At 41.5% G+C, this 132,495-nt stretch overlaps 1 protein-coding gene across 1 annotated transcript; it reads right to left on the bottom strand.

The window, feature by feature from the left end:
• Positions 1-61,012: 61,012 nt before the first annotated feature.
• On the bottom strand, positions 61,013-129,534 carry LOC138434521 (serine/threonine-protein kinase MRCK alpha-like). The gene is made up of 11 exons (XM_069579353.1): positions 129,464-129,534; positions 123,164-123,257; positions 122,658-122,788; positions 120,985-121,049; positions 116,248-116,324; positions 105,427-105,537; positions 89,320-89,403; positions 87,886-87,991; positions 85,571-85,707; positions 84,776-84,912; positions 61,013-61,070 (listed from the first exon to the last, which is right to left on the bottom strand). Exons 1-11 carry the CDS (start codon positions 129,532-129,534, stop codon positions 61,013-61,015), a joined length of 1,071 nt encoding a protein of 356 aa, XP_069435454.1.
• Positions 129,535-132,495: the final 2,961 nt, after the last annotated feature.

Below are 132,495 nucleotides of genomic sequence, written 5' to 3'. Positions count from 1 at the left end.
CAGGTCTTCCCAGACCCACAGTTCTGTCTCCATCCTTATTGGGGATTTGATCAATCTTGAGGTTTGGGAGAAACTAGCACACTACCATTCCAAAAGGTTCACGCAGCAACAGAGTGGTGTGCCCTGCAGAATCCAAGCATTGGATTGGATACAGCCTCAGGATCAATTCTCAAGACCTTGTCAGGTACAGGGCAAGAAGTGGCCCTCAAGGACCTCTCCAGGTCCAGGCAAAAGCAGCCAGGATGCATAGTCCAAGTGCCCAGCAAAGATCCCACCAGGGAAGGGCCTTCACCAGGATATACATCAGAATTTGGGGAGGATCCTAGAAAGATCTGTTCATGACCTCAGCCAGCACCACAGCGACGGTTCCAAGAGTGAGGCTCGAGTCAAAAAGAGAGTTGGGCTCAGGCAGGAAGCATCCAGAATAAGATTTGGGAGTCCTTATGGAAAGGAAGGCAGAGCAGATCCCTGAGTGTCCAAACCCTGTGGATGTACATTGTTCGAGACTAGATGACAACCTTGTCTCAGACTTTCCTGGACAGTCAAATGCTCCTCAGTGAACAGAAAATCCAGATTCCTCTCAGGATAGTGAGGCCTCCATGAATACCTCCCATGGGTCTCTTGTCCTCAGTCCTTATATTCAGCAGGATCTGAAGGCACATGTAATAATGTTTTGGGTGAGGCACAGGTATGGGGCCTATGCCTCGATGTCCTCAAGTCCATACTTAGCTTGAAGTTGACAAAAGTTCACTGCATACCCCTTCCAGGATCCAACTTGAAAGCAACCTGTGAATCTGGGGACTGCTCAAAAGCCTAGTTAACCAAGGTCTTGGTTAACCTAGTTAACTCACCCAGGATAGAAAGTGGTAACAACAGAGGCAGTTTCCCCCATGGAAAGTCCCCTCCCTGCCCGCTGTGGGCTGTGGGAGGGCCCCTACCTGGCGAGGTCTACAAGCCTTCAGAGATCCCTCTGACTGGTCAAGAAGAAAGCCACCTCAGGCCCACAAACATAACTTTGTGGGCAGAATCTGGCACAATGAGTCTGTCATGGGAGCTAACAGAGGCAGCCAGTCCAAGGCCATCGATGAGCCACAGGGGGAAGCCGGGGTGGGCCTCCCCAGGCTCCTGCTCAAGCGTGACAGTAGTTGACTTTGACACATGGTCCCAATCTTCCAGGGAACAAGAGGCCATGGAGGAGGACCCTGGTTGGAAAGGTGCTTTTGAACCTAGTGTGCTAATAAAATCCTAAAGTATTACTATGGATTTGAGGAGATGACAGTCTGTAAGTTGCAATAAAAGCCTCTCCTCGAAGATAAAGTCTGTTCCTCAGAACTGAAAGAGACAGGTGTACCCCAATGTTCATCACAACACTGTTTACAATAGCCAGGACACAGAAGCAACCTAGATGTCCATCAGCAGATGAATGGATAAGAAAACTGTGGTACATATACACAATGGAATATTACTCAGCCATTAAAAAGAATACATTTGAATCAGTTCTAATGAGGTGGATGAAACTGGAGCCTAATGTACAGAGTGATGTATGTCAGAAAGGAAAACACCAATACAGTATACTAATGCATATATACGGAATTTAGAAAGATGGTAATGATGACCCTACATGCAAGACAGCAAAAGAGACACAGCTATATTTTATTTTTTATTTTTTAAATTTTTACTTTTACTTTATTTTACTTTACAATACTGTATTGGTTTTGCCATACATTGACATGAATCCACCACAGGTGTACATGAGTTCCCAATCCTGAACCCCCCTCCCACCTCCTACCCCATATCATCTCTCTGGATCATCCCTGTGCACCAGCCCCAAGCATCCTGTATCCTGTATCGAACATAGACTGGCAATTTGTTTCTTACATGATGGTATACATGTTTCAGTGCCATTCTCCCAAATCATCCCACCCTCTCCCTCTCCCTCAGAGTCCAAAAGTCTGTTCTATACATCTGTGAAGAGACACAGATATAAAGAACAGTCTTTTGGACTCTGTGGGAGAAGGTGAGGGTGGGATGATTTGAAAGGGTAGCATTGAAATGGGTGTATTATCATATGTGAAGCGGATCACCTGGTCCAGGTTCGATGCATGAGACAGGGTGCTCAGGGCTGGTGCACTGGGATGACCCTGGGGGATGGGATGGGGAGGGAGGTGGGAAGGGGGTTCTGGATGGGGAACACATGTGCGCCCATGGCTGATTCATGTCGATGTTTGGCAAAACGCACTACAATATTGTAAAGTAATTAGCCTCCAATTAAAATAAATGAATTAATTTAAAAAAAAGTCTGTTTCCTCAAACACAGACAATTTACCTGCTGATGCACAGTGTTATAAGCTTGAGTTTCAAGGGTTCACAGACCAGAAGAAAAGGCTGTCCCAGGGGAGTGCTCCTTCAAGACTGGGCCACTAACATACTCCTCAAAGACTATCTCTCAGATATGTTAACTGCTACAAACACTTGGGATTTGCAGGAATCTCTGTCCTGTCCAGGGGAGACACATCCAATTCACAGATGACCTACGATCATTTGTTCCAGTGGAGGGAAAAAGCAGGAGCAGCTGGAGGCCCTGAAGCAGCAGCCTCAACATCAGAGCCAGAGCAAGAAGTTGTCCCCACTGGTCAGAGAGAATTACAGGAGTTTCAAACTAGGACAGCATGAAAAATGTTTGGCAGAGTGGAGAGTCTACCGGGGCATTGGATGAAAAAAAAGATTAAGCAACATCTCCAGTAGATTTTCCTCCGTAAAGGCAAAGGATTGGAAGAGACACTGCAAAAACGCAAGCCTGTAGCAGCCACTGCCCAGAGCCAGGGACAAGTCAAAAGCAGATTGCTTATGACACCAGAACTTCTGAGGCTCAGGCTCTCATGATAGCTGTTGGAAAGATCCTAGAGGAGAAGGCGGTGCTTCACTGTGGACCTCATGCCTCAGAGTTAAACTGGTGCAAAGGAGAACTCTGGGACCCACTAGGTCCACATTACTGCTCCCATAGGTTTCTCTCCAACTGAGAGCAAAGGAGAGTGATGGTAGATACAGCCCTCCATCACCCAGTTACCCCCATGGGCCACAGCTGTCCCACAAGGAGTCAATGGACCAGTTCCAGGGAGCCAGGTGCCCCCCTAGGCAGAGGCTAGCAGCATGGATCAAGAGTGACAGGTGTTCCAGGCTATTCCCTCCACTGTCCAGGGCATTGTCTTTTTCAGAAATAAACCTCTTCTCGTTAATCAAAACACGATTGTCACAGCATTCCTGGTGGGGAAACTTAAATGCATGCCTGTCAGAGAAAAAAATTTTTTCTCTCTCAAGTTTAGCACATTCTCTCTGTGGTAATGATTTCTTCGTACCCCAGATTTTATTGTTTCCCAAAGTGAAACCTTTTTCTCATGAAAGGTGATGGCCTCTCTGTGCCCTGCTAGGGGGAAGGGAAAGAGTCAGGGCCCACTTTTCCCAGGTGCTTGCTCTGACTTTCAGATGGGACAGAGACATGGAGGGGTGCCGGGGTCCAGCCCCGGTGGATCCAGGGAATTCGAAATGTGGACGGAGTCGGCGAGGAAAACTTATTTATTTATTAATATAAGATTAGATTAGGAAGAAATAGTGTAGTAGGAAGATTAAGTGAAGAGAAGAGGCTGATTAACTTGGGTTATGTGGAAAACCAATAAGTTCCAGACAAGGAGCTTGCACCATCTACGTTAGGCCGCCGGCGCCCGTTTGAATATCGGAGAGTGCCCCACCTTGGGCTCTCTCTCTTATGGATCTTAAAAGCCGGGACAAGTAAGTAGCCATAGTGAGCCTCCACCTTCCAAGGGATCAGCTTGAAATTAAAGAGGAGACACGGGGGAAACCAGTCCAGCGACTGGCTCTCCTTCTATTGTCCTTCAAGGCCTTTTATACTTTTGATTATACATAGAGATCAATGGGTAATACAAAATAATGTAGCATTCGCAGCCCAGACTCTTTCTGGGCTCTTTCTGTATACAAAAGGTCTCAGGTGATTTACATTATCTTCTGGCCAAGAGGCTTGTTAATACTTTTTGGCTCTCTTCCTTAATGAATGTTAATTTCGTTTCCCCTGAAGTGTTTTTCTTTAATCTGCATCTCCTTAAAACACTAAAGTTACATCTCTATAGAACAAAGGCGCAGTGGGTTATAACAAAGAAGGTACTTAACTCAAAGATCTAATGTTGCTAATACCAGGTCTACTACTTGTTTTTCTATATACCAACTATATCTAAAAATAAAGGATATGAAAATTTGGCAGCAAGTACTGGCTCAACAAATGAAACCTTTAATCAGTCCTATTCTAATGATTTTGACTCTTCGGAAGTCCCTACATTCCTAGGATGTTTTAAGCTTCCTGTGCCTCCTGTGGTCAGGAGGCCTCAAACAATCACATGCACAGCTGTACGCAGGCAGGCTAGAAAGCCATCAGAGGGGTTTTTGGATTGAAACACTCTTTCAAATGCAGAAGACTAAAGCCCCGAATTGACTTTTTCCAGAGAATGTCAGAAGAGTGGAAAAGCAGGCAGATTCTTATTTTTGGGGGGTGGATGCTCAGGAAATTCCAGGGGGAAAACCTGAGGTCTGATTAGCCTTGTCATCAGAGCTCTTGCGGCATGACCTTGTCACGGGTGGAATTCCTCACGCTGGCTCCCGGCAGAGGGGGGTGGACCCCAGTAGGATGCTCACCCTCACTGCACCTTCAGTTTCCATGAAACCAGCGTTACAGAAACAAGCGACAGCATTCAGGACATGCCAAGGTGAACTGAGCCTAAAGACCTCCTCCTTCTCAGGATCCAGCTCAGTCTTCTCTCCATCTCTCTCTCTCTGTACCTGGAACTTGGGTAGCTGTGGGGGAGGGCTTTGCAGAGGCTGAAATTCCCCACAGTCTCAGAAAGTATCAGAGACAAGTTCACATGTCGGAATAAAGAGAGTTTGGGGACAGTGCTGGCCCGAGACTAGAGGAGGGAGAAACCTCTTTCCCGTGTCAAGGTGGGATTACATGACACTGCCCTAGAAGCCCCTTCTTTCCTAGAAGGAGCTGGGATTGAGATAGGCCAGGAGCGTCACCCTCCTCTGCCTTTCTCACGCTCTGGAGCAGAGGCAAGGATGAGGACCACATTCCCGGCTCTGAGGGTGTGCAGTGTGGAGCATGGAGGCCCCCGAGGGCCAGTCCACCTCTGCCCTGGAGGAGAGAACAGCCCTGCTCACAGCGCCCACCTCCCCTGGGGTAAGAGCAGGGGCATGGCTGTGCGCAGTCCCCTCACTGTCTGAGGGTGGGACGCTGTGCCCCGAGGGTGGGATGCAGGGGGAGGCAGGTGGCAGAGATTGTGCAGTGACCAAGGAGCCCCTGGCAACCACCAACTACAGGCCCAGAGGAAGGAAATTAGGGGCCTGGTGGCTCCTAGTGGCCCCACCCCAGGGTCCCCCCCTACTCTAGCTCTCAGAGCCCAGATTGTGTGAAGCCACCTGGAGCTCCTCCACAGAGGGCCAGGCTTCCAGGGGCAGTGGAGCCTCTGAGCAGGCAAGCTTCACTTCTCCACAATGCAAATAACCAGCTTTCACAGGACCGGGAGCTAGGGCCAGACTCGCGGTCCCTGACCTCTGCCTTACACATGTAGCCCAAGGAGGCTCCCAGGGGACTCAACAGGTGGGACTCTACAGGCCCAGAGCCTGTGCCAGAGTTGTGGCAAGTCTTGCCTGCCCTCGGCCTTGCTCACTCACTGCAGAGCCAGATGCAGAAGAGACTACAGATTGGATATGTCACCCAGCGGGCAGGACATGACCTGTGGGAACAAGGGTGCCGTCGGCTTCCCTCCCCAGGCCTTTTCACATGAGAAAGCAGGGAGACAGGAGCAATTCCCTAGAGCAAGTCAGGGCTCTGTGTCAGTCACTCCTGCTCCAGGGGGTGCCCCTGACCCAGGAGGCAGCAGGAATGGTTCTGCCCCCATGCCTGTCAGGACCCCACAGGTGGAACCAGGACCTGGTGGGGTGTGGCAGCAGTGGGTGCTCCTCTGGGGCCAGAGGGGAGGGCTGGGACCAGGTTACAGAGTGACCGCGAGAGCTCAGAAGAGGGGGCGCAGAGCAGGAACCTCGAGCCTGGATGCTGCCCGGGCCTCTGAGAGGCATCGAGAGGGGAGTGCTGTGGCGGGGGGGGGGGGGGCGGTGGTTCTGGCCCCCTAAGCACCTGCCCAGAGAAGTGACACAGAAGGACACTGTACCACTGATCCTGTTTGTGACGCCAATTGTCTTGTTCACACTGTCCCTGCTGTCTGTTGAACCCAGGATAGACAAGGCGTGAGCTGCGATGCTGGAAGAAGACTCAAGGAGCTATAGGAACTGCAGACACGTTTATTCTCTCCTGGCTGATGCAGCAGCTATAGCATAACCTAACACAGCATAACCGCACACAACCACCCTTCCAGGCTTTTCCAGGTGAAGCTTATACAGCTGAACTGCCTAAAGTAGTCCATCACCAAGCGAGTGTCTCGTGATGGGCATGCGCGGTGCTACAATGATCTCAGCTGTTATATAGTCATTATTTACAAAACGTGGGGCGAGCGAGCCTGAACACACAGTCTTGGCCAATTTCCTCGCTCCCCACAAACACTGACAGGACAACAAGACACAAGGAGGAGCAAGTCCCTGAGCTCTTCGCCTGCCTTCATGGGCAGAGGGGTCAGCAATAGGGTGTCCCCCACTGGGACCCCACGCAGAGACCCACACTGACCCACATGGGGACCTCCCACACCCCCACTCTGAGAAATTCCACCCAGAGACCTCTCAGGGCATCCCACAGAAACCTCTCTCTGAGCCCTCCCACACACACCTCACAAGTGTTCTTCAGGATCTGAATAACCCCCCACTGACAGGTCTTTCAAGGTGGGTCTGATGTCATTTTACAAACCAGCAGCACAGGGGAAGGACCAATGATGGTGCCTGACCCACCCCCAGAACTCTAAGACATCCAGACATTTTCAGCATTGCCCCAGGTGGGGATCTCTGCTTGGAGAAAGGATCATGCTCTTGTCTCTTTGTAACCATTGTACCTAAACAGAAGAATCACAACGTTCAGCACCTGCAGGCCTGCAAAATTCTTTCCTCCACAGATCTTCAGTAGCTTGAGCTCTGCCCCAGGGATTAGAGAATCACACATTTTAAACACGAGTAAAATGCTGCCATTTTTTGGGTGTCAGTTCTAAAAGGTCTTGTAGGTCTTCATAAAACCGTTCAACTTCAGCTTCTTCAGCATTACTGGTTGGGGCATAGACTTGGATAACTGTGATATTGAATGGTTTGCAAAAGAATGCTCAAACTACCGCACAATTGCACTCATCTCACATGCTAGTAAAGTAATGCTCAAAATTCTCCAAGCCAGGCTTCAGCAATACGTGAACTGTGAACTCCCTGATGTTCAAGCTGGTTTTAGAAAAGGCAGAGGAACCAGAGATCAAATTACCAACATCCGCTGGATCATGGACAAAGCAAGAGAGTTCCAGAAAAACATCTATTTCTGCTCTATTGACTATGCCAAAGCCTTTGACTGTGTGGATCACAATAAACTGTGGAAAATTCTGAAAGAGATGGGAATACCAGACCACCTAACCTGCCTCTTGAGAAATGTGTATGCAGGTCAGGAAGCAACAGTTAGAACTGGACATGGAACAACAGACTGGTTCCAAATAGGAAAAGGAATATGTCAAGGCTGTATATTGTCACCCTGCTTGCTTAACTTATATGCAGAGTACATCCTGAGAAACGTTGGACTGGAAGAAACACAAGCTGGAATCAAGATTGCCAGGAGAAATATCAATCACCTCAGATATGCAGATGACACCACCCTTATGGCAGAAAGTGAAGAGGAGCTAAAAAGCCTCTTGATAAAAGTGAAAGAGGAGAGCGAAAAAGTTGGCTTAAAGCTCAACATTCAGAAAACGAATATCATGGCATCCGGTCCTATCATGTCATGGGAAATAGATGGGGAAACAGTGGAAACAGTGTCAGACTTTATTTTTTTGGGCTCCAAAATCACTGCAGATGGTGACTGCAGCCATGAAATTAAAAGATGCTTACTCCTTGGAAGAAAAGTTATGACCAACCTAGACAGTATATTCAAAAGCAGAGACATTACTTTGTCGATTAAGGTCCGTCTAGTCAAGGCTATGGTTTTTCCCGTGGTCATGTATGGATGTGAGAGTTGGACTGTGAAGAAGGCTGAGCGCCAAAGAATTGATGCTTTTGAACTGTGGTGTTGGAGAAGACTCTTGAGAGTCCCTTGAACGGCAAGGAGATCCAACCAGTCCATTCTGAAGGAGATCAGCCCTGGGATTTCTTTGGAAGGAATGATGCTAAAGCTGAAGCTCCAGTACTTTGGTCACCTCCTGCAAAGAGTTGGCTCATTGGAAAAGACTCTGATGTTTGGAGGGATTCGGGGCAGGAGGAGAAGGGGGACGGCCAAGGATGAGATGGCTGGATGGCATCATGGACTCGATGGACGTGAGTCTGAGTGAACTCCGGGAGATGGTAATGAACAGGGAGGCCTGGTGTGCTGCGATTCATGGGGTCGCAAAAAGTCGGACACGACTGAGCGACTGAACTGAACTGAACTGAAAATGCTGCCAACCTGCAATGAAAGTCAAATATTTTATTGTCTTATTTTATTCATATTCCAGTCAGATGGTGCCATATCATATTTTTAAAAATTTCTTTGGAGATAAGATCTGATTTCAAGATGCAGATTACTTTACTTTGGAAACAAAGTAAAAAACTGCAGTAAATGGGGTTTGGAAAGAAATAAAGCAGCAATAATAAGGTGTGTGGTGTCTCACTCACTTGCCAGAGGACTGTGCAACTATCACATTATTTTGAACATACAGTTTGTGTCAGCTTTGTGGGTGGTGTTTTATTTTTAAGTGAAACAGGCTAAAAATATCATGAAGATTTTTCAAATGAATCAGATATCTAGCAATACTCCTTTTTTGTCCTCTGGCAAAAATATACTTTTTGTCTTAAAATGTAGTAATGCCTTCAACTAGTATTATGCATATTTCCAAGGGAAATAAATGGGGAAACAGTGGGAACAGTGTTGGACTTTATTTTTTTGGGCTCCAAAATCACTGCAGATGGTGATTGCAGCCATGAAATTAAAAGACGCTTACTCCTTGGAAGAAAAGTTATGACCAACCTAGATAGCATATTCAAAAGCAGAGACATTACTTTGCCAACAAAGGTCTGTCTAGTCAAGGCTATGGTTTTTCCAGTGCTCATGTGTGGATGTGAGAGTTGACTGTGAAGAAGGCTGAGCGCCGAAGAATTGATGCTTTTGAACTGAGGTGTTGGAGAAGACTCTTGAGAGTCCCTTGGACTGCGAGGAGATCCAACCAGTCCATTCTGAAGGAGATCAGCCCTGGGATTTCTTTGGAAGGAATGATGCTAAAGCTGAAACTCCAGTACTTTGGCCACCTCATGTGAAGAGTTGACTCACTGGAAAAGACTCTGATGCTGGGAGGGATTGGGGGCAGGAGGAAAAGGGGACGACCGAGGATGAGATGTCTGGATGGCATCACCCACTCGATGGACATGAGTTTGAGTGAACTCTGGGAGATGGTGATGGACAGGGAGGCCTGGCATGCTGCGATTCATGGGGTTGCGAACAGTTGGACACGACTTAGTGACTGAACTGAACTGAACTGAACTGGGCCTAAATATTTCAACAACAAAATTTATAATTAGTTTTCAACCTTACTTCCTTGTAACTTCATTGAATCACAGCATGATGAAATGTGGTCGTGGATGTCCTGTAGTTCTACAGGGTGGTTTTTTTTTTGCAGTGCAAGTTATGCAGGTGAGTTTCATGATAGTAACAAAATGGGACAAATTAGGAAAAATTCCATACAGGAAATGGCTTGCAAAGTGTGCTATTTCCTTTTCAATTTGATTATTATTCAGTTCTTTGAATTTAAGTTGAACAAACTGAAAACAGAGAACATAAACAAACATCCATAATAAATAGTTTATTGCTTTGGCGTATGAATGCATTGTCCCTCGCTAGCAATGCATAGTTCAATAAACTGCACAATTGTAATGAACAGTGTGCAGTAAAGCAGCATTCTCATCAGTCATTGCATCTGTATCTGTCATATGTTCCTTCAAGTGACTTGAGGATTCAGTTTCCACAGCATAGACTTGCCCTTTATCCTAGATGAAGCAATTAAGAGGATTCTATTTTAAAAACATTGTCACTATTGCTAGACTTTATGGTCACCTGTATTTTTTTTTCTTAAAATATTCACTTACAGAATGGGTGGCCTTTCCCTGCTCCAGAGGATATTCCTAACCCAAGGATCGAACCCAGGTCTCCCACATGGCAGGCAGACTCTTTACCAGCTGAGCCACCTTTAATTATCTTATGACTTTTTGGCAAATCCTTTCTAAATACTTGATAGTCAGATTTTTCAGCCCTCTTAACTTTTCACTCAGGCTCCTCTATCTTGCAAAATTATGTTGACTTATTTGTGCACTGTTTTTCTCTCTGTAGTTGGTTTAATGAATTTCATTAGAAATAAAAAAATATGCATTTTTGAATCTGCTATCTTTAGCCAGAAGTCTCTAGCAGAAAATGAAAGAAAGAAGGAGGGATGGAAAAGAGGGAGGGGAGGAGGGAGAGACAGAAGTGGGGCTGGAAGGAAAGCAGGAGTGAGGCAAGGAGGGAAGGAAGGGAAGAAGGAAAGAATGGAGGGAGGGAGGAAGGAAGGGGTGAATAGAGACCCAAACCAACTTGCTGTAATTTTTCAAGGACCTGATAAATTTGTACCATATCAAGTATCTTAGTTTGGAAAGAGGATTCTACTATGATATTCCTTTCTCCTTATTGTTGGTGTGTGAACCTGAAGGTAAACAGAATCTGGGATCTGAATCAAAGAGATGAAAATATATGGGTAAGTTACTCATATCACTAAAATTATAAGAATTATATAATTATTACTCAAGAAATAATTTAATTCTTATAATTTTATAATTATAATTATAGTGATATGATTCTTATAATTTTAGTGAAAATTACACTAAAGAAATTAATAGTAAATGCAGGAGTTTCAGGAAATTTGCCAAAATTTCTAAGATATTAAGAAAAAAATATTTTTAACTATACATACATACAAGTATCACATGGATCACAGCCTTGTATAATTCAATGAAATGTTGAGCCATGCCCCGTAGGGCCACCCACAGACAAGTCATGGTGGAGAGTTCTGACAAAATGTGGTCCATTGGAGGAGGGAATAGCAAACGACTTCAGCATCCTTGCCCTGAGAATCCCATGAACAGTATGAAAAGGCAAAATATATTACACTGAAAGATGAACCCTCTAGGTCAGTAGGTGTTCAATATGCTACTGGAGAAAAGCAGAAAAATAGCTCCAGGAGGAATGAAGAGCCTGAGCCAAAGTGGAAACGACACCCAGTTGTGGATGTGTCTGGTGGTGAGAGTCAAGTCCGATGCTGTAAAGAACAGTACTGCATCAGAATCTGGAATGTTAGGTCCTTGAGTCAAGGTAAATTGGAAGTGGTCAAACAGGAGATGGCAAGAGTGAACATTGATATCTTAGGGATCAGTGAATGAAAATGGATGAGAATAGGTGAGTTTAATTCAGATGACCATTATATCTGCTACCATGGGCAAGAATCCCTTAGAAGAAATGAAGTAGGCCTCATAGTGTCCAGAATGCAGTACTTGGGTACAATCTCAAAAACGGCAGAATGATCTTTGTTCCTTTCCAGAACAAACCATTCACCATCACAGTAATCCGAGTCTATGCCCCAAACACTGATGCTGAAGAAGCTAAAGTTGAACCAATCTATGAAGACCTACGAGACCTTCTAGAACTAATACCAAAGAAAGAGTTTCTTTTCATCATAGGGGACTGGAATGCAAAAGTAGGAAGTCAAGAGACACCTGGAGTAACAAGCAAGTTTGGGCTTGGAGTACAAAATGAAGCAGGGCAAAAGCTAATAGTTTTGCCAAGAGAATGCACTGGTTCTTGCCAAGAGAACCCTCTTGCAACAGCTCTACACATGGACATCACCAGATGGTCAATACCAAAATCAGACTGATGATATTATTTGCAGTGAAAGATGAAGAAGCTCATACAGTCAGCAAAAACAAGACCAGGAGCTGACTGTGGCTCCAATCATGAGCTCCTTATTGCAAAATTTAAACTTAAATTGAAGAAAACAGAGAAAAGCACTAGGCCATTCAGACATGACCTCAATCGAATCCCTCATGATTATACAGAGGAAGTGAGAAGTAGATTCAAGGGATTCGATCTAATAGACAGAATGCCTGGAGAACTATGGATGAAGGACTCTTTGAAATTAGAACAATTTCTAGCACATGTCACCCTGCTTATTTAACTTATATGCAGAGTACATCATGAGAAATGCTGGACTGGAAGAAACACAAGCTGGAATCAAGATTGCTGGGAGAAATATCAATCACCTCAGATATGCAGATGACACCACCCTTATGGCAGAAAGTGAAGAGGAGCTAAAAAGCCTCTTGGTGAAAGTGAAAGTGGAGAGCGAAAAAGTTGGCTTAAAGCTCAACATTCAGAAAACGAAGATCATGGCATCTGGTCCCATCACTTCATGGGAAATAGAAGGGGAAACAGTAGAAACAGTGTCAGACTTTATTTTTTTGAGCTCCAAAATCACTGCAGATGGTGATTGGAGCCATGAAATTAAAAGATGCTTACTCCTTGGAAGAAAAGTTATGACCAACCTAGATAGCATATTCAAAAGCAGAGACATTACTTTGCTGACTAAGGTCCATCTAGTTAAGGCTATGGTTTTTCCTGTGGTCATGTATGGATGTGAGAGTTGACTGTGAAGAAGGCTGAGCACTGAAGAGTTGATGCTTTTGAACTGTGGTGTTGGAGGAGACTCTTGAGAGTCCCTTGGACTGCAAGGAGATCCAACCAGTCCATTCTGAAGGAGATCAGCCCTGGGATTTCTTTGGAAGGAATGATGCTAAAGCTGAAGCTCCAGTACTTTGGCCACCTCATGCGAAGAGTTGACTCATTGGAAAAGACTCTGAAGCTGGGAGGGATTGGGGGCAGAAGAAGAAGGGGACAACCGAAGATGAGATGTCTGGGTGGCATCACGGACTCGATGGACGTGAGTCTGAGTGAACTCTGGGAGATGGTGATGGACAGGGAAGCCTGGGGTGCTGCGATTCATGGGGTCGCAAAGAGTCGGACACAACTGAGCGACTGAACTGAACTGAACTGAACTGAACTGAACTGAACACAAAAACAAACTCAAAATGGCTTAAAGACTTACATGTACGGCCAGAATCTGTAAAACTCTTAGAGGAAAACATATGCAGAACAGTCTTTGACTACATGATAGCAAGATCTTCTCTGACCCACCTCATAGAGTAATGGATATAAAAACAAAAATAAGCAAATGGGATCTAATTAAATTTAAAAGTATTTGCACAACAAAAGAAACTGTAAACAAGACTAAAAGACAAAGAAAAAGAATGGGAGAAGATAATTGCAAAGAAAACAATTGACAAAGGATTAATCTCCAAAATATATAAACAACCCATGCAGCTCAATATCAGAAAGAACTAACAACCCAATCAAAAAACAAGCAGTAGACTAACACAGACATGTCTCCAAAGAAGACATACAGATGGCCAATAAACATATGAAAAACTACTCAATATAACTCATTATTAGAGAAATACAAATCAAAACTACAATGAGGTATCACCTCGCACAAGTCAGAATGGCTATAGAGAATGCGGAGGCAAGGGAACCCTCCTGCACTGCACTGTTGGTGGGAATGCAAATTGATACAGCCACTATGCACAGCAGTATGGAGATTCCTTTAAAAACTAGGAATAAAACTACCATATGACCCAGTAATCCCATAACTGGGCATATACCTTGAGAAAACCACAATTCAAAAAGACGCATGTACCCTAAAGCTCATTGCAGCACTATTTACAGTAGCCAGGATGTGGAAGTAACTTAGACACCCACTAACAGATGAATGGATAAAGATGTTGGGGTGCATATATACAGTGGAACATTATTCAGCCATAAAAAGGAATGAAATTGAGTCCATTGTAGCGAGGAGAATGAATGTAGACTGAAGTCAGAAGAGAGAAAAACACATATCTATAGTAATGCCTGTATATGGATAATGCACACATATGGAATCTAGAATAATGGTACTGATTAATCTTTTTGCAGGTAAGGAACAGAGATGTAGACATAGCAAACAGGCTTGTGGACACAGCAGGGGAAGGAGAGGTTGGGCTGAATTCAGAAAGTCATAATGACATATATACATATACCACCGTGCGTAAAATAGATAGCTAATGGGAAGCTGCTATATATCACAGGAAGCCTAGCCTGGTGCTCTTTGAGGACCTAGAGGGGTGGGGTGTAGATGTAGGAGGGAGGCTCACGAGGGAGGGAATATATAATGTATATACATTATATCATATATATACATTGTACATATATACACATAATTGTAGGGCAGAAATATTATAGTTATGAGTGATTCACATGGCTGTACAGCAGAAACCCCCACAACATGGTAAAGCAATCATCCTCTAGTTAAAAACAATTTTTTAAAGGCTATGTTGAATGATCCACTCTCAATGTCCTCAGCAAAATGCCCTTCTGGATGTCTCCCATTGTATGTTCCAGGGAAGGATTTTCTCCTTTCCCACAGGCTAATAGACAGATGGGCCATTACACATGGATGCCCATCAAGCCTGCACAGTAGAGTCTTCTCATTTAACTGCCACTGAGGCCAGTACCATCCTTGGAATCCTGGGGCAGGACCCTTCCATCCCTAAGGAGCAGCAGTTGGCCTCATACCGGCAGTTTCTTTGGACAGTTGGAGCTAGACTTTCAGGCCTCTCTGCTCCCCAAGATCTCCAGGAGGGGAAACCCTGGGACCGTTCCTGTCACTATGAGCAAAAACAGAACTACCTTATTCTGTAGGGTGAATGATTATAAGCCCCTACAAAACATTTCAAGAAGGTATGTAAGGCCCACATCATCTGTAGTTCTTTTCTTATTAATTTACCAGTAATAACTCAATTACACCTTCAAAAAATATATCAACTTAGAGATATACTTAGAGCTGGGTTTCAGGGATTCTGCTTTCAAGAAGAATATTCTTTAGCTAAATTTATATTTTGTTTTCTTACAAATTATAACAGGAAATGGTACTTTGAAACACAACTTCTGCTATGTTTAAATACATGAGGAAATGAATGAATTAGGAAATTAACTGTTTATTACTCTTAGACATTCTTCCGCTCATTATTCTGGTTTGTCAAGTGTAAAATTTTGACTGAGGTTTAAAATAATGACAGTTTCTGAAAGCTAACTCTTTTTGCTATATATTTAACAATAATAATAAAGTGTGCCCATGAGGTACAGATACAATATCCTCATGTTTGTATAGGGGCTTCCCAGATGACTCAGGGTTAAAGAAAGCCGCCTGTCAATGCATGAGACCTGGGTTTGATCCCTAAAGATCTCCTGTGGAAGGAAATTGCAAGCCTCTCCAGTATCCTTGCCTAGAGAATCTGTAAGACAGAGGAGCCTGGTGGGCTACAGTCCATGAGGTTACAAAAGAATGATATATGATTTGATGACTTCAACAACAGCAGCAACAACATGTTTGTATACACACACACAGAGTTTTCTGAATATATAGGTAAATATATACTAATCTTCCATTTTGTGTCCTAATTCAGAGATGCTCTTAGTATACTTGGGTTCCCATCAACCCTAGGAGCTAGAACCAAACTGGTTCCCAGGAATGTGACCCAGTGCCAACACTAGTTTCACTGTTGTTTCTTCTCAGGACATATTTTGATTTGTGTTTGTCTTGTGTCTTCTCAAAACTCTTTTAGTTGTGTTTTGTTCATAGGCAGTTATTTCCTTTTAATTTCCATAAGAATTTGTCCAAATGTGGCACAAAGTTTGCTTCTTTGATTATTAACATGCAGGAAAACCCACTCTAGAATATATTTTTTTCACCTAAAAGCAATTCATATCAGGAATCACATGTACGTATATGTGAGTTACAGCCTCATTTCAACAAATTCCACCTAAATTACACTCAGTAAAAAAGTAGGTAAATAGATAGTCAATGGGAATTTGCTATATGACTCAAGGAATTCAAACTGGGGCTCTATAATAACCTAGAGGGGTGGGAATGGGCAAGAGGTGGGAGGGAGATTCAAGAAATAGGGGACATATGTACACCTATTGTTAATTCATGCTGATGTAGGACAGAAATAAAAATATTTTTTGACAGCTTTGGCATAGTCAATAAAGCAGAAATAGATGTTTTTCTGGAACTCTGCTCTTTTGATGATCCAATGATGTTGGCAATTTGATCTCTGGTTCCTCTGCCTTTTCTAAATCCAGCTTGAACATCTGGAAGTTCATGGTTCACATATTGTTGAAGCCTGTCTTGGAGTGTTTTGAGCACTACTTTACTAGCATGTGGTGGTGGTGGTGGTTTAGTCGCTAAGTCGTGTCTGACTCTTGCAACCCCATGGACTGCAGCCTGCCAGGCTCCTCTGTCCATGGGATTCTCCAGGCAAGAATATTGGAGTGGGTTACCATTTCCTACTCCAGGGGATATTCTGGACCCAGTGGTTGAGCCCCGATTTCCTCCACTGCAGGCAGATTCTTTACCATCTAAGTCACCAGGTAAGTCCCAAAAGTGCTCAAGGAGTTTGTGTATGTAACTGGTAGGCACTGATTTTGATCAAGCAGCGTTATTATTCTCTGAGGACGGCTGTTTCACAAATAATGAATGGACAGTGGAGACACCGAGCGTAGGGCTCTTTTATTCTCCCTGCTTTTGGCCAAGAACTTTAATAGTCCCTCTCCAGTCCTAATGCTGGTTTCATATGGGAGTTTAGATCCAGGTTATTACTTACTGACAGTGTTTTAGACTTAATCGTATGTTGCTAGTTATGCTACCACTGTTCTTGGGTCTTGTGTTTCCCTATCTCTTGAATTTAGTGTGTGTTTGCACTAGAGAATATCCTGGAGGAATTCTTTTAGGGAAGTCTAAGTTTCCTATACTTTCTATGTCTTTGTATGTCCAAAAGTTTCTTTCATGAGCTTTCTTACCTGAATATTTGCCAGCCTCAGAGCTTGCTAGAGTCTGATGGGACTTACCATCTCATCGACTGAGCTAGCCTTCTAGGAATGGAGGTTTAATGCTGTTACATTACTAAGTGGTGTGAAAAGTCAAAGCGTTAATCTCTCAGTATTGTCTGACTCTTTGTGACCCCATGAACTATAGCCTGCCTGCCAGGTTCCTCTGTCCATGGAATTCTTCCAGGGAAGAATACTGGAGTGTGTTCCATTCCCTTTTCCAGGGGATCTTCCCAACCCAGGGTTCAAACATGGGTCTCCTGCATTGCAGGCAGATTCTTTACCATGTGAGCCATGAGGGACCCCAATAAGTGGTATAGATTGTGCATAATGCTTTGTTGTTTTTGTTCAGTCCTGTCCAACTCTTAGTGACCCCATGGACTTCAGCACTCCAGGCTTCTGTGTCCTTCACCATCTCCTGGAGCTTGCTCAAACTCAGGTCCATTGAGTTGGTGATGCCATCCAACCAACTCATCCTCTGTCATCCCCTTCTCCTGCCTTCAATCTTCCCCAGCATCAGGGTCTTTTCCAGTGAGTTGGCTCTTTGCATCAGGTGGTCAAAGTATTGGAGTTTTAGCTTCAGCAAGAGTCCTTCAGGATTGATTTCCTTTAGGATTGACTGGTTTGATCTCCTTGCAATCCAAGGGAACTCTCAAGAGTCTTCTCCAGCACCACAGTTCAAAAGCATCAATTCTTCGGTGCTCAGCTTTCTCTGTGGTCCAACTCTCACATCCATACGTGACTACCTAAAAACCCATAGCTTTGACTATGTAGACCTTTGTTGACAAAGTAATGTCCCTGCTTTTTAATATGCTGTCTAGGTTTGTCATAGCTTTTCTTCCAAGGAACAAGTGTCTTTTAATTTCATGGCTGTACTTACCATTGCAGCGATTTTGCAGTCTAAGAAAATAGTCTGTCATTGTTTCTCCATCTATTTGCCATGAAATGATGGGACCAGATGCCATAATCTTTGTTTTTGAATGTTGAGGTATAAGCCAGGTGTTTTTGCTCTCCTCTTGCATCATTTAATTCTTCACTTTCTGCCAAAAGGGTGGTGTTCTGCATATCTGAGGTTGTTGATGTTTCTCTCGGCAATCTTGAATCCAAGATGTGCTTCATCTAACCTGACATTTTGCATGACAGCCTTGATGTATTTCTTTCCCAGTTTGGAACCAGTCCATTGTTCCATGACTGGTTCTGTTGCTTCTTGACCTGCATACAGGTTTTCTCAGGAGGCAAACCACTTCAGCATTCCTAAGAACCCCGTGAACATAATGCTTACCAGTAATCTATTTCACAGATGCGTATAGCGTGGATTTTCAATGCCTATGTTACTATTTAAATTAATCTCTAATTAAGAATAAACAGTTTGGGGGACTTCCCTGGTGGTCCAGTGATTAAGACTCCCCACTTCCACCTGCAGGGGGCGCAGTGTCAATCCCTGATTGGGAAATGAAGACCCCCTTATGCTGTGTGGTGAAGCTGAAAAAAAAAAATAAATGGTTGGGAATAGTGACCTATTTTTAACTAAGTCAGTAACACTGCCTTTGCATAGAATTAATGCTTTCTCCTACTATGTGATCTGCAATATCTCCTGTCCAATGTGTCTTAAATCCAGCCAGTCACTCAACAGTTTCTAACAGCATTGTGAAAATCCACGGCTACATATTTTGGTAGCATCTCTAGATTACTTTGGCTTTTATTCTTTTCTGTTGGTCATAAATTATTTGTTATGACTTCTTAAATCGTCTTATGCTGAGATTTGCTGTCATGTGTCTTTCTTATATCCTTATTTAGGTTGATCAATTTTTTTGATGTTTGCATTTTACATCTATCTTCTACTTTATAGAGGTCTTCACTAGTGGTAAAGGAGCAAAAAAATCTGTCTCCCAATGCAGGAGACCCAAGAGAGGTGTGTTCAATCACTGGTTCAAGATGATCCGCTGGAGAAGGAAATGGCAACCCACTCCAGTATTCTTGCCTGGAAAATTCCATGGACAGAGGAGCCTGGCAAGCTAGTGTCCATGAGTTCACAGAGTTGGATGCAATTGAGCATGGGAGCATCATACTTTCTATATTGTAGCATCAAGGATGAACAGGATGCCCGGGACTTGATCTTAGGGAAAAACCAAAGAAGTGGAGTTTTTAAGAAATTCCAGCTTGGTTATAGAAGCAAGAGTGAGTTTCAATTACATACCAGGAAGACTCAAAGAGTTAAAAAAAAAAAAAGAAACTTAAAGACAATGATAATAAAGTTGCTGAATAATATTAGTTTATATAGATCTAAACCTAAACAATGCTTTTTCATAGATCAGCAGCTCTGACGTTTTTGGGTGAGGAGGCAGCTATTGTAGTTATAAAGCATAAAAATGTCCATGGGATTTCCAGGCAAGAATACGGGAGTGGGTTTCCATGCCTTTCTCTAGGGATCTTCCCTACCAGGGATCGAACCTGGGTCTCTTCCATCTCCTGCATTGGCAGGCAGGTTTTTAACCACTAGTTCAGTTCAGTTCAGTCACTCAGTCGTGTTCGACCCTTTGTGACCCCATGAATTGCAGCCCACCAGGCCTCCCTTTCCATCACCCACTCCTGGAGTTCACCCAAACCCATGTCCGTCGAGTCGGTGATGCCATTCAACCATCTCATTCTCTGTTGTTCCCTTCTCCTCCTGCCCCCAATCTTTCCCAGCATCAAGATTTTTTCAAATGAGTCAGCTCTTCACATCAGGTGGCCAAAGTATTGGAGTTTCAGCTTCAACATCAGTCCTTCCAGTGAACACCCAGGACTGATCTCCTTTAGGATGGACTTGGTTGGAACTCCTTGCAGTCCAAGGGACTCTCAAGAGTCTTCTCCAACACCACAGTTCAAAAGCATCAATTCTTCGGCGCTTAGCTTTCTTCACAGTCCAACTCTCACATCCATACATGACCACTGGAAAAACCAAATATTTGACTAGATGGACCTTTGTTGGCAAAGTAATGTCTCTGCTTTTTAATATGCTGGCTAGGTTGGTCATAACTCTTCTTCCAAGAAGCAAGAGTCTTTTAATTTCATGGCTGCAGTCACCATCTGCAGTGATTTTAGAGCTCACTGTTTGCATTGTTTCCCCATCTATTTGCCATGAACTGAAGGGACTGGATGCCATTTTGAATATTGTGTTCTAAGCCAACTTTTTCACTCTCCTCTTTCACTTTCATCAAGAGGCTTTTTAGTTCTTTGCTTTCTGCCATAAGGGTGATGTCATCTGCGTATCTAAAGTTATTGATATTTCTCCTGGCAATCTTAATTCCAGCTTGCGCTTCATCTAGCCTTGCATTTCACATGATGTACTCTGTATATAAGTTAAATAAGCAGGGTGACAGTATACAGCTTTGAGGTACCCCTTTTCCAGTTTGGAACCAGTCTGTTGTTCCATGTCCAGTTCTGACTGTTGCTTTTTGACTTGCATACAGATATCTCAGGAGGCAGGTAAGGTCGTCTGGCATTCCCATCTCTCTTGTCCTTGGATGTGGGGAATCTTTTTCTGGTGGGTTCCAACATCCTCCTGTCAGTGGTTGTTCAGCAGCTAGTTGTGGCAAGATGGTGGAGTAGAAACACATATGTGTATGTTCTCCTGCAAGAACACCAAAATCACAACGAGCTGCTGAGCAATCTTCGAAAGGAGGATGTTGGAACCCAGTGCAGGTGAGGTGGCATACTACTGGAGAGTAAAAAGAAAAAAAGACAGAAAATTCAAACCACTGTGAAAATAAAAATATGACACATGTTTCCGACATCATCTGGCCCTAAAAGAGTGATTTTAGTGAGATGAGGAGAAATATAAACCTCGCGGGAATTTCATGCCTAAAGCCTCATTCACGTAAGTGTAATCATTAACATTTGGACCAACCTTCATGCAAGGGCTGAATTACTCAAAGCCAAAAGTTTTCTATGTTACAGATTACCCAGTTACGAGACCAGTTTAATGCTTGTAAACATTGCTCACAGGGTTAAAGGATATGACATTTCTCAGTGTGTGAGTGATGCAGTGTAAAGGGCTACCGAAAATGTCCATGTAATCTTTCAGAATAAACTTGTTAAGTCATTTTATGCTTGTCCACATATGCTCCAGTTTTGTGGCTGCTGCCCAATGGACAGGCCTCTGGATTTTTTGACACTGAATGGGGTTTGCTTTCATTACCCACAGAACTGTAGCAAACAAAGGTGCAGTTCTTCATGGGGAAAGCAGCAGCACCTCCTACCACCTCCCAAATATACAAGTGTGAAAGGAGTAGGCAAAATATCAACTTTCCATTTTATCCCTGCAAGGAGCTTGACTACATATTTTCCCAGCTTCCATTTAACTAAATTCCAGGTGCAAACTGTGATCCCACCCTTTGGGACATTGATGGGCGCTTGAACACCCTCAATGACTGAGAGATACCAAGGACAAAGAGTGTGGCTGGATGTTTTGGGAGGGACCACAGTCCAGCCTCCTCCTCTATTACTCCCTCCCCACACTCAGGAACCCTTTTTGACAAGACCACAGCTCTGTGATGGGGGTCTAGGACTTTAGCCACCAGTGCACACCTTTTGCTCAGTTTCCTGAAGGCAGCAGTGTGAGTCAGATGATGGAGAATCCTCTCTGTTCTCTGAAAAGCACTTTTGATACTTGGCTGAAGTTTGATTCTTGGCCCCAGTTCCACTTTGGAGGTGATTAATGATTGATCAGGAAGGTAAGGGACCCTTGGCCCAGACTCACAAGCACAAGATACTCTCTTCTTTAATATTTCCAAATTTCTGAATCAACTAGAAAGACTCCTTTGATGGTAAAGAACAGGACACCTATTCTCAAGGAAGAATAGAGCATCATCCCTTTAGGTACAAACCAGGATGGGAGGGCATCCCGTGAACACTAGGATTTCAATCCAAAGATCTCAAACTAGTTTCCAGGTGTGGTGGAGGGCTCCCAGGAAGTCCCCAAATAGAGGGTCTGAGGATTGGACTCTGAGTTCAGCCTTAGCATAGGACAGACTCTGATGCCAGTTCACCAGATGTGAACAGGTGTCTCTGACCAGGAATAATCTGAGGTCACTGCTGAGGCACTGAGAGCCTCAGAGCAGGGATTGGAGGGGGCCCTGGTCTCAGGAAGCAGAGACCTGACTGACAGAGCTTACACTCCCTGTTAGGTCTGAGAAATTGTGCATTTCTTAAGCTGAGGGACAGTGATGAAAGAAGTCCAGCATGAATCTCATGTTGAAAATCCTTCTTTATGTTCTTCATAGAAGGAAAACAGAAAATATTTGTATCTGCTTTAAAAATGAGTGAAAGGAAAGAAAACTGATAGAGCTCTGTTAAACACAGAATCATATGATGAATGGACACTGAGTTTCTGATGCTTGTCTAGAGAGGAGAGAGAGAAAATGAATCCTGTGTCCTTTTTTTTTTTTTTCTCTCAGCATCAAATGGAGCCGAGAGAGAAGCAGGAGCAGGAAGAGAAATGAAGCTTTAGAGGGTGAGTTCTGAACTTCAGCCCTGTGTGCCCTAAGCATTATTCTCCACCTCTCTGACCCTGGAAAAGGTCAGTTTTCATTCCAATCCCAAAGAAAGGCATTGCCAAAGAATATTCAAACTACCTCACAATTTCACTCATCTCACATGCTAGCAAAGTGAAAGTTGATCAGTTGTGTCCAGCTCTTTGTGACCCCATGAACTACACAGTCCATGGAATTCTCCAGGCCAGAATACAGGAGTGGGTAGCCTTTCCCTTCTCCAGGGGATCTTCCCAACCCAGAGATAAAACCCAGGTCTCCTGCATTGCAGGCAAATTCTTTACTGACTGAGCCAGCAAAGTAATGCTCAAAATTCTCCAAGCCAGGCGTCAGCAGTACGTGAACCATGAGCTTCCAGATGTTCAAGCTGGGTTTAGAAAAGGCAGAGGAACCAGAGATCAAATTGCCAACATCGATGGATCATTGAAAAAGCGAGAGAGTTCCAGAAAAACATCTACTTCTGCATTATTGACTATGCCAAAGCCTTTGACTGTGGGGATCACAACAAACTGTGGAAAATTCTTTAAGAGATGGGAATACCAGGGCATCTGACCTGCCTCCTGAGAAATCTATATGCAAGTCAAGAAGCAATAGTCAGAACTCGACATGGAACAACAGTCTGGTCCCAAATAGGAAAAGGAGTACATCAAGGCTGTATATTGTCACCCCGCTTATTTGACTTATATGCAGAGTACATCATGTGAACTGCCAGGCTGGAAAAAGCACAAGCTGGAATCAAGATTGCTCGGAGAACTATCAATAACCTCAGATATGCAGATGACACCACCATTATGGCAGAAAGTGAAGAAATAAAGAGCCTCTTGATGAAAGTGAAAGAGGAAAGCGAAAAAGTTGGCTTAAAACTCAACATTCAGAAAACTAAGATCATGGCATCCAGCCCCATCACTTCATGGGAAATAGATGGGGAAACAGTGGAAACAGAGACTTTATTTTGGGGGGCTCCAAAATCACTGCAGATCAGGAGTGCTGCCATGAAATTAAAAGACGCTTGCTCCCTGGAAGAAAAGTTATGACCAACATAGATAGCATATTAAAAAGCAGAGACATTACTTTGCCAACAAAGGTGCGTCTGGTCAAAGCTATGGATTTTCCCAGGAGTCATGTATGGATGTCAGAGTTGCACTATCAAGAAAGCTGAGCACAGAAGAAATGATGCTTTTGAACTGTGGTGTTGGACAAGACTCTGAGAGTCCCTTGGACTGTAAGGAGATCCAACTAGTCAATCCTAATGGAAACCAGTCCTGAATATTCATCGGAAGGACTGATGCTGGAGCTGAAACTCCAATACTTTGGCCACGTTATGTGAAGAACTGATTCCTTTGAAAAAACCCTGATGCTGGGGAAGATTGAAGGAGGGATAAGAAGGGGACAACAGAGGATGAGATGGTTGGATGGCAGCACAGACGCAATGGACATGAGTTTGAGCAAGCTCTGGGAGTTGGTGATGGACAGGGAGGCCTGGCACGCTGCAGTCCATGGGGTCACAAAAAGTCAGATACAATTGAGCGACTGAACTGAACTGACTGTGGCCCTGAAGGCCCAGGTCCATGGACTCTGAGAACACAGGTAGCAGGGCCTGCCACTCAGGAAATAGAATCCCCAGGGATGCTTCTGGGTAGGAGAGCAGAACCCAGATACCTCCCAGATTCCATGTGTAGGATGAAGCTGTGAGGAACCTGGAAAAGGGTGTGGCCCAGCAGGTGCATGTGGAATGCATTGCACCAGTAACCCCTGGTTTGGGAAGTGAGAGTGTGGGGTTCAACCAGGACAAGTTGCTTAACTTTGCTCAGATTCGTCTGTGCAGGGCCCCTGGCCCATTCTCCTGCACAGCGGGGGTTGTGAGATCAGCAAGGGGTGAAGGATGTGGAAGCACTTTGTAAATGATAGATGCTTTCATGAGTTTCATCATTACTCTTCAGGGATCATGTGGCCTTGGATGCTGGTGCTTGGGCTCCAGTCTCCCCCCCACTTAAAGGGACAGTGCACTCAGTCTCTTATAAGACCCCTAGGCTGCTGCCTTCACCACCATGACCCAGTCTGCCAATTTCCAGCTTGCCAAAATGGCCTGGAAGAACTGGAACAAGTTGGGGGCCTGATTTCACTTCTGCAAATGTAAAGAATCTTCCCCTTCTCTCCTGGGTTCTTCTTCCCAGTTTCTGCTCTGAGCACAGGGCTGCAGGGTGCCTGGGGCTGAGCTGGGAGGGGGAGTCTTGGGGGTTGGGTATGGTAAAAGCCCTGGTGTGATGGACAGCAGTAACATTGTGACGTCAGCTTGGGGGCCGTGGAGAGCCATGGGCTGCAGGTGCCCACCCCTGCTTGGCCTGCCCGGCTCATCTGGCCCGGGCAGCTCCTGGCTACAACTTGTTCTCTATCTCTCCTGCAGCCACCTGGAGAGGATTTCTGACAAGTACAGCTTTCATCAGGTGTCGTGTGAAGACATCTGGTTAGATGTGCAAAGCAGTATCTGCTGGAGCCCATCAACAATGCAGGGAAGAGGCTCGCCCAACATGTCCCCAGCTCCTCTGGCCAAGCGGCCACTACCTTGGGCTTCTACCATCTCTGCAGGCTCAGTGATTCCATTCTTCCATTCATTCAAATTCATCCCTTAGTGCCTCTCCACACCAGAGAGTTTCTTTCTCCTGGACAGCTTTTCACCAAGGTCACTTGCTCTTTCCCCTCCCAACCCCCATGTAGGGCCCTGCCCTCCACCTCTGACAGCCTTCTCTGCCTCACCTCCATCAGGTGCCATGCTGAATCTCACTCAGGGTGACCAGGTGGCACTGCCACCGAGCACCATCCCACACAGATCCTCACTCTCCTCTTGGAGACCAGTCATGTCCATTCAAGTTGTCTCTTTTCAACCCTCTCTTGCTGGCAGCCCCCAGTACCTGGAGCTTCTTCCACCTTGACACATTTTGAGTCCAGGAAAGTACACCTTCCCCTCCACCCATCAGAGGCTTCATTTGGGGAAGACCCCACAAACAGGCAGGCAGATACCATGTCAACGTGGACGTCCAGAAACTGCTGGTGATACTAATCACAAGAGAGTAAGACTGAAGATTTAGAAAGAGAATGAAAAAGAGGAGGCGTCAGGCGACTACCTGAATACTTTGGAAAAGAAGATTCAGTCACCAGATGACATGAAGGACACCTTGGGTTGCCAACACTTCTGGAGCTAAAAGGCAAACCTGAACAGCTGCTTGGTCCTGAGAAGCCCCCATATTCTGACATTTTTGGGGACCATCTACAGAAGACAGGCAGCTAGCTCTTCTGGGGTCTCCCTTTTCTGCACAGTTTCTGTGGCTGCTGTCTCAGTACCTGGGTCCCCTCTAGAGTTATATGCTATCTTATTCAATGAATGCTCTAAGGCTGAGCCATTTCAAATTCAAGCTAAATTTACCTTCACAGCTCATCAATGGTCGTGCCTTTCATCACCCTGTGGTCCAGGCTCAAACTCAGTCCTTGACTCCAATCATGCCCCATTGCAACCATCGTATGGATATGCAGGGCTGACCCCTACCCTTGCCTCCAACCATGCCCAAATGTCAGCCATCATCTGAGGCTTCCATGGAGACCCAGGCCCACCCACACCTCATGGCTCCAACCATCCTTCAGTGTCAACAACCACCAACTTAGGCTCAGGTGGAGACTCAGGTCTGACCTGTACCCTTGGCTCCTAACCATGCCCTGATGTCAACCATGACCTCAAGCTCAGCTAGAGACCACTGCCCATCTCTCACCTGTCTCCCAGTCCGACCATCATCTTCTCAATACCAGATGAGGTCCTGTGAAATATCTTGCAGTCCAAACAAAATAAGGCACAATCTTTCATCTCTCAGCACAATCATTCAGCTCAAAGCCTGGAATGTCACTTTTTTATAAAAGCAACTAGAGGAAGAAATTTACCTTATTTGGTCAAAAGATAGGCATTTAGCCAGGTCACTCCCAACCTTTCCCAGAAGAACAGGTCTTCCCAGGCCCACAGTTTTGTTTCCATCCTTCCTGAGGATTTGACTAGCCCTAATCTTTTGGGGAAACTGAGCACCATCTTTTGAAAAGGTTCTTACGGGAACAGAGTGGTGTGCCCTGAAAAATCCAAGCACCTCAGAAACTGATACAGCCTCAGGATCAATTCCCAAGACCTTGGCAGGAACAGGGCAAGAAGGAGCCCTCAAGGTCCTCTGCAGGTCCAGGAAAGAGTAGCCAAGACATACAGAAGAGGAGGTTGAATGTGCCCAGCACAGATCCCACCAGGGATAGACTGTGCCATGATGTAGGGCAGAGCATGGGGGAGGATCCTAAGAGACCTGTATATGATGTCAGTCCACCCCTCAGTGAAGGATTCAAGGGTGAAACATGAGTCAGGAAGAGAGTAGAGCCCCGGCAGGAGGCATCGAGAAGTCCCAGGAGTCCTTACAGAGAGGAAGTCAGAGCAAATCTGTGAGAGTGAGATCCCTGTTAACGTCCATTGTTCGAGGCTTGCTGCCAAGCTTGTTTTAGACATTCTTGGAGAGACACAGGCTCCCATGGAGACAGAAAAGCCCAGACTCCTCTCAGGATGGGGAAGCCTCCATGAACACCTCCCATGAGTTACTGTTCTCAGTCTTTATGTTCAACAGGAGCTGTAAACACATAGAATAACATTTCAGGTGAGGCACAGGCAGGACCTATCTTCCAAGGTCCTCCAGTTCATACTTAGCTGGAAGTTACAAAAGGCTCAAGGGTCCATGTTGAAGGTGACCTGTGAATCTGGGACCACTCAAAAGCCCAGTTAACTGAGGGCTTGGGGAAACCTGCTCAGCCCCATTCAGGAGAGAAAGTGATAACAGTGCCCCCACATTGATCCTGAGAGTCCCCTGTGAGCTCACTCACAGGTGAGTGAGGAAACCCAGGGGTCTCTGGGAGGACCCCCACTGGTGACGTCCATATGCACTCAGAGGTCCCTCTGACTGGACGGGAAGACAAGCCACATTCGTAGGCCTCCATATACAAATTTGTGGGCAGAATTTGGCATGTGAATCTGCTGTGGGGACTGACAAAGGCAGCTTGGAGCCCAGTTCAAATCCAGCAAGGGTCAGGAATGAGCAACAGGCAGGATGTGAGGGGTGAGCCTCCGCAGAACGTTGCTCTAGTGTGACAGTCATGGGACTTGATGAGTGTTCCCATTCTTCCAAAGAACAAGAGGTGGTGGAGGGGGACCGTGCTTGGAAAGGTACTTTGGGACCTAGTGTGCTGATCAAATCCCTAATCATTAATATGGATTTGGGGAGATCACGGTCTCCAAGTTCAATACAAAGTCCATTGCCTCAAATCCAGAAGACCTACGCTTTGAGGCAGTGTTGTTCCAAGGGTTCACAGACCAGCAGAAACAGGCTCAAGGCTGTGCCACTGCTGTGCCCCTTCAAGACTGTGCAACTGACACGTTTCTCAAAGACTGTCACTGGAGTATGTTCCTTGCCACAAACATCATTCCTCTGTCCTGTTCCCAGACCTTGTCCAGTGGATGCTGCTGCTGCTAAGTCGCTTTAGTCGTGTCTGACTCTGTGCAACCCCATTGACTGCAGCCCACCAGGCTCCCCCATCCCTGAGATTCTGCAGGCAAGAATACTGGAGTGGGTGGCCATTTCCTTCTCCAATGCATGAAAGTGAAAGGTGAGAGTGAAGTCGCTCAGTGGTGTCTGACTCTTCGCGACCCCATGGACTGCAGCCTACCAGGCTCCTCCGTCCATGGGATTTTCCAGGCTAGAGTACTGGAGTGGGGTGCCATCGCCTTCTCCGTTGTCCAGTGGAGACATGTCCAATTCCTAGAAACACTATGATGTTGCATCGAGTGGAGGGAGCAGCCAGGGAGGCAGGTAGCCCTGAAATGGAAGTCCCAAATATAAGAGCCTGAGCAAGAAGTCTGTCCGCACTGATGGGAGAGAGACTTAGAGGAGACACGAACTAGGACAGCATACAGAAAGCCTGGCAGAACGGAGCACCTACCAGACTCATAGGATGAGCTATCCTGGCCAGAAAAAGGAATCAGCTGAGTACCTAAGAAGCAAGTTGTGACAATTAATCCAGAAGAAGGGACAGGTTCTTTCAGAAAGCCACTTCAAAAAAAAAAAAAAATTAAGCGGCTTCTGCAGTGGATTTTCTCCAAAAAATGCAAAGGATCAGAAGAGCCCCTGCAAAAAGGCAAGCCTGCAGCAGCCACTGCCCAGAGCCAGAAACCAGTCAAACGTAGATTGATTATGGACAGCAGGACTGCTGAGGCTGACTCTCATGAGAACTGTTGGAAGGATCCTAAAGGAGAAGATGGTGTTTCACCGTGGACCTCATGCCTTGGAGTTAAATTGGTGAAAAGCGGAACTGATAAGGTCCACACTGCTGCCAACATAGGTTGCTCTGCTTCCTGGAGCAAAGGATAGTGAGGAGAAATAAGCTGGTGATCACCAAACTACCCCCATTGGCCACATCTGTCCAAAAAGGAATAAGTGGACCAGTCCCAGGGATAGCAAGTGGCCGTCCCACCCAGAGAGCCAGGTCCCCCACCAGGCAGAACCTGCCAGCATGGATCAGAGTAACAAGTGTCCCAGGCTGTCCCCTCCACTCTGCAAGTAAATGTCTCCTTCAGAAATACACCCCTCTGGTCAATCATACATGCTTGTGAAAGTATTCCTGGTAGGAATCTTCTTCTCCAAGAGAAAAAGCATATCTTGAAGAAAAAAACATTTTTTTTTCCTCTCATGTTAGCATGCCCTCTGTGTGCTAATGGCTTCTTCCTACAACAGATTTTATTATTTTCTGAAATCAATGTTTTCCCTTATGAGAAATGGGGGTCTGTAGTGTCCCGCTGGGCGGAAGGGATGAGGGGCCTTTCTTCCCAGGTGCCTGCTGTGACTTCCAGATGGGACAGGGCCATGGAGGGAGGTGGACCTCAGTAGGATGCTCACCCTCACCCCAGAAACTGCACTTTCAGTTTCCACAATACTAGCATTACAGAAACAAGCCACGGCATTCAGGACACGCCAATGTGAACTAAATCTAAAGACCTCCCCCTTCTCAGGATCCAGCTCAGTCCTCTCCATCTCTCTGTCTACCTTGGACTTGTGCAGTTGTTCGGGAGAGCTTTGAAGAGGCTGAAATTCCCCGCAGGCTCAGAAAGTATCAGAGACAAGTTCACATGTCGGAATAAGGAGGAGTTTGGGGACAGTGCTGGCCCGAGTCCAGAGGAGGGAGAAACCTCTTTCCCATGTCGAGGTGGGATTACATGACACTGCCCTAGAAGCCCCTTCTCTCCTAGAAGGAGCTGGGATTGAGATTGGCCAGGAGTGTCACCCTCCTCTGCCTTTCTCACACTCTGGAGCAGAGGCGAGGATGAGGACCACATTCCCGGCTCTGAGGGTGTACAGTGTGGAGCATGGAGGCCCCCGGGGGCCGGTCCACCTCTGCCCTGGAGGAGAGGACAGCCCTGCTCACAGCGCCCACTTCCCCTGGGGTAAGAGCAGGGGCATGACTGTGCGCAGTCCCCTTACTGTCTGAGGGTGGGATGCTGTGCCCCGAGGGTGGGACGCTGTGCCCCGAGGGTGGGATGCTGTGCCCCGAGGGTGGGATGCAGGGGAAGGAGGCAGGTGGCATAGATTTCCACAGATTGTGCAGTGACCAAGGAGCCCTTGGCAACCCACCACAAACTTCAGGCCCAGAGGAAAGACATTAGGGGCCCGGTGGCTTCTGGCGGCCTCACCCCAGAGTCTCCCCCCTACTCCAGCTCTCAGAGCCCAGATTGTGTGAAGCCACCTGGAGCTCCTGCACAGAGGGCCAGGCTCCCAGAGGCAGTGGAGCCTCCGAGAAGGGAAGCTTCACTTCTCCACAATGCAAATAATCAGCTTTCACAAGACTGGGAGCTTGGGACAGACTCGCGGCCCGTGACCTCTCCCTAGGGGAAAGGTGAGACTCAACAGGGCCAGGAACTGTGCAGGGGTCATAGCAAGTCTCACCTGCCCTCAGCCTTGCTCACCCCAGAGCCCAGGGTAGAAGAGGCTAGCAGATAATGTCACCCAGTGGGTGGGAAGGGACCTATCGGTGGAAGGGGCTGTCAGCGTTCCTCCCCAGGCCTGCTGACATGGGAAGGTGGGCAGATGGGAGCAATTCCCTAGAGCATTTCAGGGCTCTGTGTCAGTCATTCCCATGGTGGGGAATCCTGCTCCAGGAGGTGCCCCTGGTCCAGGAGACAGCAGAACTTGTTCTGCCCTCATGCCTGCCAGGGTGCCAACATGTGGGACCAGGACCAGGGCGGGGTGGGGCAGTGGGGATAGGCCTGCTTGTGCTGTGGTTTCTCCCTGGATCCAGGTTCTGACTCTGTGTCTGATTCTCCAGGGCAGACACGACAGTTGGGCCCCAGCTGGGGCCTGTGGGGTTGGGGGACTGAGACCTAGGCCGCAGAGTGATTTGCAGAGTGATTTCTCCCTCAGGAGGGGGGGGGGGCACAGAGTGGGAACCTCGAGCCTGGCTGCTGCCGGGTCCTTTCAGAGGCATTGAGAACTGAGTGCTGAAGCGGGGGGTGCGAGGGGTAGGATCTGGACCCCTAGACTCCTGTCCAGAGAAGTGACACAGAGGGACACCTACAGAGCAGCAAGAAACCAGAAGGAGAAAGTCCCTGTGCCCTTCTCCTGCTTTCATGGGCAGAAAAGTCAGTAACGGGGTGTCTCCCACGAGGAGGCCCCACACAGACTCACACTGGCCCCACATGGGGATCTCCCACACACCCACTCTGAGAAATCTCACCCAGAGACCTTTCAGAGCATCCCACCTCTCTCTGGGCCCTCCCACACACACCTCACAGGTGTTCTTTATGATCTGAGTATCCACCACTGACAGGTCCTTCAAGGTGGGTCTGATGTCACTTAACTGGCAGCGCCGGGGAAGGACCAGTGACGGCACTCCGCCCCCACACCCCCAGAACTCCACGGCACCCAGATATTGTCAGCATTGCCCCAGGCTGGGTTCTCTGCTTGCAGAAATGACCACGCTTCTCTGTCTTTTTGTAACCATTGCCTCTGAACAGAAGAATCACAAGGTTTCAGCTCATGTAGACCCACAAAATCCTGTGCTGCTTAGGCCTCTCAGGGCCATGCTTGCGTTCTCATCACCCCTTTTAGGACCAAAGTGGAAAGAATCTACTTCAAAATGAAAGAGGAACAGGCACTGTGGGGAGAGAGCAAATTGGCCAAGGTGGTCTGTTCATGTTTTGTAAATAAGGACCTTGTAACAAAGGTCTGACTCCCTGGTGGCTCAGACGGTAAAGCGTCTGCCTACAATGTGGAGACCCAGGTTCGATCCCTGGATTGGGACGATCCCCTGGAGAAGGAAATGGCAACCCACTCCAGTACTCTTGTCTGGAAAATCCCATGGACAGAGGGGCCTGGTAGGCTACAGTTCATGGGGTCGCAAAGAGTTGGACATGACTGAGTGACCTCACACAACAAAGGCCCAACTAGTCAAAGCTATGGTTTTTCCAGTAGTCATGTATGGATGTGAGAGTTGGACTATAAAGAAAGCTGAGTGCTGAAGAATTGACGCTTTTGAACTGTGGTGTTGAGAAGACTCTTGAGAGTCCCTTGGACAAAAAGGGAGATCCAACCAGTCCATCCTAAAGAAAATCAGTCCTGAATATTCATTGGAGGGATTGATGTTGAAGCTGAAACTCCAATACTTTGGCCACCTAATGGAAAGAACTGACTCATTTGAAAAGACTTTGATGCTGGGAAAGATTGAAGACGGGAGAAGAAGGAGAGGACAGAGGATGAGATGGTTGGATGGCATCACTGACTCAATGGACATGACTTTGAGTAAACTCCAGGAGCTGGTGAAGGACAGGGAGGCCTGGCGTGCTGCAGTCCATGGGTTCGCAAAGAGTCGTGCATGACTGAGGAACTGAACAGAACCGAAACTTGTAACAGCTGAGATCATTATAGCACTGCGCATGCCCGTCAGGAGGTGCTCATTCGATCTCGGGTTACAGTGTGCAGTACACCTGTATGGACTCCACCCATATAGGCCTGGGCATTACTGCTGCTGCGACCAGGCTGTGTCTGCTGCGTCTGCCTCCAGAGGCGAGGGGAGAATACAGCGTGTCTACAGTTGAGGCTGCTGCGTCAGCCAAGAAAGAGGTTGTGTTGTGTTAGGTTATGCCATGACTGTTGCCAGAAGAGAATAAATGTGTCTGCAGTTTCTCTGCCTCCTCGAACCTCCTTTCAGCCTCTTAGCTCGTGCTTTGCTTACCCTGGGTTCAACAAACCCCGCGTGTGCTGTGTGAACAGCAAGAGGATTGGCGCTGTGAGCAGGATGATCAGCGATACAGGCAGTGAGGTGTGAAGCAGGGCTGAGGTCCTCACTGTGTCAAATGCTGTGATCTGATCCTATTCCTGGCATTACCTTTTTAGACACCTCTTTACTGTTTGCAAGAAAATGAAAGATAATAGGTTTGTCATGTGCTTCTGATTACCTAGTGACCAGTGCCCCTAATATCAGGAAGGATATTTACCAAGATGAGATATTAGCACACACACACACACAAAAGAGCATGATTGCATAGCAAATATTGAAAACACAAAACAAAACTTTAGGAAGAATGGTGCAGTGAGAAACTATTTCATTCTCAAGTTTACTTTCAAAATAAAATTGATTGGTCAACATATCTCTAACTTTTACTACCATTTAGATGCTTTATAAGCATAAATTTCACATTTGTTGTTTTTAGTCACTAAGTTATGTTTGAGTATCTTGCAGCCCCATGTACTGTAGCCTGCCAGGCTCCTCTGTCCATGGGATTTTCCAGGCAAGGATGCCATTTCATTCTCCAGGGGATGTTCCTGCGGATCAAACCCATATCGCCTGGATTGGCAGTTGGATTCTGTACCACAGAGCTACTGTTCAGTTCAGTTCAGTTCAGTTCAGTTCAGTTCAGTCGCTCAGTCGTGTCCGACTCTTTGTGACCCCATGAATCGCAGCATGCCAGGCCTCCCTGTCCATCACCAACTCCCAGAGTTCACTCAGACTCATGTCCATCGAGTCCGTGATGCCATCCAGCCATCTCATCCTCGGTCGTCCCCTTCTCCTCCCGCGCTCAATCCCTCCCAGCATCAGAGTCTTTTCCAATGAGTCAACTCTTCGCATGAGGTGGTCAAAGTACTGGAGGTTCAGCTTTAGCATTATTCCTTCCAAAGAAATCCCAGGGCTGATCTCCTTCAGAATGGACTGGTTGGATCTTCTTGCAGTCCAAGGGACACTCAAGAGTCTTCTCCAACACCACAGTTCAAAAGCATCAATTCTTTGGTGTTCACCTTTCTTCACAGTCCAACTCTCACATCCATACATGACTACTGGAAAAACCACAGCCTTGACTAGAAGGACCTTTGTTGGCAAAGTAATGTCTCTACTTTTTAATATGCTATCTAGGTTGGTCATAACTTTTCTTCCAAGGAGTAAGCGTCTTTTAATTTCATGGCGGCAATCACCATCTCCAGTGATTTTGGAGCCCCCCAAAATAAAGTCTGACACTATTTCCACTGTTTCCCCATCTATTTGCCATGAAGTGATGGGACCAGATGCCATGATCTTCGTTTTCTGAATGTTGAGCTTTAAGCCAACTTTTTCACTCTCCTCTTTCACTTTCATCAAGAGGCTCTTTAGTTCTTCTTTGCTTTCTGCCATAAGGGTGGTGTCATCTGCATATCTGAGGTTATTGATATTTCTCCTGGCAATCTTGTTTCCAGCTTGTGCTTCCTCTAGCCCAGCGTTTCTCATGAGGGACTCTGCATATACGTTAAATAAGCAGGGTGACAATATACAGTCTTGACATACTCCTTTTCCTATTTGGAACCAGTCTATTGTTCCATGCCCAGTTCTAACTGTTGCTTCCTGACCTGTATATAGGTTTCTCAAGAGGCAGGTTAGGTGGTCTGGTATTCCCATCTCTTTCAGAATTTTCCACAGTTTGTTGTGATCCACACAGTCAAAGGCTTTGGCATAGTCAATAAAGCAGAAATAGATGTTTTTTCTGGAACTCTCTTGCCTTTTCTACGGTCCAGCGGATGTTGGCAATTTGATCTCTGGTTCCTCTGCCTTTCCTAAAACCAGCTTGAACATCTGGAAGTTCGTGGTTCACATATTGCTGAAGCCTGGCTTGGAAAATTTTGAGCATTACCTTACTAGCATGTGGGATGAATGCAATTGTGCAGTAGTTTGAGCATTCTTTCGCATTGCCTTTCTTTGGGATTGGAATGAAGACTGACCTTTTCAGTCCTGTGGCCACTGCTGAGTTTTCCTAATTTGCTGGCGTATTGAGTGCAGCACTTTCATCATCTTTCAGGATTTGAAATAGGTCAACTGGAATTCCATCACCTCCACTAGCTTTGTTCATAGTGATGCTTTCTAAGGCCCACTTGACTTCACATTCCAGGATGTCTGGCTCTAGATGAGTTTTCACACCATCGTGATTATCCGGGTCGTGAAGATCTTTTTTGAACAGTTCTTCTGTGTATTCTTGCCACCTCTTCTTAATATCTTCTGCTTCTGTTAGGTCCATACCATTTCTGTCCTTTATCGAGCCCATCTTTGCATGAAATGTTCCCTTGGTATTGCTAATTTTCTTGAAGAGATCTCTAGTCTTTCTCATTCTGTTGTTTTCCTCTATTTCTTTGCAGTGATCATTGAGGAAGCCTTTCTTATCTCTCCTTTCTATTCTTTGGAACTCTGCATTCAGATGTTTATATCTTTCCTTTCCTCCTTTGCTTTTCACTTCTCTTCTTTTCACAGCTATTTGTAAGGCCTCCCCGGACAGCCATTTTGCTTTTTTTGCATTTCTTTTCCATGGGGATGGTCTTGATCCCTGTCTCCTGTACAATGTCATGAACCTCATTCCAGAGTTCATCAGGCACTCTATCTATCAGATCTAGGCCCTGAAATCTATTTCTCACTTCCACTGTATAATCATAAGGGATTTCATTTAGGTCATATCTGAATGGTCTAGCGGTTTTCCCTACTTCCTTCAATTTCAGTCTGAATTTGGCAATAAGGAGTTCATGATCTGAGCCACAGCCAGCTCCTGGTCTTGTTTTTGGTGACTGTATAGAGCTTCTCCATCTTTGGCTGCAAAGAATATAATCAATCTGATTTCAGTGTTGACCTCTGGTGATGTCCATGTGTAGAGTCTTCTCTTGTGTTGTTGGAAGAGGGTGTTTGCTATGACCAGTGCATTTTCTTGGCAAAACTCTATTAGTCTTTGCCCTGCTTCATTCCACATTCCAAGGCCAAATTTGCCCTTTACTCCAGGTGTTTCTTGACTTCCTACTTTTGCATTCCAGTCCCCTAGAATGAAAAGGACATCTTTGTTGGGTGTTAGTTCTAAAAGGTCTTGTAGATCTTCATAGAACCATTCAACTTCAGCTTCTTCAGCATTACTGGTTGGGGCATAGACTTGGATTATTGTGATATGAATGGTTTGCCTTGGAGATGAACAGAGATCATTCCGTCATTTTTGAGATTGCATCCAAGTACTGCATTTTGGACTCTTGTTGACCATGATGGCTACTCTATTTCTTCTAAGGGATTCCTGCCCGCAGTAATAGATATAATGGTCATCTGAGTTCAATTCACCCATTCCAGTCCATTTTAGTTCGCTGATTCTTAGAATGTTGACGTTCACTCTTGCCATCTCTTGTTTGACCACTTCCAATTTGCCTTGATTCATGGACCTGACATTCCAGGTTCCTATGCAATATTGCTCTTTACAGCATCGGACCTTGCTTCTATCACCAGTCACATCCACAACTAGGTATTGTTTTTGCTTTGGCTCCATCCCTTCATTCTTTCTGGAGTTATTTCTCCACTGATCTCCAGTAGCATATTGGGCACCTACCGACCTGGGGAGTTCTTCTTTCACTATCCTATCATTTTGCCTTTTCATACTGTTCATGGGGTTCTCAAGGCAAGAACACTGAAGTGGTTTGCCATTCCCTTCTCCAGTGGCCCACATTCTGTCAGACCTTTCCACCATGACCCGCCTGTCTTGGGTGGCCCCACGGGCATGGCTTAGTTTCATTGAGTTAGACAAGGCTGTGGTCCTAGTGTGATTAGATTGGCCAGTTTTCTGTGAGTATGGTTTCAGTGTGTCTGCCCTCTGATGCCCTCTTGCAACACCTACCATCTTACTTGGGTTTCTCTTACCTTGGCGTGGGGTATCTCTTCACGGTTGCTCCAGCAAAGCGCAGCCACTGCTCCTTACCTTGGATGAGGGGTATCTCCTCACTGCCGCCCTTCCTGACCTTGAACGTGGAATAGCTCCTCTAGGCCCTCCTGCGCCCACGCAGCCACCCCTCCTTGGACGTGGGGTTGCTCCTCCTGGCCGCCGCCCCTGGGCTCGGGCGTTGGGTAGCTCCTCTTGGCTGCTCCTGTGCTGTTGCAGCCTGGCACTCTCGGCTGCCGCCCCTGACCTCGGATGCAGGGTAGCTCCAGAGCAACTGTAGAAACCTCCAAAGTACACACACTATATGTCAAAGACATAAGACATTGAATAGAAGATTAAATGTCTTGTTAGTATATAAGATAACTCATAAGAATAATATTTGAATATATTGGGTTAAATAAAATATATTATCAAAATTATATACACATTATCAAAATTAATTTCACTTGTTTATTTTTTTTAAATATGCCCACTAAGAAATTTAGAATTATATATGTATTCACATTCTAGGCTTGCACTGTGATTTTTCTGCACAGCTCTAGTCTAAATGGAGACCCCAAACCCACCCAGCTCTGCCACCCTATGGTTCTATTGTGCTGTTGTGATAAGACATGCATCAGTCTGCTGAGGCTCCATAACAAAGCATCACAGACAGAGGGGCTTAAATAACCAAATTTCACTGTCTCACAGTTCTGGAGGCCAGAAGTCCAAAGTCAAGGTGTAGACAGAATTGATTCCTTCTAGGGATGGTAACAGAAGGATGTGTTTCAGGCTTCCCTTCTTGGCTTGTAGACGGCCATCTTCTTCCTGGGTCTTCATATTTTTTTCCATCTAGGTGTGTGTGTGTATCAAGTGTCCAAATTTCCCCTTTTTGTAAAGACACCAGTCATTGGAGTAAGGCCCACTATGATGACCTGAGTTTAACTTGGTAATCTCTGTAAAGAACTTTTTCCCTATGAGGTCACATTCTGAGTTTCTGGGGGTTATGACTTCAACATATTAATATCAGCAGGGACACAATCCATGTCCATAACAGGAAATGATGGGAGAATTCCTCTCTGGATGATTAGTACAATTTGTCAAATTGATAAGAATAACAGGATTCTAGCACATTCCTTATAGGATAGCATCTTCTGCCAAATCCCATACATTTATAGATCCAGCTGGTTTACACATCTCTCCGATGACAATGACAGCGAATTCTATTCTGATGTCATTCAAAGGTTCAACTTGTTTCAGATCTTCCCCCAAAGACTTAAAACTTAGCTTTTTCTGAACTATTTTGATTTTTCTGGTAAAGGAAACAGCTATATCAATGCATGACTGATTACTGGTGTCACTGTTGAAGTGTTTAAGCTTAAAATGACACTAAGATTGGAAAAAGATTTTTTAATAATAATTATTCAGCTCTCCCAGGTCTTAATTGTGGGCATGCAAGACGTATCTTCCTTGAGCGTGTGGGATCTTTTCAGGATGTGAACTCTTAGTTATGGCAGGTGGGATTTATTATAGTTCCTTGACCAGGGATTGAACTTGGGCAGCCTACATTGGAAGTGTGGAGTCCTAGCCACTGGGCCACCAGGCAAGCCCAGCAAAGTTCATTTATTACCCCTGCGACAATTTATTTTCATTCGTATCTCAGTTAAAAAATGTTTCTGAATTTTAAAACCCAGTTTAAACATTTGCATATCTGTCTGTTTGAAAAAATTGGCATCATTGTAAATGTGCAAAAGTAGACTAGTTCAGATTTTGGGGCTTATACAAATGCATATTGCAGAAGGGCACAAATATCTTTTTTAAAATATAAAGAAAGAAAAGAAGGGTTAAAAAAATACTTTAGCAAGTCCTGGCTTTTGATGGTTTGCTGTGGAGGCAGGATTGAAGAAATCTGTAGCATAGAGATGCTTTTGCAAATAATTACAAGAATTTGCTTTCTGAGTTGATTTGAAGTCACATCTGACCCAAGTCAATCCCATTTAGAGCTGACCTAGGTGTGGGTGACTACAGGAATACTTGAAATCACAGGAATTCCTAAGGGACTGAAACCAGCTCAAAACTGTGGAGCCACAGCTTAGCGGCTGAATGTCTGGGTGCCCACACTGAAGCTCCTTGAGAGCAGAACTTGCTCGTCTTGGCCTCGTGCCTCATGCTGGGGCCAGTTTCAGCATCATGACCGCTGAATGTGTGTTTACAGGTAACTGGGTCCAAAGATGGCAAAAAGCAGCTCCACAGCAGTGGCTTGCAATGGGATTGGGTTGATTCTTCCTCATCTGAGACACTGAGACGATAAGGGGGATAATGCATGGGACTCACTCCACATGGAGGGTGCACTCAGGGGACATGGCAGGCAGATTTGAGCACAGGTGCATGGACATGTCAGCACTAAGATCCTGTGATCTTACCACATCTTGCCATGAAATCCCCAAGTGTGATCTCACCACATCTTGTCTTGAAATCCCCCAAATATAATTTTTGGTCATTTTAAACACACTATCTAATAAACAATAACTAGGAGAAGGCAATAGCAACCCACTCCAGTACTCTTGCCTGGCAAATCCCACGGAAGGAGAAGCCTGGTAGGCTGCAGTCCATGGGGTCTTGAAGAGTCGGACACCACTGAGTGATGTCACTTTCACTTTTCACTTTCATGCATTGGAGAAGGAAATGGCAACCCACTCCAGTGTTCTTTCCTGGAGAATCCCAGCGACGGGGGAGCCTGGTGGGCTGCCGTCTACAGGGTCGCACAGAGTCGGACACAACGGAAGCAACTTAGCAGCAGCAGCAGTTTTACTTTGAAATGGCTGATTACCTCTTATTATTAAGTAAGACTTAATATTATGAGGCTATTTAAGTGATTTTTCACAGAGGAAGGCAGAGGAGATGAGTAAAAGTCATCTCTGCCCAGAAGTACTTCTCAATTCTTTTTCTGTTTAATACAATGTTAATTACTATTCTAACTAACGTTCTTTTGTTTGAGAGCAATGAATGTCTATTCACAGTGATTTAATCCAAAAAGGGAGAGATTTTTCTGATGGCATCATTGTAATGGCATGGAAGCTTCCATAAGGACCAGAACCAGAAGCTGGAGGAGCTCAGGATCTGACCCAGCTGCTCTAAGTAAATCTCCCTGGGCCTCTGACCTATCCTCCCAGGTCCTCTCCCAATGTTGCTTTGCTGTTCTTTATAGACTCTATCCGCTTTTCTATGTACTTGGCCAATACGGCAACTGAGAGGTCCCAAATTTAAATATTCTAAAATAATCTACAAGGACAGACCAGGATCCCCCAATCCTAATTCCCAAGTTCTGGAGAGAGAACGTGGTTGTCCCAGGTAGGGACAGTTGATCCTCTTTGACCCACCTCTGGCTGACACAGGATCGAGCCATACAAATACAGCCAACCTGGAGTGGGGGTGGAGCAGGCTTCAGAGTTAGAACACTGGAACAGAGCAGCCTTCCCTAGTGGCTCAAACAGTAAAGAACATGCCTGCAATGAAGGAGACCTGCGTTCGATCCCTGGGTTGGGAAGATCTACTGAGAAGGGAATGGCTACCCACCCTAGGATTCTGGCCTGGAGAATTCCATGAACAGAGGATCCTGGTGGGCTACAGTACATGGGATCACAAAGAGTTGAACAGGACTAAACCACTTTCACTTTCTTATGTTTAGACACACCAAAAGTATTTACTACAGTTATCTCATTCCACTACAGCCCTTTTTTGGGAGGGAGGGGCTGGTTTGTAGTAAGATCAACTCACTGAAAAATGTGAAAAGCTCATATCTCTTAGACCCAGGGAAGGAAAATTAACCATCGTCTCATGTCTGTGGTCCTCACTGTCCTTCCTTTTAAGTTAATTAAAAAGCTCATCCTTTCATGAACTTTAGAATTAAATAAGTAAATGTGTCTAGGAACAGTGTACAAACGGTGATCCATCTGCCAAAGCAGGGGAGGGAAGCAGTGGGCAGGGTCACAGCCAAACCAATCCCTAGGTAAAACTTTTCTGCTCTTCTTTTTCCCATCCTCAGTCTTTTCTTTGACTTGGGACCTCCTGTCTCTTCCTCAGTTTGATGGAGATAATTAAGACTTCAGGGTTCCAAAAATCAGTGAAAAAGACTCAAATTTAAAGCCTAGATAGAAATTGCATCTTTTGAAATTCAACACTAAATTCACAATCTGCATCAGCCAAATGATTTATACCTGAAAAGTGAACCATAATATTATTTCCCTTGAAGAGAAAAGTACAACCATTTCTAAAGAAATGAGAGTGTGTGCTGTGAAAGAGAAAACAAAGATTCCTGATAACCACGGATCTTGGGACAAGCTTTGCTCTCTACAGGGCTTTCTGCTCTTATCATCCGTAACCTTGTTGAGTTTTGAATCTCAGACCTAACAATGGAAACAATATGTCAGGAACTGGAGCTTGAAAACGGATACAAAATCGAGAGCTGGCATTTTGAGTTCACAAAGAGGAGAGCAGAAGAGAGTCATTCCTGTAACACTTTCATTGTTAAGACTATGGGACCTCTGATCTTCACCACATTTTCTGAGTTATTAAAAATGGAAGTGGGAAGAAAGCCAGCTGTTGTATGCAAAGTGTTGGCAAACAAGTGCAAAAAATGCAAAAAACAAATACAAAAAAGTTTTTTATTAATGAGTCAGGATTAAGGAATGGCAAAAGTAAAATAGGGGATAATGAAATAAATGCCACAGTATCTAGTAGTAGTTATAGCGGACCAATTTGTTTGGAGAAAATTATGAAAAGCTGCAGGTCATCATTGATGACAATAGCTTATTAAATGGATAACAAAGTAATTGTGTTTTTCCTCCCTGAAGATTATGTCTGATTCTGCATAAACGAATTCCCTGATTCTTTCTATTCAGTTCCTTTATTTCCCGGTGTCACAGATAATTTTCAGAAAAACAATGCCATTGGAGTTCAATATTTCTTTTCCTGAAAATGATATATTACAGGCTTGGCAACTGTAGGAAAGTTCCTAAATTTCCAAAGAATAGATACATCAATGAACATGGACTATTTTGAATATGGATGACAGATGCAATTCAAACGTGCTCTAGCAGGAGAGGCATCTCACCTAGTGTAACCAATATGCTCAATATTAAGCTTCAGGTATAGCTGTATCCAGGGGAAAAACAATAGTTCGTATCAGGTCTTACCTTCTCTATTCCTGCCTGCCTTGAGCTGGGTTCATTTTCATCTTTTTTTTTTTTTTTTGCAATGACTCTTATTTTCTTTGTGTTGGTATTTCATAGTTCATATTCATTTTGTAGACAAGAACATGGGGAGCGCCATGACTGGGAACTAGCATCTCTCTCCTGAGCCCAGGTGAAAACTCCTGGAAGTGAATGTGGATTTGGACAATAGGATCCTAGCCCCAGGTGTTACGTGGAGTTTTCCATTAGAGTGAGGGAAGATGGCTTTCTTTTTTTCTGAGTGTGTAAGCTGTCTGACTCTGCAGATGTCATAAGGTACCTGAAGCTACTTTCCTTTTCCAACCTGAGTCACCTTCTTGCTGCAGCACCCATCTCTCTCCCACTATTCACAGTCAAAAAGTCTTGGAGGATCCTCATTTTCCCATCTTCCACTCACCACTCCACCCACTCACAATGCATATATACCCCCTCCACTAAACAGCCCTGATGACGGTGCCCTAGCCTTCTATGCCATTCCCAGTAGGTAGATTCCAGGCACCTCGTGCTTGACATCTCAGCAGCAGGGACGCTTGTGATGGCTCACTCATTCTGAAAGCAGGACTATTTCAACTCCCACAGACCACGGAGCCTAAGTTCCCTACAGAGTTCAGTCCTGGGCTCACCCTCCATCCACACCCTTGCTTGGTCCCCTCGTCTGTAAGCAGAAGACACAAAACACACAGGCACTCCATAAATGTGAGTCAGAGGGACAGCTGGACGAATGCATAAGGGATGGATGACCAAGGTTCTAAGCACTCCAGGACTCTTGGCAGCTCTTCCAAGCCTGATGGGCATTGACCTCTGCAGGACCACTCAAGAGACCCCACCCCAGCTCTGCTGGGCATGGCATTGTCCCTCTGAGCCTGGGAAACCAGTTCCCAAATCTTTTCTGAATCTGCACATCATCCCAGAGTGGTTGGTGAAGAAAAGTTCATTCCCATCTCATGTGCTTCCCGGGTACTTGCAGAGAACCATTCTTCCTCTGTCGACCCACTGGCAGAGAGAGAATAACCTTGCTTGCGAAATGAAGCCATCTCATTCCTTCCCCACATAAGTACTGGAGCTTTCCATGCTGGCCCCAGATGCTACTAGAGCAATGTTGTCAGTGGTCGCCACAGCCAGAGAAGGACTGCACCCATCATTCATTCCCTATTCAGGGAACCTGATTTTCACTGACTAATAACTGCTCTGAATTCCCACAGACATATCATAGGTAGCATTGTCCTTTAAAATAAACACATAAAAAGTGTTTGATATGGTGGATTATATTTAACATAAATATACAAGCAAATAGATACTAATAAAATCTATTGAGAGCAAAAGTTTTTAAGTTTTGCATGACAAAAGAGTTATATTAAGACAGAACTTTCAAAAGCTATTTTGACAGGCAACTTAATCTTTCTTGACAGTCCAAGTTGTCAACTTTGTAATTAGCAACTCTATAGACAAAATAAATACGTAAACAAACTTCATTGATACTTTTTTGGTATCTGAGGAAAAGAGAGAAATATATGTGGAAAAGTCAAGTGCTATTTTATGACAGAGGAGGTCATTTTTTCCTGCTGGAACTACAACAGTAAAATTTATCTAGTTATGGGTGTATACATATATGTGTGTCCTTTGATTCTGGATAGTTATGAAAACTTTTAATATTTTTAATATATTGTACAAATACTTTACATGGAATTTAAAACTAAAAATATTAAACATTAACAAAGAACAATGAATAACTCCTATTTATTTTTATCTTATATCTTGAGCATTTTGGTTATATTTACTGCTGCAGAGCTTTAACATGGACATATTCAAAAGTGGCCACTTCCATAGCATCCCGATCTGCATTGTATAACACCGCCCCCTAGTGTCTGAACGTTTCATCACACAGCAACCCTAAATAGCTGTTGAGTAGCTAAGTGGTCCACTGGAGAAGGGAAAGGCAAATCACTTTGGGATTCTTGCCTTGAGAACCCCATGAACAATATGAAAAGGCAAAAAGATATGACACTGAAAGGTGAACTCCCCAGATTAGTAGGTATCCAATATGCTACTGGAGAAGAGTGAAGAAAGAGCTCCAGAAGGAATGAAGGTATGAGGAAGCCGAGCCAAAGCAGAAATATGTTTGCATTGTAAATCAAATAATTTCCTGATGCTGGGAAAGATTGAGGAAAGGAGGAGAAGGGGATGACAGAGGATGAGATGGTTGGATGGCATCACTGACTCGGTGAACATGAGTTTGGTTCTAAACTCCGGGAGTTGGTGATGGACAGGGAGGCCTGGTGTGCTGCGGTTCATGAGGTCACAGAGTCGGACACGCAACTGAAGTGAGCTGAAATCAAATATACACCAGTAAAAATTAACTTTAAAAAATTTAAAAGAAATAACTCTATATAAAATACATGCTTGGAAACAAAGGCATATTTCAGTCCTTGGGCATGTGAACAGGCTAGGGCTGGGCTGCCCTCCCCAGAACCTCTTCTCTTTGATGATGGAAACAGGAAAGAACAGACAGCAGTCAAATTAGACGTATACTTCAGTCCCATGTTTAAATCGGAAGATTTTCAACTCCATTTTGAAAAATCTTACTTTATTAAAAATTATTAATCAACAAAGATGCTACTGCAATCAACTTTAAAAGACAAAGACAAAATTGTATTGATGACTTTTTATGGGCAGCTGATAGACATGTCCAAATTAAAATTTGGTGGAGAATGAATACTCAGTTATTCTGTGCTTTCTAGATACTCCTTAAACTTAAGTATCTTAATGTTTTTGGTAGAAATCACATGGCCCTTAACAGCCTCAGACATCAAAGAAGCTCAGCCCTATGATGTATTTTCCATGAAGTTCAGTTCAGTTTAGTCGCTCAGTCGTGTCTGACTCTTTGCGATCCCATAGAGTACAGCACACCAGGCTTCCCTGTCCATCACCAATTCCCGGAGCTTGCTCAAACTCATGTCCATTGGGTTGGTGATGCCATATAATTATAGCTCTTTTAAAAGGATCAGCACTACTCTAGATATATTTTTGTTTGTAATTCAAAGATGATCAGCGTATTTTTCCGCTTATTCGGTATAGAAATTACCACCAAAAAATAGCCAAGTAAGGTAGCGAAGATTCTCTTCAAGTCAAAGAAAGGCGTCTCCTGAATCAGGGAGTAATCAATCCATATGCAGCTCAGTATTATTTATTCCTTTGCAAAACACTTCAGTGATCCACATTATGATGAGTCTAAGTGTTTGTTCTATATTTGCATTACGTAGAGGCCTTACATACCAATTTTCAATTATTCCACCTTCACAGAGAAATGTATCGATGTATTTATTACATGTCTATTCATACTCACTACATGAAGGTTTTCTTTAAAGTTGCATAGACGAGGAAGGTGGTGGGAAGGTATAAACTTCCAGTTATAAGTCCTTGGGTTGTACCGTACAACTTTATGAAACAGTTAACATTGCTGTATGGTATATATGAAAGTTGTTAAGAGAGTAAATCTAAGAGTTCTCACAAAGAAAAAACGTTTTCTCTTTATTGTATATATATATATATATATATGAGATGATGGAGGCTAATTCAACTATTTGTAGTAAACATTTCACAATGTTTAAACATTATGCTATACACCTTGAAGTTATACATTGTTTTATGTCAATTATATTTCAATAAAACTGGGGAAATTTTTCAAAATAAAGTTGCACAGAAAAATAAGCATAACACCACTGCAAACATGTCTCTGCCCGAGTTTCACAGATTTATTTCCTTTTCTTCCAAACCACATTGAATATCACATGGTCCTTGAGTAGTCTCTCTGGATCATGTGTGAAGAGATGGTCATCACAGCCCCTTTGGTAGCACTGCTTTTGCTCTGGGAACCCTGAAGGAATAACGCCACTTGCTGCTAAGGTGCTGAACCATTTGCTTCTTTTGATTATCTGGTGTTTCAGAAGATACCAGCTCCTCTCCATCTACATATATTTTAAAACAAAACAACATCATCTTGTAAAATGTTATGAGATCCCATCCATTAATCTCGCATTTTCTCTTGTTAATTTCACAGCTGTTAATGAACTGCACAAATATCATATTGCTCTGATTTCTTAAAGTTCATAGTGGATGAACATGGCAAATTTTCAAGAATAGTAGCAGCATTAATGAAGAGAATTTAATGTTCAATGTAAGCCACGCTTAAAAAGAGATCTATTGTGACTTTTATCTGCAAAATGACATCATTTCACTGGAAGGAGAGGGCAATCATATTGGTGTCTTTATACTTTGCTGTTTTTCTCCTACCAGATTTCTGTGGCTAAAGGATATCAAAATTGTTTTTTATGTTGAAAACAATCATAATGAGGTACTGAGGTGGAGTAAGGGGACCCCACTTCCCTTCTCCTGGAGGTAAGAGTCAATCTCTACTTGCTGCTGCTTCTGATCTTTGGGGAAGGATGCACCCTAAGAATCTAGGACTTACTCTGTTTCAGCTCTTCATATCTAGAAGTCAATAAACTGTCACCCAGAAACCCTCAAAACTGTCTTAGACTCCAAAAAGAAAGTAACAGTGCTTCTATGGGTTAAATGGTGTCACCCTAGAAGATGTCATCCTAACCACCCCCCATCCCCCCACCCCGCCTCCACCCCGGAAGGTGAATGTGATATACCTTATTTCCAATTAGGATCTATGCAGAGGATTAAGTTAAGATGAAATCATTGGGGTGGGCCCTAATCTGATTGTGTCCTTATAAAAAGAGGAAGTTTGGACACAGACAAGCACAGGGAGTATCCACATGAAGGTGAAGGCCCATATCAAGGGTGATGTACCTGAAAGCCAAGGAACACGGATTGCCAGCAAGTCGCCAGAAGTTAGCAAAGAGACAGGGATAAGGTTTGTTCTCACAGCCCTGAAAAGGGACTAGCCCTGCTGACACCCTGATCTCCGATTCTGGTCGCCAGGACTGAGACAATACATTCCTGCGGTTTAAGCCACCCAGGCTATGGAAGTCACCACAAACTAATTCTCTGCTGTGCTAGACAGTCCATCCTATAAATTAAATGAGAAGAAAGGAGAGGGAAACGCATCCCTATGACTTGTCTCACACTTCCTAGCTGCTACTGTTTATAACGCGGGCAGAAGAAGTTGGAGCAGGGTGATGCGGTGGACTACGTCTGCTTCCCAGCTGTGCACTAAAGCTTGACGTTACGTCCGGTCGCAGAGCCGGCTGGGAAATGAATGGCTTTTCACGGTGAGCGTTCAAATGGTTGATTAGTATTTCCAGGTGTTTATGTCCAACCAGCAGTCCTGCTTTAAAAATAGCTGGAGTGTGCCACAAGTAAATGTTTTTATCTCTACTGCTATGTGAGGATGAAAGAAATACTTTGCCAGGAGCACATCCCAAGACTGTGTGTAAAGGGCACAGACATTCACGACAGACCCTCTCCACTCACTGGCTCTGTGACTTGGGGCATTCAGCTAGAGACATGGTTTCTTAGAAGAAGTTTTACTAAGAAGAAGTTATTTCTTACTTGTCTTCTTATTTTTGAAATATATTAATCTAATTGTCTCCAAAAGAAAAATATTTAGGGATCCTTCACTATTCAAGGGTCGAACCTAAAATAATAATAAAAAAAGATTACCATTTCAATGAATGCTTTTAAAAATTAAGTTATATGGCTATTTGCTTACATATAAAGAATTAAGAATAAATATATTCTATTTAAATTGCCCCCTCAGTTAAAGGAAATAAATGGTGTTACAAACTCATACTGATAAATTTTCAAAAGCATGAATATTGCAGATGTTAAAAATCTGAATATTACCAACTTAAATAGATATACATATTTCATTCTTCTATTAACTTTTTGACAGTTATTAGTAACTAAAAGATTTTCCTGAGAAGATGCATCTGTCCTGTGAATTCATTTTATCAAACTAAGTGTGACTTGTTCACATTCAGAATGCTGGAAAAGTATATTTTAATATTTTATGTAGTGGGACAGTACTTACAAAAGTTTTTGTTGCTGCTGATGTTGTTTAAAGTGGGGCAAAATCTCACATTTAATTGTGAATACTTCCTTCATCCTTTCCTGTGTAAACTTCCTTTTTGATGGCTCAAGCTATATGTACTCCACATATGTAAGAATTAACTATTCTTAAATCTTCAAGCATGGCCTTCTCTTAACAAAACAGCAGAATTTTTACTTTTAAATTTTAATGTATATTTCAAATTATTTACAGTATAGATACAAAATTTTTATTTTAATATGAATCTGAAATTCTAATTGAAAATCAGAGCTGAAGCACAGCTTTGGTTATATACTGTTCCTTTTTTTGCCAGTAAAATTTTCCTTCACAGGATGAAAAATTATACTAAGTGAAAATTAGTGATAAATACAAATGACTAAAGTGAAAGTGGGAAGTAATATCTGTATTGTATGATATAAATATGCATGTGTGTGCTCAGTCGTGTTTGACTCTTTGCAACCCTATGAACAGTTGCCCACCAGGCTCCTCTGTCCATGGGATTCTCCAGGCAAGAATACTGGAGTGGGCTGCTATGCCCTCCTCCAGAAGATCTTTCCGACCTGGGGATCGAACTTGCATCTGCCTGCATCTCCTGCCCAGCACGTGGATTCTTTACCCACTGAGTCACCTGGGAAGCCCCAAATATGCATATTTTATCTATATAAATAAACAGCATACATTTATATCATGAAAATCCTACTTTATATAATGCAACTAAATATCACAGGAGAGTTCTTGTACTAGTAGCGAAATTAACCAATTTGGTTTCTGTTGGTTATTTTTAGTCTTAGCTAAGCCTCTAAATTACCAAGTACATGTTAGAAAGTCTAGCAAATGCACAACTGAGTTTCCATATTCAGTCAGTAATTCATCAGTCACATGATTTCAGTGTCGAGTCACCTTCTTGAGGGGGATGGTCTGGATCCAGTCCATGGTGTTCACATCAAAGATGTCCACTGCGTTTTCACTGTACACTGAGAGATATGGGGCATTATAACCTGGGAGAAGGGGAGGAGGTAATAGCAAGTGTGGGCTTCAGGATTCATTTTTCAATTAGAATTTTTTATTAGGATAGTTATAAATTCACATGCAACTGTAATAAATAACACAGAAAGATCTCTTGTACATTCTGCCCAGTTTTCCCCAACGTAACATTTTGCAGAACTAGCATGTTGACCTTGATAGAGCTGACCTAGCCATCTTAAGCAGATTTCCCCAGTTTTACTAGCACTCATGCACATGTGTGTGAGTCAAGGTCTATACAATTTTACCACTTGTGTAGGTTTATGTGTCCACCACCACAAGATACAGAATAGTTCCAAGGATCTCCCATGATAATCCCACTCACTTCCTTTCCATCTTCCTCTTTCCTTAATCTCTTACTCCATTTCTAAAATTTTGTCATTTCAAAAATGTTATATAAATAGAATCATACCGTATTCATGATTAATTATACCTGCTAAGCCCAAAAACATTTTAAGAAAAACTGCAGATTGGAAACCAAAGAGAATCCCTCAATAATATTTTAATTATTACATAGTAGCTCCGTCAAAATCTTTTTTTAATAAACAGGATTAACATAATTTAAATGGTAAATAAATGATGCACATGTGTCAAATTGTAGATTAAAACACATGTGTAAAATCTGACCATGATCTTTCTAGTGCTATTAGATAATAGCAGTGTCATTAAGTAATTTCATAACTTTTCAAAATCTATGAATCCTAACCCATGTCAGCTCACTGAAAGAGTATGGCATAAGATTAGAAAAGTATATGTGGGAAGTGAAATCAATGAATAATAAAACAGTTGATTTCTCATCAGAAATGATGGATGTTAAAAAACAGTAGAATGACATTTTTAAAGTGTTGAAAGAAAAAAATGACTCAGTTTTTTAGCTGACCTTCCCAGACTCACTAGTTTAGATTAAGCTTTCCTCCTTCATGCTCCTATAGAATACTGTACTCCCTATCACAGCACTTGCTTAATTATTGATTTCATACCATGATTATAATCTTCATAAGGATTCACTCTGTCTGTTTTACCAGGTTTAATATTGTGCCCTTAACCTTTAGCATAGCAAGTTGTTCGTATTAAGTGCTCAATTACTAAGCTCTAAGTGAATAAAAAAGAGCTGTATTAAAATTATAAAATGATACCTTATATCAATAAAATATCAAATAAGCTAAAATTATTTTATTTTAATTTAAATAATTTAAAATTATTTAATATAAAATTATTTGAACAATCTATGTAGACTTTACATAAGCTAAACCCAAAAGGAAAAATTAATTTACTTATAGTAAATTAATTTCTTATAGTTAGTTAATGCTTATGTGATTTTCAGTGATTATGAAGACATCTACTTAGGATCTTACAAAAAGCAACAACTTGGGTTAAGAATATATTCAAGGTAAGTTATCCAATGAATATAGTAAACTTTGAAGGCTACGTTATCTCACATGTTTGACTTAGATATAACTTCTTTAGAGCTCTTCTACTTGAAAAGACAGAGACAACTTAGGAAAAATCTTCAGTGATGGTTTCAAAAATTAAAGCTGTCATTAACAATATTTAGTCACAGGATATAAAACTGTAACAACAAGGACAGAAATGTACAGAGAGACAAGAAAATAAATTGTAAGATAGCCTTACAGCAATAAGTTGGAGGTGCTGGCCACATCAGTTCAGCTGGCCTGGATCTGAGGCCCCTGCTGTCAGCGTAAATTCCAATGCTCTTGAAACATAACAGATACTCAATACTAGAGATCTCAACGGCACAGAGAGCATCCACTGGTTGATGAGCGATAAACGACAGTGTAGGGTCATGGAAGTGCAGCATCCTGTATGGAACGCCTTCTCTCCTCAAGGGGTATCTGAGGAATCCTGACTGAAATCCTACACAGAGCTGTTCACTGAAGATGCCCATCCACTGGACAGTGGTTGGGATTTGGAGTTCTTTAAATTTTCTGTGAGAAATTGTGTTGCTCTGAAACAGCTCGTAACAGAAGACTTGGCTTTTCCTAGCCACACAGAGGCATGTATGGGCCCCTTGGCACACTGTTCCAGAAGTCATGGTGTGGCACCCTTTGGTTTCTGCCAGCTTGTGACTATCGGTCTTTCCTCCTTCCAAAACTGACATGGGAAATAGCTGCACGTGGTGACTTCGCCCTGAGATCACTGCGATCATCTGGCCACGGGGGATAAGCTCAATTTGGTGAATCTTCTTTATGTCACCGACGCGAATAATTTCTACACATTTAAACATATTTGTAAGTCATTTTCAAATTCAATATAATTTGTATTTACTTATTTCAAAAGTTCTCCAAATTTCACCAGAAGCAATTAAGAAAGGTCCTAATAAAAATGATCTAATAAATCTTCTTGATGTCACTAATTTGACTATTTTCTCTACAAATGAAATGGCAAGTCTCCTTCAAATTAGAAATGTTTTCTTATTTTTTAAAAATCTCTTTATTGAGGTATAATGGATATATAACAATATATTAGTTTCAGGTGTACAACATAATGATTCAATATTTGTATGTATTGAGAAATGGTCACCAAAATAAATCTAGTCAATAGCCAACACCATATATAATTATGTTTTTTCTTAAAATAAAAACTTTTGCAGTCTACAAACAATAAATAATGAAGAGGGTGTGTAGAAAAGGGAACCCTCTTACACTGTTGGTGGGAATGCAAACTAGTACAGCCACCATGGAGAACAGTGTGGCAATTCCTTAAAAACTAGAAAAACCATATGACCCAGCAATCCCAGTGCTGGGCATACACACTGAGGAAACCAGAACTGAAGGAGACACGTGTACCCCAATGTTCACCACAGCACTGTTTACAATAGCTAGGACATGGAAGCAACCTAGATGTCTATCGGCAGAGGAATGGATAAGAAAACTGTGGTATGCATACACAATGGAATATTACTCAGCTATTAAAAAGAACACAGTTGAATCAGTTCTAATGAGGTGGATGAAACTGGGGCCTATTATACAGAGTGAAGTAAGTCAGAAAGAAAAACACCAATACAGTATATTAATGCATATATATGGAATTTTGAAAGAACAGTAATGATGACCCTATATGTGAGACAGCAAAAGAGACACGGATATAAAGAACAGAAGGTGAGGGTGGGATGATTTGAGAGAATAGCATTGAAACGTGTATATTACCATATGTGAAACAGATCACCAGTCCAGGTTCGATGTATGAAGCAGGGCATGCAAAGCAGTTGCACTGGGACAAACCAGAGGGACGGGATGGGGAAGGAGGTGGGAGGAGAGTTCAGGACGGGGGGGCACATGTACAGCTGTGGCTGATTCATGTCAATGTATGGCAAAACCCACCACAACATTGTAAAGTGATTAGCCTCCAGTTAAATAAACTAATTTAAAAACCTTTTTGCAATAAACTCTTTTAGCAGTTTTCAAATATGCATATTATTAACCATAGCCACTTGCCTGTACATGACATACCCAAGACTTATTGATGACAGGAAGTTTACACCTTTAAATCCCCTTCACCCATTTTCCCCATTATCCCCACCTCCAACAACCTCAGTTGTTCTCTGTATCTATGAATGTGTTTGTGTTTAGATTCCACATAAGTGAGATCATATGCTATTTATCTTTCTCTGACTTTTTTCACTTCAAGTAACACCCTTGAGGTTCATTCATACTGTTGAAAATGGGAAGAGTTCTTTTTTTCTTATGGCTGAATTAAATATATATAATTGTTATTGCTCAGTTGCTGACTCATGTCCGACTCTTTGTGACCGCATGGACTGCAGCACGCCAGGCTTCCTGTCCTTCACCAACTCCCAGAGTTTTCTCAAACTCATGTCCATTGAGTTGGTGATGCCATCCAACCATCTCATCCTCTGTTGTCCCCTTCTCCACCTGCCTTCAATCTTTCCCAGCATCAGGATCTTTTCCAATGAGTCAGCTCTTCGCATCAGGTGCCCAAAGTACTGGAGTTTCAGCTTCAGCATCAGTCTGTCCAGTGAATATTCAGGACTGTTTTCCTTTAGGATTCACTGATTTAATTTCCTTGCAGTGCAAAGGATTCTCAAGAGTCTTCTTCAACACCACAGTTCAAAAGCATCAATTCTTCGACACTCAGCCTACTTTACTCAGCCTACTTTATGGTCCAACTTTCACATCCATATGCAACTACTGGAAAAACCATAGCTTTGACTATACAGACTTTTGTTGGCAAAATAATGTCTCTGCTTTTAATATGCTGTCTAGGTTGGTCACAGCTTTTCTTCCAAGGAGCAAATGTCTTTTCATTTCAAGGCTGCAGTCACCCTCTGCAGTGATTTTGGGGCCCAAGAAAATAAAGTCGGTCACTGTTTCCATTGTTTTCCCATCTATTTGCCATGAAGTGATGGGACTAGATGCCATGATCTTTGTTTTTTGAATGTTGAGTTTTAAGCCAGCTTTTTTACTCTCTTCTTTCACCTTTATCAACAGGCTCTTTAGCTTCTCTTCACTTTCTGCCATAAGGGTGGTATCATCTGCATATGTGAAGTTATTGATATTTCTCTCAGCAATCTTGGTTCCAGCTTGTGCTTCATCCAGTCCAGTATTTTTCATGATGTACTCTGCATGTAAGTTAAATAAGCAGGCTGACAATATACAGCCTTAACATACTCCTTTTCCAATTTGGAACCAGTCCATTGTTTAACATCCAGTTATAACTGTTGCTTCTGGACCTGGATACAGACTTCTCAGGAGGCAGGTAAGGTGGCCTGCTATTCCCATCTCTTTAAGAATTTTCCACATTGTGTTGTGATCCACACAGTCAAAAGCTTTAGTGTAGCCAATGATGAAGCAGATTTTTTCTTCCTTTAATTCTGTTGTGTTTTCTATGACCCAACAGATTTTGACAATTTGATCTCTAATTCCTCTGCATTTTCTAAAACCAGCTTGAATATCTGGGAGTTCACAGTTCACTTACTGTTGAAGACTGACTTGGAGAATTTTGAGCATTACTTTACTAGCGTGTGAAATGGGTGCAATTGTGGGGTAGTTTGAGCCTTCTTTGGCATTGCCTTTCTTTGGGATTGGAATGGAAGCTGACCTTTTCCAATTCTGTGACCACTGCTGAGTTTTCCAAATTTGCTGGCATATTGAATGCAGCACTTTCACAGCATCATCTTTTAGGATTTGAAATAGCTCAACTGGAATTCTATCACCTCCACTAGCTTTATTCATAGTGATGCTTCCTAAGGCCCACTTGACTTTGCACACCAAGATGTCTGGTTCTAAGTGAGTGATCATACCACCATGATTATCTGAGTCATGGAGATCTTTTTTGTATAGTTCTTCTGTGTATTCTTGCCACCACTTCTTAATATCTTCTGCTTCTGTTAGGTCCATACCATTTCTGTCCTTTATTGTGCCCGTCTTTGCATGAAATGTTCCCTTGGTATCTTTAATTTTCTTGAAGAGATCTCTAGTCTTTCCCATTCTGTTGTTTTCCTCTATTTCTTTCCATTGATCACTGAGGAAGGCTTTCTTATCTCTCCTTGCTATTTTTTGGAACTCTGCATTCAGATAGGTATATCTTTCCTTTTCTCCTTTGCCTTTCATTTCTCTTCTTTTCTCAGCTATTTGTAAGGCCTCCTCAGACACCCATTTTGCCTTTTTGCATTTCATTTTCTTGGGGATGGTTGATCATTGCCTCCTGTACAATGTTTCAAACCTCTGTCCATAGTTCTTCAGGCACTCTGTCTATCCAATTTAATCCCTTGAATCTATATATATGTGTATCTATCTCACATCCTTATCTGTTCATCTGTTGGTAAACAGTTAGGTTGTTTCTGTATCTTGACTAGGACACATAATGCTGCAGTGAATATGGAGGTATGATCGTTTTTGAGTTAGTGCTTTTGTTTTCTTTGATAAAATATACAGAAGTGAAGATATTGGGTCATACAGTGGTTTTATTTTTAATTTTTGAGGAACTTCAATACTGTTTTCCATGTGCCTATAGCAATATACATTTCCAACAACAGAGTACAAAGGTTCTCTTTTCTCCACATCCTCACCAATATTTATTATTTCTTGGTTTTTTGATAATAGCCACGTTAACATGTGTGGGATGATATCTTATTGTGGCTCTGATTTGCATTCTCCTAGTGATCTTGAGCAGCTTTATTGTACCTGTTGGCCATCTGCATGTCTTCTCTGGGAAAATGTCTATTCATATCTGCCCATTTTTTAATCAGATTGCTTAGCTTTTTTTTGCTGTTCAGTTGCACAAGTTCTTTATGTACTTTGGATATTAACCCCTTATAAGGTATGATTTGCAAATATTTTCTCCCATTTGGTAGGCTGCTTTTACCTTTTATTGATGGTATCCTTTGCTGTGCAAAAGAATGTTTTTGTATTTTTTTAATTCTTTCCAATTTAATTTAAATCTCCATTGGATTTAAGTCATGTTCTAATAAAATCACAGACATAAACTTAGAGGATAGATTTGAGGACAAAAAAGCATAAGAAGAGAAGAGGTCAGAAATTATATGTTAAAAACAGATAATTATTCCAGAGATAATATAATTACCTTAATCATAAAATTAGCATAATAAAGCATTCAACTTAATCCTGATATTTCAGATGGCAAAGGAAACATCCCTCAGTGTCTGATGAATAGAAATATGCTGCTTTTCTTTCTTTCTTTTGCCTTGCTGCAAGGCTTGAGGGATCTAGATATCACCAGGAATAAACCTTAGGGTCTTGGCAATGAAAGTGCTAAGTCCTAACCACTGGACAGCCAGGGGAAAAAATCAAAAACAAAACTGCCCTCTTTTTTCCTGGCACTAATTTGATTCCTTTATTGCACAAATATCTGTTGAGTGACCACTATGTGCCTGGCACTTTTAAGTGCATGGGATACAGTGCTGAAAAAAAAGACACAAAGCCCTGCTCTCAAGCTGGCACCTGGTGACCGTTCATGGGTCTCCTCACCAGGACTGGGAAGCCTTTTGTGGAGAATAGCTAATGTCCTTCAAATGCAGGTTCTCTTTCATCTAACATCATTTGAATGCAAGACATTCACCGGAACAGCTGTATTAGAATGGTTCCTCTTCATGTCAGCTATTCACCCACTTCTCCCTCAAGCAACCCTGAGAACCAAACAAAAACAAACAAAACAAACAGAGAATTCTGCTGTCTTCTCTGGGAAAGATTGAATTTATGTGGTTACTCTTCACGGTGTCCATGTGCTAGTGAGGGAAGGGGCATTCAAGCAGCAGTGTTTTCCTCTGTGCATCAACTGGAAGATGGTACATTAAGATGGTATATTTCACAAGGTAAAATCCCTTGTGAATATATATGGACACCCTACTACATATAAAATAATTAACAAGGGCCCACTCTATAGCACAGGAACTCTATTCAGTATTCCGTAATAATTACATGGGTAAATTATCTGAAAAATAATGAATAGGTATAATTGAATCACTTCACAGGACACCTGCAACTAACACAACATTGTAAGTCAGTTATACTCCAATAAGAAATTTTTAAAAACATGTTTGACCTCTGGAGGATTACGGATCCCTGAAAGTAGGGAAGTCATCCTGTGACTTGAAAACACATCAAACCAGATGTGGACAAAAGAGAACAAATTTGATAATATTATTATTAAACTTTAAAGTTATTCCAGAACATTAAAGACTCTCCTTACCATCTATGATAACGTGGACAACAAATAACCCTTCTTCATTTCCCAGAGCAATTCTTTTGTGATCTATATTTGACACATAAATAAAAACATCAAGGAATTTGGGGGAAAACTAAGCAAATCAATTTATCAATGTTGAAAAATTTTAGAAGTTAAATTAAATATATAATTAGAAATAGTCAATGAAAAGAAACATAATAAGAACCGATAATTTATACTATGATTCTTTCAGATTACACAAGCACAATAAAACATGGTTTTTCTCAATAGAAATTTCATTTTATAAGGTAATCTTTATGAATACTTGAAGAAAGCATAATAGTCAAGTAATGATACACTTTCCGATTTGCTGTAACTGATGTTACACAAATGAAAAAATTTTATAAAATAGTTTGTCAGTGACCATGACTTGAGCTACAACAGCATGGGGGTGTGTGTCAGAACACAGTGAGAACTAAAAAATGCAGATACCACATTAAATGAAGGCTTTGAATACAGAGCACAGAACTTAACATATACAAGTTCATTTAATCCTCTCCATAACTGAAAAACTGGAATTATCTGCATTTAACACATGAAAGCTTAGTAACTAGCTCCATGTCACCAAGGAGGCAATAGCTAAGTGGCTCTTATTGTCAGCAGTATCTAATGCAGAAATATGCTGTTTAAGAAAGGCAAGTATTCTTGTTTACTGATAAAACTTTCAGTATCAATCTTGGCAATTTATTCATTGATTCCTTTGCTTTTCACTTATTTATGAAGTATTGGGTGTTGGGATTTGAAGGACAGTCTCTGCCCTCAGGGTAAGTAGTTCACAGTTGTACACAGGGTCACACTCTTTGTGTGTTTGGGGCTAGATGTGTTTGGAAACTAAGAATTTTTCAGACTTGAAAAGGAATAGCTGTAGATTAAAGAAACACCCCTTTAGGCAGAGAACCATAATATAATCAAACATATTTTTGCGGAGAATCTGATGAATAGCCATGGGATGGAGGAAGAAGGACCTCTCCCTTCACCCCACCCCTGCCACCCAGAGAGCCTCATTCAATCAGGCTTTGCTGACAAATGAGTTGTGGATAAAGTTAGCATTTTCAGATTTCAACACTGGGACTGTGGTGAGGGGTGTGAACCTAGCAGGATAATGTAGTAAATCCATACCTATGATTGCAGCTGTCTGGGTGGATTTGATCAGGGGTAGACTGCTGTCATAAGCCTCTTTCAGAACATAGATTGACCGGTCTCTGGAATGACTTTTTCTCAATATCTTGTGCAATTCACTCAGCACGCCCACCCACTCACTCTTCTTATTCTCACTATCTGCTAAGATTGGGATTGAATATCTGTTACTAGGTGCTGAGAGCTGGGAAGCTGTGACCTAGAACGATGTAAGGAATATCTAGGTTATAAGACAGTAGACATTCTCTATGCCAGTCTGTCTAGCATTTTCCCATTACACTCACAACTGGTAAATGACACTTATAATATTACCCTCTTCCTAGTAGTACTCTTGCCTGGAAAATCCCATGGGCAGAGGAGCCTGGTAGGCTGCAGTCCATGGGGTCGCAAAGAGTCGGACACGATTGAGCGACTTCACTTTCACTTTTCACTTTCATGCATTGGAGAAGGAAATGGCAACCCACTCCAGTGTTCTTGCCTGGAGAATCCCAGGGACGGGGAGCCTGGTGGGCTGCCATCTCTGGGGTTGCACAGAGTCGGACACGACCGAAGTGACTTAGCAGCAGCAGCAGTAGTAAAATAGGTGATATGAGCCATCAGAGGCAGGCCAGAAAGAAAACGTCAGAATCACTTCTATTTCGATCCTCATAAAACCACCAGTGTTATCTGACTACCTAAGATCTTTTACTTCATCAAATGAAAATGAGTGCTATTTATTCCCTGGTGGCTCAGACTGTAAAGAATCTGCCTGCAATGCAGGAGACATGGATTCGATTCCTGGGTTGGGAAGATTCCCTGGAGGAGGAAATGGCAACCTATTCTGGTACTCTTGCCTGGAGAATTCCATGGACTACCTACAGTCCGTGGGGTCGTGGCAAACAGTCCGACATGCCTGAGTGACTAACACCTTCACATTCATGTATGCTGTCACTGTACCAGGAACTGCTCTAAGAAATTGACATGTGCTAATTGAATGAATCCTCATGGAAAACTCAGTGGGTAGTTAGGACTCCTCTCCATTTTATGGGTGCGAGGACAAGAGCACAGCTGGGTAGAATGCAGGCAATCTGATGCCAGAACCTCCACTCTGAGCCTCTATTTCTTCAGTTCTAGCACACACCTTTGCACCTTTATCTCTGAAATGGCAATGCTTTGTGCAATGGCAATCATTACAGTCAATTGTGATGCTACAGAATGCTCATAGCTTTTTGTTGTTAATTAGAAACATTCAGAAACACTCATGCTGTCCTGACTGCCACACGTCCATAATTTATATCATTACTCAGTCAGTCAGTCGCTCAGTCGTGTCTGACTCTTTGCAACCCCATGAACCGCAGCACACCAGGCCTCCCTTGTCCATCACCAACTCCCGGAGTCCACCCAAACCCACATCCATTGAGTCGGTGATGCCATCCAACCATCTCATCCTCTGTTGTCCCCTTCTCCTCCTGCACTCAATCTTTCCCAGCATCAGGGTCTTTTCAAATGAGTCAGCTCTTCACATCAAGTGGCCAAAGTATTAAATGACAAATCAAATTTAAATTTTAAGATGTATAATTAAGCTCAAAGTCTACATTTCTATACAAAACTTTCTTTTGTGATCATCAAGTAAGCATCAGTGATATAGTAAGCTACCACTCTAAGTCAGTTCCAAATAGCCAGATCTTTGTAGGGGCTCTTGTTAGTTGAGTAACATCTAAATAAATGTCTATCTTTGGGTCAAGGAACTAAGAATACTCTTGTGTGGCCTTTGTTAAGGCCAAGATTTCTAGACTGACTAACCACAAGGGTCTCAAGGGAATAACAAATCTTTGCTCTTTCCGTCACCTTATTGTACCCATTCCAGAATCACTTTAATTTTTACATGAGTTTTAAGGAGCAGAGTGTCTGTATTTTAGATTGCAAAATAACATCTTCCCCCAATTTTTCCATTTTGTACTCTTGGTTTGAACCTGAATTATGGCTTCAAAATGTTGCCTCAGAGAAGACTTATTTTACAAAGTGACTATAGTTTTAGAAGCCACTCACTCATGTTACTGCAGGTCCATGAACTGATCTCCCTGCACATCTGACCTGGAAGAATATATCACTCTTCCTCTGTCATTGTTTACCCCTGCTCTTTCACATCCTCTGCCCCAGCACTGTTCTGTTTTGAAAGCTTTCCCTGTTTTCAGCTGTGAATCATATCTGTCCGATTACCTTAGTGTGGAGTGAATGGACACCCTACAGAATATTTGTATTTTAAATCATGGTGTTGGAGAAGACTCTTGAGGGTCCCTTGGACTGCAAGGAGATCCAACCAGTCCATTCTGAAGGAGATCAACCCTGGGATTTCTTTGGAAGGAATGATGCTAAAGCTGAAGCTCCAGTACTTTGGACATCTCATGCGAAGAGTTGACTCATTGGAAAAGACTCTGATGCTGGGAGAGATTGGGGGCAGGAGGAGAAGGGGACGACAGAGGATGAGATGGCTGGATGGCATCACTGACTCGATGGACGTGAGTCTGAGTGAACTTCGAGAGGTGGTGTTGGACAGGGAGGCCTGGCGTGCTGCGACTCATGGGGTCGCAAAGAGTCAGACACGACTGAGCAACTGAACTGAACTGAACTGTAGGATGAAAGACCATGATACCTGTGAAAACCTATTTATAGTATGTTTGAATAAGAATAAGGGGGCTAGATTTCTTGTGGCAAGTGGGATGGAGTGGGGAACAATTCCACAGCCCTTCTAAAATATTAACCTCCAGGTACTAATACATTTACCAGCCCAAAGAGGCTTGACCCCTACGAACAGATAAGAAAGGGGTGAAACAAAATGTATAAGGGATCCAAACAGCAGCACAGGCACTTACCTTAAACATACGAGGCATTTCCTTTCTCCTTGCAGGAACAAAATCAGAGGGCCAGACTGAACTGACAGAAAACGCTCCATCCCTGAAGGAAAAGCAAGACTCTGGGAGTGAATTGCCTGAAAGTGAGTAAAATGATACAAAAACATAATCCTCAAACTTAATTTCCCTAACTTTTAACATTCTTTTTTGTGGGAACTGACAGTGATCAAAATATTATAACAGCAGTTCTCAGCCAGTTACATATTATCAGAAAACCCAAGTTAACTCTGGGCTGTTCATGGAGGAGTCAACTCCCTGTGACTCCCTATTCACTGGTGGCTCAGACGGTTAGAGAAGGAAATGGCAATCCACTCCAGTACTATTGCCTGGAAAATCCCATGGACAGAGGAGCCTGGTAAGCTACAGTCCATGGGGTCGCAAAGAGTCGGACACGACTGAGCCTTCTATGGGTAAGAAAGGAGCACATGTCTGACTGCAAAGCCATTGGCCCTAGAGTATGGGCCATATGCCCTCAGATCAGCTTGCTTGTGTATTTTGTCAATGTTACTGAGATACACTTGGCATTTAATAAACTGCATATTTAAAGTAGACAGTTAGATAAGTTTTGATTTATGTATACACCTGTGAGACCATCACCGCAATGGAGATAATGAATGTACCCATCACCGCCAAGTTTCTTGGAACAGCTGTATAACCCTTACCTTTCTCCTTCCTTGGAACTCTTCCTCACTCCCCCACTGATCTGCTTCCTGTCACTCTAGATTAATTTGCATTTTCTAGCACTTTATAGAAATGGAAAGGTACACTATATATTCTTTTTGTCTGACTTTTTCTTAGCATAGTAATTTTGAGTGCATTAGTGTTGCTGCATGGACGAATACTTCATTTCTATTTATTGATGAATAATATTTCATTGTATGGATATGCCACAGTGTATCCATTTACCCATTAGTGAACATTTGGCTTATTTCAAGTTTCGGGTGTTTTAAATAAAGGTGTTATGTATGTTCATGTCTGTCTTTGTGGACATACGTGTTCTTTTGGGGAAATACCTAGGAGTAGAATGACTAGATTATATATTCAGTTCAGTTCAGTTGCTCAGTTGTGTCCGACTCATTGCAACCCCATGGACTGCAGCACACCAGGCCTCCTGTCCATCACCAACTCCCAGAGTTTATTCAAAATCATGTTGATTGAGTTGGTGATGCCATCCAACCATCTCACCCTCTGTCTTCTCCTCTCGCCTTCAATCTTTCCCAGTATCAGAGTCTTTTCAAATGAGTCAGCTCTTAGCATCAGGTGGCCAAAGTATCAGAGTTTCAGCTTCAACATCAGTCCTTCCAATGAATATTCAGCACTGATTTCCTTTAGGATGGACTGGTTAGTTTTTCTTGCAGTCCAAGGGACTCTCAAGAGTCTTCTCCAACACCATAGTTCAAAAGCATCAATTCTCTGGTGCTCAGCTTTCTTTATAGTCCAACTCTCACATCCATACATGACTACCAGAAAAACCATACCCTTGATTAGATGGACCTTTGTTGGCAAAGTAACGTTTCTGCTTTTTAATATGCTGTCTAGGTTGGTCATAATTTTTCTTCCAAGGAGTAAGTGTCTTTTTATTTCATGGCTGCAGTCACCATCTGAAGTGATTTTGCAGCCCCACAAAATAAAGTCTGTCACTGTTTCCACTATTTCTCTATCTATTTGCCGTGAAGTGATGGGACCAAATGCCATGATCTTTGTCTTCTGAATGTTGAGCTTTAAGCCAACTTTTTCACTCTCCTCTTATATATTAGGTGTGTGTTTAACTTTTAAAATATTTTTCAAAGTGATTATATGATTTACAAAGCAATGTATGAGAGATTTAGGTCTTCCACATCTAGGTCCTCCAATGCTTGAAATAGTCTTTAATTTTAGCTTTTCTTATGGATATAAAGTGATATCTCATGGTTGTTTTATTTGAATTTCCATTGGAAAAGACCCTGATGCTGGGAGGGATTGGGGACAGGAGGAGAAGGGACGACAGAGGATGAGATGGCTGGATGGCATCACTGACTCGATGCACATGAGTTTGAGTGAACTCCGGGAGGTGGTGATGGACAGGGAGGCCTGGTGTGCTGCAATTCATGGGGTCACAAAGAGTCAGACACGACTGAGCGACTGAACTGAACTGAACTGAATAATTAATGACATTGAGCATCTGTTAACGTGTTTATTTGACATATATTTCATCTTCTCTATTGAAGTATCTTTCCAAATTCTTTGCCCTTTTTAAAATTGAGCTATTTTCTTATTATTGAGTTTAAAGAATACTTTTATGTATTTGGTATGTAAGTTCTTTTTCAGATATTTTATTTGCCACCAGTCCACCATTTCTATTACTTCTCTTAACAGAGTATTTCAAAGAGCAGAAGTTCTAAATTTGATGAAGTCCAACTTATCAATGTTTAAATTTTATCTGTTGTGCTTTGATGTTATATCTAAAAATTATTTGTCTTATACAAGATCAGAAAGGCTTTCTCCTAAGTTTACTTCTAGGTACATTACAGCTTTAGGATTTACATTTCATTCTATGGTATATTTTGAGTTAATTTTTATACATAGCAAAAAGTACAGATCAAAGTTGATTTTTAAATATATGGATATCTAAAATTCCATACCATTTGTTGGTAGCTATTGTAAGATGTTGAAAATACTGTACATATTAAAGTAACAGAATAGAAAATATAGAAATAATTTACATATATATGTTATACATATATTATAAATATATATGGTTTATATGTATATTATATATATTCTATATATTTGGGTATATTTATTAATTTATTCTTTATTTCAAAATTGTTTTGGCTTTTCTAGCTCTTCTGCATTTCCCTATGAATTTTAGAATTAACTTGTCAATTTCTTTTTTATATTAAACACTCTCCAATAAATTTTTTTACATATACATATATTCACTCTCTTTTAGATTCTGTTTCCATACAGGATATTGAGTAGAGTTCCCTGGGATATACAGCCAGTCCTTATTAGTTTTCTATTTTATATGTAATAGCATATATGTTTTCATTCCAATCCCAAAGCAAGGCAATGCCAAAGAATGCTCAAACTACCACACAATTGCATTCATCTCACATACTAGTAAGGTAATGCTCAAAATTCTCCAAGCCAGGCTTCAACAGTACATGAACGAAGCACTTCCAGATGTTCAAGCTGGTTTTAGAAAAGGCAGAGGAACCAGAGATCAAATTGCCAACATCTGCTGTATCATCGAAAAAGCAAGAGAGTTCCAGAAAAACATCTATTTCTGCTTTATTGACTATGCCAAAGCCTTTGACTGTGTGGATCACAAGAAACTGTGGACAATTCTGAGAGAGATGGGAATACCAGACCACCTGACCTGCCTCCTGAGAAATCTGTATGTAGGTCAGGAAGCAACAGTTAGAGCTGGACATGGAACAACAGATTGGTTCTAAATAGGAAAAGGAGGATGTCAAGGCTGTATATTGTCACCCTGCTTATTTAACTTATGCAGAGTACATCATGTGAAATGCTGGGCTGGATGAAGCACAAGCTTAAATCAAGATTGCTGGGAGAAATATTAATAACCTCAGATATACAGATGACACCACCCTTATGGCAGAAAGTGAAGAGGAACTAAAAAGCCTCTTGATGAAAGTGAAAGAGGAGAGTGAAAAAGTTGACTTAAAGCTCAACATTCAGAAAACAAAGATCATGGCATCTGGTCCCATCACTTCATGGCAAATAGATGGGGAAACAATGGAAACAATGAGAGACTATTTTGGGAGGCTCCAAAATCACTGCAGATGGTGACTGCAGCCCTGAAATTAAAAGATGCTTGCTCCTTGGAAGAAAAATTATGACCAACCTAGACAGCATATTAAAAAGCAGAGACAGCACTTTGCCAACAAAGGTGTGTCTAGTGAAAGCTAGGGTTTTTCCGGTAGTCATGTATGGATGTGAAAGTTGGATCATAAAGAAAGCTGAGCACCAAAGAATTGATGCTTTGAACTGTGGTGTTGGAGAAGACTCTTGAGAGTCCCTTGGACAGCAAGGAGATACAACCAGTCCATCCTAAAGAAAATCAGTCCTGAATATTCATTGGAAGGACTGATGCTGAAGCTGGAACTCCAATACTTTGGCCACCTGATGCAAAGAACTGACTCATTTGAAAAGACCTTGATGCTGGGAAAGATTGAAGGTGAGAGGAGAAGGGAATGACAGAGGATAAGATGGTTGGATGGCATCGCTGACTCAATGGATGTGAGTTTGAATAAACTCTGGGTGTTGATGAAGGACAGGAAGGCCTGGCTTGCTGCAGTCCATGGGTTCGCAAAAAGTCGGACATGACTGAGCCATTGAAGTGAACTGAACTGAAGTGTATAAGTGTCAGTTCCAATCTTCCAATTTACCCCTCTCCCCACTTACCTCCCAGTGACCATAAGTTTATTTTCTACATCTGTAACTATTTCTGTTTTGTAGATAAGTTCATCTGTAGCCTTTTTTTAGAGTCCACATGTAAGTGATACCATATGATATTTATCTTTCTTGTCTGACTACTTCACTCAGTAAAACAATCTCTAGGACCATCTATGTTGCTGCAAATGGCATGATTTCATCTTTTTCATGGCTGAGTAAGTAATATTCCATTCTATATATATACCACAATTTCTTCATCTGCTCCTCTGTTGATGGATATCTAGGTTGCTTCTATGTCTTGGCTATTGTAAATAGTGCTGCTGCAAACATTGGAGTGCATGTATCTTTTCAAATTAGAATTTTCTCTGGATATATGCCCAGGAGTCCATAGTGCTAAAGCTGTGGTTTTATCAATAGTCCTGCACAGATGGAAGAGCTGGACCATAAAGAAGGCTGAGTGCCAAAGAACTCAGGTTTTTGCATTGTGGTGCTGCAGAAGACTCTTGAGAGTCACTTGGACTGCAAGGAGATCAAACCAGTGAATCCTAGAAGATATCAACCCCGAATGTTCATTGGAAGGACTGATGCTGAAGCTCCAATCCTTTGACCACCTGATGCAAAGAGCTGACTCACTGGAAAAGACCCTAATGCTGGGAAAGATGGAAGGCAGGAAGAGGAGGGGGTGACAGAGGATGAGATGGTTGGATGGCATCATCGACTCAATGGACATTAGTTTAAGCAAACTCCAGGAGACAGTGGAGGACAGGAAAGCCTGGCATGCTGTAGTCTATGGGATCTCAGAGTTGGACACAACTTAGTGACTAACCAACAACAATATGCCCAGAAGTGGGATTCCTGGATCATATGGTTGCTCTATTTTTAGTTTTTAGAGGAACCTCCATACTGTTCTCTCCATACTGTTGCCACTAGCAGTGTATAAGGGTTCCCTTCTCTCCATAACCTCTCCAGCATTTATTGTTTGCAGATTTTTCTGTGATGGCCATTCTGACTGGTGTGAGGTGAGACCTTATTGTAGTTCTGATTTGCTTTTCTCTAATAATTAGTGATGTTAAGTATCTTTTCACCTGCTTTTAAACCATCTATATGTCTTCTTTGGAGAAATGTCTCTTTAGATCTTCTGTCCATTTTTTGATTGGGTTGTTTAGTGTTTATATATATATATATATATATATATATATATATATATATATCTGCATGAGCTGTTTGTATATTTTAGAGATTAACCTCTTGTTGGTTTCTTCACTTACAAATATTTTCTCCCATTTTGAGGGTTGTCTTCTCTTTTGTTTATGGCTCCCTTTGCTATGCAAAATCTTCACAGTTTAATTAGGTCTAATTTGTTTATTTTTGTTTTTATTTTCATTAGTGTACTCTAGGAGTTGGATTGAAGCTTGTCAGTTTCTATAAAAAGAATTAAGAAGCTTACTGGGATTTTGATTAAGACTGTGTGAAACTATAGATCAACTTTGGGGACACTCACATTTTTTTAAATACTGAGTTTTTCGATGCATGAACACAGTGTCTCTCTCCATTTATTTAAGTCTTCATTAATTTCTCTCATCAATATTTTATACTTTTCAGTATACAAGTCTTACATAGCATTTGCCAGATTTATTTCTAAGTATTTAATATTTTGATGTTATTGCAAATGGTATTACTTATTTATTTTTGATTTCTGATTCTTTATTTCTAGTATAAAGAAATGCAATTTATTTTAGTATATTGACCAAGTATCCTGCAAACTTGATAAGTTCCTTTATTAGTTCTAGAAGTATTTTTTAGACCACATTGAATTTTCTGCATAGATACTTATTTTGTCTATGAATAATTTTCCTTCCTTCTTTCCAACCTGGATGTATTTTGTAGTTTTTTCTTCCCTGGCCTAGATATCCAATACAGTGTTAACTAAGAGTGGTGAGATCAAATCTCTTTGTCTTTTTCCTGATCTTAGGGAGAAAGTATTCACTCTTTTGCCACTAATTATGATGTCAGCTATGGGATTTTCATAGGTGTTCTTTATCAGGATGAAGAAAGTCCCTTCTAAATGTCCATCAAGAATATATAAACACATTTCATCAGATGTCTTTATTGTATCTATTGACATGATTGTTTCCATTTGTTTATATGATAAAATACATTAATTTTTTAATGTAAATCAGCCTTCCTGAGATATACTACATTTGCTCAAGATGCAAAATAATTTTTACATAATATTGAATTCTATTTACTAACATTTTGTAGCTTTCCTCACATGCATTTGCTGATCAATATCTTGCTGAATCAAGCCAGATCCTCTGTAGGGCCTTGCAGAACTAATGCACAATCTCTATCAATCCCTATTTCTCTCCCTCCCCCTCTCCCTCTCTCTCTCTCCCTCTTTCTCATCTCTGATACTCTGTCCTGTCAACTCAGGACTCTGAGCCCCTCTGGACTCTCAGTTATATCACTTCAATACAGGGAGTTCACCTGGGTTTGCCTGGAATTCCCATTTTATGTACTGGAAACTCTCATAAGGCAGTAACCTTGGGCAAGTATAGAGCTCACCTCACTTGTTTCCTTCATTGTCTGATGTTTAGCACCTTAAATCATTTTTTCCTTGTTATTTCAGAGGAAAGGTTAAATATAAATATGGTCCCTGTTACTCCATCTTGGCTGAAAGTAGAAGTCTGTTTAATCTAGCTCACTTGATAATTTTCGACTTCTGACACACTTTGAACAGACTCATTTCCTTCCCCTAATGCTCCATCTTGGACACCTTACATCTGTCAACGTGACCCTCAGTTTTTCAGTCTTGATGACTTAAAAACCTCAGTACCATCTGGTATTGTTACTCTTTTCTTCATCTTTCTTTTTTCTGCCACTCACCATGTCCCATGAGGTAACTTCAGTAATATTTCCTGCACCCATTTTCCTTTGGTAATTCCTGCAGCCACCATTTTAATGCAGATTTTTATCTGATCTGAAGGATGGAAAGTTGCAGACTGGACTTCTTGGCTCCAGCACTGCTTTCATTTTCTCTGTGCCCAGCATCAAACACACACACACACACACGCACACACACACACTTCTAAACTAACTTTTGATTAAAAATCTACTTCCAGAGTAACCTTACTAAAGTCACCTTCGAGATTATCTTCTTTCCTGTATCAGTTATTCAATGTACTGCCAAATTTCTGACAAAGCTATTAGCTGAGGTAAATAATATAGAAAAGTGTTTGTTGCTGAGGAATCAAAATAAGATAGGATGAATATGCAGACCCACAGAATCTGTGATAAGCAGAAAATTCAGGCTGAGCAAGCATACAGCCATCACGGTACAGGTTACACCTGGTAAAGTAGTATAAAGGAATAATATGAACAAGTTACTCAGTACCTGAACCATAGGAAGTGGAGGAACCACCCAGGGAGTGTGCAGAAAAGGAAGGAAAGAAGGCCAAGGGCAGATGCTCTGAGATACTAAGAGGAAAGTTAGAGGAGCCAAAAAGATTCAGAAAAGTTAGGGAGAGCAGAGAACATACGGCATTTTCCTAAACTGGATACACTTGCTATAATTTCACTGATTCAGTATTTTTTCTTAAGCACTTAAACAGTGTCTGGAGTGAAGTCAAAAACAGCAAAGTAAGGGTCTCTGAATGTTCTCTCCTTCATTAAAAAAAAAAATGAGAAAACTATCAAATTCATCAGAAACAACCTTTGCAGAACTTATAAATTACCCAAGTTTTGTGGCAACCTGAGAAGAATTAATTTTTTAGAAAAATAACTGAACCTTGGTAAGAATTATGAGCTTTGTGGTAGTTTAACTTGCCCTAGTGCTATGCTCTATTTCCAGCTCCTCAGTAGACTTGAAAAATGGAAGTCTGTGTTCACAGTACACCCTAGAAGCCACTAGACACCTAAGGAAGCTAGAAAGAGGAGAAAGAAGGAGAAAGGAGTTGGTGTATGACTTGAATTCAGAGCTCTCCATGGGAAAGGTCTATTCCCCAAGGGGCACTTAAAGAAAACAATTTCATACAAGTATTTTAACTGCATAGCTGCCTACCCCAGTACTTAGTAGTCAGACAAGAACTATATATTAACCAAAAATCTTAAAAGGAAAAGACAGAAACAGAGATATCCCTAAGGGTTCCGAAAAGTTCTGACATATTGCTAAGAATCTTGGTCATCATGTACACGCATAGAACTGTGAACATACTTAGGGTTATGTATATACTCCAGAAAGACCAGAGAAGGACACACGTTCTCATCTCTGACACTGGATTTGTATATAAATGGTTTTCATCAGACTTTGGAGGCTTTCAGACATTATTTCTTACAACGTTCTTGAGCATTTGCACAAGAAGAAACTGCCTGGTGGAGTATTGAAGAAATGTCCCATTTGCACACACAGCCCTTCAGCAAAGTCTAGGAAATTTATCAGTTCCAAATGTTTAAAGAAATCTCTGCAAAATCATTAGCTGACTACTAAGTTAACAAAGGGGAAACTTCAGTAACCATATATGACTAAGAATAAAGACTTTACAGATTAGTTGAGGCACAAAAGTATGACCAATACACAAGGAAAAAGAGCATCTCTGAGGAATGCCAGATGTTGGATTTACCAAAGAATCAGCTATTTTAAATACATTTGAAGACCTAAGTGAATCCATGCCTAAAGAAATAAATAAAAGTATGATAATAATGACTCAACAAACAAGAAATATAAATAAGGAAATATAAATCATAAAATAGAACCAGACAGAAATTCTGAGGTTGAAGAGTACAATAACTGAAATGAAAAATTTACCAGAAGGGCTCAGCAACAGATCTGAGCAGGCAGAAACGAGAACCATTGAACTTGAAGATAGGACAAATAATACCATCCAATCTGAGGAAAAGAAAGAAAAAAGAATGAAGAAAAATGAACAGAGCATCAGCATCCTTTGGGAAACCTAAAGAATGCTAAAATATGTTTAATAGAAGTTCCAGAAGGAAAGGAGAGAAGATGGGGTAGAAAAAAATAATTCAGTGAAAATCTCAAATCAATTTATAATCTAACTTCCCATCTTAAGAAACTAGGAAAAGAAGAGCAAACTAAACTCAGATCAAACAGAATGAAGGAGATATAAATTTCAGAGTGGAAATTAATAAAACAGATAGTAGAAAAATAAGAGAAAATGAAGAAAACCAAACAAAATTGACAAACTTTTAGCTAAACAACCAACAAAAAATCAGAGAAACCTCAAATTATTGAATTCAAAAATAAAGTAGGAAAGAAAAATAAAATAGTTACATTACTTCTGATCTTCCAGAAGTTAAAAGGAAACATAAGGAAATACTATGAATAAGTTTATGCCCACCCCCCAAATTAAACAGTTCTAACTGAAATGGAAACACAAGTCCCCCCAACCATGAAACTTTCACAAGGCACTGGTCCAACCCCAACGAAGGAGAGCAGACTCTAAAATTAAGAGGAATGAAAAGAAATGAGGACAGCATTAAGTGCACCAACGTTTGAATGATAGGAATCTCAGAAAAAGAGGAGAGAAAAAAAAAGTATGAGAAAACATTTGCAGAGATTGTAGTCACAAATTTCCTAACAAGGGAATGGAAATAGCCACCCAAGTGCAGAAAGCCAAGAGTCCCATACAGGATAAGAGAGAAACATGCCAAGAAACATACGAATCAAACTAACAAAAATTAAAAGCAAAGGAAAAAAGATTAACAGCATCAAGGGAAAAGCAACAAATAACATATCAGGGGATCCCTATAAGGTTAACAGCTGATCTTTCAACAGAAACTCTGCAGGCCAAAAGCGGGTAGTAGGATAACTTAAAGTGATGAAAGGAAAAAAAAAAAAAAAAACAACTTACTACCAAGATTACTTTAAGCAACAAGGATCTCATTCAGATTCAAAGGAGAAATCAAAAGCTTTACAGATAAGCAAAAGTTAAGAGAATTCAGCACCAGCAAACCAGCTTTACAACAAATGCAAAAGAAACTTCTCTAGACAGATAACACAAGAGAAAGAAAAGGCCTACAAAAACAAACTCAAAACAATAACATAAATGATAATGGGATCATACATATCAAAAATTACCTTAAATGTAAATATATTAAATGTTCCAGAAAAAAGACATTGATTGGCTGAATGGATACAAAAACAAGACCCCTCTGTATGCTGTCTACAAGGGACACTTTTCAGACTTAGGGATACATTGTGACTGAAAATGAGAGGCTGGCAAAATATATTCCATGTAAATTGAAATCAAAAGAAAGCAGTAGTGATGCTTTCTTATTTCAGTTAGAACTGTTTAATTTGGGGGGGTGGGCATAAACTTATGCATAAACTTGAAACTTATCCAAAGCTCTATTTTATCAGATAAAATAGATTTTTAAATAAAGACTAGACAAGAAAAGACACTACATAATGATCAAGGGATCAATCCAAGAAGAAGATATAATAATTATAACATTTATAAATGTATATGCACCCAACATAGAAGCACATCAAATCAATATGTAAGGCAAATGCTAACAACTATTAAGGGAAATTGGCAGTTAATTTGGCAATAATCGAGGGAGACTTTAACACCCCATCCACACCAATGGACAGATCAACCAGACAGAAAATGAATGATATATTGGGACGTTTGTACCTAATTGATATTTACAGAGCATTCCATCCAAAAATAGTAAATTTCACTTTTTTCTAAAGTGCCTGTGGAACATTCTCAATGATAGATCACAAATCAAGCATTGGTAAATTTTTAAAAAATTGAAATTATTTCAAGTATTCTTTCTGACCACATGCTATAAGATTAGATATTATCTCAGGAAAAAAAAACTATAAAAAACACAAACACATGGAGGCGAAATCATATGCTTCTGAAGAATGAAAATGTCACTAAAGAACCCAAAGAGGAAAAAAAGAAAAAACCTGGGAGCAAATGAGAATTAAACGTGACAACTCAAAACCTATCAGATGTAGTAAAAGCTGGCTAAGAGAGAAGTTTATAGTAATACAAGCCTACCTCAAGAAACAAAAGAACCATCAAGTAAACAACCTAACTACACTTGTAAAACAACTAGAAAAAGAATAATAAAAATACTCCAAAGTTATATATCCTGAGGAAGCCACAGTTCTAAAAGACACATATACCCCAGTGTTCATTGCAACACTATTTACAATAGCTAAGACATGGAACCAGCCTAGATGTCCACTGATAGATGAATGGATGAAGAAGATGTGGTATGTATATACAATGGAATGCTACTCCGCCATAAAAATGAATGAATTTGAATCAGTTCTAGGGAGATGGATGAACCTAGAGCCTATTATTATACAGGTAAGTCAGAAGGAGAAAGACGAATATCATATATTAACGCATATATCACTGGAGAAGGGAATGACAGATCACCTCAGTATTTTTGCCTCAAGAACCCCATGAACAAGGGACATGCTCAGATAGCAGAGTAGAAGGATGTGCATTCATCTCCTGTGAGAGAACCAAGATTGCAACTAGCTGTTGAACAACCATCGGCAAGAGGGCACTGGAACCCACCAAAAAATAAAACGATACTTCATATCCAAAGACAAAGAAGAGGCCACAGCGAGACAGTAGGTCGGGTGCAATCACGATAAAATCAAATCCCATACCCTCTGGGTAGGTGACCCACAAAGTGGAGAACAATAGTATGAAAGAAGTTCTGCCACTGTTGTGAAGGTTCTGAACCCCATGTCAGTCATCCCAGCTTTGGGATCCAACAAAGGGATGAGAATCCCTAGGGAATGTGGCCTTGAAGGCCAGTGGATTTGACTATAGGGTTTCCACAGGACTGGGGGAAACAGAGACTCCAGTTTTGGAGGGGAAAAAAACAAAATCTTGCATGCATCAAGACCCAGAGGAAAGGAGCAGCGATCTTACAAGAGACTGAACCAAAACTACCTGCTAGTGTTGGAGGGCCTCCTGTGGAGGTGTGGGTCGGCAAGGGCTCATCACAGGGACAGGGACACTGGCAGCAGCAGGCTGAGAAAGTCCCCCTTGACACAAACTATCTTGGATTTAACCCTACCTTAGAGCATAGGGCTGGGTTACCTCAAGCCAAACAACTAACAGAGAGGGAGTGCAACCCCATCCATCAACAGATATTTGGATTACAGTTTTACTGAGCAAGGCTCTGCCCACCAGAGCAAGACTCAGTTTTTCCCACTGCCAGGCCCTCCTTCAAGAAGCTTACACAAGCCTCTTAGCCTCATCCATTGGAGAGCAGACAGAAGAAGCAAGAAGAAGCACAGTTCCACAGCAGCTAAAACAAAAATCATATTACAGAAAATTAATCATGATGAAAAAGGAGAAATTTATGTCCTAGATGAAGGGACAAGATAAAACCCCAGAAAACAGCTAAATGAAGTGGAGATAGGCAAACTTCCAGAAAAAGAATTCAGAATAAGGATAGTGAAGATGATCCAGGATCTCAGGAAAACAATGGAGAGGATGCAAGAAGTGTTTACCAAAGACCTACAGGAACTGAAGAAGAAACAGAGATACTTCTAGAAGGAATCAATAGCAGAATTACTGAGGCAGAAGAAGGGATAAATGACCTAGAAGACAGAATGGTGGAAATGACTGGCACAGAACAGAATATAGAAAACAGAATGAAAAGAAATGAAGATAGTCTGAGACTTCTGGGACAACATTAAATGCACCAACATTCACATTATAGGAATCTCAGAAGGAGAAGAGAAAGAGAAAAGACCTGAGAAAATATTTGAAAATAGATGAAAACTTCCCTAACATGGGAAAAGAAGTAGTCAATCAAGTTTAGGAGGCACAGAGAGTCCCAGGCAGGATAAACCCAAAGAGGGAAACACCAAGACACACAGTAATCAAACTGACAAAAATTACAGACAAAGATAAAGTATCGAAAGCAACATGGGAAAACAACAAATAACATACAAGGAAGCTCCCATCAGGTAATCAGCTGATTTCTCAACAGAAACTACAAGGCAGAAGGGAATGGAACAATATATTTAAAGTGATGAAAGGGAAGAATCTACAACCAGGAGTACTCTACCCAGCAAGACTCTCTTTCTGATTTGATGGAGACATCAAAAGCTTTCCAGACAAGCAAAAGTTAAGAGAATTCTGCACCAACAAACCAGCTTTACAACAAATGCTAAAGGAACTTCTCTAGGCAAGAAACACAAGAAAAAGAAAAGACCTACAGAAAATAAATCCAAAACAATTAGGAAAACGGTAACAGGATCATACATATCGATAATTACCTGAAATGCAAATGGATTAAATTACTACAAAAGACATAGACTGGCTGTGTGGATGAAAACATGTGCATGTATGCACTTCCACTTAGCACACGACTCTGCTCAACCCCCTAAATTGTATATAATTATTTTATATTGTTAAGTCAATCATGTTCCCATTATGACCTGGGGAAAAAAAAAAGAATCCCATTAACAGTATGAAAATGTAAAAGATATGACACCAGGAGATCTAGCTGCCACGTCGGTTGGTGTCCAATATGCTACTAGGGAAGAGCAGAGAAATAGCTCCAGAAAGAATGAAGAAGCTGGGCCAAAAATGAAGGGGGCAACAGAGGATGAGATGGTTGGATGGCGTTACCAACTCAATAGACAGGAGTTTGAGCAAACTCCGAGATAATGAAGGACAGGAAAGCCTGACATGCTGCAGTCCGTAGAGTCACAAAGAGGTGGACATGACTTAGTGACTGAAAACAACAAATACCACATATATATGGAATCTAGAAATATGGCATTGATCAACCTATTTGCAGCGAACCAATGGAGAAATGCTGGGCTAGAAGAAGCACAAGCTGGAATCAAGATTGCTGGGAGAAATAGGGAAAGGAGTACATCAAGGCTGTATATTGTCACCCTGCTTATTTAACTTCTATGCAGAGTACATCATGAGAAATGCTGGACTGGAAGAAACATAAGCTGGAATCAAGATTGCCGGGAGAAATATCAATAACCTCAGATATGCAGATAACACCACCCTTATGGCAGAAAGTGAAGAGAAACTAAAAAGCCTCTTGATGAAAGTAAAAGAGGAGAGTGAAAAAGTTGGCTTAAAGCTCAACATTCAGAAAACAAAGATCATGGCATCCGGTCCCATCACTTCATGGGAAGTAGTTGGGGAAACAGTGGAAACAAGACTTTATTTTTGGTGGCTCCAAAATTGCTGGGACCTAACAAATGCCATGATAGGCTTCAGGGACTAAGGTAGGACTCACAGGAAAGGCTGAGTCATTGCCCCTTGAGGTCATCCCCGCAGATGCCAGGTCTTGTCTAACCAGCATACTCCCTGTAACCTGGTTTGAGTTTATCAGGACATAAAAGACATCCCCCTGCAGCCAATAGCCAATTAGTAAATACCAGGAAACCCCTGCAGCCAATAAAGATTAGCCAATTAGTAAATACTAGGAAACTCCTGCAGCCAATCAGCCCTTGCCAACTCTCTGTTCTAAAACCTATAAATACTGCTGTAAATCTGGGCTCAGGGCTCCTTGCTCCACTCCACTGCATTGGATGTGGCGGGAGAGCTAGCTCGAGCTAGAAATAAAACCCCTTCCTGCTTTTGCATTGCTGTGGATGTCTTCTCTCAGTTTTGGGGACTCGGACTCTGGGCATGACATTTGGGGGCTCGTCCGGGATCCCTTTAACTGGGAAGAATAACACTTTCCCGGTAGAAGGGGTTTCCTCACTAGGAGGAAAGATATCTGAACACCGGTATTAAGTCTGGTTAAGTCCAGCTAAGGCCGAGGCCCAGCATACGCACTGGAAGGCAGCTGGCTCTTGTTAGGCCTAATCAGAGGTGAATTAGTCATCCTAGCCAGTGTAAGACCGAGGCCCAGTGAGCGTGCTGGAAGGAAACTGGCAGCCAGCATAAGACCAGGGCCCAGCATTCGTGCTGGAAGGCAGCTGGTTCTGTGAGGGATTGGGAAGGAACATCTCTCCTGATGCCGAATCTGGTGGGCAGTGGACGCCCTTCGGTGAGATGACATTGGGAAGCAAGACAACAGTAACCCGGGATAGACCTAGTTCTGTGTTTTCGGCTGATATTTGTTTGTCTTCTGTCTGTCGCCTTTCTTTGTGTGCTGGCGCCATTTTTGTTTTTTTTGTGTGTTCATTATGAGCTCCGTCATTATGGGTCAAAGCTCTTCCACCCCTTTGTCTGTAATGACTGATCATGAAGATCGGGAGAGTCGGAAGAAGAAGCCGATACTCCAGGAATCCTCTTTATATCCTAGCCTGATTGACTTAGACACTGAGATCTCACCCTCCCCATATATGCAGCCACCCTTGCCCCCGCACGTACCGCAGGTGTCGTCCGTAGAACAAAGGAGGGACCCAGAACCCTCGGCTCTGCCATGGGAAGGGGGCCGGCCCAAGGAACTCGTGGAAGGACTCCAAGGGCCGGAGACTTGTCTGAGGACGGAAGCCGGGAGGCTCCTTCATCCACCGTTCCGGCATTCCCTGTCCGGGTGGGGCCAGCAAATCCCGGTGGGGAGCGAACATACCAGTACTGGCCGTTTTCTACGAGTGATTTATATAACTGGAAAACTCAAACCCCTTCTTTTTCTGAAAAACCCCAAGGTCTTATTGATCTCTTAGATTCTATCTTGTTTACTCACAATCCTACTTGGGATGATTGTCAGCAGCTGTTGCAGGTGCTCTTCACCACAGAGGAAAGGGAGCGAATTCTATCAGAAGCATGAAAACATGTTCCAGGAGTGGATGGAAGACCCACCACGCAGCCCCACCTAATTGAGGAGGGGTTTCCTTTGATGCGACCAAACTGGGATTTTGAACGCACTGAAGGTAAGGAGCATCTCCAAGTGTACCGCCAGACTCTGATGGCTGGCCTCCAGGCAGCCGCCAGGAAACCAACAAATTTGTCTAAGGTAAATTTGATAAGGCAGGAGCCAAATGAGAGCCTGGCAGCCTTTTTAGAGAGGTTAATGGAGGCTTTCAGGCAGTATACGCCCAGGACCCTCAGGCTGATGAGTCACGCGCAGCAGTCTTGCTAGCCTTTGTTAATCAGGCAGCTCCGGATATCAGGAGGAAGTTACAGAGGATAGAGAGGCTGGGAGAACAGTCAATACAGGATCTGGTGAGGGCAGCTGAGGAAGTGTTTAATAACAGAGAGACCCTTGAGGAGAGGGAGGAACGAATTAGACGGGAGGAAAGGGAATCTAGAGCTAAGGAAAACCAAAGAAATCAGAAAGAGCGGGCTCAAATTTTCTTTGCGGGGACGAGACTGGGACCTGATTCCCGGAAGACTCGAGACACCCAGCCGAAAGGAAGGGAAAAACCAGCTAGACCGACCCTAAAGAGAGACCAATGTGCCTATTGCAAAGAGCAAGGGCACTGGAAAAATGAGTGCCCCAAGAGAAACCTGAAAAAAAGGACTGTAAGAAAAGAAGTCTCCCTCGGGTACCCACATTTTATATGCAGGAGAAGATAGTGATTAGCGGGGTCAGGGCCCAGCACCCCTCCCCGAGTCCTGGGTAACTATTAATGTGGAGGGGAAACCGGTCAGTTTCATGGTGGATACGGGAGCCCAATACTCGGTCCTCAATCAAAAATTCGGGCCAATGTCCAAGAAGACTAGCTTGGTCCAGGGAGCCACCGGGACAAAAAGATATTACTGGACTACTAAACAAAAAGTGGACTTGGGAGCCCAACGGGTGTCCCAGTCATTTCTGGTGATCCCGGAGCGTCCAGCCCCTTTATTAGGAAGAGACCTATTGTCCAAAGTCAATGTGCAAATTCACTTTGACTCTGGAGGGACATCAGTCACAGACGGGCTTGGACAACCAATTCATGTTTTATCCCTGGCACTGAGAGATGAATACAGACTATATTCACCAAAACCCCCTGCAGCTGTGGACCCCGCTATGCTACAATGGATCCAAAAATACCCTCTGGCCTGGGCCGAGACGGCAGGAGTAAGACTGGCAAAACAAAGACCTCCCATCATTGTTGAATTAAAAGCAAATGCTACCCCTGTGAAGGTAAAGCAGTACCCCATGTCAGGAGCCCCGGCAAGGAATCACGCCACACATACAGCGCCTCCTGAAGGTAGGGATTCTTAAAAAGTGCCGGTCCCCATGGAATACTCCCCTGCTGCCTGTGAAAAAGCCTGGGAGAACGGACTTTAGACCCATCCAAGATCTTCGTGAAGTCAACAAATGGGTGAGTGACATTCATCCCACTGTCCCTAACCCATACACCCTCCTGAGCAGCTTGCCACCAGACTACATCTGGTATACAATCTTGGACTTAAAAGACGCCTTTTTCAGTTTGCCTCTGGCCCCCCAGAGCCAAGAGATCTTCGCATTCGAATGGACTGACGAAGACAGTCAAACTGTAGGACAGCTGACCTGGACTCGCCTTCCACAGGGATTTAAAAACTCGCCGACGTTGTTCAACGAGGCTCTAGGCGAGGACCTCTGTGAGTACGGGATTAGCCACCCCCACGTTGTCCTATTGCAATATGTGGATGCCCTCATGCTGGCCACTACTACCAAGGAGGTATGCCTAGAGGCCACAGGCGACCTCCTTCAGACTTTGGGGACACTGGGGTACCGGGCGAGTGCAAAGAAGGCCCAAATTGCTAAACAGGAAGTCGTTTACTTGGGGTACAAAATAAAACAGGGGCAAAGATGGTTGACTCAGGCTATGAAAGAGACTATTTTACAGATCCCTGAGCCAATGACTCTTCGGCAAGTGAGGGAGTTCTTAGGGACTGTTGGGTACTGCAGGCTATGGATCCTGAGGTTTGCTGAAAAGGCCCAGCCTCTATATGAAGGAAGTAGAGAAAATAAGAACTGGACTTGGACTGAGCCAATGAGGCGGGTGTTTCAGGAACCCTGGCAGGCATTGCTAGAAGCCCCAGCCCTAGCTCTCCCTGACCCAGCTAAGCCATTTCAACTGTGGATGAAAAGCAGGGAGTGGGAAAGGGAGTCCTGACACAGCAATGGGGACCCTGGAGGCGGCCTGTGGCATACCTCTCTAAACGGTTGGACCCGGTAGCTGCTGGATGGCCGCCCTGTCTCCGTATCATCGCGGCCGCTGCTCTCCTTGTCCATGACGCTGACAGGTTGACTTATGGACAGCGCCTCCTGGTCTACACTCCCCATGCCATAGAGGGAATCCTCAAACAGCCACCGGGTAAGTGGATTTCTAACACTCGCTTAACCCATTACCAAGCCCTGTTGTTAGATGCTCCCCGGATACACTTTCAGACACCTTGTTTTCTAAATCCTGCTACTCTCTTGCCCATCCCGGAGGAGGTTGGGCCTCTCCATGACTGTGTTGAAGTATTGGCTGAGGTAACTGCCATATGTAGAGACCTCAGCGACATACTATTAAAGGACAGTGGGCTGATATGGTTCACAGATGGGAGCAGTTATATAAAGGATGGGCAGAGAAAAGCGGGGGCAGCCATAGTAGATGACACTGGGAGGGTCGTCTGGGCCGAGGCTTTGCCCCCTGGAACATCCGCCCCAAAAGCAGAACGGATAGCTGTGATACAAGCACTAGAGAGGGTAAAAGGAGAAAAGATCACCATTTACACTGACAGCCGATATGCATTTGGCACCTCGCATATTCAAGGCCCTATATATAAAGAATGGGGGTTCTTGACAGCAGAGGGGAAAGAGATTAAGAACCTACCTGAAATACGCAGACTCTTGGCAGCAGTCCACTTGCCCTGGGCGGTATCCATAGTACATGTCCCAGGACACCAGAAAGGAGAAGATGCCAGGGCCCAAGGCAACCATGCTACCGATGTAGCAGCCCATGAGGTGGCCGCTGGATACTGCCAAGCTCATGTGCTAGCTGTAGGATTACCACCGCCAGGGATGGGGACTCTCCCCCCAAGCCCCATATACTCCCCCCTCCGATTTAAGCTGGATGCAGGATAACACCAACCACCCTGCGGGCAAGGACGGATGATATCAGGACCAGGATGACAACCTGTTGCTTCCTGCCGACCTGGGCAGACATCTCTGTACCCATTTACATCAAACCACCCATTTGGGAGAGAAAACGACTTTGACGCTTCTACAAGCAGTGCAGCTGTGGTTTCCCCGACAAAAGAAAACCATGCAGGACATAGTCTGCACCTGCAAGGCCTGTCAGATGATGAGACCGGGAAAAGGACAGCACATGGGTGTAAGATACCAGGGGGAAAGGCCGGACAGCATTGGGAGATAGATTTTACAGAGGTGAGGCCAGGCAAGTATGGCTATCGTTACCTGTTAGTTTTGGTTGATACATTTTCTGGGTGGGTAGAAGCTTACCCACTAAAAAGGAGACACAATAATAGTGGCTAAGAAGCTCCTAGAAGAGATAATACCTAGGTTTGGGCTACCGGCATCTATTGGCTCTGATAATGGACCTGCATTTGTGAGCAAAATTGTTAAAGGACTGGTCTCAGCCCTGGGGACCAAATGGAAGCTACATTGCGAGTACAGTCCCCAGAGCTCAGGACAAGAAGAAAGAATGAATCGGACCCTAAAAGAAACTTTAACAAAGCTGGCAATAGAGACTGGAGGGGACTGGGTAACCCTCCTTCCCTTTGCGCTTTTTCGGGAGCGCAATACCCCCTATAAACTAGGTTTGACTCCCTTTGAAATTGTATATGGAAGTCCACCCCTCATTTGTTCAGTGTTTGAGGGAAAGACTAAACCATCTCTCTCGCTACGCACGTTCCAACAAGAGATGCTGGCTTTAAGTAAAGTGCATAAACGTATCTGGTCACTGATACGAGAAGTTCATGAGGGCCAGAGTAAAGGAATGATCCCGTCCCATGATATGGGCCCGGGAGATTGGGTCTGGGTTCAGAGACACCAGTCAAAAACCTTAGAGCCAAGATGGAAGGGCCCCTATGTTGTTCTCCTTACCACCCCCACTGCCCTAAAGGTGGACGGAATTGGACCCTGGGTGCACTGCAACCACGTGCGTTGTGCCACCCCAGAGGAACAAGAAAAGGCCCAAAAAGAATGGAAGGCGATGCCGCATCCCACCAACCCCTTAAAAATGAAGCTCGTCTGCCAGCTGGCCCCAGACGAATCCCCCTGACTCTCCTGTTGGTGGCCCTCCTTCTCCACTCCGGAACTGCTGGTGCTAACCCACATCAACCTGCTAAGATCACCTGGACGCTTCATAATGGACTAACCCATGAGGTACTCAATTCGACTACTGGAATCCCTCCAATACTTGGTGGCCAGATTTATTCTTCGACCTTGGACCTTTGTAAAAAGAACATATCAGTACAGTTCAAGTGATGATGCTGAGACAACAATATCAGGAAATGTCTCAGAATGAAGAGGAGGATTCCTCTCCATGATCAAAGGACGGGGGGAATGTTGGGACCTAATAAATGCCATGATAGGCGTCAGGGACTAAGGTAGGACTCACGGGAAAGGCTGAGTCATTGCCCCGTGAGGTCATCCCCACGGATGCCAGGACTTGTCTAATCAGCATACTCCCTGTAACCTGGTTTGAGTTTATCAGGACATAAAAGACATCCCCCTGCAGCCAATAGCCAATTAGTAAATACCAGGAAACCCCTGCAGCCAATAAAGATTAGCCAATTAGTAAATACTAGGAAACTCCTGCAGCCAATCAGCCCTTGCCAACTCTCTGTTCTAAAACCTATAAATACTGCTGTAAATCTGGGCTCGGGGCTCCTTGCTCCACTCCACTGCATTGGATGTGGCGGGAGCCCTAGCTCGAGCTAGAAATAAAACCCCTTCCTGCTTTTGCATTGCTGTGGATGTCTTATTCTCTCCGTTTTGGGGACTCAGACCCTGGCCATAACAAAAATCACTGCAGATGGTGACTGCAGCCGTGAAATTAAAAGACGCTTACTCCTTGGAAGAAAAGTTATGACCAACCTAGATAGCATTTTCAAAAGCAGAGACATTACTTTCCGACTAAGGTCCGTCTAGTCAAGGCTATGGTTTTTCCAGTAGTCATTTATGGATGTGAGAGTTGGACTGTGAAGAAGGTTGAGTGCCAAAGAATTGATGCTTTTGAACTGTGGTGTTGGATAAGACTCTTGAGAGTCCCTCGGACTGCAAGGAGATCCAACCAGTCCATTCTGAAGGAGATCAGCCCTGGGATTTCTTTGGAAGGAATGATGCTAGCTGAAACTCCAGTACTTTGGCCACTTCATGCAAAGAGTTGACTCACTGGAAAAGACTGATGCTGGGAGGGATTGGGGGCAGGAGGAGAAGGGGACAACAGAGGATGAGATGGCTGGATGGCATCACTGACTCGATGGATGTCAGTATGAGTGAACTCTGGGAGTTGGTGATGGACAGGGAGGCCTGGCGTGCTGTGATTCATGGGGTTGCAGAGTCAGACACGACTGAGCGACTGAACTGAACTGAACTGAATCACTGCAGATGGTGATTGCAGCCATGAAATTAAAAGATGCTTACTCCTTGGAAGGAAAGTTACGACCAACCTAGATAGCATATTCAAAAGCAGAGACATTACTTTGCTGACTAAGGTCCGACTAGTCAAGGCTATGGTTTTTCCAGTGGTCATGTATGGATGTGAGAGCTGGACTGTGAAGAAAGCTGAGTGCAGAAGAATTGATGCTTTTGAACTGTGGTGTTGGAGAAGACTCTTGAAAGTCCATTGGAGTGCAAGGAGATCCAACCAGTCCATCCTAAAGGAGATCAGTCCTGGGTGTTCTTTGAAAGGACTGATGCTGAAGCTGAAACTCCAGTACTTTGGCCACCTCATGTGAAGAGTTGACTCATTGGAAAAGACTCTGATGCTGGGAGGGATTAGGAACAGGAGGAGAAGGGGACACCAGAGGATGAGATGGCTGGATGTCACCACTGACTCGATGGACGTGAGTCTGAGTGAACTCTGGGAGCTGGTGATGGACAGGGAGACCTGGCGTGCTGCAGTTCATGGGGTCTCAAAGAATCAGACACGACTGGGCAACTGAACTGAACTGAACTGAACTGAATGGAGACACAGATGTAGAAAATGGACTTGTGGACACCGTGGGTACGGAGTGGGATGAATGGAGGAAGTAGTGTCAACATATATACACTATTGTGTGTAACATAGGTAACTGGTGAGAAGTTGCTATGTAACACAGGAAACCCAGTCTGGTGCTCTATGACAACCTAGAGGGGTGGGATTGGTGGGGGCAGGGAAGAAGGAGGCTCAAGAGGGAAGGTATATATATATAATTATGGTTGATTTATGTTGTCATACATCAACACAACTTGGTTAAGCAATTTCCCTCCAATTAAAAAATTAATTAAAAAAATAATGTAATAAATTATGGGAGTTAAGGGAAAAACAACAATGATCTCAAGAGACCCGAAAAACCATGTCAATATCCAACAACACCTTTTCAGATAAAAAGACTCAACAAACCAGGAAGAGAAGGCCAGTTTCTCAACCTGACAAAGGGCATCAGCCATGAAAAATGAAGTACTGATAGATGCTCCATGGGTGAGTCTTGAAAAATTATCCTTAGTGAAAGAAGCCAGTCACAAAATTCCACATATTTTATGATTTCAATTATATAAAAATTTTAAATAGGCAAATCCATAGAGATAGAAACAGATTAATGGGGCTGGGGGCAGTGGTGAATGTAGAGAGCCACTGCTAATTAATAAGGGTTGTTTTTTTTTTTTTGATGTGATGAAAATCTAAAATCAGTTTATGGTGATGGTTTTACAAGCTTGTGATATACTAAAAACCAGTGGATTGCACATTTTAAAATGGTGAATTTTATAATACATAAATAATATCTCAATGTAAAGAGCTTTTGGTTTTGAGGTTGTATTTCCTTTCCTGCTATACATATGTGCTGTTCTGTGCTAAGTCACTTCAGTCATGTCCGACTCTTTGTGACCCCGTGGACTGTAGCCTACCAGGCTCCTCTGTTCATGGGATTCTCCAAATAAGAATACTGGAGTGGGTTGCCATGCCCTCCTCCAGGGGATCTTCCTGACCCAGGGATCAAACCTGCAGCTCCTGCATTGCAGGCAGATTCTTAAGCTAACAGGGAGGCCTTGCTATAAACACATGCAAACATAATAAGAAAATAAACTTCTGACTAAAAAAAAAAAAAACCAAACTCTTACAAATATTACACAGTTATAATCCACATCTAAGAGGTAATGATGCAAACTTTAGGCAAAAATCTTTCTTCAAGTCCTCACGGCAATGGTGAAAATTGGGAACTTAAGTTGTGACAACACTACTTAAAAGAATATCAGAAACCACTTTTATTCCAGATCTTGTTTTGATAAAAACATTCTCCCTTTCAAAGCTTACCTCATGTCAATCACTTGACTCACTACAACACTGGGTTTTGAGTCTTCTTCGTTCATATCATATAGGAAGAGTTTGAAGTCACAAACTACGGCCAATGCCCTCTGCCATCTTCTTTTCCTGCCTGCTTTCTTTGGAATCTTTAGTTTTTATTTTTCAAGAAACAAATAAAAGCAATCCAAGCTGAAACATCAAACACTACGCAATTATGACATACAAAATTAAAACAATACAAGTGTGTTACAAACACTTTTCTTGTTAAAAGATTGGAACCCAACGACATGATTGAAATTTAAAAGCAAGGCAATTCTTTTGATTACTGAATAATTCATGTGTGTGAAAAATATATTAATTCTATTTCAATTAACACAAGCAATTCATTCAAATAACAGTCACAGCTTTGCCTCTAAGGTAACATTAAATTCAAATTTGGTAACTCCAAAATCACTTCAGATTTTAAATATTTCTCAGGAAGATTTTTTTTTTCACTTTTAATCTCATAAGTTATTATTGCTGACTGGAAATCAAAGTTACATCATTAGGACAGATTTTAGCATTTGTTCATTGCAAGGTAATGTCTAAACAGAAAACTTTGGGAAATTTGAAAATATCCTATTGGGAGCAGCTACATTTAGTTTTGAAATCATATTCTTAGGATGCAAAAAATATTTTCAATTTAATATAATTAATACTGTATAACATATCATAAATACTTCTGACAAATATTGTACATGCATTTTGAAAAGTGATTAATAAACTCTTCAAAAGTTCATGGGAACCCAGAACATTGCCACTTACCCAGACATGGCCTTCATATGCTGTTCCCAAGCCTTTCTGTGGGTCTAGACAGAAGGCACCTTTCTTCTGATGAAAAGGCACTGGACAAGCTCTTGGAGCTTTTTCTACACAGGCTGTGTGACATGAGAACCCACATGCTTTTTGAAGGAAATAGAGAGATATGATTGTAGCGGGTGAAATGGGTTGATTCCCTCAACCCCCACTGCATTTCTGTCTACTCTATCCTAGAGATCAAAATGCTAAAAAACTACCTGTCCCAGACTCCCTTGGAGCTAAGTTTTGAACCTGACATAAGTTCTGCTGGTAAGATAACCTGTGAGACTGAATTGAGTCAAGCTAGGACAGGGAGGCCTGGCGTGCTGCGATTCATGGGGTCGCAGAGTTGGACACGACTGAGCAACTGAACTGAACTGAGGAGAGCTGTAAAACACAGCACGTCAATTTTACTGGCTTGGAAATTGACAGGGGGTGACAGCTGCAGGAATGGCTTCTGAATTTGGTGGGTGCTCTTAACTTCACAGCAGCAGGGTGTTTCTTGACACTGGCAGGCGTTGCAGGTTTTGAGGGCTGCAGCGGTAGTGGCAGCTTCCAGATTCACCATCTTCCTGTGACACTGGTGGGAGCTGTTCCAGGCTCAGCAGAGACTGAGAGATGTTGGCAGCAGGAAATGCTCTGGGAGCTCAGCTCAGAAGCTGCCTCTGCTGCCCTGGGAGGATTGCATGGGCACAGAATTCCCCATGTAAAGTCCCACTTTATTTAATATGCTGGGGTGCATTTATGGTTAAGGCATCTCTGATTGTCACAGTGCTGAGGACAGGAAAGCTGTCTTACTCTGCACCATGTGTTCCTGAGTGGGCACTCGAGAGTCTGTTTCCTAGGATGAGGTATGAGGTGTCAGTGCGGTACTGTGATATACTGTTTGATACTTCCAAAACTATATTTCTTTCTTTCAATGATGTCATAATAAATTCAATGAGTAAAATAAAAGGATTACAACTCAAGGCTAGCATTCTATTTTCCTGTCACATAAGCTGGTGAATGTGGTCCTCACACTCTGCTATTGCTATAAACAGCAAAATGTATCTAAACACATTTTCCTAATAACTGCGGCCCTGCCTGAAGACTACACAGCACACCTCCCTGGGGTGCTTTCACGTGGGCTGTGAGGGGATGAGGCTGTTTGGAGCTGCACAGTGCAGAGGTCTCTTCAGAAGCCCCCATATGAAATAGATTCAGAGGGATTTTTAGTAATGCGATCAGTTCACTGTCGTGATTCCACAATTCAAAGAGAACGAAATTTCTGACTGAATGTTTGTGTTCCTTCATAAATGATATATCGAAATCGTAATCCCCATGTGATGGTGTTTGGAGATGGGGTCCGTATGAGGACATGGGAGTGGAGCCCTCAAGAATGGGATCAGTGCCATTACAAAAAAGACCGCACAGGACTCCTTGTCTCATATGTACCCCAATATTCATCGAAGCACTGTTTATAATAGCCAGGACATGGAAACAACCTAGATGTCCATCAGCAGATGAATGGATAAGAAAGCTGTGGTACATATACACAATGGAGTATTACTCAGCCGTTAAAAAGAATACATTTGAATCAGTTTTGATGAGATGGATGAAATTGGAGCCGATTTTACAGAGTGAAGTAAGCCAGAAAGAAAAACACCAATACAGTATACTAACACATATATATGGAATTTAGAAAGATGGCAATGATGACCCTGTATGCAAGACAGCAAAAAAGACACAGATGTGTATAGCAGACTTTTGAACTCTGAGGGAGAGGGAGAGGGTGGGATGATTTGGGAGAATGGCATTGAAACATGTATACTATCATGTAAGAATCGAATCACCAGTCTATGTCTGATGCAGGATACAGCATGCTTGGGGCTGGTGCACGGGGATGACCTGGAGGGATGTTGTGGGGAGGGAGGTGGGAGGGGGTTCATGTTTGGGATTGCATGTACACCCGTGGTGGATTCATGTCAATGTATGGCAAAACCAATACAGTATTATAAAGTAAAATAAAGTAAAAATAAAAAGTTAAAAAAAAAAGAACTCCTTGTCTCCTCCACCAGTTAAAGACACAGCAAGCAGGCAGCCGTCTGCAGCCTGCAAGAAGGCCTCCCCAGAACTGGGCCATACTGACATTCTGGTCTGAGACTTCCAGCCAGTGAGGACCATATGACTGTGTTTGGAAATCACCCAGTCTCTGTACTTTGCTATGGCGCTGAGTTGGCGCTGAAACACTTAGATACAAGTATTAGGAGTCTGACTCCATGTATTCCTCTCTCAGATCTCACCGTCACAGGTGCAGCCTTGTCTTATCAAACCCACCATCAGAGATGTGCACTGGTGACACTTGGTGGGAGCAGTAAAGGATGTGAGGAAAAACCGGTGGGCCTTATGCTATAAAACAAAGAGACCAAATGCACATTGTTAAACAACTTTGAACAGGTGATTCTGGTGATTCCTTCAACCCCTCCTGCCCCAGACAAAGAAAAGCAGCGTTCCCTTTTCTCACCAGCATTTAAGATTCTCGCCCCTAAGTACTTCATAATTGGAAAATTCTGATTTGAAAAAATACCAAGAAGAGAAAAGGGGTGTGGAGGAGGAGAAGAAGAAAGAGAACTATTTAAGTGGTGATCAAACGTACATTGTTACTACTTGGAAGTAGTAGCAATAAAGCCTGACTTTTATTTGAGCTGATATGCTCTGAACATTTAAAAAATTCTAGACTGACAAATTCTTCAAATCATTCCTTTATAACAAATAGAGTCAAAATTGCCTATGTATACATATTTTTATCGGGGAGGGGTAGCAAAAATAATATGGTTTTTAAAACCTTCTTTAGAAGAAAGAGTAATTTCAAAATTTTATCTCTACAGCAAATTATGTGTTTCATTTTCTACTATCAATTAGAAAAAAATGTGCTCCAGGAAATGGAACACTCCTATTAAGTTAAGCAAGACCTATTATACCTTCAAGACAGAAGGCACCCTGAAATTTCTCACTGAAACCCCAATAACTAAAATTGTAGATGTTTTCACAGAATTATCAAGTTGACAACCCACTATAGATTTTCCATTTCTGTATCATGTCTTTCTGACCTGAAATTATTGTCATAAAATAGCAATATGTATAACAAAATTATAACAAAATCTGGTTTTCCTAAACATTAGTTGGCCAGTTTTCTCACCTTCCTTGTGTTTGTTTCCTAATCTGTGAGGGGGACAGACTTGCACTCCCTGCCATGTGCCATGGGTGGTGTGTGTACAGGGGCTACTTGCTCTTTCTCAGATGATCAATCTATTCCTCTCTTCAGCACTGCAAGTCACCCCTGCCTCCTGAAGAATCTGGTGTCTCTAGTTCCTAATGCTTCTAGGTGTGCAAAATCTTAATTATCTTGTGACTTAGCAAGACCTTTCTAAGCCCTTGACATTCAGATTTTTCAGCCTTCCTAACCTCTCACTCAGGTTCTTCCATCTTCCAAAATTACATTGACTTATTTGTCTATTTTTTCTCTCTCTTTGGTTGGGTTAGTAAGTTTCATTAGAAAGCAAAAAAAAGAAAAAAAAAGTATGCATTTTGAATCTGCTATGTTTAACCAGAAGTCTCCAAGGAAAATAAGAAGGAAGGAAGGAAGGGAAAAGAAGGGAAGGTAAGGGGTAGGTTAGAGACCAAACCCTACTTGTCATTTTTCAAAGACTTGCTAAATTCATAACTAAATCAAGTACCTTAGTTGGAAAGAGGATTCTACTATGACATTCCTTTCTCTTTATTGTTGGTGTGTGGACTGGAAGGTGAGCAGAATCTGTGATCTGAAACAAAAAGACAAAAATAAAGATAGGTAAGTCACCCATATCACCAAAATGATAAGAATTAAATTATTTCTCAAGTAAAGCAAAAGAATTATATTTGCTATACAAAAAGACAGTACAAATAAAATTCTTACAGGGCAAAATATATATTTTAAGTAATTTAAATCTCTGCTTTAGTTTCTATTAAAATATACTTATTTCATATACTATATTTCAATTTGGCTATTTTAAAATGTATGTCATAACATGTAGACTATATTAAAGAAGAATTTTATTTTTTGGCTGAACCCTGCAGCATGTGGAACTTCCTCTAGCATGTACTGAACATATGACAACTGCAGTGGAAGCATGGAGTCTTAACCACTGGGCTAGGTGGGAAGTCCAAAAGAATGGTAATCCTAAACATATTTGAAAGATAATTTTAACAAGTAGACACATGATCAGAATCTTCAAAAGATTTTTGAACTACTAGTTTTATAAATATAGAAGTAATTTATGATTTGGAATCTGCAGAAATATACTGAAACAATTACAGAGGGTTCAGCAAGATCATGTGAATACTAAAAATCTAAAAATAGGCTCAGATAATTTGGATTACATATCTTAAACAGACTTCAAAATCATATAAAATACAGTTGCCTATGTGACTGGAAAAGGTGAGTTTTCATTCCAATCCCAGAGAAAGGTAAAGCCAAGGAATGCTCAAACTACTGCACAATTGCACTCATCTCACATGCTAGTAAAGTAATGCTCAAAATTCTCCAAGCCAGACTCCAGCAATACGTGAACCATGAACTTCCAGATGTTCAAGCTGGTTTTAGAAAAGGCAGAGGAACCAGAGATCAAATTGCCAACACCTTCTGGATCATTGAAAAAGCAAGAGAGATAAAAACATCTATTTCTACATTATTGACTATGTCAAAGCCTTTGACTGTGTGGATCACAATAAACTGTGGAAAGTTCTGAAAGAGATGCAAATACCAGACCACCTGATCTGCCTCTTGAGAAACCTGTATGCAGGTCAGGAAGCAACAGTTAGAACTGGACACGGAACAACAGACTGGTTCCAAATAGGAAAAGGAGTACGTCAAGGCTGTATATTGTCATCCTGCTTATTTAACTTCTATGCAGAGTACATCATGAGAAATGCTGGGCTAGATGAAGCACAAGCTGGAATCAAGATTGCTGGGAGAAATATCAATAACCTCAGATATGGAGATGACAGCACCCTTATGGCAGAAAGTGAAGAAGAACTAAAGAGCCTCTTGATGAAAGTGAAGGAGGAGAGTGAAAAAGTTGGCTTAAAACTCAGCATTCAGAAAACTAATATCATGGCATCCGGTCCTATCACTTCATGGCAAATAGATGGGGAAACAGTGGAAACAGTGGCTGACTTTTCTGGCCTCCAAAATTGCTGCAGATGGTGTCTGCAGTGATGAAATAAAAAGATGCTTACTCCTTGGAAGGAAAGTTATGACCAACCTTGACACCATATTAAAAAGCAGAGACATTACTATGCCAACAAAGGTTGTCTAATCAAGGCTATGGTTTTTCCAGTAGTCATGTATGGATGTGAGAGTTGGACTGTGAAGAAAGCTGAGCACCAAAGAATTGATGCTTTTGAACTGTTGTGTTAGAGAAGACTCTTGAGAGTCTCTTGGACAGCAAGGAGATTCAACCAGTCTATCCTAAAGGAGATTAGTCTTGGGTGTTCATTGGAAAGACTGATGTTGTAGCTGAAACTCCAATACTTTGGCCAACTGATACGAAGAGCTGACTCATTTGAAAAGACCCTGATGTTGGGAGAGATTGAGGGCAGGAGGAGAAGGGGATGCCAGAGAATGAGATGGTTGGATGGCATCACCAACTCAATGGACATGAGTTTGGGTAGACTCAGGGAGTTGGTGATGGACAAGGAGGCCTGGCGTGCTGAGGTTCATGGGGTCACAAAGAGTTGGACACGACTGAGTGACTGAACTGAGCTGATATGATATAAAATTTTTCTTTCCTAGGAAAGAGTAGAAAACACATTTTGAAATGGAAAGAATTGGATGCTTACATATCTTCCTGGAGAATAAAATCTGACTATAAGCAAAGATGGTGCACAGTTAAGCAGAGCTTATAAGTACATAGATTTGCAAAATGGTTAATAACCATGGAGAAAAAAATACTCTATGAAACTGATAGCAAATGCAGGAAGTTCAGGACACTCGCAAAATTTTCAAAGACATTAAGAAAAAATTGCCTCTTTACTATGCATCCCAATAAGTAGACTTTTATATGGATTTATTAAATAACTATAATAAAGATTCCTTCTTATGAGGCAATTTATTAATGACTTAGCTCCAATTTAGTTTAAGGAGAGACTACCACATCATCCCCCTTCATGGATCACAGCCTTGTCATGGTGAAGGATCATGGAGAAACCAAGGGAGTTCCAGCAAAACATCTACTTCTGTTTCCTTGGCTGTGCTAAAGACTTTGACTGTGTCGATCACAACAAACTGTGAAAAATTCTGAAAGAGATGGGAGTAACAGACCACCTTTACCTGTCTCCTAAGAAACCTGTATGTGGTCAAGAAGCAACAGTTAGAATTGCACATGGAATAACAGATTGGTTCAAAATTGAGAAAGAGGTATGACAAGGCTGTACATTATCACCCTTTTATTTAAATTATATGTAGAGTACATCATGTGAAATTCCAGGATGTATGAATCACAAACTGAAATCAAGCTTGTGGGAAGAAATATCAACAACCTCAGATATGCAGATGATACCACTCTAACGGCAGAAAGTACAGAGGAACTAAAGAGCCTCTTGATGAGGGCAAAAAAAAAAAAAAAGGAGTGAAAATGCTGGCTTGAAACTCAATGTTCAAAAAACTATGACCATAGCATCTGGTCCCATCACTTCAAGGCAAAAAGAAGGGGGAAAAGTGGAAGCAGTGACTGATTTTATTTTCTTGGGCCTCAAAATCACTGCAGGTGGTGACTGCAGCCATGAAATTAAAAGATGCTTGCTCCTTGAAAGGAAGGTTATGACAAACCTAAACGGCATATTAAAAAGCAGAAACATAACTTTGCTGACAAAGGGCCATCCAGTCAAAGCTATGGTTTTTCTAGTAGTCATGTACAGATATAAGAGCTGGACCATAAAGAAGGCTGAGTGCCCAAGAATTCATGGTTTCAAATTGTGGTGCTGGAAAAGACTCTTGAAAGTCCCTTTTACAGCAAGGAGATCAAATCAGTCAATCCTAAAGGAAATTATCCCTGAATATTCAATGGAAGAACTGATGCAGAAGCTGAAGTTCCAATAGTTTGGCCACCTAAGGCAAAGAGCCAACTGACTGGAAAATACTGATGTTGGGAAAGATTGAAGGTAAAAGAAGAAGAGGGTGGCAGAAGATGAGATGGTTAGATAGCATCACTGATTCAATGGCACATAACTGAGCAAACTCTGGGAGAGAGTGAAGGACAGGGAAGCCTGGTGTGATGCAATCCATGGGGTTGCAAAGAGTCAGACATGACTTAGCGATTGAACAACAAAAATCGTATCATCATATCAGTTGATGCAGAAAAGCTTTTGACAAAATTCAACGTCCATTCATAATAAAACTCTCACCACACTAGGAATGAAAAGAAGCTCTTAACCTGATGAAGGGCATTTATAAGAAAACAAAGGCAAGCACTACTACTAATGAAAAGCCAAATACTTTCTCCTAAGAATGGAAATAAGGCAAGGATCTCCAGTACTACTTCTTTCATTCAACTCAACCTGAAAGTTCTAGCCAGGACAGCAGGCAGAATGAAAAATAATAGGCATACAGAACTGAATAGAAGCAATCAAACTACCTTATTTGCAGATGACACAATAATCTGCGTAGAAAATGCCTAGGAATGTCAAGTAAAGATAAATTCCTGAACTATTAAATGTATTTGACAAAGACACATGACACAAGATTAACACAAAAATTAATCATATTTATACATAATAGGAAAATATAATTGGAAATTGACTTTTTCTACTGAGACCTAACCCTGCTTATTTAACTTATATGCAGAGTACATTATGAAAAACGATGGGCTGGATGAAGCACAAGCTGGAATCAAGATTGCCGGGAGAAATATCAGTAACCTCAGATATGCAGATGACGCCACCCTTATGGCAGAGAGTGAAGAGGAACTAAAAAGCCTCTTGATGAAAGTGAAAGAGGAGAGTGAAAAAGTTGGCTTAAAGCTCAACATTCAGAAAACTAAGATCATGGCATCTGGTCCCATCACCTCAGGGCAAATAGATGGGGAAACAGTAGAAAAAGTGGGAGACTTTACTTTTTTGGCCTCCAAAATCACTGTAGATGATGACTGCAGCGATGAAATAAAAAAATCGCTTACTCCTTGGAAGAAAAGTTATGACCAACTTAGACAGCATATTAAAAAGCAGAGACATTACTTTGCCAACAAAGGTCCACCTAGTCAAGGATATTGTTTTTCCAGTAGTCATGTATGGATGTGAGAGTTGGACTGTGAAGAAAGCTGAGCACCGAAGAATTGATGCTTTTGAACTGTGGTGTTGGAGAAGACTCTTGAGAGTCTCTTGGACAGCAAGGAGATCCAACCAGTCCATCCTAAAGGAAATCAGTCCTGAATATTCATTGGAAGGACTGATGCTAAAGCTGAAACTCCAACACTTTGGCCACCTGATATGAAGAGCTGACTCATTTGAAAAGACCCTGATGCTGGGAAAGATTGAGAGCAGGAGGAAAAGGGGATGACAGAGGATGAGATGGTCAGATGGCATCACTGACTCAATGGACATGAGTTTGAGTAAACTCCAGGAGTTGGTGATGGACAGGGAGGCCTGGCATGCTGCAGTCCAAGGGGTTGCAAAGAGTCAGATGTGACTGAGCAATTGAACTAAGACTTAATTTTTTAGAACACTGAAGGATTCACAACAAAACTGAGGGGAGAATACAGAGATTTCCCGTACAGCCCTTACAAAAGCATAGCCACCCCCATCATCAAAATCCCCCACCAGAGTGGTACATTTTTTACACTTGATGAAGCTACACTGATGCATCCTGATTGTCCAAAGTCCATAGTTTACACTAAGGTTTACTGTTACTGTTATGCCATCTATGGGTTTAGACAAGTGTTTGATAACATGTTTTTATCATGATGGTACCAAAAAAGTAGTTTCACTCCTGTGAAAGTCCTTGGTGCTCTACCTGTTCATTTCCTCACCACAACCCCTGGAAACTACATGATTTTTACAGTACATAGTTTTGCCTTTTCTAAATGTCATGTACTTGAAATCAAACAGAATGTAGCCCTTTTAGACTGGTTTCTTTCACTTGGTAAGATGCATTTTAGATTCTTCCATGTCTTTTAATGGCTCTATAACTCACTTATTTTTATGGCTGAGTAATGTTCCATTGACTTCATATACCACAGTTTATTTATCCAGACACCTACACAAACCAGATAATCATGATGGTGTGATCACCAACCTAGAGCCAGACATCCTGGAATGCAAAGTCAAGTGGGCCTTAGGAAGGATCACTATGAACAAAGCTAATGGAGGTGATGGAATTCCAGTTGAGCTATTTCAAATCCTAAAAGATGATGCTGTGAAAGTGCTACGCTCAATATGCCAGCAAATTTGGAAAACTCAGCAGTGGCCACAGGACTGGAAAAGGTCAATTTCATTCCAATCTCAAAGAAAGGTAATGCCTAAGAATGCACAAACTACCACACAATTGCACTCATCTCACACACTAGCATGGTGAAGGCGATGGCACCCCATTCCAGTACTCTTGCCTGGAAAATCCCATGGATGGAAGAGCCTGGCGGGGTTGCAGTCCATGGGGTCACTAAGAGTCAGACACGACTGAGAGACTTCACTTTCACTTTTCACTTTCATGCATTGGAGAAGGAAATGGCAACCCACTACAGTGTTCTTGCCTGGAGAATCCCAGGGACGGAGGAGCCTGGTGGGCTGCCGTCTATGGGGTTGCACAGAGTTGGACACGAAGGAAGAGACTTAGCAGCAGCAGCAGCAGCACATGCTAGCAAAGTAATGCTTAAAATTGAGCCTGGTTGAAGCCAGGCTTCAACAGTACGTGAACCATGAACTTCCAGATGTTCAAGCTGGTTTTAGAAAGGGCAGAGGAACCAGAGATCAAATTGCCAACATCTGTTGTATTATCAAAAAAACGAGAGTTCCAGAAAAATATCTATTTCTGCTTTATTGACTATGCCAAAGCCTTTGACTGTGTGGGTCACAAAAAACTGTGGAAAATTCTTCAAGAGATGGGAATACCAGACCACCTGATCTGCCTCTGGAGAAATCTATATGCTGGTCAGGAAGCAACAGTTTGAACTGGACATGGACAGCAATTGGTTCCAAACAGGGAAAGGAGTATGTCAAGGCTGTATATTGTCACCCTGCTTATTTAACTTATATGCAGAGTACATCATGAGAAAGGCTGGGCTGGATGAAGCACAGCTGGAATCAAGATTACTGGGAAAATATCAATAACCTCAGATATGCAGAGGACACCACCCTTATGGCAGAAAGTGAAGAGGACCTAAAGAGCTTCTTGATGAAGGTGAAAGGAGAGTGAAAAAGTTGGCTTAAAACTCAACATTCAGAAAACTAAGATCATGGCATCTGGTCCTGTCAGTTCAGTTCAGTCACTCAGTCATGTCCGAATCTTTGGAACCCCATGAATCACAGCATGCCAGACCTCCCTGTCCATCACCAACTCCTGGAGCTTACCCAAATCATGTCCATTGAGTCGGTGATGCCATCCAGCCATCTCATGCCCTTCTCCTCCTGCTCCCAATCCCTCCCAGAATCAGGATCTTTTCCAATGAGTCAACTCTTTGCATGAGGTGGCCAAAGTATTGGAGTTTCAGCTTCAGCATCAATCCTTCCAATAAACACCCAGGACTGATCTCCTTTAGGATGGACTGGTTGCATCTCCTTGCAGTCTAAGGGACTCTCAAGAGTCTACTTCAGCACCACAGTTCAAAAGCATCAACTCTTCAGTGCTCAGCTTTCTTCACAGTCCAACTCTCACATCATACATGACTACTGGAAAAACCATAGCCTTGACTAGACAGACCTTTGTTGGCAAAGTAATGTCTCTGCTTTTTAATATGCTGTCTAGGTTGGTCATAACTTTTCTTCCAAGGAGTAAGTGTATTTTAATTTCATGGCTGCAATCACCATCTCCAGTGATTTTGGAGCCCCCCAGAATAAAGTCTCTCAATGTTTCCATTGTTTCCCCATCCATTTCCCATGAAGTGATGGGACCAGATGCCATGATCTTTGTTTTCTGAATGTTGAGCTCTAAGCCAACTTTTTCACTCTCCTCTTTCACTTTCATCAAGAGGCTTTTTAGTTCTTTGCTTTCTGCCATAAGGGTGGTGTCATCTGCATATCTGAGGTTATTAATATTTCTCCTGGCAATCTAGATTTCAGCATGTGCTTCATCCAGCCCAGCATTTCTCATGATGTACTCTGCATATAAGTTAAATAAGCAGGGTGACAATATACAGCCTTGATGTATTCCTTTTCCTATTTGGAACCAGTCTGTTCCATGTCCAGTTCTAACTGTTGCTTCCTGACCTGCATATAGGTTTCTCAAGAGGCAGGTCAAGTGGCCTGGTATTCCCATCTCTTTCAGAATTTTCCACAGTTTACTGTGATCCACAGAATCAAAGGCTTTTACAGAGTCAATAATGCAGAAATAGATGTTTTTCTGGAACTCTTGCTTTTTCGATGATCCAGAGGATGTTGTCAATTTGATCTCTGGTTCCTCTGCCTTTTCAAAAACCAGCTTGAACATCTGGAAGTTCACGGTTCATGTATTCCTGAAGCCTGGGTTGGAGAATTTTGAGCATTACTTTACTAGCATGTGAGATGAGTGCAATTGTGTGGTAGTTTGAGCATTCTTTGGCATTGCCTTTCTTTGGGATTGGAATGAAAACTGATCTTTTCCAGTCCTGTGGCCACTGCTAAGTTTTCCAAATTTGCTGGCATATTGAGTGCAGCACTTTTACAGCATCATCTTTCAGGATTTGAAATAGCTCCACTGGAATTCCACCACCTCCACTAGCTTTGTTCATAGTGACGCTTTCTAAGGCCCACTTGACTTCACATTCCAGGATGTCTGGGTCTAGGTGAGTGATCATATCATCATGATTATCTTGGTCTTGAAGATCTTTTTTGTACAGTTCTGTGTATTCTTGCCACCTCTTCTTAATATCCTCTGCTTCTGTTAGGTCCATACCATTTCTGTCCTTTATTGACCCATCCTTATATGAAATGTTCCCTTGGTATCGCTAATTTTCTTGAAGAGATCTCAATTCTTTCCCATTCTGTTGTTTTCCTCTATATCTTTCCATTGATCGCTGAGGAAGGCTTTATTATCTCTCCTTGCTATTCTTTGGAACTCTCCATTCAGATGCTTATATCTTTCCTTTTATTCTTTGCTTTTTGCTTCTCTTTTATTCACAGCTATTTGTAAGGCCACCCCAGACAGCCATTTTGCTTTTTTGCATTTCTTTTCCATGAGGATGGTCTTGATCTCTGTCTCCTGTACAATGTCACAAACCTCCGTTCATAGTTCATCAGGTACTCTGTCTATCAGATTAGTCCCTTAAATCTATTTCTCACTTCCACTGTATAATCATAAGGGCCATCATGGTCAACGAAAGAGTCCAAAATGCAGTACTTGGATGCAATCTCAAAAACAACAGAATGATCTCTGTTCATTTCCAAGGCAAACCATTCAGTATCACAGTAATCCAAGCCTATGCCTCAACGAGTAATGCTGAAGAAGCTGAAGTTGAACGGTTCTATGAAGACCTACAAGACCTGTCAGAACTAACACCCAAAAAAGATGTCCTTTTCATTATAGGGAACTGGAATGCAAAAGTAGGAAGTCAAGAAACACCTGGAGTAACAGACAAATTTAGCCATGGGGTACGGAATGAAGCAGGGAAAGACTAATAGAGTTTTGCCAAGAGAATACATTGGTCATAGCAAACACCCTCTTCCAACAACACAATGAAGACTCTACACATGGACATCACCAGATGGCCAACACTGAAATCAAATTGATTATATTCTTTGCAGCCAAAGGTGGAGAAGCTCTATACAGTCAGCAAAAACAAGACCAGGAGCTGACTGGGGCTCAGATCATGAACTCCTTATTTCCAAATTCAGACTGAAATTGATGAAAGTAGGGAAAACCACTAGACCATTCAGGCATGACCTAAATCAAATCCCTTATGATTATACAGTGGAAGTGGGAAACAGATTTAAGGGACTAGATCTGATAGACAGTGGTCCTGTCACTTCATGGCAAATAGATGGGGAAACAGTGGAAACAGTGGCTGACTTTATTTTTTTGGGCTCCAAAATCACTGTAGAGGTGACTGCAGCCATGAAATTAAAAGACGCTTGCTCCTTGGAAGAAAAGTTGTGACCAACTTTGACATCATTTTAAAAAGCAGAGACATTACTTTGCCAACAGAGGTCTGTCTAGTCAAAGCTATGATTTTCCAGTAGTCATGTATGGATATGAGAGTTGGACTATAAAGAAAGCTGAGCACTGAAGAATCGATGCTTTTGAACTGTGGTGTTGGAGAAGACTCTTGAGAGTCTCTTTACTTCAAGGAAATCCAACCAGTCCATCCTAAAAGAAATCAGTGGAATATTCACTGGAAGGACTGATGCTGAAGCTGAAACTCCAATACTTTGGCCACCTGATATGAAGAGCTGACTCATTTGAAAAGACCTTGATGGTGGGAAAGACTGAAGGCAGGAGGAGAAGCGGACGACAGAGGATGAGGATGAGATGGTTGGATGGCATCACCAACTCAACGGACGTGAGTTTGAGTGATCTTCAGGAGTTGGTGATGGACCAGGAGGCCTGGCATGCTGCAAGTCCATGGGGTCGCAAAGAGTCGGACACGACTGAGCGACTGATCTGAACTGAACTGAAGAAGGTTGCTTCCAAGCTTGGGCAGTTTAATAAAGTTTCTAAATATATCCATGTACAGCAGTTTGTGCGGAGATAAGTTTTCATTTCTTTTGAATAATATCAAGGTACATGATTCCAAGACTGTATTGAAAGTGTTTAATTTTGTAAGAAGTGGCTAAACTCTCTTCCAAAGTAGCTGAACCATTTTGCACTCGCACCAGCAATGAATGGGAGTTCCTATTGCTCTACATTTTGCCAGCGCTTGATGTTGTCCGTGTCCCAGATTTTGATGTGTAGAGGCATCGCATCGTTTTAACTTGCATTTTCTGATGACATATATACAGACATTTTTTCCTGTGCTTATATGCAATCTATGTATCTTCTTTTTATTGAGGTCTCTGTTTAGTCTTTGACCCATTTTTAATCAAGTTTTTTGTTTTCTTATGAGTTTTTTCTTGAGTTTTAACAGTTTTTGTATATTTTGGATGACAGTCTTTTTTAAATCATATGTGGCTTTTTATTTTCTCCCTGTCTGTGGCTAGTCTTCTTAGTCTCTTTTACAGAGCAAAAGTTTTTAATTTTAATGAAGTGCAACTTATCAAAAATTTATTTTGTGGCTCTTACTTTTGATTTTATATTTAGGAAGTTATTATATAATGCAAGTTTGCTGAGACTTTCACCTATGTTGTATGTAGGCTTATGATCTGAAGTCATTATCTAATGCAAGGTTTCTGCGACTTTCACCTATGTTGTAGTTTTGCATTTTAAATGTAGGCTTATGATCCATTTTGAATTAATTTTTTGAAGAGTGTAAGGTCTGTGTCTAAGGTTTATATTTTTTGCATGTGCAAGTCCAGTTCTTCAAGCACCGTTTGTTGAAGAGACTATCTTTGTTCCTCTGTATGGTTCTGGGGATTTTGTTATATTTCATTGGTCTATTTGTCCATTCTTTGCCTTAAAAACAATTGAAATTCTGGCACACACGATAACATGGATGAAATATGAAGATACTATGCCAAGTGAAATTAGCCAGACAAAAAGGGGCAAATATTATATGACTCTACTTATATAAAATATATAGAATAGGCAAATTCATACAGATGCAAAGTAGATGAGAGTTTACCAGGGACCAAATGGAAAGGAAATGTCAAATTATGGTTTAATGAGGATAAAACTTCTGTTTGTGGAGATGGAAAATTTTGAGAAATAAATCCTGTAATAGTTACATTTGCAGAACACTGTGAAAGTAATTTATTCCACTGAACTCTACACTTAAAATGAATAAATGGAATATTTTATGTTATGCCAATTTTGTTGTTGTTTTTCACTAAGATGTGTCCAACTCTTTTGTGACCCCACGGACTGTGCCTGCCAAGCTCCTCTATCCATGGGACTTCCCAGGCATAAATACCAGAGCGGGTTGTCATTTTCTTCTCCAGGAGATCTTTTGGACCCAGAGACTGAACTCATGTCTCCTGGATTGGCAGGCAAATTCTTTACCACTGAGCCACCTGGGAAGCCCTTATGTATATTTTCAGTTCAGTTACTCAGTTGTGTCCAACTCTGCAACCCCATGGACTACAGCACACCAGGCTTCCTGTCCATCACCAACTCCTGAAGCTTGCTCAAACTCATGTCCATTGAGTCAGTGATGCCGTGCAACCATCTCATCCTCTGTAGCCCCCTTCTCTTCCTGCCTTCAATCTTTCCCAGCATCAGATTCTTTTCCAATGAGTCAGGTCTTTGCATCAGGTGGCCATAGTATTAGAGTTTCAGCTTCAGCATCAGTCCTTCCAATGAATATTCAGGACTGATTTACTTTAAGATTGACTGGTTTGATCTCCTTGCAGTCCAAGGGACTTGCAAGAGTCTTCTTGAACACCACAGTTCAAAAGCATGTATATTTTACAACCAAATAAGTAAGTAAATAACTAAATAAAGCTGGTATATGATAGAAGTGATGTTACAAATTATTAGGAGTTGATAGACTAGTCAATGAATTGGGCCTGGGACAACTAACTATCATGGTATCATGGTGGCAAAAGTCAGATTGCTACTTCAGAGCAAACAAAGATATAATTTCTTGTTGATTTAAGGACCTAAATGCAAAAAGCAAAACTTTAAATCTTTTTGGCACTTCGAGGACCGAAGAATAGGATAGAAATGGAATTCTTAGAAAACAATTAGAAACCTCAAGCAGTAAAAGGAGATATATTTTACTAATAGAATGAAAAACCTCTACATGACAAAATGAAAGCAATAATTAGATACCACTTCATACCTGTCAGAATTACAAAATTTCAGTGGTCTAGTAGTGGCAAGTGTCAACATAGGTATAAGGAAATTAGAACTCTTATATGCTGCTAAGCTACAGTAGAAATTTGTTTTTAAAAACTCTATTCCCAGCAAGGTGAGATGAGTGTGCACATGAAGGGTAATCTAAGATAGCGACACAGAGCCCATGCAGTGTGAGAAGTAATGAGGTAGCCCGCAATGTGGGAGACCCGGGTTTGGTTCCTGGGTCGGGAAGATCCCCTGGGGAAGGAAATGGCAATCCACTCCAGCACTCTTGCCTGGAAAATCCCATGGACGGAGGAGCCTGATAGGCTACAGTCCATGGGGTTGCAAAGAGTCGGACATGACTGAACAACTTCACTTCACTTCACTGAGAGTATAAAGAGGCAAGTTTCTCACTGTCACAGAAGGAAGTTACCAGTATAGAAAAGGAGAAAACTAGGATGAAACCTATAATGTTGGTTTGGAATTGGAGGTATAAATGTGTGTATGAACTCATAGTTTTTATAGGTGAGTAGTTAGATAAGTAGGTAGTTGAGTAGGAGAGTAGAGATGATAGATGAACAGATAGATGACAGATACATAGATACATAGACTTCTACATAGAGACTGATACATAAATATATTTTTCTCTATCTCTATCCAACAAGCATTCTGGAATAGTGACATCCCATAGCAACGGGCATACCTAACACCCAGATCTTCTAAATACCATTTTCCACTGAAAGCAATCAGTGCTCCTTGGAGAGATGGCTAAATCCATGGCTGGCAAAATACAAGATAAGCTATACAACCATTTGAATACTAGAATAAATTATGACTATAATGGATTGTAAACAATGAAGTAAAATGAAAAACTATGTGTCCATACAGATATAAGTAAATCGCAAATTGTTAAGAAATGTGGTACTTACTGCTTCAAAGTACCTCTATACAAAATACTTATGAATTACAAAGGAAAAAAAGTAATTTCACAGCGGACAGGCCTGGAAATTCCCACCTTAGTGCAGAGGTCAAGTAAGCATGATCAGCAATGGAAAATATCAAAATCATGAACCACCTGATTAGCATACAAGGAGAAGACCACAGCATCACCTCTGTGATATTTTTGACAAACATGCATAACCTGAATCAAGTCATGAGAAAGCCTTTGTAACATGAGAGATATTCTATTCTAAACCAGCGTGTGATTTTTGAGAGTATCAAGTTAATGAAGTCAAAGAAAGACTTTAGCAAGAGCCTAATACGGCAAGAGACTTCCATATGGCAAGAAACTAATGAGAGATGACAACCAAGAGCAAAGATCAATTTTCAACTGCTTTTTATTTTTATTTTTTTTGCAATGATGGACACGAGGGAGCAGTTGGTGACACCTGAAGGGGTCTGAGAATTAGATAGTCGATAGTGATGCATCAGTGTTAGTGATGATGGTTGTACTCTATATGTATAAGATGTAGGAGAACCTTCTTATTTGTAAGAAGTACAAGATTAAGTATTCAAGGTGATGGAAAATCAAATGACAACTTTCAAATAGTCTAGGAAAAATAAATATATACCGCACTTATAGTATTTCTGTAAAATGTGTGACTGTTTCAAAAAATTAAAACAGTTGGCAAAATTATGCATTGAAAATATGCATTTCTACTAGCTAGTAGTTAACAAATTCTCCCATATGTATATAGCCAAACAGGTCCCAACAGGCTCTTTGTAATAGAGAAATTGTAATAAGGAAAAAAGACATCAATACATAAAAAGGAACATAATTATATAAATCATGCTGCTGCTGCTGCTGCTGCTAAGCCGCTTCAGTCGTGTCTGACTCTGTGCGACCGCAGAGACAGAAGCCCACCAGGCTCCCCTGTCCCTGGGATTTTCCAGGCAAGAACACTGGGTTGCCATTTCCTTCTCCAATGCATGAAAGTCAAAAGTGAAAGGGAAGTCACTCAGTCGTGTCTGACTCTTCGTGACCCTATGGACTGCAGCCTACCAGGCTCCTCCGTCTGTGGGATTTTTCAGGCAAGAGTGCTGGAGTGGGGTGCCATTGCCTTCATGGTTATGTAGAAATAAGTATATTTATAATCTAGAATACTACACAGCAGTTAAAGATGAACTGTCTTGACATGAATAAATACTGTGAAAATAGTAGATTATTTTCACAATAGGGATATTATTTGTGTATTTTGAGCAGACCAAGCAATCCTTTGAAATTGAAGAACACATGTCTAGGATATAAAATATAAGAGGGTGGACAGAAGAATGCACACCATTTCAAACTATCCGATCACCTCCCAGGACAAAAGAATGCAGGTTAGATAGGCTCAACTGTTCTGTATCATTCCAATTTTCTTTTTATCTGAACAAAAATGGAAAACTGTTTTATTTGTGGATAATAGGTATACGAGCTTGTGATTATTCCTTGTACCTTCTTCCTCCATGAGAGAGATATTATTAAAATTTTAAAACAATAAAATAAAATTGTTATCAAAATTTTAAATGCTCTGAGCAGAATTTGAAAACAATGTCTGACCTGGTTATAAACCACAATGAATTTTCCAAACTAAACCATGTATCTCTGGGAGAACTTGCCTCCTAGTCCCCAGGATTCCAAAGTGGGTAGCAAGAAACCCTACCCAGATTAACCAGAGTGAGTGAGATGCAGAGGAGGGAAATAGCATTTCTGAAGATGGAAAATATGAGCTGGAAGACACCAAACCCTTTGATTTCTGGAGGAAACATTTGCAGAGAGTCATGTTCTCTGATTATCATAAAGGGCCACAAAGAGCTATTTTGTGTGCCATTATGTGAGACATAAAATTATCTTACATTTTAGTAAGAACAGTAGCAAAACATTTTTTGTCTTGTTTTGTTTGTGGGGTTTTCTTGTTGTTGTTGCATGATGGATAGCCTCAGGAGGACTATTTGCAGTTTTGTTTTAATTTAATGTTAGAATATAGTGATTTATGGGTTTCCCTGGTAACTCAGCTGATATAGAATCTGCCTGCAGTGCAGGAGACCCCAGCTTGACTCCTGGGTTGGGAAGATTCCCTGGAGAAGGGATAGGCTACGCACTCCAGTATTTTTGGGCTTCCATGGTGCCTCAGATGGTAAAGAATCTGCCTGAAATGCAGGAGACCTGGGTTGGACCCCCAGGCTGGGAAGATCCCCTGGAGGAGGGCATGGCAACCCGCTCCAGTATTCCTGCCTGGAGAATCCCCATGGACAGAGGAGCCTCGTGGGCTACAGTTCATGTCATTGCAAAGGGTCGGACAAAACTGAGCGACTAAGCACAGCACAGCACATGTATTGTTAATCCCAAATCCTAGTTTATCCCTCTCTTCCCTGCCCAAGTTTCCCTTTGGTAACCATAAGTTTGTTTTCAAAGTTTGTGAGTCTGTTTAGCAAATGTATTTTTATGCCTTACCTATTATCAGATTTTATGTTGTGATAAGATTATGTAAAATATTCCTGTTACAGCTTAACTCCTTGATGTTAATTAAAGCAATGCAAATAATGAGAGCTCTCTCCCTGCCAGACCATGTTCCCTCATGGACATGGTTATCAGTTAAACTTAATATTAACTATCACCTGATAAACTTAGTATTCTCTATAGACTGTTCCTATCTAAGCAATGCATCTGATTAGAGAGAAAGGGCACTGTTTCTGAACAGGATTCAGTCTCCTTTTGTTTGGTACAAGTGAAAAGTTCTGAAGCAAATCTACCCCAGAGAGGTACCTTCACTGTGTCTGCTTCGTCTCCACTATATGAAGACGGAGATGTGGACCTGGAACTGATGTAAAACTTGATCTTTAGATTCTGTTCAAATATATTGTCAACTGGATCGCCCTAGAAAAACAAGTTAAGGAAAACAAAAATTCAAGAGATCACTGTATAGAATTCAGCACTCTTAACATAAGTCATGAGCATAACACTACTTTCCAATAATGGGTGATAAAACTGTAACTTTAGTATTTTTGAAAGAAGTATGTCAACACTCAAAACTGTAGCCATGATCTTTCAGTGGTGGACACAGCTGCTCCTACTGCACCTCTGAGCACTTCTCTTACGTGCTGTTTCACATCCATCATTCCATTCCATGTGGAAGTACCATGACATAAAAAAAAAAAAGAGCAGGTGGATTCCACTCACAGTGGGTTATAGAGAAATGAATCAGAAACTACAGATAAGAACTCTGTCACTGAGGGCACCTAGTGAAGAGGATCAGAATATGTCACCCCCAAGCATGTCACTTTGGCATATTGATTACTTGAATTAAAGTACTTGAGAAACAGCCATGCAAGGTTACTCTGCCCTCCTTTGTTCTCCTGAAGGAAGAAGGATACAAATCTTCTCTGCAAAAATCACCCTTCCTGTGCCAGGAGGAGGGAAAAACTTTATCACCAGAAACACAGAATTCAAAGCTAGGAAGACTGCATAAACAAAGATATGATTGTTAAACTACCCATATTTTCCTTGTTACTTCACCATTTGTGACTCATAACCCAAACCCCTTTGTCTTATCATTTCTTCACAAATATATTGTACCTTTGCCTAAAAAAGTATAAAATCTTCCTTTCTCTGATCACTTAAGGTCTTCTTTCTCTTGGGAAGGCTCCCATGTACATGTAAAAAATTAACAAGATGTGTATGCTTCCTCCTGTTATTCTGTCTTATGACCAATAGAAAGAAGACAAGAATTTTTCCCACCCACAGTGAATTAGGCATTAAATGAAAGTAAACGAAACTGATCATGGTTGTATGACTAACGGCATCAATGTAAACCCCTGCTTATTTAACAGCATAGAAATACTGGCACACAGGGGTCAACATCTATTATCATCAGAATTTTTGTGACTTTACTTTGGAAGATCATGTAGTGCATAATTAAGTGATTTCCAAAGTTATAAAGTTTCTTAAAATGCAGAGGCAACTCCAGGATTTTTATATAAGTGAGGCTCAATCAGAAGATGAGGTGAAGCTATAGGTCAGCCTTCCTGGGGTTGCATACACAAGTGAGTGTTTCACATGGTACTAAAGAGTATTTTGCTGTTTTCTTTACACATAATGTTTAATATCCATGAGATGATGGTGGTGGTGGTTGTGATGGTGATAGCAGTAGTAACTGGGATTTAGGGGTAGGAGAGCTGGTAGAGATTATTGAAAGGCCAACCTGCCTGAGCACCCCCCTTAGTTTCAAGAGCCACAATTGTCAAAATGTCCTATGCATTTGTATGAGTACGTTTTGGGGGTAACAGAACAAACTCTCTTCAGAAAATAAAGCCAAATAATAAAGAGCATAGATAACTGACAATGTGCAAAGCAAAGAGCTTTGTTTAGTAAATTACATCTTAAGCTTGATTTCAGTTCAAGGCAAATTCAGACACGTGGCTTAAATCCCCAAATGCCCTGTTCATTTTCTCAGGTTGGATACAGTATCTTCCATTGTTAACTCATGTGACCACTATGGTGAAATATGAATTATTGTTTATATATTTTATTGATTTTTTTTTTGGTGTGGAGAATTTTAAAGTCTGTCTTTTGGATTGATTCCAGGTACAATTTTCTATGTGGCACAGTAGTAAAGAATCCACTTGTCAGTGCAGAAGACCCAAGAGATGTGAGTTTGATCCCTGGATCAGGAAGATTCCCTGGAGTAGGAAATGGCAACCCACTCCAGTATTCTTGCCTAGAAGATTCCATGTACAGAGGAGCCTGTCAGTTACAGACCATGGGGTCACAAAGAGTTGGCTACGATTGAGCAACAGAGCACATACACACAGTTTTCTATGTGGTTAATATTTTAGAGATCAACAAGGCTCCCAACAAAATACTTGAGCCTAACACTATAAGTGTTAATAGCTTACTCCTGTCCAACTTTTTGCAACCTCATGGACTGTAGCCCACCAGGCAACTCTGTCCATGGAATTCTCCAGGCAAGAATACTGAAGTGGGTAGCCATTCCCATTTCCAGGGGATCTTCCTGACCTGGGGATCAAACCTCGGGTCTTCTGCACTGCAGGCAGATTCTTTACCATCTGAGGCACCAGGCTGGAAATTTAAAACCAGCAAGATTGGCTATCACTTATTGCTAATAATATAATCAAGGCTATGGTCTTCCCAGTGGTCACATATGGTTGTGAGAGGCGGACCATAAAGAAGGCAGAGTACTAGAGAATTCACACCTTTGAACTGTGGTGCTGGAGAAGACTCCCGAGAGTCCTTTGGACAGCAGGGAACTCAAACCAGTCAATCTTAGAGGAAATCAATCCTGAATACTCATTGGAAGGACTTATGCTGAAGCTGAAGCTCCAGTATTTTGGTCATCTGATTCAAAGAGTAGACTCATTGGAAGAGTCCCTGTTGCTGGGAAAGACTGAAGGCAGAAAGAGAAGAGGGCATCAGAAGATGAGATGGCTGGATGGCATCACCGATGTAATGGGTATGAACTTGGGCAAACTTTGGGAGATGGTGAGGGACAGGGAAGCCTGGTGTGCTGCAGTCCATGGGGTTGCAAAGAGTTGGATACGACTGTGTGATTGAACAACATTGCTAATAGACTTGTTCCCTGGGAGGGCCATGACCATTACTGTGGGCATAAGCAAGCTAGCTACATGACACAGCTATCAGCAAAACAAGCAGATAAGGAGTTAATTTACTCCTACCAATGAAGATTCCCTTCCGAAAGTTCTCAATAACCTAGGTAACTGACTACTAGAGAGACCCATCTGTCCTCTCCCATCCCCTGAATCTCACTTTTAAGCTTTAAATTAGGCAACATAGAGTGAAACCCTGAAACTCAAGACACCCCACCCTCTATGCTAGTAAAATCAGAGCTCTCAGTCTCCTTTTTCTCCCATTCTCTCTATCTTCCACCTTGTTGTGCGGCCCTTGGGTGTGCTATGTACCCCCCAGGGCCTGTGAGTGATCAATCATGTTCCTCAAATTTCCCTTACAGTTTTTACTTAAGTGCATCCTGCTATCATAATAAGAATCACAAGGCTCGGGCCAGACACACAGTGGTCCCTGTGGTGATGGAGAGGATTGTGTGTGGCACTCACTACAAGTACTACGGCTCAGGTGATTGCCCTGGGCATTCCTAGCCAAGAGCATCACTACCAACCAGCTGAGACTACAAAACAGAGTTTAATCTTGCTCATAGTGTGTTGTCTTTTGTGCTTGACTTTTTTCACTCAACATTATGCTAATGAGATTCACTCATGGTGTTGTGTATAGCTGTAATTTATTCATTTTTATTGCTATAGTGTATTTCATTACATTAATATAGCCTAATTTCTTTATTCATTCATTTTGATGGACATTTGTGTTTTAGCTATTACAATCATTCTTCTACATACATCCTGGCATAAAATATGCAAGCATTCCTACAGGATATAGTTCTAGAACTGGAATTACACAATATGCAGATTCATATTTCTTCAAGTGCTCACCAACACTTGCTTTTGTAATTATTCTGTGTTAGCTATTTATTTTCGCTAGTGGTATCTCATGAGGTTTAGAACTTTTAATATGTTCATTGTCTATTTGGATTTCCTCTTTTATGAATAGTCTGTTAAATTTCTTACCACTTTCCCATCAGATTCACTGCCTTTTTCTTATTGATTTATAAACTGCTTATATATTCTAGATATGAGCTTTTGTTATTTGTAGTGTTGTAAACATCTATTTCTACTCTAAGGCTTGTGTTTGGATGATCATTTTTCACTGTTCTATAGTCCCAGTTTTATAATAAATTAAGTATTTCTAATACAAATTTTTCTGGGCACTGTCAAACACCACTGGTCTATGTATTTACGTTTTTGCAAATACCACACTGTTTTAATTTACAGATTGTACTTTTATAATAAATCTTGAATTTCTGGGACTTCTCTGGCAGTCCAATGGTTAAGACTTCACTTTCTAGTGCAAGAGGTGCCTAGTCCATCTCTGGCTGAGCAGCTAAGATCCCACAAGCCTTGCGGCCAAAAAACCAAAACATAAAATAGAAGCAATATTGTAACAAATTCAGTAACGACTTTAAAAACGGTCCACATCAAAAACATCAGAGAACAATATGGATATTCCTTAACAAACTAGAAGTAAAACTACCATATCACCCAGCAATCCCACTATGGGCATATACTCTGAGAAAACCACAATTCAGAAAGACACATGTACCCCAGTGTTTACTGCAACACTATTTATAATAGCCAGGACATGGAAGCAACCTAGAGGTCCACTGACAGATGAACGGATAAAGAACATGTGATACATATATGCATACATATATATAATATATATAATGGACCATTTCTCAGCCATAAAAAGGAACAAATTTGAATCAGTTGTAGTGAGGTAGATGAACCCAGAGCCTGTTATACAGTGTAAAGTAAATCAGAAAGAGAAAAACAAATATAGTATGTTAATGCATATATATGGAATCTAGAAAAATAGTACTGATGAATCTATTTGTAGGGAAGGAATTGACATGCAGACGTAGAGAAGAGATGTGTGACCACATTGCAAATTTCATGAAGAAAATAGAATTTAATCAGGATTATATTTAATCTTGGTATTTTATATTAAATCTTTATTTTTTTATATTAAATCTTTAATCTTGATTGAATTGATATATTATCAGTAAACTCAAACAGGGGCTTTGTATCAACCTAGAGGGGTGGGGTGGGGAGGGAAATGGGAGGGAGGTTCAAAAGGGAGGGGATATATGTATATCTATGGCTGATTCATGGTGAGGCTTGACAGAAAATGACAAAATTCTGTAAAGCAATTATCCTTCAATAAAAAATAAATTAATAAAAAATGAAGAATTAATATCTTTATAATATTGAGTCTTTCAATCTAGTGTTATAGCTATTTAACTTGGGCCTTTTAAAACATTCCTCTTTAAATTTTATCATATTTCTTCCTAGAAGCCTTCTAGCTATTGTTAGATTTGCTTCTAAATATTTGATTCCTTATGCTATTGTAAATGGTGTATGTTTAAAAAGGTAATTATTTAATATTCTAATATAATTACTTCATATTATTTAATATTCATATAGAGAGATGCATTTGATTTGAGTATATCACTGTGACATATATTTGTTTCTGTATATTGACATTGTAGTCAACATATTCTGTACATATAATATACTCTGTATATTGATTTTTATATACTAATATGGTAGTGAACCACCTTGCTAAACTATTAATAATTCTAATAATTTATTGAAAAGATCCTCAATTTCATAATGAATTTTATGCTCGTAAACATAAATATTTTAATTTTTTCATTTTTATACTTTTTTGCACTTCATACTTTTCATTTTTTACTTTGTTCATAAGTATAAAAATAGGAAAGCTTCAGTATTTCACCATTATACAGTTATATACATATATAGTTATTATATATAATGGTGGCACTAGTGGTAAAGAGGGCTTCCCAGGTGGTGCTAGTGATAAAGAACCCACCTGCCAATGCAGGAGATGGTAAGAGACATGGGCTTGATGCCTGGGTTGGGAAGAGCCCCTGGAGGAGGGCATGGCAACCCACTCCAGTATTCTTGCCTGGAGAATCCCATGGACAGAGGAGCCTGGTGGACTTTGGTCCATAGTGTTGCAGAGTCAGACATAACTGAAATGACTTAGGATGGAGGATAATAATATTATATAACACATAATAATTATTATATAATATTAAATATTATTATTATACATGACTTTTGTTGCTGGTGCTGATATCTTTGATCAGATAAAGAAAGTTGTTTTCTATTTCTAGATTGGGAAGAAGGGTTTTGCTTTTCTATTATAAAAGGCTGTTGAATTTTTTCAGATGTTCTTATGCTTTTATTGAAATGATATGGTTTATATTTTTAATCCATGAAAATCAAGATGGTGGAGTAGAGGGATGTGTGCTCATCTTCTCCTGCAAGAACACCAAAATTGCAACTAAAACAACTATCAACAGGAGAATGCTGGATCCCACAAAAGAGAGATACCCCGTGTCCAAGGGCAAAGAAATCCCAACAAGATGGTATGAGGGGTGTAATCACATTTAGAATCAAATCTCATAACTGCCAGAGATGCTCAGAGGGTACAAACAAAACCTCATGCTCAGCAGGACCCAGGGAAAGGTGCAGTGACCCCCACAAGAGACTGAACCAAACCTGCCTTTGAGTGTTTGAGGGTCTCCTGTGGAGGCACAGGTCAGCAATGGCCTGCTGTGGGGACAGGGGTTCTGGCTGCCGCAGACCTAGGAGGCACAGTGTGTGGCATAAGTCATCTTGGAGGAGGTTGCCATTAGCCCCAGCATAGAGCCATTGAGCCTACAAACTGGAGAACAATTATACCAAAGAAGTTCTTGCACTGTTGCAAAAGTTCTAGGGCCCAAAACAGACTTTCCAGCCTGGGGATCTGAGAACCCTCTGGGAATTTGACTTTGAAGGGCAGTAGAATGGCACCCTGGAGAAGGCAATGGCACCCCACTCCAGTATTCTTGCCTGGAAAATCCCATGGACAGAGGAGCCTGGTAGGCTGCAGTCCATGGGGTCGCTGAGAGTTGGACACGACTGGGTGACTTCACTTTCACTTTTCACTTTCATGCATTGGAGAAGGACATGGGAACTAACTCCAGTGTTCTTGCCTGGAGAATCCCAGGGACGGGGGAGCCTGGTGGGCTGCCGTCTACGGGGTCGCACAGAGTCGGACACGACTGAAGGGACTTAGCAGCAGCAGGATTTGATTACAGAACTTCCATAGGACTGGGGAAACAGACTCTTGGAGGGCCAAACAAAACCTTTTGTGCACCAGGACCCAGGAGAAAGGAGCAGTGACCCCACAAGAGACTGAGCCAGACTTTTAATATTTTTAATCTGTTACTGTGTTATATTTTTAATGTGTTACTGTGTTATGTTGATTCATTTTCCAGGAGGAAAAGGGGACGACAGAGGATGAGATGGCTGGCTGGCATCACGGACGCGATGGACGTGAGTTTGAGTGAACTCTGGGAGTTGGTGATGGACAGGGAGGCCTGGCGTGCTGCAGTTCATGGGGTTGCAAAGAGTCAGACACGACTGAGCGACTGAACTGAACTGAAAGTGAAACTTTGTGTATCTGTTCAGTTCAGTTCAGTCACTTTGCTGTGTCTTAAAAATTTTTTCAACAATTTCAGGATTTCATGAGAATTCCCACTGTACAGCTAAGAGTATACAAAAGGTCAGATTTGGTATGTGTACGGCGCAGATGTTCTACCACTGGGCAATAGTGATGAAGTATACTGAAAACAGTGTATATAGTCTTTGACCTGTTCCAAGGAATGCCATGGCAATCAGCACAGCTGAAGCCGTGGATGTTCTTGTTAAATTTCAAACTAAAGTTCAAAGAATGCTTCTGTAACTTCAGCCAAAATCGTGGATTGTATACCTTTGTCTTTAACAAACACATGAGCATCATTATCCTAGCCTTACCCTCAGTAATCTTTTAATGAGTGGCTAAAATTTAAAGCTGTGTTTTCAGTTAAGACAAAACCGGTATTGTTCACAACAGGTATAGGACCAACAAAATACTCATTAATGTCACAAGTAGAATTCTGTATGTTCACCAGTAAGATTAGACTTCTTCCTTCTAAAATATTCCTTATCAGGTTTCGGTATCAGGTTACACTAACCACATAAAATAATTTGGGAAGTGTCTTAGTCAACTACAGCTGCCAAAACAAAATACCAAGGATTAGATGACTGAACAGCAGGCATGTATTTCTCATAGTTCTGGAGGCTGGATGTTTTAGATCAGGGTGCCAGTGTGGTTGGCTTCTGGTGAGAATTTTCTTTCTAGCTTGCAGACAGCCAGCTCCTCACTGTGCCTTCATATGGAAGAGGCCACCAATACTATCAGACAAGGGTCTCACTCTTACAATCTCATTTAACTGTTTAGTCGCTAGTCGTGTTCAATTCTTTCTGACCCTATGGACTATAGCCTGCCAGACTCCTCTGTCTGTGGGATTGTCCTGGCAAGAATACTGGAGTGGGTTGCCATGCCCTCCTCCAGGGGATCTTTCTGACCCAGGGATCAAACCCTCATCTCTTAATGGTTCCTGCATTGGTGAGTGGGTTCTTTACCACTACAATCACCTGGGAAGCCTATAAATATACATAAAGATAGATAAAAAGATACAGACATTATAAGAAATTGTCTCACATAAATAGATCATAAATAATTTCCTTAAATAAATGAAAGATTAAAACATATACATATAGATAAACATAAGAACATATAAAAAGATACAGATATTATAAGGAATTGGCTCACATGATTATGCAACATAACCAGGAGGAGATATTGATATACAAATAGATAGTGATATAAATTTCTGTTGGTTCTCTTCCTCTGGAGAACCCTAAACCAGATTTTGGTGCTGAGAAGAGACTGGTTCCAAATTGGGAAAGGAGTATGTCAAGGCTGTATATTGTTACCCTGCTTATTTAACTTATATGCAGAGTACATTATGCAAAATTCTCATCTGGATGAAGCACAAGCTTGAATCAAGATTGTCAGGAGAAATATCAATAACCTCAGATATGCAGATGATACCACCCTTATGGCAGAAAATGAATAGGAACTAACGAGCTTCTTGATGAAGGTGAAAGAGGAGAGTGAAAAAACTGGCTTAAAACTCAGCATTCAAAAAACTAAGATCATGGCATCCAGTCCCATCACTTCCTGGCAAATAGATGGGGAAACAATGGAAACAGTGAGAGATTTTATTTTGGGGGCTCCAAAATCACTGCAGATGGTGACTGCAGCCATGCAATTAAAAGACAATTGTTTTTTGGAAGAAAAGCTATGACAAACCTAGACATCTTATTAAAAAGCAGAGATATTACCGACAATGGTCCATATAGTCAAAACTATGGTTTTTCCAGTAGTCATGTACAGCTGTGAGAGTTGGACCATAAAGAAGGCTGAGCACCAAAGAATTGATGCTTTTGAACTGTGTTCTTGGAGAAGACTCTTGAGAGGCCCCTGGACTGCAAGGAGATCAAACCAGTCAATTCTAAAGGAAATGAATCCTGGACCTTCATTGTCCATGAGGTCACAAAGAGTCAGATACGACTGAGTGACCAACACTTCCACTTTCACGTGAATGATCCCATAGGACATTATGGGAAGTGAAATAAGCCAGTTACAGAAGACAAATACTACATGATTCCACTTATGGGAAAAATCTAAAGTAGTCAAACTCACAGAAGCAGAGAGTGGAATGCTGGTTGCTGATGACTACAGGAGAGGAAAAGTGGGGAGACATCTGTCAGTGAGTACAAAGTTTCACTTACACAAGATGAATAAATTCTGGAAATCTGCTGTTTAAAGTTGTGCCAATAGCTAACCATGTTGCATTGTGTACTTGAAAACTTCTTAAGAGGGTTTATGTTAAGTGTTCTTACAGGAATGGCAGTAAGAGAACATATTTCTGCCAGGGATGGCAGTCCAGGAGTTAGGACTCCCTGCTTCCGCTGCTGAGGGCCTCGGTTCAGTCCCTGGTCAGAGAACTAAGATCCAACACGCAATGTGAGGGACAAAAATGTTTCTACAACAATAAAAAGAAGCACAAGGAAATTTTTGTAGGTAATGGATATATCTATTACTTTGATTGTGGTGATAGTTTCATGGGTGTATGAGTATGTACAAAGTCATCAAATAGTATACATTAAATATGTACATCAGTTGTAAATCAATTGCACCTAAATAAAGTTTTAAAAAATAAATAAAGAAAATGAAACATCTCTATTAACTGTTATAGTTCTTAGTTTCCTGACTGGAACCAGACACATATCCAAGGATTCCCCAAAAACAGAATGGATAAATAAACTATTGTATATTCACATAATAGGTGATCACATATATTGAAATACAGTTGAACATATTATTGGGCTTCCCTGGTGGCTCAGATGGTAAAGCGTCGATTCAACCCCTGGGTCGGGAAGATCTCCTGGAGAAGGAAATGGCAACCCACTCCAGTATTCTTGCCTTTACTACACATAAATGAGACTCACCCATGCAAAGCTGTGATACAAAAGAACCTGTACAGTGTGATTCTACTTACATACTAAAATTAAATCCTCTTGTTTAGAGATGCATACATTCACTAGATGTAAAAACATCAAAAAGCAAGGTGAGCAGCAGAGTATCAATTGCCCCCAGCAGAAAGGGAGGGCTTGCTCTTTCTGAGGACAGGCACCCTTGTGGGGCATCAATCATCTTCCCGATTTTCACCTGAGAGCAGGTAACAGAGGTGTTTTACGTACTTTTCTCTATGTGTGTCAGAATTCACGACGTAAAATACTTTGTTATTTTAATTCTAATATAGATGACTTTACAGCCTACATAAACTTGCAGCCTTATTTCCATGAAAACTGTTTCTTTGTTATGTGCTTATGTCAAGCCTCCAGTTCTCTCCCATGGAATATTAAAAGAGTTTTATTGCAAAGGGAAGTGCTACTCTGAAAGCATCTGTGACTTCTGAAGTGGCTGCAGCACGTACCCAAGAAGTTTAGTACTTACTTCACACTGAGCCACGACATTAGAAGTTGTATTAAAAAGTGCCAAGGAAGATGAACTTGGGTCTTGTAACACTAAACCTGGAAGACAACAGCAAGCAGTTTAAAATGAGAAAACTGAAACCAACATTCATGCCCTTTTCAACCTTAATCTCTTTAAAATTGTTTTCAGACCACATTTTTGGAGATAACCTGACTTATTGTGTGTGTGTGTGCGTGCTAAGTTGCTTCAGTTGTGTCTGACTCTGTGCGACCCTATGAACTGTAGCCCACCAGGTTTCTCTGTCCAAGGAATTCTCCAGGCAAGATACTGGGGTGGGTTGCCATGCCCTCCTCCAGGGGATCTTCCTGACCCAGGAAAGGAAACCATGTCTCTTACGTCTCCTGCATTGGCAGGCAGGTTCTTTAAAACCAGTGCCACCTGGGAAGTCCTTGTATACATATTTAAATCAAAATAGGTTTATATTTATTTTTATATATTAAGTATATCTGAGAATTATGCATCTCAAATGAAATAATTTTAGCAAATTTATATAAACTTATAATGAAACTATATAAATAAATTATGTAAGTTTTCATGAATTAACTCCTGTGTGTCAAGTCATTGCTTTCTTTTCCTTAATAGTATTACATTTAAATAAAATTTGAAACATTTTTAGAAGACTCAGGGGATTTCAGCAATATGATCATGCCAATGATAGATGCTTTTTCTATGTTAGCTTCTCCCTACCGCAGGAATCAATTTCAAATTATTCCTCCCAGGTACCTGGTACAATTATCTGTTAGTATCCACAGGATATGGCTTCCAGTACCCCTTGCAGATACCAAAGTCCTCCGATGCTCGAGTTCTTTACATGAAGTAATGTAGTATTTGCATGTAATAACGTATCCACATCCTCCTCTGTACTTTAAATCATCTCTAGGTTACTTATAGTACTGAATGCAATGTAAATGCTATGTTAATAGTTGCTGGAAGCTGGCAAATTCAATATAAATTCTATGTAAATAGAATGGTGCACAGCAAAGTCAAGTTTTCCTTTTTGGAACTTTCCATAAATCTTTTATTTTGTATTTTTTATCTGAGTTTGGGTAAATCCACAGACATGGAACTCACAGATATGGAGGGTCAAATGTATGCATTTCTTAGCCTAAGTTATCCATAAGAAGAACACAGGCAGATATAAAACAAATATTAATTATACTTAAAACTTTTATGGTAGTATCAAGGCTTTATTTATTTAGACAAAATAAAATAGCCAACTACAAGTTTATTTTTTTCCTTAAAGGAATTTTAAAGAAATTCCATACATTATCATTTAGCAATTGTATGAACTTTAAATATATTAAAAAATAAAATCTCATGGTAAGAGTATACCTTTATTTAAGTACGAGTGAAAAAAAAGTAGGAATTTAGACCTTCTCCAATAAGCATACATTTAACAACTGATATTGCCATGAGTGTGAATTTTCCAGCTTTAAATTGCTAACACAATTTCTTAATAGTCAAATAAGGCAATGTGTTCAGAAATGTCACATAATACTGCATAAAGATTGTACTGCTCTACACCATTCAGGGAAAAAAATGGTAAAAATAAAACTGTGACAAATAAAAATGAAACAGTGATAGACTTCATTTTTGGGGGCTTCAAAATCACTGCAGATGGTGACTGCAGCCATGAAATTAAAAGACGCTTCCTCCTTGGAAGAAAAGTTATAACCAATCTAGACAGCATACTGAAAAGCAGAGACATTACTTTGCCAACAAAGGTCTGTCTAGTCAAGGCTATGGTTTTTCCAGTAGTTATGTATGGATGTGAGAGTTGGACTATAAAGAAAGCTGAGTGCTGAAGAATTGATGCTTTTGAACTGTGGTGTTGAAGAAGACTCTTGAGAGTCCCTGGGACTGCAAGGAGATCCAAACAGTCCATCCTAAAGGAAATCAGTCCTGAATATTCATTAGAGGGACTGATGTTGAAGCTGAAACCAATACTTTGACCACCTGATACGAAGAGCTGACTCGTGTGAAAAGACCCTGATGCTGGGAAATATTGAGGGCAGGAGGAGAAGGGGATGACAGAGGAGGAGAAGGGGATGACAGAGGATGAGATGGTTGGATGGCATCACCGACTTGATGGACATGGGTTTGGGTGAACTCTGGGAGTTGGTGATAGACAGGGAGGCCTGGCATGCTGCAGTCCATGGGGTCTCAAAGAATCGGACAAGACTGAGCAACTGAAATGAACTGAACTGAACTGAAAAATAAAACTTCATGTGAAAAGCTTAAAATGTTAGCTTGATAAATTATTGTGATAATATATAGTCTTTGTTTTTAGGTTCTTTCAAAAAAATGTCAAGCTTAGCACTACTCCTACTTATCAAGGTTTTGGGGTCCCAAAGGACCCCATCTACTGGTGCTCTGTAGTGAGCAATACCCTGGCCTTGATTCCTTTGCTGGAGCATCTGCCCTGAGGCCACCACCATCTGAACTTGCTATATCACTTATTCTATGTTCAGTGCATCACTTATTCTACCTCTCTCTTGAATTAGGACCTATCTTGGTTCTTGTCTTTGTAAGGATACTCAAGTTCTTTTTAATTGTTTCTTCTATTGTCCATAAAAAGTCAACCCACAAATATTTATTAGACAAATATTTACTTCTAGAGTTTGCCTATCTTGAATTCCTGATTCATCTATTCCTTCCCCTCCAGAATGTTGATCAGCTCTTGCAGATTCATCCCAGTCTGATACAATCCAATGTGAACAGAAAAACTGTGGAATGAGAGGAACGGTGAACTCAGACAGGCGGAAGCTCTGCTAACATATTTGCTTAAGAAGCAGCTCTGTTGAGAAAATGAAATATCCCTTCCAAGCATTAAAGGTAACACCCACAGTTTATTTTTTTTTAATAAATTCTATATAAAATGGAGTATTACTCAGCCATAAAAAAGAATGAAATTAGGTCGTTTGTAGTGATGTGGATGAATCCAGAGTCTGTCATACAGAGTGAAGTAAGTCAGAAAGAGAAAAGCAAATATATATTAATGCATATATATGGAATCTAGAAAAATGGTACTGATGAACCTAGTTTCAGGGCAGGAATAGAGATGCAGACATAGAGAACAGACTTGATGACACAGCAGGGGAAGAAGAGGGTGGGATGAACTAAGAGAGTAGCATTGACATATATACACTTTAATAGGTAGCTAGTGGGAAGTTGCTGTATAACACAGGGAGCTCAACCTGATGGTCTGTAACAACCTAGAGGGGTGGGGAGTGGGAGGGAGGTTTAAGAGGGAAGGGCCTTACGTATCAGCTCAGTTCAGTTCAGTTCAGTTGCTCAGTCATGTTCGACTCTTTGTAACCCCATGAATTGCAGGACGCCAGGCCTCCCTGTCCAACACCAACTCCTGGAGTTTACCCAAACTCATGCACATTGAGTCGGTGACGCCATCTGACTATCACATCCTCTGTCGTCCCCTTCTCCACCTGCCTTAAATCTTTCCCAATATCAGGGTCTTTTCAAATGAGTCAGCTTTTTGCATCAGGCAGCCAAAATATTGGAGTTTCAGCTTCAACATTAGTTCTTCCAATGAACACCCAGGACTGATTTCCTTTAGGATGGACTGGTTGGATCTCCTTACAGTCCAAGGGACTCTCAAGAATCTTCTCCAACACCACAGTTCAAGCATCAATTCTTCTGTACTCACCTAGAGCCAGACATCCTGGAACGTGAAATCAAGTGGGCCTTAGGAAGTATCACTATGAACAAAGCTAGTAGAGGTGATGGAATTCCAGTTGAGCTATTTCAAATTCTGAAAGATGATGCTGTGAAAGTGCTGCACTCAATATGTCGGCAAATTTTGAAAACTCAGCAGTGGCCACAGGACTGGAAAACGTCAGTTTTCATTCCAATCCCAAAGAAAGGCAATGTCAAAGAACGCTCCCACTACCACACAATTGCACTCATCTCACACGCTAGTAAAGTAATGCTCAAAATTCTCCAAGCCAGGCTTCAGCAACATGTGAACCGTGAATTTCCAGGTGTTCAAGCTGGTTTTAGAAAAGGCAGAGGAACCAGAGATACTTATGGCTGATTCACATTGTTGTTTGGCAGAAACCAACATAACGTTATAAAGCAATTATTCTCCAATTAAAGTTTTTTTTTTTTTAATTCACCATGGGAAAAAAGTGGAGGAGGATCAGGAGCATCCTGATGCAAATCTGAGGCATCTCCCATGATGATGTTTCCTCAGCTGCGCTTCACAATATCCCCACTTTGACTCCTACAGCTCTGAACACACAGACATGCATTGCCTCGACTCTGTCTAATTTGAATAGCAGATTTTCCCATTGCCAGAGTGGCTTTGCCTTATGCCTGACATATGGGAGCTTCCCAAAACTGGGATGTGACTGGTACAAACTGAAAAAATTTAATTACAAAAGGTCTTTATAAAAGGTAATTCCACTCAAAGTAAAATACTTTGCTTCCACTGTGATAGAAAAATCTCGAAGTTGTATAAAATAAAACCAAACAAAATGACTCTTTGAACATTTTATCAAACAAGAGTAGACATACACAAAAACTTTAACCTTGGCTCCAAGCTGGCTTATGAGAGCTAATCTTCCACCTGCATAGAAAACTGGTTCCCTTGTAGTTAATTGGATTCATGGACATGGAGTGCAATAAGTACTGATTTAGGCAACAGTTAGCCCCATACACTTTTAGATCTGAGTGTCTCACCTTTATTCGGGTGTTCAGTTTCTAACCACAGGTCAGATTGGTACTTCTCTCTGGCTTTCATTTTACTAAAAGAGGCAGAGAAAAGGGAAGACACCATTAAGTACAAAGTGCAAGATATGGACCTATAAGTGGATCTCACTTAGCTGGAATGTAGGGCTAATGCAGTTAGAGACTTCAGTTAAGCTGAATTTATTACTTATAACATTCCAAATAAAATGTGTCAGGATTTGTTCCATAGGGAATTGAAATAATGGAGCAAATAAATGTACATACATATACTATTTTCTGTCTGATTTACATGCTTGCTGCTGCTGCCGCCGCTAAGTCACTTCAGTCGTGTCCGACTCTATGTGACCCCAGAGACGGCAGCCCACCAGGCTCCCCCATCCCTGGGATTCTCCAGGCAAGAACACTGGAGTGGGTTGCCATTTCCTTCTCCAATGCATGAAAGTGAAAAGTGAAAGTTTCTGTCTGATTTACATGCCTACTTTTAAGCAAATGTGTGAACTGAGATGCTCTGTGCATAAGATGAAATAATGTGTTTTTTCTGGAAGATTACACAGATAGCTGTTTACATTGTATCATCCACACACTGAGGAATGTCTTTTTCATGTTTAAATGAAGTATACTGTATAACTGGATCATTTGTAACATATGAAGCTTTTGGCTTTAAGTATTTCAACGTTTACACTGAGGTTGATTCAAATGTTAATAATTACAGTTAGGTGAATTAGTCTTTAAGCCTGAAAGAGGCCCTCAGAGGCTTACATTTCTTTTTGACTCATTAAAATCACTCCTTTGGAGCACACTGATGTAAGAAACAGCTGTCATGTTTATATTTTCACACTGGCTTTGAATTTTCTTGCCTTTTTTCCTTTTACTCTCTGATACTATACCACCTCAAATACACTCATGTATTTATTAGCTACGTTTACTGTCTATTTGTATGATTATCATATTATCATGCACATTGTTCTTGCCTGGAGAATCCCAGGGATGGGGGAGCCTGGTGGGCTGCTGTCTATGGAGTCGCACAGAGTCGGACACGACTGAAGCGACTTAGCAGCAGCAGCAGCATACACATTGTTGGAGTTTAATTTGCTCTATGTTTGTGGTAAGAATAAAACAAACCGCTTTACTGACCAGCAAACAGAATGGAGAGAGGCACCCTTTAAAAAATGCACATATTGCCATGTGCAAGTTACAGCTATAATTAAAAATATATGGAAATTAACCTCAGTAGAAGTTAAAGGTCATTTAATAGTTAAAGGTCCATGGGAAATATGCCACATTTTGAGTTTACCTCATTCTATTACTATTCAAAACATTTTTTTCTACATATACAAGGTATTTCTTACTAGAGGATTTGGGGTACCTGTGAATCAAGGACATTTTGCAAATAAGGAGAAAACAACAGAAATGTCATTCACAGATGATTTAGTTTTTAGTATTATTGATATCATTTTGTAGAGATACTGGAACCAATTAAAGCCTGTTGAAAGTACATATGTTAAAAGTAACTAATTGCTTTCAAACTTTCATCATTTTTCATAGAAATAAATCTAATTATTAAAAAAAACCCCATACTTTATGTCTTAGGAAGAAACTAAACACAACACTTAGCAAACAGATTATAAAACAATCATTTTAAAAATGGTATCAGTTGGTCTCACCAGTTTAGACTGACTGGCACAGCCGCTGGGAGGATCTTTCTGGAAATTTGCTCTCTGTTCAAAGCTGACTCCAACATAATCAGAGCTGACATATCCAGTTTATCACATCGCTCCATTGCCCCTGGCATTTTCTACAAAATCAGGTAAGTAGGTTTTGAGTTCCATCTTAAGTTTACAAAACTTTAAATCACCTCTAGAAAAAGTTAGGAGGTGCTGGGGACTATTAGTTTTCTTGAATAGTAAACAGAAAACTGATTGTTAAAATGTATTATTTTTGAATAAATTTGGGGATAGTATTAAAAATTCCTGTGAACAGTCTCATTTTTATTCTTATAATTTTGATAAATGCCTCCCTTTCCAAAAAAAAGTAGGGCTGATCTCTCATGAAAAGGCATTTTTCAGGTTGAAATCCAATGAACTGAGATTATTCAGCAAGTTTATTATCATCATTTTAGCTTTCCTTTTTTCCATTTTATGAACCTTCCTGGGCTGGGACTGACACTCACTCTTGCTCCTAAAACCAAGCTGGAATTTCTTAAAGACTCCTCTTCTTTGGTTTTTTCTAACACCAAGTCCTGAGACTCTTTTTCATCCTTGATGCTATAATATAGAAAGTAAAAGACAGATAAAGGCAAACATGGAAAAAAAATTAATCAACCTAAATGAGGATAAAGAAAGATACAGGACAGCAAATCTTAGCATAAAGTATTTAAGGAGTCATAACAAATAATTTCTGACCAACAGAAAAGAGTAAAAATCTAAAGATACCTCTAAAATATATATTATCCTTGATTTTTATAATGCTCATAGAACACATGAAATGGTTGACCAGATTTAGGCCACACTGGACAAGAGTAGACTACTTCCAGGTTCAGATCATGTAGTTGGAGAAATCATTAATTCAAGGCAAAGATAGTTTTCAGTCAGTTCAGTTCAGTTGCTCAGTCGTGTTTGACTCTTTGTGACCCCATGGACTGCAGCATGCCAGGCCTCCCTGTCCATCACCAACACCCAAGTTTTCTCAAACTCATGTCAATTGAGTTGGTGATGCCATCCAGCCATCTCATCCCCTGTTATCCCCTTCTCCTGCTGCCTTCAATCTTTCCCAGCATCCGGGTCTTTTCAAATGAGTCAGTTATTTGCCAAAGTGGCCAAAGTATTGGAGTTTCAGCTTCAGCATCAGTCCTTCCAATGAATATTCAGGACTGATTTCTGTTAGGATGGACTGGTTTGATCTCCTTGCAGAACAAGGGACTCTCAAGAGTCTTCAGTACCACAGTTCAAAAGTATCAATTCTTTGGCGCTCAGCTTATAGTTTTACTGACTTAATTAAGGAAGGTCACTATTCCAAATTATTTCTTCTTAGAGACTAATTTAAATATTAATGTCATCATTGAAAATCCACACTATGCCCATATGTAAAATAGCTTACTGGTAAGCATAGTGTTAAGCTTCCCTGGTGGCTCAGAGGGTAAAGCATCTGCCTGCAAGGTGGGAGACCTGGGTTTGATCCCTGGGTCGGGAAGATCCCCTGGAGAAGGAAATGGCAACCCACTCTAGTACTCTTGCCTGGAGAATCCCATGGACAGAGGAGCCTGGTGCATGGGGTCGACAAAGAGTCAGACACGACTGAAAGATTTCACTTTCACTTTCAAGCATAGTGTATGAGTCCCTTGTTGGCTCAGCTGGTAAAGATCCTGCCCGCTAATGAAGGAGACACAAAAGACACAGATTTGATCCCTGGGTCAAGAAGCTACCTTGGAGAAAGAAATGGCAACCTGCTCCAGTATTCTTGACTGGAAAATTCCAGGGACAGAAAAGCCTAGTAGGCTACAGTCCATGGAGTCACAAAGAGTCAGACACGACTGAACATGCACACACACACACAAGCATTATATTCAGTCTACACTACTTTATTAATATAACAGCATTACACCTCCATTCCTAGATGATCACTCAGTTAATGGGATAGTTAGTCCTATCACTCTCTAGGAAACTGCTGCTGCTGCTAAGTTGCTTCAGCCGTGTCCTGCCGGGAGCCAGCATGAGGAATCCCACCCGTGACAAGGTCATGCGGCAGAGATCTGATGGGCAAGGCGAGTCAGATCTCAGGGTGTCCCCCTGGTATTTCCTGAGCATGTACCCAAAAAACAAAATTCTGCTGGCCTTTGTACTCTGCTTTTTCACTCTTCTGACACACTCTGGAAAAAAGTCAACTCAGGGCTTTAGTCTTCTGCATTTGAAAGGGATGTTTCAGTTAAACCCCCTCCGATAACTCTCTAGCTTGCCTAACAGGTTCCCCAGGACTTCTTACAGCTTGTGAATTGCTTACAGCCCCCCAACCGCGAGAGGCACAAAGCTTAAAAGCATCTTAAAGATACAGAGCCTTTTCTAAAGAGCTAAAAATCATATTGGTGACAGGTTTTCACTGTTGACTCAATGATTGCCGCCAGGCCTCCATATTCTTTATCTTTTAGGCACCTGGGAGGATGTTAATCAATGTAAACAGGATATGGAAAAAGATATATAGTAGTTGTGATGTTAGCAACACTAGACTTTTGAGTTGATTACTTTTCTTTTGTTATAAATTACTGTACTCCTTTTACTTGTTATAAATTGCTGTATCTTTGCTATGTAAGAATGTAACTTTATTTAGTGTTTTCTGAGAGTGGCACCAGACTTTGAGAAGAACAACACAAATAAAACTTCTGGTTGACAAACCCTTATCAGAAAAAAAGGCTGTAAAATGTTAATTGGCCCTTTTGGCTGGAAAATAATGTAAATCACCTAAGACTTGTGTATACAACTAGGTATGCAGAGAGAAAAGCCTGGTTTTGATAAGAGTCTGGGCTGCTAACGCTGCATAACTTTGTATTACCCATTGATCTCTATGTACAATCAAAAAGGTATAAAAGGCCTTTCTAGACAATAGAGGCTGGGCCAGTCATTGGAAGGACTCGTTTCCCCCATGTCTCCTCTTTACTCTATTTTCTGGCTGAATTCCTATCTGGGGCGTGGAGGCTCGCCATGTCTACTTACTTGTCCTGGTTTCTAAGATCCACGCGAGAGGGAGTCCAAGGCAGGGCACCCCCCAATATTCAAGAGGATGCCGGTGGCCTAATGTAGATGGTGCAAGCTCCTTGTCTGGAACTTTATTGGCTTTCCACATAAACCAAGTTATTCAGCCTCTTTTTCTCCACTTAATTTTCCTACTATACTATTATTTCCTAATCTTATATTAATAAATAAATAAGTTTTTTCCTCGCCAATGCCATCCCCGCTTTGAATTCCCTGGATCCACCGGGGCTGGACCCTGGCAGTGTCCGACTCTGTGTGACCCCATAGACGGCAGCCCACCAGGCTCCCCCATCCTGGGGTTCTCCAGGCAAGAACAGTGGAGTGGGTTGCCATTGCCTCCTCTAACAGTGGGTGCTGTTGCTGCTGCTAAGTCACTTCAGTCGTGTCCGACTCTGTGAGACCCCATAGATGGCAGCCCACCAGGCTCTGCTGTCCCTGGGATTCTCCAGGCAGGAACACTGGAGTGGGTTGCCATTTAACTCTGAGGCTGGCAAATAAAAAAATGCAAGTATAAAAGCAAATGAAAGAAAATTTTGGACATATAAAGATGTAGGAAGCGTACAACACAGACTTTTCTGAAAGAAGTCCTCCAGGATGTTCTCTAGTGCAAGACAGACACTGAATTCAAAAGAGAGGGAAGACAGGAAACATAAGAACATGGACACATAATTAGTAACTTATGATTACATCTAAAATATTGTCAGTAAATAATAAACTGGATCTAAACTCTAAATGCCAGAGTTAGAACTGGAGTGAAACTATCAGAAGTATTTTTTTAAAATTATTAAAAAATTATCTTTAAAAAACTAATTAATTTATTTTAATTGGAGGCTAATTTACTTTTCTGGTATTGAGCTGCATGAGCTGCTTGTATATTTGGGAGGTTAATTCTTTGTCAGTTGCTTCATTTGCTATTATTTTCTCCCATTCAGAAAGCTGTCTTTTCACCTTGCTTAGAGTTTCCTTCGTTGTGCAAAAGCTTTTAAGTTTAATTAGGTCCCATTTGTTTATTTTTGCTTTTATTTCCATTACTCTGGGAAGTGGGTCTTAGAGGATCCTGCTGTGATTTATGTCAGAGAGTGGTTTGCTCATGTTTTCCTCTGGGAGTTTTATAGTTTCTGGTCTTACATTTATATCTTTAATTCATTTGAGTTTCTTTTTGTGTGTGGTGTAGGAAAGTGTTCTAGTTTCCTTTTACAGGTGGTTGACCAGTTTTCCAAGCACCACATGTTAAATAGATTGTCTTTTCTCCATTGTATATTCTTGCCTCCTTTGTCAAATATAATGTGTCCATAGGTGCATGGATTTATTTCTGCGCTTTCTAATTTGTTCCATTGATCTATATTTCTGTCTTTGTGCCAGTGCCATACTGTCTTGATGACTGGAGCTTTGTAGTATAGTCCGAAGTCAGGCAGGTTGATTCCTCCAGGAACTATCAGAATTCTTAACTAAATGCAGAAAGAATACAAAAGCCCTACTCTCAGTGTCTCCACTGCCTCCACTGTCTCCAATTCAATCTTTATGAAACAATAGTTCTCATAGAATAATGACTCTGCTGGATTAAATCAATTCCTACCAGTAAATAGGCAAATTTTCTTAACACCTTAGAAAAGATATGCCATATAGAAAAAAATGACACAATTTTGAATATTTTAATTGTTAACAAATACTTAGAGCATCTTGTATCCTAACCATAAGAGGTAATATCAAAGATTCTGAATTTAATGTACTGAAAAATACATTTGCTTGAATCTGATCTCCAGAAAGTTTGTTAGGCTCAATTATGATGCTTTTATATTAAGTGTAATTATAGTGGAACTTTTTGAAACAAGCATGCATCTCATATATACTTACATGTGATACATGATATATATATGAAGGGCTTTTAAGAGAAAAAAATTTTTTCTAGTGTGGCTTTCCTGCATGTTAATAATCAAAGAAGGAAACTGGATACAATGTTTGAACAAATTCTTAGGGAAATTAAAAGGAAATAATTGCCTAATGACAAATCATAATGAAAAGAGTTTAGACAGAACACACAAACCAAAATATGTGCAAGGAAGAAACATAACAGTGAGGCCAGTGTAGGCATTGGTCACATATTCCCGGGAATCAATTTGGTTCTACCTCCTAGGACTAATGTGAGTCTAAATATATTAAAAGCATCTGAGAATTAAGACACAAAATGGAAAATTGTTATTTATTTAGCTGGCAGAGGAGTTAGAAGCATCTGAAATATATACATTCAAAAAATCATGGCAAATAAATAGGGGAGAGTGGAAACAGTGACAGATTTCATTTTCTTTGGCTCCAAAATCACTGAGAACACTGACTGCAGCCACGAAATGAAAAGACATTTGCTACTTGGAAGAAAAGCTATGACAAACTCAGATAGCATATTAAAAAACAGAGACATTACTTTGCCAATAAAGGTCCATACAGTCAAGCTATGGCTTTTGCGAGTAGTCATGAACGGATGTGAGAGCTGGACCATAAAGAAGGCTGAGTGCCAAATTGATGCTTTCAAACTGTGGTGCTGGAGAAGACTCTTGAGAGTCCCTTGGGCAGCAAGGAGATCAAACCAGTCAATCCTATGGGAAATCAACCCTGAATATTCACTGGAAGGACTGATGCTGAAGCTAAAGCACCAATACTTCAAGCCACCTGATGCAAAGAGCCAACTCATTAGAAAAGACCCCGATGCTGGGTAAGTTTAAGGACAAGAAGAGAAGGGGATGACAGGGATGAGATGGTTGGATGGCATCAATGACTTATAGACATGAGTTTGAGCAAACTCCAGGATATAATGAAGGACAGGGAAGCCTGGCATGCTGCAGTTCATGGAGTTGTAGAGTCAGACATGACTTAGCAACTGAACAACAATATACCCAAACCTCAAAAGATATACAGATACATATATACATGTGTATGTGTGTGTGTGTGAGAGTGTGTATATATACATAAAATTTTGCCCCATTTACTTTGTCTATCACTCACTCTCTCTCCATATTTTTTTCTAACATTTCAAAATAAGTTGCAGACACAAGGATTTATTACCCTTAAATACTTAAATATAAGAACACTTCTTATATAACCACAGTACAAAAATTAAAAACTAGAAATTCAACATTGACACACTCATTAACTAAAATATAGACTGTATTCAAATTCTAAAAAATTGTTCTAATATATATTTACATATGTTTGTAATACACATATATATATACACATTTGTTTTTTTTAAACATACACTGAAAAAGAGTTCACAGAAAGTGTTATAATTTTAAGTCTCATTCAAAACCTTAAACTTGATAAATCAAGAAAGTAAATTGAAGGATGTTTGATAAACACAGTTCATTTCCTAGTTCATTAATTTCATGATGTATTTTAAAATAGTGTGACCTGTATTTCTAAGCACCATTTCTTGTTATAATTAGTGAGAAAAGAAATGAGAAATTTAGCTTAAAAAATATTTTGAAAGCAGAAGTCCAGAGATCCAGCTCTAAGTATAAATGCTATTTAGTGTATATTTTTAAAAAGTATAATTGAGTTATTACTGGTAAATTTGGAGAAGGAAATGGCAGCCCACTTCAGTATTCTTGCCTTGATAACCCCATGGAGCCTGGCGTGCTACCATTCATGCGGTTGCAAAGAGTTGGACACGACTTAGTGATTCAGCAACAACTGGTAAATTAACAGGAAAAAAACTTTAGATGGGCCTGACGTACCTTCCTGATGTGTTCTTTAAAGGCTTATAATCATTCAGCCTATAGAATAAGGAAGTTCTGTCTTTGCTCATAGTGACATGAACAGTCCCAGGGTTTCCCTTCCTGGAGATCTTGGTGGAGAAGGAAGGCCGGAAAGTCTAGCTCTAAGTCATCCAATTGTCCAAAGGATCTGCCGGTGTGAGGCCAACTGCTGCTCCTTGGGGCTGGAAGGGTCCTGCTCCAGGGTTCCAAGGTCAGTTCTGACTTCAGTGGCAGTTGAGTGAGAAGACTCAACTGTGCAGGCTTGATGGGCATCCATGTGTAATGGTTCAGCTTGTGAGAAAGGAGGAAATCATTCCCTGGACCACAGAATGAGAGCCATCCAGGAGGGTATTCTGGTGATGACATTGTGATACTAGATCATTAGACATAATCTTTGACTTGAACTTTCATATATAACACACATATATGAAATATATATGAATTTATATTGTTGTTGTTCAGTCACTAAGTTGTGTCTGATTCTTTGTGACCCCGTGGACTGCAGCACTCCAGGCTGTCCTGTCCTTCACTATCTCCCAGAGTCTGCTCAAACTCATGTCCACTGAATCAATGATGTTATCCAACCATCTCATACTCTGTTGCCCTCTTCACCTCCTGCCCTTATATATATATATGACTATATATATGTATGCATGCTAAGTCACTTAAGTTGTGTCCAACTCTTTGTGACCCTATGGACTGTAGCCCACCAGGCTCCTCTGTCCATGGGATTCTCCAGGAAAGAATACTGGAGTGGGTTGCCTTGCCCTTCCTCCAGGGGATCTTCCCAATCCAGGGATCAACACGCATCTCTTATGTCTCCTGCATTGGCAGGTGAATTCTTTACCACTAGCGCTACCTGGGAAGCCCACAAATATATATATGACAAGTAGGAATTGTTATAAGTTGTTTTACAATTTTTTATTCTGTTTTGTTTTGTTGAGATACTTCCTTTTGGTAATTGTCAATTTTGATAAAATTTGAAACTTGAAGAAAATCATGAGACTAGACAAAGAGGTCCTGAAATATCAAATTTAACATTTTAAATATTTTGTCCCACATACTTTATCTCTCTTTCACTCTCTTTTTCTCCATTTTTTTCCCTGAATCACCTGAAAATAAGCCAAAGACACTAGACTTTATTAAAAGATGCTTACTTCTTGGAAGGAAAGTTATGACCAACCTAGACAGCATATTAAAAAGCAGAGACATTACTTTACCAACAAAGGTCCATCTAGTCAAGGCTATGGTTTTTCCAGTGGTCATGTATAGATGTGACAGCTGGACTATAAAGAAAGCTGAGCACTGAAGAATTGAGGCTTTTTAACCGTGGTGTTGGAAAAGACTCTTGAGAGTCCCTTGGACTGTAAGGAGATCCAACCAGTCCATTCTAAAGGAAATCAGTCCTGGGTGTTCATTGGAAGGACTGATGCTGAAGCTGAAACTCCAATATTTGGCCACCTGATGGGAAGAGCTGACTCATTGGGAAAGACCCTGATGCTGGGAAAGATTGGGGGCAGGAGGAGAAGGGGATGACAGAGGATGAGATGGTTGGATGGCATCACTAACTCAATGGACATGGGTTTGGGTGGACTCTAGGAGTTAGTGATGGACAGGGAGGCCTGGTGTGCTGCGGTTCATGGGGTCACAAAGAGTCGGACACGACTGAGTGACTGAACTGAACTGAACTGAAACATTTAAGAATACACTTATTACATAACCACAGAATTAAAAACCTGGACATTCATCATCATCACAACACTTTCAACTAAAACATATCCTATATTCAAATTTTGTTATTTGTCCTAATAATGCCCTTCATAATTATGTTGCTCTAGGTTCAGGATAGAATCTGGGACTGCTCATTTCATTTAGGTCATATATCTTTAATCTGAAGACTTTCCTCATGTCTTTCATGACCTAGAAACTTTGAAAAATGTGAACCGATTATTTTTAGTTTGGTTTCCACATGATTAGATACATATTAGCAGCTTGGGAGGAATTCCATAAAACTGATGTTATGTCCTATAGCACCCTGTAGGATGGCACATACTCCAACACCAAGAATCCCAGGGACGCTTGATGGCCATTTGCCTCATTGTTGGTGATATTAACATTGTTTGGGTAAGCAGATTGTTCCTTGACTATAAATTTTCTTGTCTCCATTTCTAACTAATAAGCTGTTTGGTAGGGAAAATATTTCAAAACTAAGCAGTTATCCTGTTCTTCATCAAACTTTCACTCATTGTTCATTCTTAATATGCTCTGAAGTAAGTGTACATGCGAAGTTGCTTCCGTTGTGTCTGACTCTGAGACACTGTGGACTATAGCCCGCCAGGCTGCTCTGTCCAAGGGATTCTCCAGGGAAGAATACTCGAGTGGGTTGCCATGCTCTTCTCCAGGGGATCTTTCTGACCCAAGGATCAAACTTGAATCCCCTAGAACTCCTGAACTGGCAGGAAGGTTCTTTATCACTGTGCCACCTGGGAAGCCCAGTGCTCTGAATACACATCTCCAATGCCATCATTTCTTCTGCATTTGTTAATTAGCATTCACTGTAAGAAACAGCTTTTCCTTTTCTCTCACTTATTATGTATTCATTAATTTATTTACATCAGTATATACTCACATGCTCCTGTTTAATTTTATTCCTTAGTTATTTTGAAGCTCAGTTGTCTCCTTTATTAGTCAGTGCAGGGTGCTATAACAAAACACCATAGGTTGGTTGACTTGGATGACACAAATGTATTTCTCACAGTTCTGGAAGTTACAAGTTCAGGAACAAGGCATTATAAAGGCAGGTTTCACCCTGGGGCTTCTCTGGGTTTATAGGTGGCTGCTGTCTCACTGTGTGTTCATATGGGCTCTTAATGTGCACTTGGAAAAAGGAGGGGTGTTCTGATGTCTCTTGCAAGTGCTTCACTCTCACGATCTCATCAAACCTAGTTACCTCTCAAAAGCCCCACCTCCAAGCCCATCTCGTTGGTGGTTAGAATTTCCACATATGAATT

Source organism: Ovis canadensis, chromosome 2 (genome assembly GCF_042477335.2).
Source record: "Ovis canadensis isolate MfBH-ARS-UI-01 breed Bighorn chromosome 2, ARS-UI_OviCan_v2, whole genome shotgun sequence".
Taxonomy (NCBI): Eukaryota; Metazoa; Chordata; class Mammalia; order Artiodactyla; family Bovidae; genus Ovis; species Ovis canadensis.
Note: the sequence above shows the minus strand (reverse complement) of the source record. Positions and strands in the feature narration are given on the sequence as shown.

Coding starts and splice junctions, on each gene's coding strand:
- LOC138434521 (XM_069579353.1), bottom strand. CDS start 129,534: ATGAGCAAAGACAGAACTTCCTTATTCTATAGGCTGAATGATTATAAG. Junction 121,050..122,657: donor GTGCCAGTCAGTCTAAACTG/GTGAGACCAACT, acceptor TGCCTCTTTTAG/TAAAATGAAAGCCAGAGAGA. Junction 87,992..89,319: donor GAATCCTCTTTCCAACTAAG/GTACTTGATTTA, acceptor TTTGTTTTATAG/CATAAGGCCCACCGGTTTTT.